Below are 114,839 nucleotides of genomic sequence, written 5' to 3' on the forward strand. Positions count from 1 at the left end.
TTTCAGCTGCCCTGGTGATGTGATGACTCAACCAAAAGGTGTTTACCCAATGGTCTCTGCAGACATAAGCCTCTATGTCTAGGAGGCTAGGCCACAGGAGTTGTTCCCTGACGTCCCTCAAGATTCCCTCTGCTACCTTCCTTTCCCAGATGGGCAGATCCACTGGAGTCAGACGTCATCCAATCCCAGAACCAGTACCAGCCCTTGGTCACAGCCAGTGCCTGTGGATGTGGAGCTGACAGCCTACGTCCTCCTGGCCCTGCTCTCCAAGCCAAATGTCACAGAGTCTGACCTCACCACAGCCTCTGGCATTGTGGCCTGGCTCACCAGGCAGCAGAATGCCTATGGAGGCTTTGCCTCAACACAGGTAACTCATGGCCAGGGAAGGGGATGTTTCTTGAGAAAGAACCTCTGCAAGATATGCACGCAATGTATGGAAGCGTAAATGCCTTGGGCAAAGGAGTCCTTGGACGTGGAGGTCCTCGGGATGCTGGTTTCAAGTGTCTCCGGATGTCAGAGATGCAAATGTAATTGTGTTTTCCTTTTCAGGACACAGTGGTGGCCTTGCAGGCATTGGCCAAGTATGCAGCACTGACACACAGCACACAGGGGGATGCAGAGGTGAGGGTGAGGTCCCATGGAGGCTTTGGGAAGAAGTTCCAGGTCTCCTACCAGAACCGGCTGCTGGTGCAGGAGGCGGCACTGACAGAGGTCCCGGGCAAGTTCTTGGTGCAGGCCCACGGCAGCTGCTGTGTCCTTACTCGGGTAGGTTCCCACAGACCCTGCTCTGACCACCCTCATCTCCTCATCTTGTCCAAACCAAAACTCTGCTGCACCTCTGTGGAAGGAAATGTGCATTGACTGTGCTTTAATCCCAGCCTGGTGCCAATGCAGTAAACCTGTGCATGGGAGGAAACAGACAGAGCCTGCCCAAATATGAGGACCATGATGCTTCCATGGCTCTCAAGAGTACTGGAAGATGAAAATGCTTTATAGTGATCCCACTGCTGTGTGCCTGACTTGCACAGTCTCTGAAAGTTTGAGAAGGAGCCCATGGAAAGTTTCCAGTCTGAGTGACCTTTATTTTGGGTACTGGTAACGAGTGTGCTTGCTGTGTATCATTTATCCATTCACTGTCTGGGGTTCAATCTCAAGGAGTCGAGCAGCCAATGGAAAAAAAAGGTGTCATAGATGATATCAAGGTAATTGTCAATGTCTTAGTCTGTGTTTTTGTCTCTCGCTGCAGATGGTGCTGAGGTACAACACGCCCTCCCCACAAGACTCCACATCCTTTGCCTTGCAAGTGAAAACTGAGCCAGTCAATTGCACCAAGGACAATACACGCTCCGTTACTGTCCATGTCAATGTCAGGTGACTCCAAAGATCTCATCCCACTTGGGAAGGAAAGCTGGGCATGGCTGGAGAGCTGAGGGGTGCTTCTTGGCTGCAGTGGAGGCACCAGGCAGTTTCAGCAGGAGGGTCAGATGGAGAGCCTTGGCTCTTGCTGGAGAGAGGTGTGCAGTAGTCAGCTCAGCCTGGGGACGCTCAGAGCAGTGCAGCCATCCTCTGCACTCTGTGAGAGGGAGCAGAGACTGCCTCGGCCCCAGCCCTGGCTGGGCTGCCTGGCTCAAGGCACTGCACACAGGGACTGGTGCTAAAGGGAAGGGAAAGCTGGGAGAGATTCTCTTTTTAATGTTCTCCCCCCGAGACTCTCTTTTACATCTTCTTTCCCAGGTACAATGGGAAGAAATCCACTTCCAACATGGTGATTCTGGAGGTGTCCCTACCGACTGGATTTGCCCTGACTCCAGGATCTGGGATGTCTGTAAGATGTGTGGAATCAGGGTGGGGAAGTGGTGTCAGTGGGAACATCCATGCCCAAGGAGAGGACAAGGCTCTATGGGAAGCTTGTATAGGAAGGTGTGTCCTTGAGCAATCTCACCATCCCTTCCTCTCTGCCACATGACAAACTTGAACACATACTGTTGGCTGTTTTTTGAGTCTTGAGGATGGTGATACTTCTGACCCAATCAGCTTTGCATCCCCCTGTCAGCTAAGTACCCTAGGCTCTTGTCCTTGGGGTTTGTAGGAGCTGAGTGGCCCTGCAGGGAGATCAGCCTGAAGACATGAGTCAAAAATACATTTGGAAGTGAGCGAATGAGAATCTGCCCACTCAAACTTAGGTAAACCTTCTTGGGATGTCTCACACTTTCAAAAGATGAAACTAAATTGCTTTCTCCTCTCTCCTGTCCTAGCTGCAGCATAGACACTCTGTGAGAAGAACTGAGAAAACACAAGGAGGTGTTGCCATCTACTTGGACAAGGTAATGTCTGTGCTGCTGGAGAAGCTGAAGGAGTGGAGGGCACTGCCAGAGTTTTTGGGAGAATCCAGGATGGGGACTAGCAGATCAGGATACTCAAGATTCATCTTGAAGTCCAGTGTTTGAGTCTAGAGAGTTGTTATTGTCAGTTAGTAGGATCAAATCAAGGTGAGGAATAAAAAGAACTGCTCATGAGTGAACTGTCATTTATTTTTTTCCCCAGCTGAGCCATATCTCTGACACATATGTCCTGCATCTGGAGCAGGAAATTGAGGTGACCAACCTGAAGCCAGGCCATGTCAGGGTCTATGATTACTACAGCCCAGGTCAGTGTGGAACCATGGGGTGCCAGGGCTGCCTGGGTGTCTGCACTTGTCTCTGTGCAAGGCTAACTTAGATCTCTCCTGTTCTGTTGCAGAGGAGCAGGCTCTGGCTGACTATAATGTCTTCTGCATCTGAGGTAGGTGCAAATCCCCTCCTCAGCCCCCTGTACAGACCTTCCTCTGCACCCCATCCACTTCTCTGTGTCCTGCTGGAGCCCTGTGTATCTCTGATTCAGCATGTTCCCTTCATCTAGGACTGTACCTAAAACTCCCTAAGCAGAATTCATGGTACTAGTTTCAGCTTATTATATTTGGGAATGAAGAGTTTCTCTTCCTGGGGAGGGGCTGAAGTAACACAAAGATAGTGAATCAAACAAGAAAACCCTTTCCTTTAGAGTCCTTAGTGAGAGCCTGTGCTCCCTAGCTGTTAGCATCCCAAATTAGTAATTTGGGTCACAGTATTTGCTCTCTGGGTTACTCTCTCTTCTGCTCTCATTTCTCCAGGGACTTGGATTGCTTCCTTACTGTCCACTGCTTCAGCTCACAGGGATCCCACTAATGCAAGATGCCTTAGGACAGTGGGGCTGCTGCATTACTGATCCTGGTATAATGAGACACCTGGAAAGTCACATCTCAGGCTTGGGATTCTGCTGCTGGGACACATCTCAGGTTGGATTTCAGAACTAAGTCCAGCCTAAGCTATGCTGCTCATCTTGACAGCCATTACCTGGAATTTTTGGAGGTGTCTGATTAACCTGATTGTTTTAATCCAGGGATTTTCTTGCTTGCAAAAGGAATGAAAATAAAATACAAATCACAAATCTGGCTACTGTGGTGTGTGTTTGGACTCTGTGACAGTGTTTACCTGGGAAGAGTGAGCAGAACAAACTCTGTATCTCAGCTGTGTCACTGGCATTCATTTCCTCCAGCACTGGATTCTCCTCCAGCAGTGTTGTGCAGCCATCAGTGTGGGGTGAGGACTCCTAGTCCTGCATGGAGACTGATCCCCCTGGGCATCATCTCCTGCACACAGATGTAGCTGAGCCATAAAGGTCTTGGCTGCTGGTGCACTTTATGTGGATGTAAATCTGCCCTGCTGTGTACCTCACAGACTGACTCTGTCCTTATGGCATAGAAAGCAAAAAGGGAGGGATTTGAGTTTCTGCACCTCCCGTGGAGCTGGATCTTGCACAGGACAAGTCAAACATGAGTTGTCAGGAAGGGGCGGTGCTCTGCGGCTGACCCCCCTGCTAATGAGCGAGGAAAGGGAGCAGGGTCTTTGCCACATTACAAGGAGCTGGACAGGCAATTCAACAGGCAAAGAGTAAATGAAAATTCAACATCTATCACCGCTTTTTAAAATCAAACCTCACGATTTAAGTGTTGGTGATCATGGATCTTTTAGATTGACAGTGACAAGTCTCTGTATGAACAGGTAGATCTCCACAGACCCTCCCTAGAGCTGGCTGCAAGTGTGATGGCTACGTGCAAAGGTAGGCTTAAGACTGGAAAGCCTGGAAGACAGGTGAGGGTTGAGGGTCAGGATTTGGTTACAGCCTTGAAAGATCTCCCTGTCCTGCACCAAGGCTGGGATTTGTGGTGCTTTGATGGGAGGGATTTGGAGAGCGTGTTTAAATTTTAACTATGATGCTCCAGAGTAATTCTGAAAACTCAGCAAGTCCTGTCTGGGAGACAAAGACATGAGCATTTCAAGTTCGTTTGTTTGAGAGTGAACACACAGAGGAGATGTGCCAGCAAGGCATGCTGCTGACAGCTTGCTCTGTGCTTCATGTGCAGTTTAACAGGGCTAGAATGAAAGCATCAGCAGCTGGATGGTAACAATACCTTGTGCAGCACCAGAAGTGGCTGAGCTGATGGTGCACCTTTGTGCTTTTCCTCCTCTCTTCATTCAATTTCCTCAGTAGTCCATGAGCAAGGCAAATCTCAACTCTGCAGAACAGAATTTTTAATTGCTTTCTTTGAAACTTTTTAAAAACACTTTGCAAATCTCTTCTTTCTCCCTTGCTTTTACCACTGTCAAACTCTGTCTGATACCAAAAAGCAGAACTGGAGCCAGTCAGGCCTACAGCTGTCACCGGTATTTGGAGAGTGCACTGTCTAGAGCTTGGAGTCTTGCAGAGAGGGAGGAACTCCACCTCCCACTGCCAATGCCACCATGTTCTTATAAACTATTTTGCAGAGCTTAGCAAAGCAGTGGTGTGAGCAAAATCCCCAGCGCAGATGTTTATTGGGAAAACAGCTCCTGTGGTGGTTATACACACACAGGAATCCAACCCACCCCTTGCTGGCACCATGAGGGGTAGCTCATGCAGGAGTCCATTACTGCAGGAGGAGGTCACACACACAACCCCTTGCTACTCCTATGCCTCTGTGTACACAGCCTCTGGGTAAAAATGACACATAGTGTCACTTTTGACTCAATATCCATTGTAATTTCCATTCCACCTTCTTAACAACTCTTCTGCGTCCCCTAACATGTTCTTTATGAGATTTAAACAGTAATACCCGTGATGGTATTACAGACACTCATACCTGTCTGGCTACTTAGTGAGCCTTTGGAAGGAGGCGGCTATCTTCCAAGAGAATTTAGGGAAAAAAAACACTTTTCTACAAAACACATCTATTTAATATTTATCTCTCTGGGTCAAACACCCCCTTCTCTGCTTAGAGCAGCAGATGTCAAACATTCCAGTCATTTTTTTAATCCTTCACAAAATCGAGGGTTGTGGTGCTTCAGGCTGGGGCTTGGTGGTGTGCATGCTTCCATTTAGCTTGTGATCAGCTCGCTGCTTGAGCACTGAGAACTGCTGGCTTCCAGGGACACAAATCCACTCTGGATGTGCCTCCTGCTGTCTCTGGGCCAGCTGATGAGTGGATCTGTGGGCTGGGGAAAGATCTTAGCACAGGACAGCACCCAGGTACTGTGTGCCCTGTCACCGAGTCCTAGGGGGTGCAGAGCCCTACCAAGAGGCGCTCCCTTCCCCAGTGCCTCCTGCCCACCAGCAGCTGGTCACTGTGCTGGTAGTAGGGGCTGGAGATAAGACTGAGGCAGATCAATCACACACACCAAGCCTGCCAGTTTGTTTTTGTTGCTCCTACATTTATTTAATTCTGTTTCATTGGGAGTTAGACTGGATTGGGTGCTCAGGTTTCCAATCAGTGCCAAGCCCAGAACTTCAGAGGTGTTTACATGTCTGCTCTCACAAAACAGCTGCTGGAGTCACTAGGAGTCAGGACACCCTTTGCCATTGCGAGCCCCTGTGCTCTTATGAGGGATCTGACCGTCCCCCGGAACTGCTGTGGATCTGCTGTGAACAAACAAATGTCAGCTGGGATTGTTCAACAGGCACTGCCTGTACTTTTTGAGACCCATGGAAAGAAATGAAGGGCAGCTCAGTGACAGAGTGATTCACATTCTTGCTTCAGCTCCTGTTTGCTTGTTTGTCCAGGTGCATTTATGCATTTTTCCAACTGCTGGCACCAGCAGCTCTGACCTGAACAAAGCCCACGGAGGGGGAAGGGAGAGAGAGGAGTTATATCTGCCCATTACGTGTGTGTGCATGAGTGGGTAAAAGAAAGCCCCAGAACCTAGTTTGCTTGTTATAGGCAGTCTGTACTGAAGCAAAGGAAAATATTACTAGGCCTTACATGGTCAAGAGCTCAGTTTGGTAATGAAGAATAAGTTAGTGGTACCTTTTGACATGAAATTACCTTGATACTAAAATTGAAAAACTCCTTATTTTGAGAATGAATAATTTCAAGAACCAAATTCTCTTTTCAATTATGGTAAGATAGGGAAAAGTTCAGTAAAATCAGTGGACTAACATATATAAAATTAACATGTGGAAAGAGGGCCCCAAACCATATAGTGTGTGTTCCCATCACCTAGGGCTGGAGCACAGCCTTTTGGTAGCTAGGCAAGACCCTGTAGGACTTCAGCCATGCAGATTTTGACCTGCCTGACCAATGTTTAGCCCTCATTTCCTCCACTGGTGAGGGTGTGAGTAGGTTGGCCTTGAACTGTAGCACAGAACAATGCAATACAGCTGGGGTGGGTTGCAGCTGTTCAATTTTCTCTTTAAACTGAAATATCTGTAGGGCAGAGGCAAGGTGAGGACTCCAGCTCTGCTTGCTGCCTGTGCTTTCCTCCTCTGTGAAGGAGCAGTGATCTATGCAAATGTGCTGAATTTGTACAAAGCCTGGTCTCCATTTCAGGACTGAGACCTGCCTTGGGTGCTACAGGCTCAGAGAGCCTGAGGACACCATGACCACAAGGGTTGACAGTGAGCTCCAGCTGGGTGCACATGCCAAGGGGTCATGGGACAATCCAGCTGGAGGCAAAACAATGGGACTGGGGCTGCAACTGGCCCAGGGAGCAGGGGCAGTGCAGTGAACAGGAAACAGGCTGCTGGTTAGCAAAATAAAAGGCACATTTGTCTGAATGATGTTAGTCCATCCACAGGGGAGTAGGAGAGCAGTGAGGCTGGAGTCCAGAAGGACTTGGATTGGCTGGGGAACATCCCGGATAGTACAACCCTGTGCCTGCAGCACTATAAATGCAGGAAAGAGGAGGAGGGAAGGAAACCTTGGGGCTTCGTGTCTGCTTCCTGTGAGAATCAGCAACAAGAGCAGGTGTACTGGAGACTTTGGAAGGAGAGGAGCAGCACCCTACTGTCTCTCCTGACCAGCCCTCCCAAGGAAGCCACCCCTCTGGGGTTGTCCCATGAAAATGTGGACTCCCTTCCTCCTGAGCTGCCTGCTCTGCACCCTGGGGATAGTGGCACAACCGTAAGTGCCATTTAAAAATCTAGTGATTGATAGTTGTGAATGCTGAGGGAGGGGCCAAGATAGCCGGGAGAGAGTGTGGGAGCCTGTGAGTCAGCTCCTGGAAGGGCTGGACATGGAGTGGTGTGCAGAGTGAATGCAGGGCCCTCCTGAGGGTGGGAGTCTCTCTCATGGATATCACTGCAGTTCAAGAACTAGGGGAGCACTGGTGGTGGGAACAAGAATGAGGGAGTGCAGTGTGAGGTGGGAGGAAGGGAAAGGTGTAGGATAAAGTGAGGGGCAAATGAAAAGGGTTGCAAGGCAGGGGATGGATAAGCAGGAACCAATCTGCTGTCAGGGTAGTTGAGGAACCATGTCAAAGCAAGAAGAGCAAATTCTGTACTGTCACCTGAAAGTATTCATCTTGTATTTATCTGAAATGAACTCTATCCCTTCCATCCCCCTGTGCAAGGTTCTCGCTCTGGCAATCTGTCCCAATCTCTCCAGCAGAGCGGCCTCAGAGAGATGGCAAACTCTCCTGTTTCCTCAGGCCAGCCTTTTAGTGCCAAGAGTGGGCAAGAGGGCTCCCAGGATGTGATGATATCTTGTTTCCCCACTGCAGGAGGTACCTGATCATCATTCCAGCTGCCCTGCCCTACCCCTCATCCCAGAGGGCATGCTTGGACCTTCGTGGGGTTGAAAAGCCCATTCGTGTGGCCTTAACCCTCGTGCACCCCTCTGGCAACCTCAGCCTCTACCGCAAGGTCGTCCGCAGCGACGGGATCTTTGAGTGCGCCCGATTTCAGGTCAGAGTCATTCCTGGCAGGGACCCCTCGCTGGCAGCTCACATCATGCTCATTTGCCTCTCACCAAAGAAAGAGAGAATGAGGAAGACAGAAGATAAGAGGGTGTGGAAAGGGGTGAATGCAAAATCACGGGGAGGGTTTTTTTAGTGGCAGCCCGGTGGCTTTGCTCCTTGTGTTTGTCTGTCTGCATGGTACTCTTCCTGTGGGATATCCTGGTGGCACACTGAGGAGAGGCTGCCTGGCCAGGCAGCAAAGGTCTGAGGAGGGTGGATAGCTTAGAAGCACCCAAATGGCAGTCGTGCAGCTCGTTCTCTCCCCTGAGAAGGATGCAATGTTGTTTGTGAATCTGTGAGGCAGAAAGAGTCAGACCTCTCGTCTCAGACAGCTTCCCTCATGTCTGCTTCTTTCCAAGCTTTTCTTTCTGGGCTTGAAAGTGTACTGGAGGACTAGGAAAGACATGGGAGGGTGTACACACAAGCTCAGCATCCATCTTTCTTATTTGCCAAACTCATGATCCTTATTTTCTTAGTTTGCACTGATAATAAGACAGGATTTCTGCCCCTCACACTCTAGGAAACTGAATTCTCATCACCACAGACCTTTTCTTCATTTGAGTTAAGTCTTCATCTTGCTCCATGCAGATTCTAACAGTGGTTCCGTGAAGGAGTAAACAAAATTTCTGTGTCAGAACAGACTCTTTTTTCTCTTGCCCAAGATCCATCCCAGCTGTTAAGCCTTGTTCCCTGTGCTTCCACAGACACAGCCTTCAGCCACTGAGGGGACACCTTCTGCTGGCCTCCAGAGTAAGATGGCAAAGAGCCTGGCCTTGGGTGCAGCTGAAGCCAGAAGAGCACTGCTCTGATGCCTGCTAACCTCGTGGCTCTCCTGTTTTGTGTCCCAGGTGCCCCGTCCTGCAGGCAGCCAGGAGGTGGCCACTGTGCACCTGCACATCTCCAATGGCCACTACTTCAGTGCAAGTGAAGAGAAAAGAGTCCTGATCCGCAGGGCTGGAGCAGGCACCTTCATTCAAACAGAGAAGCCCATCTATAACCCAGGACAGACGGGTGAGCAATGCACAGAGCACCCTGACAGTGGCCCTGCCTTGACCCTCCCAGGCTTTGTTCCCAATCTCCTGACTGTGGAGCACTGAGCACTTTGTGCTATGTGGCCTCCATGGGACAGAGGGGAGAGCTGCAGGGAGGGATCCCATGTTTTGGCAGCAGGAGGGGCCTGGGAGGGGAAGCTGACACGCTGTAGGAGCAGAGCTGGCTCGGAAAAGGGAGCAGACCTGAACATGGTCTTCTTGGCCAGGGCCGGGTGGGACTGGTGTGCCTACACAGCAGACAAGGAAATGTAAGGGTAACCCTGGCTACAACCCCTAAATTGTGAAGCAGCTGTGCTGCTGCCACGTGCTTGGGGCTAGCAGAGGTGAGTGGGGCTGAGCAAAGGGTGAGAGGGGCTGCAGGGCAGGCGTGGGGCCGCCACTAGGGCTGGGTGAGGAGCTGTGGTTCTGGGATGAGACAAGTGCGGGGCAAGTCCATTCCCACATGCACTCTATCTGTAATGTGCTGTACTCCATTTTCTCCCTCCAGTGAAATTCAGGATTGTGACCCTGACTGAAGATTTTGTTCCCATTAACAGCAAGGTAAAGTCTGTCTAAGTGGAGGCAAGGAAGTCTCCAGGCTTATCAGACAAAGTTATGAACTGACATTACCAGACTTGAAGATCCATTCCCACAGCTCTGGAAAGCTCAGTGATTTGAGCAGTGTGTGGCACCTGAGGGTGACAGGGGAACCTGAAGCAAGCTGCAACATTTTAAGAGAAAATAATTAATGTGGGGAAGGATTCACAGGAAGTGATCATTTAAAAAAGGAGAGAAAACAGTACAACCAAATTGTACTGACTTGCTGCTGGCAGCAGCTCATTGTCCCCGTGTCAAGGCAGTGAGAAGTTGCCAGAGACTTACATATGTGGTGGCCAGAAAACTGCAAGGCTAGTGCCATCCTTCAGTAAGCAATTATATCTGCAGCCAGCAGCTATTGCTATTTCACTCCTCAGTCCTCAAGCAATTTAGGGAGAGCCAACAGGATTTCATGCCATGACAATTAAAATACTGAAGGGCACATATTAGGGGAGTTGGACCAAATCCTTCCAGACTAAAATACAGGGATAGATACTTCCAGCTTTTTTATTACTGACTTAATTTCCTCTTTCTTGGGCTATTGGTAAGGTCCTAGGATCAAACACTCTTTTCTTCTCCACAAAGGAAAAGCATATATCTTATATTAATAAGATAATGAAGTATAAACAATACATTTGCTTCCATGCCTACAATTGGTTCATGTACATATTTGACTGTAGATACTTGATGTCTATGTGTGAGTACAAACAAATTAACATTGTAACTGTTAATTATGCTGTGATGGAAATTCAAAGAGATTGTGTTTAGCCAAAGCTATTATAAAGGCTTGAGTGCACTGCAGCACTGAAGCTATAATATCTAGTTTGTAAAATAGATGAGTTGAAGTTAATATGGGTGCCTAATCTGCACTTCTTTTTTTATTTCATTGAAAACAGAGCTTCCTCTGATAACTTGCATGAAAGCTTAGAATGATGAATAATGTGAATTACATGTCAATAGCATGTTTACAGTCTGGTTACTCTCCTGAGCCCTGCTCCTGCCTCTTTATGTGTTGTGATCCCAGATTAGAGGCTCTTCACCAATACTTCCTCCTGGATGATAGATGCAGTGATATAAGGACAAACAGAGAATTAATGGGCCTAGAAGGGCTGAAGTGTGTCCTGCTTTGTCCCTCCCTGTTACTGTCAGCTGCAGCCAGCATTAATTCATAACTTCCAGCTTTACCTCCTATGCCAGGGATTTTAAAGGAAGACTTTCTGAGTATTCTTCCTATAGCTGATGCAGTTTTGCTAATTATTGAGATATATGTTACAAAACTGGGGCCATTTAACATTTGTGGATTTGGGATGATGGTATTTGAGAGTCTTCTTACTCTTACCCATTTTATTAGCTCAAATTCTAGCCTTTAGGGTTGTCAGGGGTCAAAAAGCAAATCTGAAGAATAGCATAGATTTTTACTATTTCTTACTATTTCAAAGCAGCTGTCCTGCTTTCAGTAGGACTAAGCTTCTTGTATCATAATATTTGTCATAGTACAGGGACTGGGTGGGTAAGAGAAATTTATATGCAGGTTGCTGTGTCATGCCAGTTTTTGACTGTCTGTTTGCTGTCTGTTTGCTTTGCAGTACTCCATGGTGGAAATCCAGGTGGGTGTTCCAGACTCCTCAGGTGTTATTAGGAAAGGTATTTCAGTATGGATAGTACCTAGGATGCTGTCTTACTGCTTCAAGTTGTTTTTCTTAGGCTCTGTGCATGCACGTTCTCTGTCCAAATGCTTCTTGTTAACAAGACTTGATGATACAAATGGTTTGACTTCATCCATTTCTACATTCAGGAATGTAGGCCAGGCTTTAGCTAATTTTTATAGTCCATCTTTACTGGACACTGGAGAGTCTAAATGTCAGAACCTTCCATACCTTCTTTTTCCATGGCTGTGCAGAGCAGAGTAAACCTGGGCGGGTCGGGTTCACCTCTGTTGGTACTCCAGCATCACCATCTGGGCTAAAACAAGCAGGAACCTGCGAAAGCCTCTGAAATGTCTGACATGCCTTTGAATCCAGTGTGCTCTGGATAGAAGATAGCCAGCATTGCTGATGACTGCCTCTTCTTTCCTTCCCTTGCACCGCAGGACCCGAACCAAAACCGCATTGGCCAGTGGCTGGATGTGAGACCAAAACAGGGCATTGCAGATCTCTCTTTCCAGTTAGCTGATGAACTCTCCCTGGGGACTTACACCATCAGTGCCCAATCCTTTAAGTCCAGCTCAGTGCAGTCCAGCACCTTTGAGGTGGAGGAACGTGGTAAGGAGAATGAGGAAAGGGATGGGAGAAGTTGCTAGTTTGTTGCTTGCCTGTCTGTATAACAATGTAAAGCCAGATGTTGTAAAATAGGATTTACTGCCTGAGAGCTATGCCTGAACACAAATTTATGCGCAGTATAGAAATGAACACAAGAGAGATTGTGCTGAAGATTCCTGGAGAAGGTACCTTCTAGCAGATTGAGAATTCTTGAGAATACGCGACAGACCTCTGCAAGACTGGGGGGGAAGGGATTCTTTCTTTGGTTTTCCTGTTTTTAATTAATGCTTGCTTTTACTTCATTAACACATTCCTTCATGGGAACATACTCTTCCCTTTTGTACTCCTGTGCCCAGGTAGTCTTCTGCCCTTGAGTAACTCTGAGGTTTTTATTCCAGTGTTGCAAAAGTTTGATGTTTTCTTTGAGGGACCAGCTCAGATTTATGCTTCAGATAAAACCTTCCCACTGCAAGTGTGTGGCAGGTAAGGAGAATGTTCAGGGGAAGGGAAAGATTCCATCAAAACTGTGTCTCTCCTTCCATATGTCTCCTATCTTTTCAATCCATCAAAGAGAGGAGGCTCAAGAAGGGTCAAACAGAGCCATTCCTTTAGAAGAATGCCAAATAGTTCAAGAGTTAAGCTAATGGGTTCTTCATTGGGGAAGAGGTACCTGAGCCACACAAGAGAGAGAACATCCAGCTATAGGAAGACTTGCCCTGGGCCACAGATACCCTCTGGAAGATGTGTCTGTCCAGCACTGAAAGATCTCATGTGGGAAAAACACTTACCAGATATGGGACAGATATGTGGAGGTAAAGGAGCAGGAGCTGGCATTTCTTTAGGAGTTAGTTTATGCCTTTCCTTCTCACTTACATGCTACTGAACTTACTACCTTAGAAGCAGTAGATAAATTTCTCTAGTTATGTTGTCATCAGCAAAAAGTGAGCAGATGAGGGTGGGAAGGAGGGCAGAACCTCTGACAGTGTAAACACAAAGTGAGGACAATGAGCTCAAAAGTACTCAAAATCTGGTAGCCTCATTTGTATTTGGGGCTGCATTATCTGGAGACTTTTGGTGTCTCTTTTGGTCTGACATAATTTCTCATTAATTGGGACAGTTACAATCAGGTCATATGAGTCTGTAGTAGTAAATAGTGCACACCACTCTACATCACTGGGATGGGTTACAGATGTCATCTTTTTACTGGTACTGCCAAGAGCATTGCTCCAAAGGACAAGCCAGAGAGGAATCGAAGCAAGAAAAGGCAGCAAAGCAGGCAGAGGCAATACCTAAATGTCTAAATCAGCAGGGCAGGTCTGATGATGGAACAAGAGCCCTGATCATGAGATAAGCCTAGAGTGAGGCAAGTCTCTGGCTCTATTACTGCAATTTGCTGTCTGCAGGGACACCCATTTCTGCTGCTTCACCCCCCCCCCCCCCCCCAAAGTAATATCTTCACTGAGTGGATAAATCAGGTCCACTCTCTGTGTCTGTCTGCAATTCCAGGACAGCAAGTGCCCAGAAGTGGGAGAACTCCAGAGAGTGTGGGTCTCCACCTATCTGTTTCTGCATCTATTCCTTTGTTCCTGCATCTGTTGGATGCCAGACCACTCTATTGCACTCCCAAAGTACTAAAGTGCTTTATTTGCACTCCCAAAGTACTAAAGTGCTTTATTTTAATTTGTCCCTGCCTGCTTGCCAGCTGCAGTAAGACTTCGTCACAAAAGGCACTGGTGTGGAGCGATGTGCTGGACACAGCAGGCAGTGCCTCTGCTCAGCAGCTCCTCTGGTCTTCTCCCTGCAGGTACAGTTTTGGGAAAGCAGTGCGAGGGACCGTGCACGTCACTCTGTGCCAGAAAGCAAGGAGATGGCCCCAGAATGCCAGCAAGGACATCTGCAGGGAATACAGCGGTCCCGTGAGTAAAACCCTGGAAGGTATATGGGCACTAAAGAAGCACCACAGAGGAGGCAGGGCCAAGGGCTGAGTGAACAGAATGAACTGCTCAGAGCAGTCTGACCTTGAATGAACTGAACTGCTCCAGTCTGACCTTGAACATTTCCAGGAATGAAGCATCCACCATCTCCCTGGGGAATATGTTCCAGTGTTTTATGAGTTCTGCATTATTACTTGTTGTAGTCAATAGTTATGACAGAATGACTAATCCCTTGTACTTCTGGCCCCTTCCCTTCTCCCCAGCCCCAAATAATACCTGTCAGTCTCTATTGCAGACGGCAAGCAATGGGTGTTTCACCCCTTCTGTCAGCACATCAATCTTCAATCTGACTCCCGGCGAGGAAGACAATAAACTTTATGCAGAAGCCTCTTTCCTGGAGATGGGCACAGGTACCCAGGGGCTCAGCAGGGAAAGTACAGGGGCAAGAGGAACCACTCTGGGGGTTTGAGGATTAGAGAGGGCACACATCCCCCTCTCCTCCTCCCTGCTGCTGGGATCACCATGGGACATGGAAAGCTACTCTGCCAGCAGCAGGAGGATGAGGAGTGGCTGGGAGCTGGATGGCTGGTGTGGATCCATGAGGCTACAAAGAGGCTTGCAGACAGCTTAAATAAAGAAGGAGCTGCCAACAGGAGCAGCCTCCAAACCTTGAAGAATGCTGGTGTTGGGAAGAAAGTTACAGACACTGCTGAGAGGGCTTGGGAATAACAAAGTGAGATTAAACTACAGTGCAGCAGTCATCTTTGGTACTGATCCTGCTTCCCTTGCACTCTGCATTCCAACAGGGGTGCAGATCAACACCTCCAGCCAAATCCTCATCTCCAGGACAGCGGCAAGGGCAGTATTTGAGACACCCAATGAATATTACATCCCTGGAGTACCGTACAGGGGGAAGGTGATTTTCTTCCCTTGTTTTTTTGTTCCCTGTCATTTGCCAAGGAGTAGGACATCTGGTAAATCTAGCTGACCCAAAGCATTTCCTGCTCCTCAGACAGAGTACTTTACCTTGCACTGTGTCTCATTGCTTGACAGTGTAGCTGCAGTTGCTGCATTTCAGGTTCCCTCTTGTGTTTGTACCTCCAGTGTCTGCTGAGAGAAATGAGTGGTGTCTCAGCAGGGATGCTGGGATGCAAGCATGTCTCAGCTGTAGGATAGGAGAGAAACTCCTCCTGTTCTAGCCACACACACCTTTTGGAGCAGACAGATTTGAACCACGTTCAGCTTCACATTAGAGATGAGGGAGTTGTGCAATTCTCCTGTCTTCTTGGGGCCAGACTGAAGTCTCTAGGTGACCTACACAGGAAGGTCTATGCTTGTCAGAGATGGGAAGGTTTTGGGTGTGACATTGGAAGAAATATCTGACTTTGGTTTTCCTGCCTCACCCTGTTGTCACCAGATTAAGGTTCAGGATCACTATGGAACTGGTATAAAGAACAGGAAAGTTTATCTTGTGATAAGGTTCATGAGGCGTCGGTTTATCAAAACGTACATCACAGATGACAGTGGAATAGCATCGTTCAACCTTGACACTACAGCCTGGAACAGCTCATCAGTCTCTCTGGAGGTAAACACCACCTCTGCATATGGGAAAGGGAGAGTCCCTGAGCTCTACCTGTGCTCCCCCTCTCCTGCCCTGCAGCCCCCTGCCAGCTCAGCCCTGGGCTCACCACACAGCTCTGCAGGGAGCCAGCTGGAAGGCACCAAGCCAACAGCCTTTCCCAAACCAAGCTGCTGACAGCCTAACAAAGCACTGAAGCATGAACTCCTCATTTCTGCGTGTCTCTGTGCCCTTTCAGGGGAGGTTCACACTGGAGGAGTTCATGCGCCCTCCTCGAAGACCAGACTTCACTTACACAAATGCTTACCATCACCTGCAGCCCTTCCATGTCACAACCAAGAGCTTCCTGGACATACACCCACCCATGGAAACACTGCCTTGTGGGCTGAAGCACAATGTCCAGGTGACCTTCACACTCAGCAGGGATGACCTGGGAGAAGACACCAGCCGTATAAGTTTTGCATATTATGTGAGTAAGGGTAGTAGACAACCTGGGGGAAAGGCTGCCCCGACAGGATCAGACCTCAGTGAAAAGCTGAGGATATAATTTAGATCATCCCTGGAGGGATGAAAGCTAAACCTTGTTCTCAGGGGACTGGGCAAATGCTACACCTGGTAGGGCTTGGCCTGGCCACACCATGATCTTGGTGCTGGGGCTCCAGTCACCTCCATGGATAGGAGGGGGATTCTGTCTTTGTAGCCCATCACCCCCTTAGCCTCTGCCAAGGCTGCAGCTGGAAGTTTCTTCTCCTTTTAAAACTGGTTGGGTATCCCTTTTTCACTCTGGTTATCAAACAGCTGCTCAGTGTATTTTGGTCTGTTCTGGAGGCCAGCCTACCAGAGGAGAAATGCTTTAGTTATCACTCACCAATCTGCAGTGAACCCACTACCCACCCATTGTCCTCACTGAACAGACTAGACCAGAGACTCCTGTGTCCCAGCTGCAAATTTCCTCAAGTCTGGGATTGGATTGAGCCCACAGTTGATTTTGGGTGCTTTATTTTCCTTTTGAGAGCAAGGTGCACAGAGGTAAGTGTGGATGCACTCTGGTGGAAAACAGCAGTCTGCTCATCCCATGTCTTTCTTCCTGCAGGTCACTGGCAAGTCTGGAATTGTTGTAAGGGGCCAGAGGAATATCCAGATTGGGAAACTGAACAGTAAGTCATGGCAGAGAAGTGGAAACAGTTGGTTTCTAGGTTGGACATGAGAATTGCCAGAGTTTCTCCCAAATTCCCTCAATCTATAGGTCTGGAGCAGTCAGCAAACAGGACAGAGGGAGGCTGAAGAAGCGGTTGTGTCAAATGTGGGAGAGGGCAAAAAGACAGAATGAAACAATGATGGGAAGAGAGATTGGGAGGATGTAGGGTCAGATGGAATGGAGGGAGAGGGCAGACAGTGCAGCAGCATGAATTGGTTTGGCATTTTGACATTATATAGCACAAAAAGAAGGGCAGAAGGAGGTGTCAGTGGGCCTATGGTAAAAATATTCTGCCTTTCCTTCTTCAGTGTTGAAGGGCTCGTTCTCCATCCCTTTGACCTTCACTGCCAACCTGTCCCCATCACCTTCCCTAGTGGTGTACGCCATCTTCCCCAATGGAGGGGTCACAGCTGACAGCATCCGTTTGGATGTTGCCTTGTGCTTCCAAAACCAGGTGAGACTCACTTCTGTGGCTGGGGGAGAGCTGATGAGCAGGAGTCAAGATGCCTGAGGGAAGGAGACCCTCAGATCCTTCCAAGAGAGAAGTGGGCAGAAGAGATGGAAGGGGTACCTGCAGCAAGCTTCAGCAGTGACTGCCGATAGCAGTGGCTGAGCAGGCGAGATTCCAGCTAGTCTTCCTCTTTCTGTCTGTGCCATCTGTTCGTCATCCTCCTCACACCTCTTTCTTTTTCACATTCCTTTCCTGGTGTGTTTCTCCAGGTCAAGGTAGGATTCCCAGGTGAAGAAGCCCAGGCAGGGTCAGCAGTGCAGCTCCAGCTGCAGGCAGCACCTGGCTCCCTGTGTGCAGTCCAGGCAGTGGATGAAAACATCTTCTCTGCCAGACCAGACCATGAGCTGACCAGCCAAATGGTGAGTGTCTGTGCAACCAGGCAAAACCTTGGGAGTGATGGATGAGCTGGGAGAGTCAGGCAGGGGCTGTGGCAAGGGGAGCTGGAGCCAATGAGTGAAGGTCTGTGTGTGAAGGAGAAAGCAGGGCCTGCCTAGGAAGAAGGACAGGAACTGATGTGCATGCTAGGGGAAGATGGAGTGAAGCATCTGGAGGTATCTGCTCCTTGCCCAATCCTTCCCTACCTGTGAGTTTGCCTAGGTCTATGGTTTGTTCCCTGCTGCCTACCTACGTGGATACCCTGCCCAAGTAGAAGAGCATTCAGATCGCTGTGCACAGCCTCAGTCCTTGTCATCTCTGCTACGAGGAAGGCCACAACATTCCTTTCAGCCTGACATCTTCAACCTCTTCCGGGTAATCACCTCATGATGTTTCCCAGAGCTGTTGCAATTATGAGCATCAGAGGTACTTTCTCCCCTAGCAGTCTGAGAGGGCTTTTCCTCCTCCAGACAGACCTTGCTGTCTCCCCCGACTGAACTGTGTTGTCTCAAAAGATGTAGGAACATCCATATTTCCCTCCACATGTGCTCAAAGCAAGGTGATGAAATCCTGGACCACCAAACTCCATTTTTTTAACTTGAATGGGAATAAGTAATGAGTTCCTGGGCTGTGTACTGTTTGTCTACAGTATTGGAGAAAAGAGAGACAGGGAGCAATCCCAAGCATTAGACCATGGGTTGTTGCCATGGCTTAGTTGTTAGCTGCTCCTTGCTACTATTTTGGGCAGGTCCCAGGCAGACCTCTTGGTGTCTTTGGGCCCATCTTCTTCATGCCTCCCTCAGCACTGTGTCTGCTTGGGCCAGTGCTGCTCTGGGCTGCCTGGGCACTGGGTTGTCTCCGTTGTTCCAGAGCAGCAGTCAGTCTTCCCCACTCACAGATGCTTTTCTGCCTCCCCTGTCCTCCCTCTTTCCCTAATAGAACATGGGACTGAAAGTCTTCTCAAACCTTGTAATCAAGAAGCCCTCTCAGTGCTCCCGTCGCATGGATAGGAAGCCAGTCATAGGTGAGCTGCACTTTGAGCCTACCTGGGACATGAGATCTTTGGGGTTTGTTGGTGGTGGATATTGTCTCTCTTAGGAGTACTGGGTGCTGATTCCACAGTCCTCCAGACTCAGAAGGAGTGACCCAGTTCCCATAAAAAAGGGCTCTGAAGAATGTCACTACCGGGATGTTCCCTGACACTAAAGGATGACACTCCCTTTCCTCACAGACAAACCCAAGCAGGGCCCAGGATCTGTTTCCCAGTGTCTATTCCCATTCCTCAGGCTGTACTGACACACAGCTTCTGTCCCCATTTGTAGCCACAGAGACACCCTCATGTTCTTCCTCTGTGTCTCAGTTTGCACTTGATAACTGTACTAAGCTGGCTCATGTGCCTTCCTGTATTTAAACCATTGCTTGCTGAGGAATGTGAGCTTTGTGCAGCAAGCAAACAGTTCTATTACTCACAGAATTATAGAAGTGTTGATTAAAATGGCTCTCTGGAGGTTCTCAGTCTCTAAAGCAAAATCTCTGGGTCAGGTCAGGAAAGGGCTTCATCTAACCAAATTTTGGAAACCTTACAATCAGCTCACTGCAGGCTGCTTCTCCTGCTATCACTCTCTTTTCCCTTCATTTCTAATCTCTCCCATGAAATCAATCCAGTCCCTTGTACTTTCCTCTGTCAGACTCTCCAATGTCTCTCTCACTGCTTGCTTTGCCTCCAGCCCCACTGTAAAACTGTCTGTGGTTGGTAGGATTCACCTCTCCCACTCTGGTGGGACTCCTTACTCTTTCCTTCAGGAGTGCCTTCTACAGAAGACCAAAGAATCAATGAGGAACAACCCCAATTTACATCTCACAGAAGATCTGACCGCTATTTCCCTGAAACTTGGATCTGGAATGTGTACTCTGTCGGGTAAGTGATTCCTGACTTTACAAGTGGACAGAAGGATGACCCTTTGCAGTAGAGACTTGGCTCCCTCGAGTTTGTGTAAAAGAGGTGCAAAGAGACCTTTGCATGCAAATTATGTGGCTCTTTACTGCATTTGTAGAATGTCAAACTAGTAGACTTTGAGGTGCAGAACTGAAGTGTACACAGATTTAAGGAACATGAGTACACTTCCAGACCAAACCACCACGAGTGGTGGTTTACAGACCTGGAATGCTTGGGCAGTGTCTTGCTCAGAAGAAGGACATAAAGCCTTTACTGATGGCATTTCAAGAGGGTTTATGGCTCTAAGGAAAAAATTGCTGAGAAATGCCTTGCTGTGAGCTGCTGGAGCAAAAGTCATTGGCCATACAGAAGAGGTTCATCCAAGCATGAGGACCTGTGTCACCTCCCTCAGCAGGGCCATGGGCACTCCTCATTGCACCTCCTTCCCTCTCCACTAGCAGATGAATCTCTTCATGCAAGTTCTCTCCTCCTCTCAGCTCCAACGGCAGCAGGAATGTCTCAGTCACAGCACCTGCTGCTGCTGCAGAGTGGAAAGTCAAGATGTTCTGCTTGGCTGGGAGGGGCTTTGGCCTTGCCCCAGCCATGAGCCTCAGAACAGTTCAGCCCTTCTTTGTGGATGTGACGCTGCCGCACTCCATCATCCGTGGAGAGACCTTCCTGATGAAAGCCACTGTCTTCAGCTACCTGCAGCAGTGCGTGCAGGTGTGTCACTGTGTGGGACAGGCCTACTCTGCCCTCCAGTTTTAGAGCTTGTGGTGCCAAGCCATCCACCTGAGTTGCCCAGTCACTCACCAGCATCTGTCATTCCCGCAGATCCATGTGGCCCTGGCTAAATCCTCAGACTTCCAGGTGGAGCCATGTCAGACTTGCAGGGACAAGGAGTGTCTGTGTGCAGAGGAGTCCAAGACCTTCATGTGGAATGTGACAGCACTCCAGCTGGGTATGGCAGCAAGAAGGGACTGGTGATGGGGAACCCTAAAACTGAAGTGAAAGAATGTGGGAGGTCCAGAGAAGCTGGCGTAGCCGGGTCTCCTCTGAATTCTGAACTCTGTCCTTAATGGTGCAAACACACAATCCATTATGTTTGCTTTCTTTCTCTATTCTTAGACAGACTCACCAGAGAGAGCAGGAACTCCTGAAGAGAAGGCTGTGGCACCAGCTGGGGAGGAGGAGGCTGTGTGGATGTGGGTGGGGGAATTTTGTATTGCTGGTCCTGTGCTTCATATGCAATGGGAAGGGCATGCTGGGGTCCAAGAGCTGCTGGACTCTCTGTTGTTCGAGTCATATTGCAGTGCAGCGAAGTCACTGCTGGTGAGATGTTACTGAGTTTTCTCATGCTCAGTGTCTGAACAAGCTGTCAGCACTGGCTGGCTCACCTTTAGTGGCCAAACCAAGGCCATGAAGCCCAACAACCCAAAGCGCCTCAGGCCACTGTTGGTTAAAGAAAGTTTACCCCATTTGGCCACAGGTATAAGAAAAGGACTCTGTTGAATTTATTTGCTAGGGACTCTGAACATCTCAGTGAGGACAGAGGTACTGGACCCCACATCACGGTGTGGGGGCAGGAAGCCCTTGCCAGCTGCCGTGAGGGGGAGGCACACACTGACCAAACACTTGCTGGTCCAGGTCAGTGCGAGAACAGCCTCATCTCTGTCTGTGGTATCCCTGGCCTAGGGGGAAGGCAGACTGGGGTGGGCTAAATAGTTTTATCACCTCAGATTTTGGCCAACAACAGTATACCAAAGCTATCGCTTAGTTCACTTTATTTCTCCCAGGACCTAGCCAAGCCTATTCTTGCAGTACTCTTTCTTGAGCTGCATTCCCATGTCTGTGTTCTCCCTGTACCTTTCCCTGCTTTTCATGCTGTACCTGAGCTTTTGTATGTGCTCACTGGCCAGAGAGCCCCGTCCCTTGGGCTGGCTCTTGATCCTTTGAGCAGTGAAGCAGGCAGACCTGCCAAAAAGGAGGAGGGTGGAGTCTCTGACCTCTGAATTCAGGCTTGAACTTTCTCTGAAATGTTGGTGTCATTTGGGAATTTTATGTGTATTTCTGTTTCTCCATGTCCCACGTGCATGTTTGTGCCCTGGCAGCCAGAGGGTGTGTTAGTGGAGAAGTCCTACAGCTCCCTTCTGTGCCCAAGAGGAGGTATGTGCCCGAGACGAGGTATGTGCACGGCCTCAGTGGGTTCTGCAGCCAGAAATAAATACACCTGAAAGTGTAGAACTAAACTGTGGGAGGTCTCATGACAGAAAGTTTTGAAATTATTTTTCACATAGGAAATTTCACTTCCTATCAGCCTAGAATGAATAAGAAATATTACTCCCACATGTGTTGTCCTACATGAATTTGCTGCTGAGTATAAGTGGCAAAATCCTGCTGTGTAGTCTCCTTCCCAGAGTGCAACCCTTGGATGTTCCTGGGGCTTGACAGTCACCAGTGAGAGGTGCTCCAGCCCTCCCACCCTGTCCCTACAGCATTGACATCTCGCCAGGATGTCCTCCCTTGAGTGATGTCCAGCTGTGATTCTTGTGAGCCTTCTGAAGTGCAGTGAATTGAGCTGAAGTGAAGCTTGGTGGGCCCTCAGCCCCACCAGCAGCTCTCATGTATGGCCTAACCTGAAAAGATTCCAGGGAATGCACTTGGTGCAGTGACCAGGAGAGTCGGTGTGAGCGGGATGTAGACAGTGTCCCACTTCGCTGGGCCAGTCTTGTCTCTCCAGTTAGGGGCTTTTGGCTTGGTTTTTCATGCAGCACCTTTTATCCTGCTGTTATCAGGAAACGTGGCTGAAGAACCCGTGTCCCTTCGCCTCCCTGACAATGTAGTCAAGGCATCAGCCAGGGCTTCCATTTCCATTACAGGTAAGTGACCTCTGCTGTGGGCTCACAGACTGCTGGTCTGTGTCAGAGCAAGGCTTAACTTGGTGTCAGAGGATCCACTTGACATGAAACTTCCCAGAAGAGAGGATGCTGTGTTTCTATTCCCTGTAAACACTAGGCTTTCAGATTTTTGGCTTTCAGGAAAGAGTAATCTGCACAGGAGAATAATCCTTCTTTTTCGAACTAGGACATTGGAGCAGAGACTTTGGACCTTGGCTATTTCTGTGCAGATACAAACAGTAATGCTCAAAGCCCTGCTATAGCAGAAGCTCCTGGAGAGAAGAAATCTTTCTCAGCATTATAAAGTTGCAAAGGAACACTTTGAAGAGGGTACTGGGAACGGCCTTACCTACCATCAAACACATCTATTTGTTTTGCAGGCCAGAACTGGTGCCAGGCCAGGCCTGGCATAAGTAGCCATGAATACTGTGCAACAGAACCCCAACAGAGGAAAAACACAAGGCTTTTCTTGTGGCTGGAGGATGTATGGACACCTTCATGCCATCTGACTAGCACCCCTGCTGGCTGCCTCACATTTTGATGCTTGACATATGGCCAGGTAGAACAGGGCTGGCTAAAGACCTGGCATTTCAGCCTTTCCCTGAGTGCTGTTACATTTACTTGTCTATATGACACAGACTGAGCAGGTGCAGCTCTGCTGACAGCCTTTTACAAACAGTATTTGTTATAGCTGGAGCTCTTCATAATGCAAAAGCTGATAAGGGGAACTTATCTCCAGGGACTCCATAGAGTTGTCATGATGCCAAGCTGAAAAGAGGCAAAACAGTCACCACTCTCCATCTTGCACTCAGATGTTTACTCCTCTTTCCTTTCTCCAGTGCTTTTCTCCTGCAGAGATAAAGCACTGTTAACCCCTGCCTCGCTGAAAAGGCACCACAAACAATATTTACACTTTCTTTGTTTTTTACACGCTTGGATAGGTGACCTCATGGGGGTGGCACTGCAGAACCTGGACCACCTGGTGCAGCTGCCCCATGGCTGTGGGGAGCAGAACATGGTGCTGTTTGCCCCTGTTGTCTATGTGCTGCAGTACCTGGAGAAGACGAGGCAGCTGAGCCCTGAGATCAAGGACAGGGCAACGGGATTCCTGCGCAATGGTGAGTGCAGCAGAGCCACCCTGCCCCTCTGCCTCCTCCTGTGTCCATGACACCAGAAACTCTTGCCCTTGCACCCACTCTGTCAGCACTGTCCCCTCTGTGTTACTGTGCCATATTCATCACTGTTCCCATCTCCCCAGCGTATCAGACACAACTTCTGTACAAGCACAGAGATGGCTCCTACAGCTTCTTTGGGCAGAAGGATGGAGAAGGAAACACTTGGTAAGCACTGCAAACATCCCTCACTTCTGTTTTTTCCCGTCTGGGTCAGAGAACCTCATGGATCTGAGAAAGCTGACAAAATGTTCGTTCTTTGGGATGGAGACAGAAGGAACTCTCTGACAGGGAGAGTCTGAGGCACTTGAGCCACCAGAAAAAGCAGTCAGGCAGGGCAGCAGAGTTTCTGGGAAAGTGGAACAGCAAAGATGTGGTCCCAGGGAATGAAAGGTCTTTTTTTTTTGTCTCTGTGCCCCTGCTGTTGGCCCATAGACACATCAGGTCATGCTACTGGTGACCTGGCAGCCAAGAGGGGTACGCAAGTCTGGAAAAAAATCAGGTGAGAGCGATAAAAAATCCTCTCCTCAGTGAGTGGAGAGGAGCTGCCTTGGCACAACTTACGCCCATAGTGCTTGGCTAAGATGAATGGAGAAAGGAAGGGAGGAAGAAGGGGAATTCCAGATTGTCTCTGTAATTTGGAGGAGATGAAGTGGAACAGGTAAAAGTAGAAGGAGTGGGAAGGTTTTCACCTGTGAAATTACTGGCTAAAGCACTAAGTAGTATGTAAGTAATATATCTGTGGAGACAGAGGCAGGGAGAGGAGTCACTGGCGTGGGTCCTGTGGACCATTTCCACTTTTAGATTGACTTTCTTTATGAAAATTCTCCTTTTTGCACCCCCACTATGTCATTAGTTCAGGGACAGGCACCAGGAGACCTCTGACTGTCTCTTTGCCTTTTTTTTTTTTTGTTTGCCTTTTTTTCTTACAACTCATTCTCTTCCTAGGTTGACAGCTTTTGTACTCAAGAATTTTGGCCAAGCCAGAAAATACATCTACATAGATGACAAGAACATCCAGGATGCCCTACGCTGGCTAGAGCAAAACCAGCTCCCCAGTGGCTGCTTTGCCACCAAAGGGAACTTTTTTCACTCCTCCCTAAAGGTAATGGTGGGCCAGGGCAAGTAGCACTGCTGGGGAATGACTGGGGAGATTTTTGACAGCAGAAGATTGTGGGATCCCAAAGGAATTGCAGAAAGTAATTCTGCAACCTGTGCAAGCCCTGAAGAGGGAAAACATGAGAGGAATGCTTTTCCTTCCGAGGAGCAGGCCCTCCTGACATGCTGTAAGAGTGAAAGGTGTGTTCCCCTCACAGGGCAGCATGGATGATGAAGTCTCTCTGGGGGCCTATGTCGCTGCAGCACTGCTGGAGATGGGTCTGCCCCTGCAGGTGAGCACGCTCAGCTCCCTCCTGCTCTCTTCTGCTCCCTCCTGCTCCCTCCTGCTCTCCTGGGCACCACCAGGGGCTATGCCAGCTTGTGATTCTGGTCTTCTCCAGGCCATGAACCGGGAGGGAACTTCTGGGAATGAGTCAATGTTTGGTGAAATGATGAAGTCATTCCTCAGAAGTGCCAGTGTTGTGAAACAGCCCTGATGCAGTAGTTCTTGGTGGCAATGGCTCCCAGTGCACACCAGGGCTGCACTGCCTGTTTTCTGAAGACAGTCTGTAAATTAATGGGTTTCTCTGGAGCTACGCTGGGAAGATGGAGTGTGGCTCCCTGGAATGAGCTCCCCAGCCCCCTGTTTCAGCCCTGTCAGAGTTTGGCACGTGTCTCCTCCCAACACAGGGCAAGCTGATGCAGACGACTCTCCGCTGCCTGCAGAAGGTGGTTCACAACATCACCAACATCTACACAGAAGCCTTGCTGGCCTATGCCTTTGCCCTGGCTGGGGACTATGAGACAACCCAGGAGCTGCTGTACAAACTGGAGGAACAGGCCATCAAATCAGGTGCTGCCTGCTGGGATTCTGGACCAATGTGTGCCCAGCTATACCAGTTGAAAATGATATATGTATTTATAGATACTCCTTGTATTTGTGCAGTAACTGCATTGTGTGACTGAAAATACAGTAAGGTATTTCACTAACTGTGAGAATGACTTAGAAATAGTTTCCTCAGACTGCAGGATTTCAAGATCCCTTTGAGGGAGGAGGTGGGAGTCTGTCAGCTAAAACAAGGTGAAGCCTTGGAGAATAAATTCAAGAAAGCAGTTCTGGCCTGAGTATAGGGAATGTACAAAGGAGCCCTGAAAGCACTGTGGGGTTTGTTTTCTCTGAAACTAAATTATGTCCTCCCTAAAAACCCTTCATAATCCTTTTCCTTCTGCAGGAGGACAAATCCACTGGAGCCCCAAGCCAAGCTCTCCAGCCTCCACAGACTTCTGGCCTGGCACCCAGTCAGTGGACACAGAGCTGACAGCCTACGTGCTGCTGGCCTACCTGTCCAAGCCGCGGGTGCACGCCGGTGACATGACAACTGCGGCTGGCATCGCGGCCTGGCTGACGCGCCAGCAAAATGCCCACGGGGGTTTTGCCTCCACCCAGGTAACCAGCAGCTCCAGTGGATCCTTTTGTAGCCTGGGCTGGCAGCACAATTCCTCTTGAGGAGCTCTGTTCCCAGCCAGTTCCATTATGGCCGATGCTTTAAAGGAGGCTGTCTTTCCCTCTCCAGGACACAGCTGTTGCCTTGCAAGCCTTGGCGAAATACGCGGCGAGGGCGTTCAGCACAGCGGGCCAGGCCGTGGTGAGGGTGCGGTCCCAGAGGGCCCTCGGGAAGGCGTTCCAGGTGAGCCGGCAGAGGCGGCTGCTGGTGCAGCGGGCAGCGCTGGTGGAGATCCCGGGGCAGCTCCTGCTGCAGGCCCACGGCAGCGGCTGCGTCCTCGCTCAGGTGAGCAGGCAGGATGAGCCTGGAGAGAGGAGGATCTGCCTCTTTTCTCCTGCACGAGACCATGCCCGGCCTGTGCTTTCTGCTCCTGGCCCTTATCCCGCAGACAGTGCTGAGGTACCACGAGCTTTCCCCACGGCCTCCCGTGACCTTCACGCTGCGTGTCAGCGCAGAGCTGAACAACTGCAGCCAGGCCAACCCGCGCCTCCTCACCGTCCGCCTCCTCGCCAGGTGACTCCAAGGGCTGCTTCCTCCTCCAGCAGGATGCAGTGAGCTTGGGGACAGCAGCCAGGAAGGTCTCAGGGCTCTGATGGAGAGACCCGGCCCTTGGGGTGGACAGGACAGAGGGAGAATGGGACAAGTGGAAGGCTTGGAGGGGGAAGGTGCTGGTGACTGCTGTGAGAGGGAGCAGTGGCTGCCATGCCCCCAGTCCCAGATGGGACACCTGGCTCGGGACAGGGTGGTGGAGGGAAGAGGGGCTGGGAGGGCACTGTCCTCACAGAGTCAGACCCTCTGTCCTGCTTCTCCTTCTCCTACAGCTACATCGGGAGCAGAGTCACATCCAACATGGTGATCATAGAGGTCTCCCTGCTATCTGGATTCATCATGACTTCCAGATCCAGAATGTTGGTAAGAACTTTGGAATAAGAAAACCTAGCTGTGGTAAATGGATCCTGCCTGCTTACTCCTGTTGAGAATTGTTAATTTCAGGCCAGGTGGTCGCTAAATTTGCAGGGGAATTTGCTGTTGCAATTGCACCAAAACTTCTTGTTTTCCTACAGCCCCCACAAGGGAGATCAGAGGTGGTTCAGCTTCTCCCACTGGCAGTATTTGGACTTGGGCCAGGAACAAAGCGTACTGCTGGGTGTGCTGACACCAAGATTTGTTTGTCAGAGAGTCTAAGACAGGATTTCTCAGAGATACTCTAGCTCTAGCTAGAAAGATTATTTTGTTTTCCAGGTAAATCATAAATTAAATCACAGCCCCCATGCAGGTCTTTAAAAGCAGTTGAACTCTCAGTGTTCACTGGTGCCTGCACCCATTTGCTCATCAACCTATCAGTCATATGTACCACCCACACAGCCTTTGGTCCCCAGAGGGGGAGATTCCTCTGCCCTGGGCAGGGTCAGTGTGGGTCACACATGAGAGGCTCACAAGGGAAGTCCAAGAGAGACTAGCAAAGATATAACCACTGAAAAATGCACAGTTCTACACAGAGTCCAGCTCTATACCTTCCCTCCATAAAACACTGGCTCCCTCAGGTCAGGAATCCCTAAGGAAAATGCTCACAAATTTCATTCTATTATTGTTTCCTATCCTAGCTGGAGAACAGAACCATTGTTAAGAAAATAGAAGTGAAAGCTAATGGGGTCTACATTTATCTGGAGAAGGTAAGTGAGAACAAAAGCATTTGGTGAGAGCAAAAGGTCAGAGGACAAGGAGCTGTATGAGAAGCCTGAGGCTGGTCTAGGTAAGAAAAGAGCACTGGTACAGTTGGGGGCAGAGGAAGTTTGCTTAATTTCATTGTCATAGGATTAGAATATTCCTACACAATATTGTGTAAATTCCTAGCACAATATTGTGTGCTATTCCTCACACAATACTCCATTTTAAAATCCAGTATCTCTAATGGATTGGAGAAATGTACTGCAGGCAAACATTCAAATCAGGGAAGATGAAGATGCTGTCACTTCTTTCTCCCCTTCCTTGCTAATTTCCTTCCATCTCCACTAGCTCAATGATGAATCTCAGACTTTCACTCTGCAACTGGAACAAGTAATTCAGGTGAAGAACCTGAAACCAGCCAGCATCAAAATCTATGATTACTACCAGCCAGGTGGGTTGCAGATTTCCTGCTATTTAGGGGTGGGCAGCTGGGTTCCTGATTCTCAAGCTGGGAAGAGACATGCAGCCTTCTCTGTGTGCATCCGTGTGTAATGACATTCCTCCTTTCCTTCTGCAGAGGAGCGAGCCTTGGCTGAATACAGTGCTGTCTGTAGCTGAGGTAGGCAGCAGGTTCCTGTGTGGCACCAACAGTGGCATCAGGAAATGGTGGGTCTTGGGCAGGAAACATGGAATATAAGCACAGACAGGAAGGGGAATGGTAGGCAGTGGGAAACATGTACCCAGCTGGAAACAGGAAGTATCTGTTTCTAAGTCTATGGATCAGGTTTTTTTAATGCTCTGTCTCCTCCTGTGCATAAGTGCACCTGGAGGGGCAGAGTTTCGTACATGGGCAGAGGTAGAGAATTTATTTTTCTCAGCTGCTCTTAAATGCAATTTTCCTGGTTTGGGAGAGAAACAGTAAACTGAATAATCATTCAATCAGACAGTTCTAGTCTTCTACTTTTACTAAGAGGTCACACACAGTCTGAGCCTTCCAGAAACTAACTGCTCAGCAGGAAATTCCAAGCATTTTCTCTTTTCTTCGTATCTCCATGTGGTGACAGTTGGCAGGGGTGACAAAGGACTGATGGGAGAGACTGCAGAGGAGGGATCTATCCCTGTTCCTGTGAAGACAATAAAGGAAAAAAAAAAGTTCCTGAAGTATTAAAATTAAACACTGGGAATTTAGGGGCCTTTTTTGCACCTTGTGACCAAATGGTACTGTCAGGCCAAGAAGGACAGAGCTCTTATCACCCAGAGGGTGGTTGGGCACTGGAATGGGTTTCCCTGGGAACTGGTCACAGCACCAAAAGTGATGGAGCTCAAGAAGCACCTGGACAAAGTGTGACTCTTGGGGCTGTCCTGTGCAGGGACAGGAGCTGGGTGATCCTTGTGGGTCCCTTCCAACTCAGAATGTTTTATGACCTAAGATTCTCTCTCACTTTATCTATACAAAGCTTTTGGCAGAATCTCTGGTAAGGGTGTGGAGCTTGTGGCAGACATCCCAGGACAGGGCTGTGTGCCTCCCTACAGGTGATTCATGGAGCAGGTGGTTTTCCCTATCTTGTGGGCTGTGGGCAGGAAAGCACACAGGTGCAAGTGAAAGTTTAGAGCAGGAGCAGGCGTTGGTCAAGCTTAAGCTTTTTCTTTGCTCAGCCTGGAAAGAGGACAGGCAGGTGTCCATTCCCTGGTGTGTATCAGAAGCCAGGCTGAGACTGAGAAAGGTTTGGCACTGAAATGGATCCAGGCTCTGCAGGAAAGATGAGCGTGGCATGTTGTGTGCACAGGGCTGGAGGGATGTGAAACTACAGGGAAAGTGCCAGGAAAGGGAACTGTGGTGACTTGAATAAAGTGTATTTGATGCAAAGGGCCAGGAATGGTGATAGTAATTGGTACATGCAGTCCTTGTTTTCTGGAACATATCTCCAGCTTTGTCATGATCTTGTCACATCAAATCTTCTACTTCCTCAGTTTAACCACTGGGATGCAGGAACTCACCCTTACTTGGCATTGCAAAGTGCTTTCTACCCTGGACCTGCAGTCTGGCAAGTTTCTTGACCAAGGGCCTTTGTCTGCATCTCCCTCCCCTTCCATATTCTTCAGGACCATGCCTGTGATAACAAAAGAGGTGTTGGGCCCTCACCTCACTCGCATGGGACACTGTAGCTCATCACTGCAGTTTCTTCTGAAAGACAAGAAAGAAAGTTCTGGTGAGACACATTGTCAAAAACCTACGAAAGCAATCCAGCATTGTGGCACTGTTCCTAGGAGAGGTGTTCCCTCAGTTTACAGACTACATGTGACACATGAAAACACTGGTGTGTGCCCAGGACTCTGCAGCTGGTCAGGATTCACCCAAGGCGTGAGGCTGCAAGTCCCAAAGAGCTCCATCACAGTTATGAATTCCACACTTTCTCAAGGAATAGCAATCCCCGACACATTTCTAGCTTTTCTTTCCACAGGACAGAGGACAAGCTGGTTTTGGTTTTATCCTTCTAAGGGGGCCCTTGCTCTTTTGAGTCATCCCCTCACTATGGTCCCTCTGCCTTTTCTGTCTCCCACAAAGTAAGTGCTCAAAAGCACAGCTCCTTGCTCCACTCTTGTTGGGAGAGCCAGACCCTCAGTGGTTCTACACGCCAGCTTCAGGCCTGCAAGTGCTGGAGCCACAGGGAGGAGGACCTACCATTTTGAACACCAACAGGTTAAGTTCATGCCTAGAGAGCTTCTAACTCAAATAACCATGTCAGAGATGGTATTGTCTTAGGCTCAACAAAATTCAGAAATTTTCTTTCCAGAAGTACATTTGGGTGGTTTCTACAGTACAGCATCTGAGCTCACCTGGCATATAGTAATCATAGATCTTGATATTGGCTGGTTTATGATCCTTCACTTGCATATCCTGCTCCACCAGGAAAGTGTAGGTTTGAGGCTGTCTAGTCAGCTAAAACCAAAAAATGCAAGGATTAAAACCAGAAAAGGACAGAAAAGTCATGTAAGAAAACCCCTTTAACCTGCTTGTACTCAGGTTCTGTAAAGACCTTACCACTGTAATAGATCTGTTCTGCTTTCTAGTCCATCTCAGAAATACATTTTCCTTCCCATTCTGTGACTGTCTCTCCTTTTTGGTCACCAAATTTAACTCAGCTCCTGAGCAACATCAAAAACCTCTGGAGTCAGTGTGCACTACCTATATGGTGTGCTAATGTTCCCCACCAATCCCACCTTCCCATCCAGCTCCACTCTGAGCTCCTTCATGCACCTGGCCTCAGTGGCTACTTTCTTATTCACAGTGACATCAGCTCTTATCCTCCAGTCTCACATAACCCTCATCATTAAGCAGACAAATACGAGCTGTGGACCAACATCTGCTGTGGGGTAGTAGTTACATGACCTGCTGTTGATTGCGGTGCACCTTGTGTTACCTGGCAGCGTGAGCTGAAATGTTTCTCTGTGTTTTCTGCTCTGTGCTGTAGATGTAATGAAAGCAGCAGCTCTGCAAGCCTAATGCATCCATGAGACACTAACCCACCTCCTATGGGGCCAGCTTAGCTCAGCCTACTGACAGAAACTGGGGATGAAGAATCACAGAAATGCTCCTTAGAAATGCTGGAGTTTTAAATACATGCCAGGCCTCATTTCTGGTGCTGTTTAGGTATTCATGGAGCTAGAAAAAGGCTGGAGTGGTTGTTAATCTGTTGATTCATGAGGCTGTGGAGCGAGCACTTCTGTTCACACAGCCATCTGGTTTAGTTTCAAAAGATCTTGGCAAAATCCATGAGCACTCTTGCATGCTCTCTGCTGCATTCAGGTTGCTTAAGAGCTTTCTGAGATTTCAGGCTTGCTTGGATTTGCTAGATGGATCTTATTACTCTCCCCAGTTCTAACCAGGCACCACATTTATGGACTTTCAATAGTCACTTAACAGTGCCAACAGATGTAGGCTTAACATGAGAGTTTGCCATGTTTCACTCAACCTAAGTAGCCCTGTAAGTGGCTCTACAGATGAACAAGTGCCAACTGACACTTCTCCAGATCAGCAAATGTGGCTGGTATGCAGGAACAACAGCTCTGGATAGTTAAAATAGTAGTGAAACCAGCAAACAAGAATAAAAGCTATCAGTCCATAGCCCCTTTAATGATGATGTTAGCCCAAATTACACTCACTTCCTCCAGGTAGAGAACGACTTGGTCAGCTTTGCTTTCAACTTTCTTCACTAAAGGCATTTTCTTTAGCTGAAAATCAGGGGAAAATATCAGAAAGGCTTTAATAAAAAGCAGAAATATTCAGGGGTGTTTGTCCTTTTGACAGTAGAGGCAAATATTTACATGGCCAGGGAAGCTCTTGATGTAGGGAAAGGCAAGGTGCAGCTTGGAAGAGACTTTGGGTATAAGGATTTCTTAGGAAGAAAATAACCCTGTTTCTCTGCCCACAGGAATGATCACATTTCAGCATACACTCCTGCATGATGGACATCCATCACTGTTCCCATCCCAGCTGGACAAAAATTCACAGTCTCACCTCTTCCAGTGAACCTGCCACGGGGCTGTATCCAGACAGCAGCTCCACTTGGATCAGGACCATGTTGGTGGACACACGGTTCCCTGTGTAGCTGCAGCAGCAGGAACCCAGGAGACAGCACTAATGTTACTTTCTGAGCCATGATCTCCAGATATTCCAGCCCAGCTTTGGTACTCAGGTGGAGGAATGTGCCTTTCTTTCCAGTGTTTCTCCTGTAGGCGTACCTGTTCCTGCACTGTAATAAATCTTTGTGCTTCCCTTGATCTCAATTTGAATTGTGCCAAGGAGAATAAGTTCCTTGGAAGCCTTCTGGTGTTACCTTCTTTAGGCAGGGCAGGGAATATCCCATCCTATGCCTGTTCTCTTGGCAGTTCTGTCCCAAGCCAGGTGGGAGTACAGCAGAGGAGAGTGGTGTGACAGTCAGCCGGGAGCAGAGGAGGGAACACTTAGAAGTACGTGGCAGTCCCACAGGACCCTCACATCATTAGTGTTTTGAGACCTAATCCTAGACAGGGGTGAGACCCACAGACCTTGGGAGAATTTGTGGTGAGGGGCAGGGGACAAGACAGGACTACATTCTGAGCCACCCCTCTGGGGCCTTGTGCCTCACCCAGCTGGGGAGAGCACAGTGGGGTCACCTCAGCACGTGGACCCCATGAGTGAAGGGGAGCCCTGCCAGCAAGAGACTGGTGTGGTGCCAGAAGTCTCCCAGCATGGGGGAGGAAAGGGGCAGCCGAGTGTTTCCTACCGAGCACGAATGGTGACAGGGAAGCGGGCGGCGTCGGGCACGGTGCACTCCGTCTGCACGGACACGGCAAAGGTGGCCTCGCTCCTCAGGGGAGGGATGTGGTACCTCAGGATGGCCTGCCAGGACAGAAAGAAGCTGGATGGCAGAGAACAGCAGGGTTTTTGACGGAGAGCATTCTTGTCTAGACTCGGCTACTGTTTGCTGTCTTGTATTGGTGTAAGAGAAAACCCTGTGGCAGAAGCAGAGGTTCTGCTAGTGGTGCACTGCTCCTGGTGAATTCCTTGGAGGAGAAGAGCTGCTCTGGCTGGATGGAGATGATCCAGATTTCATTTGGGGGGTAGATGTTACCTTCCTGCTGGATCACAGTTACCCCAACCAGCCTTGAAGCCCAGATTCTTGCAAGTTACTACAGCAGTTTGTTTTCACAGTTGGCTAAGTAGCAAGAGTAATAGCTGCCTCCTCAAGCCACATTTCATAAGCTCTTGGAGGTCTATTATTCACCCAAGATAGCTCAGCTACCTTTGGAGGCATAAAATTAGCAGGATGGCTTCTGTTGCAGTGCTGGAAACAAAATGGTTTAATAAAAGGCAAAATGACAAACAGAGAAAAACTGAGCCAGGTGCAAGAGGTTCTTGCTCCTGGTAAAACACCTCACAAAAGCCATCAGTTTCTTTGTTCGCTTCTATTTCTAGCAAATTGCCCAGGCAGGACTTTTTGGCTCCTGTCCAATTGGCTATCCTAAAGTTTGAGGCGAAGTCCCCTAGGCCCATGAGGTGGCTTTTTCACCTAATCGAGGAAAGAAATTTCTGGGCTTCTTTCCTTTTTGAGGGGACAAAAGATAGTTTTGTCACTCTGTCAACAGGGGGCACATTCCTATAAGCAAGGTAAGATGTTCTCTGGCTTTCAAGGCTTTTCACCAGACAGAATTTTTCTTCCTGGCTGGGCTTACCTGCAGGAAGAGACACCCATGGCCCTGCACGTGCAGGGTGTAGTCTTGGGGAATGGCTGGCAGCTCCACTGTCTGCAGCAGGAGGCGATTGCTTTTGTCTACTCGGAAGTTTTGGCTGAACCCCTTGGAAGTGAGAGAAACCTGAAGATCAGGGCTATCCTTGCTGAAGATGTTGGTTGCATACAGGGCTAGGGCTTCCAGAGCAGCAACTGTGTCCTGAGGAAAGAGAAAAACATCAGGAAAAGTGGAATTCCTGCTTCCCATGCATGCCTAGTCCTTGGCCTTTTCCTCCCTCATACTGCAGCCATAGCAGAACAAGGGTTGAGCTTTTCCCTTTAGCTTTTAGCATGGGATTATCCATAACTCCCAGGATCTGTAAAACCATACACCCTTTTAAAATTTATTAATTTTTCTTTTTTTAGTATGGGCCCATTGCTCTCAAAAAAACAGCATCAAATCTGATGATGATGATGATGATGGCTCAAGGGCATTTACCTGGGTTGAAGCAAAGCCTCCATATGGGTTTTGCTGCTTGGTCAGCCAAGACACAATCTTGGATGCCTTTTTGATTTCATCTGATGACAAACTTGACTTTGTAAGGTGAGCCATGAGGATACTAGATGTCAATTCCACATCAACAGATGGAGCCCGATACCAAGATAGGGAATCTTCTTCCTGTTTGGACTGTTGACTCCAGAATATTTGGTCATCTAGAGGTGGAGTGGGAACATTAATGGAGGGTGTAGCTGCATCTAGTGACTCTGGAGTTCTACTTAGCCCCTGTATATAGGTACTAAACAAACATGTACCTTGGACATAATACAGGTGGACAAGATATACCTGCATAGCTCCCTGTTTGCTCCACACACCCTGCTTTTCCCAGCAAAACCTTAGGCCTGCAGGCTGGGGAGGAGCTCCACTAGATCCATGAAGCTCCCCTGGTTTGTGTGACTGGGAGGCCAGGACTGTGAGATGATCCATAGAGACAGTCTGTCCCACATTGCGGATACAACCTGGGACAGCTTGGCAAACTGAGGCTTGGATAGACAAGCCTCGGACTCCCCACAAGGCTCTGGAAGCACCCACGCCCCCCTACTCCTGCCCTCCACTCCAGTAGTGGTTTAACCCAGGGACTTCTACACAGTTCTGCCTGTGGCCCTCCCTCCTGCCCCAGTCTGTGGTACCTGATATTGTGGCAGCTTTGTCCAATCTTTTGAGGATTTTCTGCCTGAGGGCCTTGTCCCCTGCCACTGCAAAGGCGTTTGCAGCCAGTGCCAGGCTGTAGAGGTTGGGACTGCCAGTGTCAGCATGGACCAGGTCCCTTATACACTTCAGAGCTTTCCCCACAACTGGGTCCTAGGATACAATTGAAATCACTCTTGTTATGGGCAGGGCGTTGGGAAGGGAATGCAGACTTCACGTGTGCAGAAGAGGGTGGAAACAAAAGGCAGAGCCCGGACACTGCCCACGAGAGGCTGCGCACACAGCCCGCTCCTGCTGCGGATACTCACGGAGGGAGGCATTCCCGAGCGTAGGAGAGCTATCACAATCACGGAGCTCAGCCCCAGGCCTTCCTCCACTGCACCCTGCACACACCACAAAGCACACATGAGGGGTGCTATGAGAAGGGAGAGGGGAAAGTTTTCCAGTGCCTTCTGGTCCCCTAGCAAATGCCAGCACAGGCAACAGTGCTGGTCCTATTCCTTCTCCTAAGGAAGTGACACTACCAGACCTTCTGACCCTCTGCCAGGGTTCCCCAGTCTCTTCTGGGAAGCTGATTCCCTCCCTCTACTGAGCACACTTCCCCTTTCTCCTCCCAAATGTAAGATTTTCAGTAGCAGATTTCAATGCCAGGAGAAAGTGGTGTTCCCACAACCCCACTGCAAGGTGGCGAGTGTCAGCCCTTGAGATGGAGGTGGGGCAGGGCACTATTTCAGTTCCCAAGTGCACATCATCAAAGGCAAACCTTCATCATTCATTACTTGAAAAAGTGCCACTATGACCAGGCAAACCTGAGTGTCACCCAAAGGTGACCCTGGGCACTTTAGAGCCTTCCTCCTGCAACACAGTTCATTTGTTCTTGGCACCCAAACTGGACCAGAAAGTGAAGGAGCTCTGAGGTACCGAATGAACCCCCAGCACATGTCATACCATCAGACCATTGTTGAAGAGCTTCCCCACACTCTTGAAGCAGCCAGAGGGAGTCTGACTTTTAATCAGGGCACTGGCAGCATCCTTTATATTTTGTTCATCTATGTGGATGAAGTCCCGGGCTTGGCTGAAGGTCTTCAGGACAAGAGCAGTAAGCCTAGAGCCAAGGAAGAAAGAAGGTTATAGAACTGAATTGTCACTTGATGAACATCTCCAACAGGAGACAGGAGTCTCTGTGTCTGCAGCTACATTCTCCCTGTAAAATTACTAGCAGGCCACAGCCCCTGTGCAGATGGAGAACTGGAAGCAATGCACATGAGCTCAAGAAGCTTGAGGTCAGAGCCATGTGCAGCAAGAGAGAAAAAATTCAATTCTTCAGACCTTCAGAGCTCTGCTAATGCCAACAGGGTGCTTTGTTGCCCTGAGGGCTGACATCTAGTGAGCTCACTCAGACCCATTCCAAACCCTGTTTGGGCACCAAGCATTCTGTAACGAAGGTGCCTTTGCTGCCAAGTTTTCAGAATCAGTCTTGTTTGGGGTGCTCAAGGACAAACAATTCAATAGGGGTACTTCAGGTTAGTTCATTGTCACATTGACAGAGGTGCTCCATAGACTAAGGGGAAGATTTTGTATCTTTACCAAAACAGATAAATAGGGAAAGTGATGGCATATCGGGGAGTGTGAAACCTCACATGACATAAATGTTATGGAGTAAGAGATGGCTATTGCTCTGGTTTCAGCTAGAGTGGAGTTAATTTCTTCTCAGTAGCTGTTACAGTGCCATGTTTTGGATTTGGCATGAGGATGGTGTTGAGTGAACAGCTGTGTGGTGCTTAATTTCCATCTGGGCTTAAGCCACGACACCTTCCTAAAGGTCTCAGGAGCAATTTCTATTTGAAACTCCACACCTTCAGACTGCCTCAGCTTCCCCAGACCAAAATCTAAGCCAGCTCGAGCCTGACCAGGTCAAACTGTTGTTCCTCAGTTATGTCTGGATATCATTGCTTACCAAGTGTTTCCTGGCTCACTTCCTTCCCCAAAGGCACTGTATGAGCCGTCTGTGTGCTTGTACAGGAGCTGCTGCTGATATCCTGCAGGAAGAGGCTGGGGGTAGTGAAGATGCTGTGTGCCTGTCCTGTTCTCCAGGAGCCAACCTGCCCCACCAATCCTGCTGATCATTACAGAGAGCATTATCTCTGAGGAATTTAGCAGAGGGGTGCCGTGTAGTGCGTGTTCTGCTGACGTGCACTAGCCTGATTTACACTGCTGCAATTAGCATGATGCCAGGCAAGTGATGCTGCACAAATCCTGCTCAGCACCAGGCCTCTGCTGAGGCTCCTTCCACACAAGTACTGTAGTGGACATCACCAGCTTTACAAGCAGGAATTCACTCACCACTTTCCAGGTAGCCAATTGCCTTCTGTTTGATTTCTGGAGTCAGCTGTCCTGTTTCTTCAAGGTATCGTGTGATAAAGACGTTTGGGGCAAAATGAACCATGTTCTGCTCACCACAGCCACTGGACATCTGGAGAAGCTCATCTATGTTGTCCAGTGCTGTTCCCATAATGTCACCTGTAGGACAGAACCACAGCTTTGGGAGCATTCTTGCACGTAAAACAACTCTGGTCTCACAGGTTCTCCAGGTAACCAGCTAGGACTGATCTCAGTTCACCTCTGCCCACGTGATATCTACAGACTGCAGGAACAGTGATTTGGTACTTGGCTGTCTTTCCCCTGGCTTGGTGAAATTACCCACCCATCCAGTGCCACTTGTATTGGAGAGGCAGGATACTGCTCTGGAAGACAGTACCACACCTTGCTGTACATATCCCTTTCATTACATTACACCTTGCTGTACATATCCCATTCCATTTGTTTGCTGAAGAAGACACAGTGGCACCAGAAGAGACGTGTCCTGCAGGGAAAAATATTACTTCCCAAGACTCTTCTAAAAACTCACCTAAGAAAGAGATGTGGGCTCTCTCTGACCCAAGGACAGTGTTCTCTGGCATAGTGAAAGAGATTGTCTCTGAAGCTGAAGTTCCTGCAAACAGCAAAAACATTGGAACAAAAGGTGTGAGGAAGATGGCAGAGTCACAGGTGTCCCCCAGGAGATGGCGTAAACAGCTCTGGGATCACCTCATCAGTTGGTGAAATCAGCATTCAAAAGAGAGGATCAGACAGAGATCCAGCCACCCATAGATGAGGGTCTGTGATGTGGTTAGGCTGTGGCTTGATGTTGCCAGGAGCTTTTAGTACTGGATAGGGCTGAATGGCTTTGCCTACCCACAAAAGCTCCAAGACCCCCGACTTTCTGCCCCCTACACACCTCCAGAGAATCCTAGAGTTGCTCAAACACCACACTGCTTCCATCTGATCTCTCTGTTCTGTGCATAAGCACAACCCCAGTAAAACAGTACTTGGGGGCTCCTGCACCTACCTTCAGGGCACAGGAGTGAGGTGTGGGTCTTTTCCTCCAGCTGCCCCTCTGCCTGGTGGGGAAAAGGCTGGTCAGCTCAGAAGGCAGAGAGGTAAAATCAGAGAGCAGCTGTGCAGCACCCCAGCTTTGTGCAAGCACCTTTTCCATCCTCGCGGGACTCGGCAAAGGGCTTCACACAGACAGCAGAGATATCCATGCCAACAGTGAAGTTGCACTGGGAAGCAGGTTTCTAAGCTGCAGCATGGCCCCACTGCCCTGCCAGCAAACAGGTCTGACATTTCTGTCCCATCCAGTGGAGGAGCTCCAATCCAATCTACCCTAAGAATCGCTCCTTGACCAGTCTCCCTGAGATATGTGCCTACCTCCCCAGCTGACTCTTTCTTCCCAGAGCCACCCACCAGGCTGTCTTTAGCCCAACCCAGCTCCAGCCTTGCCAGAACCCTGCAGGGCAGCCTGACCTTCACCAGCAGGTGTTTAACCACTGTGTCCTTCCCTCCGGACTCCGGCACAACAGCTGTACGCTCTGTGCAAACATCTTCCTGCTCCACCGCCTCAGCAGTGACAGTGAAATTCACCTTCCCTAAAAAGCAAAACATCAAGAGGCTGGTTGGCACATCTATGTCTACGTTTTAGTTTGCTCAGCCTTGGGCTGCTCACTCATGCTTTGCACAGAAGGCAATCTCCCTTCCAGCCCAGCTCGGGCTTCCTGGAGCAGCTCTGCCAGTGCTTCCCACCCCTGCCCCTCCCTTGACCCCGTACCTAATTTTGTAGCCTTCACATCCCAGGAAAATGTTTTTGCTGAATCAGGGCACAGGCAAAGAGTGAACCTGACATTTTCATGAAGAAACTCAAAATCCCTGGAGTCCATTAGGCTAAGCTGGAGCTAGAGGTGAAACAAAAGGGAGTTCAGGTTACAGAGCTGCTGCTGCTCCTGTGTTTTTCCATTCAGGTACTTAATTCAAATAACAATCAATCCCACAAGTCAGGGGTGAGTATTTTGATGGCCTGTTACAGTATCTGTGGGACACCAGCAATCCACATTTGTAAGGTTTGGCTTCTGGGGAGGGATAGACTGGTCAGAGATGGCTCTGTGTGGAACTGAATTGAACAACTTCTTCGATGTCTTTTGCCCAGTGCCTGAGCAGGCAGCCCCTATGTTGTGTCTCTACTAGTAAAGGAGTTTCCACACATTCCTCTGCTCCAAAGCATCCTGGAGGGAGCCACTCACCGCCATGCACTGCTTCAGGTAGCTGAAGACTTTGACTTTCAGGGGAAATGACTCTCCCCGGAAAACAGAATAGGGCAAGGTGGGTTCCACGAAGAAGGGCTTGAAGCTCCGCAGGCTGGTGGTCTCTGAGATTCCCAAGCCATGGCTCTCCGAGGTGCAGAAGGTCATGGCTCTCCAGTCTGTGATACTGTCAGGTACTGTGACAGCTAGTTCAGCAGCCCCTGAATCACTGAGGAGAAAACAGAGTGGAAGACGTTGTTCCCACCCTGGAGAGATTTCTCTTGGGAAGACAAATGCATAAATTCAGACTACGAAATGAAAGCGCATGTGAAGGCGTGGGGACTCCTGACAAGTAGGACAGAGGTATGGGAAGGATAGCAAATAGGTGGGCAAGGAATGACTTGAGAGGAAAATGCAACCCAAAACTTGATTCTGAGCAATGCTGCACCTGAAATTCTTCTTTTGTGTGGGCACAGAGGGCTCACAGGGGTCTGTGTTATACACCCAGCTATGGAGTATAGTGCGACACTTCCTATTGGGAAGGTGTGGAGACAATGGAACATGTCTCTTCTGAGGTGCATATTGACAGGACAAAAGGTAACACACAGCTGGAGTGTGGGAGATTCTGACCTGACATAAGAAAATACCATGAAGATGGTCAAACATTGAAACACAGTTTGAGGAATCTCCATCCTTGGGGATACAGAGTACTTTACTACAACTTGATCTAACTTGATCTAACAGGACCTGCCTTGTGTAGAATGTTGAGCTGTGGATCTGTGGAGGCCTCTTACATCCTGCAAGAGTGTGTGATGTTAAATTCCTAGAAGCATTTGGAAAATCTCAAGCAGAGACAGGGACTGAACTAAAACTCCATTGTCCTTATCCCCTCCTTCTTTTACTTTGTGCACAGAGGGCAACAATGCCCTGTCTGCTCCTGCCCATTCCCTCTGCTGTGTCTGGTAGAAACTCTGTATGCCTGTGGAGCCACAGCCTGTAATCACTCACTTGATTGGAACCAGAGTCCAGATGAAAGTCTCTGGGAACCAGGTACGTGCTGGCGCTGACTCGCTGCCCAGCTCAGTGTGCTCTGCCTCAGCAGCTTCCACAGCAGCATCTGCTTCTGGGTACCAGCTCTCCAGGTCTGCCAGCTCATCAAAAGCTATTGGGAATACAAGCATTCATTCAAAGGCAAAGCAACTGTGAAACCAGGGTAGAGTTCAGCCAGGAAAAGCTCAGTTCTCCTTCCCTCCCACTCCCAGCCCAAACCCCCTTGTCCTCTCCAAAATGCCCTCAACTTCATTATTGTCTTCCATAAGACAACTCAGGAGGCCAGGGGGATTCCAGTGTGTGTGTGAGCTCTCCCATGAGACATTTTACCTGCTCACAGTTTTGCTCTCGTTCCCTGCAGAAAAGCCTAGATACTGCCCAATGCCAATCTCGGTTCATTCTCTGGTTTCCAGAAAGACCTCTCCTAGTCTCACAAACAGATTTTCTTTCCTGAGACAGATGCCCCATTTCCCTCCTTGACCATATTATCTTCCTACTCACCAGCTGAAGCTTCCAAACAGGTTCAAACCCTGCAGCCACCCCTCTGCCCCTCCAGTGCTCTGCCAGGGCCTTTCCCCTCTCCCTGTGGAGCACAGCTCCTGTACAGCCTCCCACTCATGCCTGTAAGCCATCCCCAGCTCCTAAGCACACTGCATGTTCAGGTGCCCATGTGCAGCCTATATGTTACCCGTGCTCTCCAAAGAAACAGGAAAAATCGAGATGTACACATGTAGTCGTAGTCAAAAGTGGTCTGGGTGCGGCACTCAATTGGAGACTTGATTTTAAGGCTGGTTAAAAATGTTAGTCCTGCATTCTGGGGGAAAGAAGGAGGAGAAAAGAAGGTGTATTTCTGTGGAGGGGTTGGTGTGTCCAAGGGTCTGTCTCTTCCCCCTCCTCCCAGCATGCCACAGCTACTCTGTGTTGTTGCACCTCAGCACAACCTGCAAATTTATATTGGGAGAGAAGGCAGAACTGCCCTGCTCCCAGAGCCTGGTCCTCATGCCAAAGGATGGTGGGGGTGACCACTTGCATGTGCATGCCTGTACACAAAGTCATTATTTTGGCACCGCAGTTTGCTGCCCACCCTAACCCAGACTTTTCTTTATCCTTCACTGCCATTCCTTTCTACTGTTCTTTCTCTCCTTTCCCTGTGTTCTCCTTTTCTCTCAGGTGCTTTGCTTCTCTGACCTCCAATTTTCTCTGACACAGGCTGACAATCCACACAGCCTCCAATCCATAGAAAGTCTAAAGGGGACCAATGGAGAGTTGAGTTCTAGGAATCTGCCTGATCGATGGGAATTTATCATACTGGAAGCACAGTGTGTCATTGATCTCTTAGTTCAGAAGCTTGGCAAATTCAGATAGTGAGGTCAGCAACATTTACAGGAAATACAATCTGTGAAGCTACCCAGTGCTGACCTGGGATACAAAAGGGCTCAGCTGTGATATTTCAGGCTTTCTGGAAATTAGATTTACCTTCAGAAGTTCATAAACATCTGGTTGGGACACTGCATAAGAATATCTGTTGTACATGAAGGGTGACATCATTCCTGGTGAAGGGGTGGTCTTAGAGGCATCAGTGATTCCTGGGCTCTTGTGGATGGTGCAGTAGTCACTGTAGATATCTGTGAGGGTGCTGAGCTGCTCCTGAGCATAGCTGAACATATTATACACCTGTAGAGAGAGAATGAGAACAGTACAGGGCAGTGTGAGAGGTGAGAAGATTTTCATTTCTATCCAAAGATTTCCTATGACCTCAGAGGCTGAGCTCAGGTCCTGCCTGTCACAAAAAACCCAGCTCCAAGGGGTTTTGAATTTTATGGAGAGCCCCCACAAATTTTGGCTGTATAGCACCGGAGCCCCTCTGGAGGTATGGCTGCATAGCTCTGGCCACTTCTAGCTGAATAATTGTACCTGTGAACTTAATGTGAGCACTAAGCACACCTTGGCTGCATGGGAGGAACATGGGACAGCTTCTTGTCTGACTGAAGACACATCCTGGATCCACCAAGACAGTGTCAAGAGGCAATTCAGGCGTCCTTAAAGCAAGGTCTAGAGGAGAAAAGGAACCCTTCCACTGCCAATATACCACTTACAGCCCACCCTGTGAATGGAAGGACTGTCTGGTTCATGTGAGCTGGAACAAAGACATGGAGCCTATCCCATGTTTGGTTTTTTTTTTGACATGACATTTTTCAGAGCATTGTCATGAATCAGTTCAGGAGATGGATGTCTCTTGCCTTCTGCTTTTCACTGTGGTAAAGCACTGTAAGTTTAACCAGGATGCGACTTCAGGCTGTAGCTGGGGATGACAATGGGTTATTCTAATGGAATACAGCCTCTGTAGACACTGGAAATTTTGACTGATGTTTGATGTTGGCCCTCATTTTTTTTCATTAAACCATGCCCTGTCCCCATTCAAGCAGCTGTTGGTATGTCCACCATGCCTTATTAGCCAGCAAAGGTCAGCACTGGAGTGACTCACACTATCCCTGGATAGCTCAGCCTCTGGCCTCAGGAGAAGGACACTTTTGTCTACTGCACGGATGCTGCACAGGGAGCCTGGTGCAGCCTGCAAATGGACCTGGACAGTCGATCCTGGGAGAGCCACTGCCTCTGAGAAGCCAAGCTTCACCTGAAACAGCAGGAGAAAGGGGGATTGCAGACACTGAGAGATGAAGGAAAGGGGAAGCTGTGGTTATTGGATTCTGCTGCACATCTACTGCCAGTTTGCAGATAATTCATCACCCTCCAGCCTACCTGCCCCTCTGTGCTTTGTGCACTGCTTACATGGTTCCTGAGGCAGCTGGAGACTTTCAGACGGAAGGTGTCAGCCGCCACTTGTCCCTCAGGGAAGGCAATGTAAACAAAGAGGGTAGCCATGGATGAAATGAGGTCAACAGGCAGGGTGATGTTGAAAGCCCCACTGTACTGATCTGAAGGAAGAAGGAAAAATCAAAAAAGTATGGCAAGGTGCAAGGAAGTCTTCAATCCAAGGACTACAGCAGCAATGTGCTCTTCCTCTGTAATACTTTTGCACAGATTCTTGCATAAAAACTATTCTGCCTTGCTTCTGGGGAGGCCACAGCTAGGCCAGGATGGAGGTTTTTGTAGCAGTGACCTTGTCTCATGACACACCTTGGCAACAGTGAGCACTTGGAAGAGAAATGAGTCTTTCCACTTGAGCCCAGAAAGACTCTATAAGTTACTTTGGCATTTTCCTGCTTGGCAGATAAACTCTGACAGTTTCATCATTTGATCATCAGGAAAAAAAAAAAAAGGAAGTTAAAAGACAGAAAAAAGATAGCATATTTCCTATAGGTTTTTTGTGCCAGCTCTGTGGTTTCCTGTTAGTCTCACATCTGTTTTGTCTCCTTCTCCACCTAGGCTGGAAAGACTTTCTCATTGGATCTCGTGGGATCTGTTCCTGGCAGTTAGATGCTCTTACCTGATGGTGGATCAAGAAGCACTGTTGTTTGGCCATGATGCACAAGGGACCCTCTGGCCATAACCTAAAGGGTAATGAAGAGAACAGAGGGTTGAGAGTGCCTCTGCTCCACGCTCCTGGGCCAGCAAAGGGCCCTGTGCTGACACAGACGGGGCGCAGAGCTGCCCTCGCTGGTGCTGCCCGCACTCACCAGGTGGTAGAAGTGTGCCCTGGCAGCCCGGTGGCCCAGCTCCGCGGCGAGTACGTGGTAGTGCACAGCGACCTGCTGCACATCCCCGCAGGCTGGCACTGCCTGCACGGGCTGGATCCGCACGGAGCTGCGGCTGGAGGAGTAGAAGGCCCTGAGCGGGAGCGATGCGGTGCCGTAAGAAACCTTCACATTCCGACCCTTCGTGTCCTCCGGATGGGACTTTGCCTGCAGCACAGAAAAAAGTGTCTGAGGATTTCCTACAACTCTTCATATGCCAAAACCAAGGCTGACTAAATAGTGGGCTTTGAACTATCCCAGTGCAGGGTGTCTGCTTCCACCTACACCAAGTTCAATCAGTCCTCTTCTGTGGAGCTTGGTGTTTGCCTGCTGTCCCACACTCCGGGATAACTAGTGCCTAAACAGGAGCAGGGAGCTGTGCACTGCCAGGGCTGTAGCTGAAGTCTGAAATTCTGCCATGCTGCTGCTACCCTGGAAGCAAGCCAGATCATTTGACTATGTAAAGTGGTTTATCAGCCCCTGGATCAAACCACTGAACCCTTTGCTTCTGTCTGGTATATGTGGGTAAAGTATTAGCATGGATATGCCCTTATAATGTATTTCAATTCTAGTTACCTGCTTAGCTCCAGACTAATGGCTCCTAACCTGTAGTATAACTTTACTGCTGTTGTCCCATGCTGATGTCTCTAAGACGAAGGAAGCCATCCCAGTGTCATCCGTGAGGTAGGTCTTGGTCTGCTTCCTGCTCCCATAGGACACTGTAAGAATCACCTTCTTGTTCTTCAGGGGGGTCCCATTGGCACTTCTGAGCTCCAGCTGGAACAATGCAGAGAACAGTCAAAGAATTGGAGGCCTCAGGTTTGAAAATCCACCCCCCAGCAGAAGTCCCAGTCCCCCTGTCTGCTAAGGGACTCTCAGTGTGAATTTTGGCCTCTCCAACCCTTCCTCATTTATGCAGCAGCCATCTCATCTGGCAAAGCCACAGATCCTGCAGTCATACCTTTGGATAACCTCTTGGTAGACATGTCAAAGGAGGGACTGGGACAGAGGATTGTGCTGGCAGCTTTGGGCAGCTCAGAACAAGGTGAGCCCTTGGTACTTCTGTGCCTACCATCTGCTTAGGCCCAGCCCCTGGGCTTTCCATGCTTCTTCCCTTTCCACTCACATTTCCATAGTAGGGAGCTCCTTGCTGGTAGTAGTAGCTCGTCCCCCAGAACTGGAGAGTTGTGACATCAAAAGTGACCTTGCAGTTTTCAGTGGTGTTGAACTCCACCCCTGGGAAAGACAGGAGGCACGTGCAGGTGAGTAGCGTGTCTAAGCAGGCATCAAGACTGGATAAACTCAGTTAAGGGGTGGACTATCACTCATAGGGCACTGCAGTTTCCCCATGCAGCTTCAGGAGCCATTTAACACACGTGCACTCAGCTAGAGTGCCTCCTACACTCTGACGTGACAGAACGACAGCAATCTATCTGGAGGTCTCTGTGTCAGACACTTCTCAAACGCTCTTTCCCACTTTAAGATGGTCCTACTCATAATTGTCCTCTTCCATTCTCCTTCCCTGCTCACAGCAGTCACTAGAAGTGAGCATTTTTCCTTGCCTCTCCCATGTCAGTTCTCAGCCTGATGTCTCGTCCTGTGTGCCCATCTGAAATCACTGCAGCTGTTTGTTAAGTGGACGTGTGTCACTGCTTCTGGCAAGGGGCTGCGAAACATTTTCTTCCCAGGAAGAAAAGGAAGGCTTTGCAAAATCTTGTGAGAGTGGGAACCTTATGAGAAACATTATCTCCCTATCTGGGATGTGGAGATAAATCTAATGAGGAGCTAATAACAGTACACAGTCAGGGCCTTGGTTATCTCTAGTTGCTCTGAATAACATCTCATTCCAATGGACTGTATTGAAATACGGTTTAAGAACATGAGAACCTGGCCTGGCCCACTTCTGTACACATTTTTAATGTGATGAGAAGACAAGAGAAAACAGTTCTTGCCTATCTCAAAACATAATGACTGCCAGAGCAGGCATCAAGACTGGATGAACTCAATTGTCTTATAGATAAAAACCCAAAGACAAGTACATTTTACGAGTGTATAATAGAAGATTTTCCACAAAGTGTAGAATCAGTTTTTTCTACCTGTTCCACTTTCTTTCAGAACTGCCTCAGCCTCCAGATTGAAATCATAATTATCACCGTGCTTCCGGTGGAAAATCTTAGTATTCACTTCAGTGGAAAAGCAGCCATCCTCATTCGTCTGGGAATATGAAATTGCATTTGTTAACCAACTATGAAGGCAAAAGAGTGTTCTGTCCCTTTGCCCTCTTCCCTCCCTTTTGCAGGAGGGGTGGGTGTCTCCCGTGCTCACCTCGCCGCTGTAATCCTTACAGATGCTGCGCTTGGCTTTGGAAGCCCTGCGGTTATAGCGGATGTGTTTGCGGCACACCACAGCCTTCACGCTGCCCTGCACTGCCTTCCCATAGCTGTACCTGGCAAAGGGAGCACAGAGGGCTTACACTCACACAGAAACATTGGCTCGGGAGTGAGGGATGTCAGCTCTACCCCGTGGTGTGCACTATAGAGCCCGGCAGCCTGCAGTATATTCATGGGTCACCAGCTCAGCAGAGGAGGCCAAGAAGTACGAGTGGCCTCACCAGAATGAGACAGAAGGCACTGGTGGGCGAGTTCTCTCCAAGTCAACACCATTCCCACCAGGCAGGGCCAGGGGACACTGTGCTGGCCACGAGCTGAGCCATTATTCCTACACCCTGTCACTAACAAATACAGCAGAGGTGCTGCATTGGAGGGCACAGGCTGCATTGAGGGAATGCACTGCCACGCTTTCAGACTCACAGAGAAAGTAGGGAGAGAGAAGCTGGAGAAAGGTGAGAGTCCAGGAGGATTGCTTAGCAAAGGGTGACAGGATACCAACTCTTGGGTTGGGGGTAGGGTTGGCAGAGACCGTTTTGAGCTCAGTTATTGATGGCTGTGCATTTTCCAAACCAGTAAAAATGCACCTTCTGCCACGATAAGTCAGCTCACATGCCACAGACGTGGAGAGGGAAGTTTTCCTCTAGGATGGTGACCACCTGAGGCATCTGGATGGAGACACTGAACTTGGGCAGCACTGTGTGAAAGCAAGAGAAAGATAATTCAGTGAGAATAGAAAGACTTAATTTGCTCCAATCCTTCCAAAGTGGCTGTTTACAGAAAAAAAAAAAAATCTCTCCTTTCATTCCAGCACATGGCCTGGTAGGAATACATCAACAGCCCAGCTAGGAGAATGGGACAGGAGTAGGCAGCTTGAGTCTCCTCCCCAGAGCACAGCTGTGGGACACTGTCTCAGTCCCATCCTCAGGACATGGGGGGGAGAAAGCCAGTGAGCCTGGGTGAAGGTCAGCGATCACACCTATGGGCAGACAGCTGCACTTCCCAGGACACAGCACAACCAGCACAGCTGGTCACAGCTGCATGGCCCACCTAGCTCTGCGTGAGAAGGCGGGGCTGGAGGCTGGCAAAACACCTTTCTCTGCTGCCACCAGCTCCCTGAGACTCTTACCATACTCCTCCACCCTGAAGGTGTGTGTGAGGCCAGGCACTCTGATGGTGTACTCTCCAAGAGGCGCTCCTGCAGCCAGCGGGAAGGACAGATCCACAATGCCTCCCACAGCTGCAACATCCAGCCACTGTGCAATTCGGTTCCCCTTGGGATCCTGCACAGGTGGAGCAGAGAGCAGTTATTTTCCAGTGCAAAAAGACTCTTCTGCCGGATGTCCAAGATACCAGGGTGTGGTCTCCCCACATATTCTCTTGTCCTGTGAGCCCAGGTCTATGGCATGGCTACAGTGCTCAGGTGAGTCCAAGCTCAAAGAGGAAAGGACTTTCTTCCCTATCTCATTGACAAAGTAAATCTACCATATTTACCCAAATCTACCATATTATTGCTCCCTGGTGGCACTGCCATCTCTGGCTGCTGCAAAACTGCTGTTTACTGCCTGCCTGTCTCACTAAGAGAAAGAAATGGTCCTTCAGAGATCTCTGTGGTCACCTGAGCTGGCACAGCCCACAAGGTCACTGTGGAGACATTCTGCCTAAGGCACAAGCTACTGAGGAGTGATGTCTTGAATCCCCAGGAAAGAATAGGAAAATGAGTGCAGGACTCCATGCAGGGGAAGGAACCACTAAGGCCCAGTCATGAAGGACAGTGCTCTCCCAGTGCTGCCTCTGGGAGGGCAGGGTGCAGAACTCTAGGCACAGCCACACTGCCCAGCCAGTAGGAGCTTTGTGATGAGTTGATGGGATTGTTCCCATTCATTCTGACGTAAGTGACTTTCTGCATCGATATTTCCCAGCCACCATCTCCAACCCTGTGTCTTCCCCAAGGTGAGAAGAGTTCATCACTTACAGTAAAGTAGGAGATTTACCTTCAGTTCCACCAGGCGCTGCTGTGGGGAGGAAACAACAGTTACTGGTGGGATGCTTTCAGAAATTTACCATCCACCCCCTGCTATTTTTTATTTCCCCAACCATCCACCAGCCTTCCCCAAGCAATTCCCAGGGACTGCCCACAACCCATGAGCAGCTCTTGTTTTACAGGTGGTGCCCAACACTGTCTGTAAGCACCAATAGCAATTTTGAGACCAGCTGTACACACATCTCCTGGCTGGGCCAAGCACTGATCTAGAAGACATGCAGGCAGCTCATAACATTTCCAGACTTCAGGTATCTTCCCTCTTGACTTACTGTTTCACTGCTGGCAATAAAGTTCTGATCCAAGGTCACAATCCGCAACTTGACTACAAAGCAAAAGGAAAACGGGACTGGCTGAAATGAAACCAAGTCTCTCAGTAGTAAAAAACAAGAACACATGGCTAAGAAAGATGTGTACACGTGCTTCTCTGAGAGGATGAGGGCAGCAGATACAGCCATCCGCTCCTTGGCCTATGCCCAAAGCCCTGCTAGAACAAGAAGTGTTAGGAGAGGCAGTGTGGGGCTTTCTGGGAAAGCTGGCTGTGCTGGTGGGAAAGAGCATTTTTCTGGATGGGGGGTGGACCTGTGGAGGGCCACTCAGTCTTGCCTGCAGTAAAGGCTATCCCAGTGGAAAGTGTGGAGAGGCATATCGCTGAACCCTGAGGTGATCTGAGCTGTGCAAGGGCACTGGTGGGAGCTGTAGGTGTGCAATCCTCACCTGAGGAAGGCTGTGGGGGAGAGAGGGATTGAGAGCCCTGACAGACAGACAGGGCTTTGACTGGAGCAATCATGAGTATGACACTGTAGCTTCTAAATCTTTTCTCACACATCAAGGAAAGCACACAAGCCCTGTTCACAGTGGCATATGGCACGCTGACACAGGAGAGAGATATTCTCAAACCCCTCAAAGCCTAGAAGGAAGCCTGTGGCCCATCTCCCTTCCTGAGTAGGTCCTGCTCAGAGGACTAGAGAGTGCCCCACATTTTGTGGCCTGAGGACCACTCTGTTTCTCACAAGACATGGCATTCTGTCCATACCAATCTGTCCAGGTTTGTACACAGGTCTGTCTGTCTGGATAAAAGTCTTCTTGTCTGCATGCTTGATTAGGACTTTCTGTTTCTTCTGGAACTCTGAGTTGGCTTCCATGACTGTGATAACAACAAAAGCCACTTCCTCAGGGTTTCCAACAGGAGGAGGGACCTGCAGGTATAGTTATAACCATCATTCAGGGTGGATCCCATTCCCTGATCCCCAGATTTTTGGAATGACCATCATGATATAACTTTTGGGTTGCTCTAGTTCTTGCCTGAAAAGAGTTTACAGAACATTTTAAAAAGTTTTCTAGAAGGGTAAAATATTAGTGGGGCTGCATAGCAGAAAGGAGACTGGCAGATCTACGCAGGCTGAAGCAGAATTCACTGGCCAATTAAGATGTCCTCATGGGAAGGCACAACTCTTTGCATTCCTGCCCAGCAAGGGCAGAACTCGTGCAATATCCACCCTAGTGGGAGCCCTTCAAAGCATCTTCCTCACCTGAAAGCTTGTGCAATGGAAGAAGGGGAGCTGAGAGATGGACTGAGTGATCAGAGTCTCATTCCCAGCTCTGCTTTGCAAGGTGACCGACACATGGATTGGGACCACTTGCTCTCTGCTGAGCTGGAGACACACTGTCTCTGAGAAGGGGTAGTAGAGCTGAGATGGTATTGCCACAGCATAGTTTCTGTTGGGAAAAAAAAAAAGAAAAAGAAAAGAAGAGAGAAGAGAGAAGAGAGAAGAGAGGTTAAACTGACTTTCTAAGAGGGCAGGTTTTGACCTGTGCTTAAGTACTTCCTAACAGACTTGTGGCCTCTTCACCCTGCTATCATGACACCAGTGGGACATGACAGTGTTCTCATCCATGGGTACTGCAGACATTGACAGTGAGGCAGTGCTACATGCTGCATGCACAAATAAAATTATAAAGTCACTGCCTTACAAACTGAAAGTGAAAATAAGGTGAAGGGACCTCCCCACATCACCCAAGGGATCAGCACCAGCTTGGCTTTCTTGCAGGTCTCCCAAGTCTTCAATGTTTTCACTGAACCAGACTACATTACCACCATCAGGTCTGCTGGCTGGTCTTCCCACTACTCCTGGGCTCAGAAACAATGCCCTCTGCGAGGGATTCAGTGCTCCAGCTTCATGTTCCAGCCACAGACACTCATGAGCACCTTCAGCTCCTGACACTCTTGTCCTCTGTGCTCTACTTGCTCTCCCATCTCTGCATCTACCCTGAGCCGTGTCCATAACACCAGAAAGCTGTTCACTGTTTGTTTGTTTCCATCTTTTACTGCACTGTAGCATCTAGGACCAAAAAAAGCCAACATTCAAGCAGATTTCAAAATGCTTATCACAGACTCCTCCCACTCACTGCCTCTGGACAGGCTCAGCCAGCAGCATGTTTTGCAGGAAGCAGAGGGCAGGGCCTGGAAAGATCAGAAAAGCAGGAGGAAGGGAGGTGACCTGCTGGCAGTTCTCAGCTGGAGCTCAGCACCCTGGTGAGAAGGAGTCAAAGTCCTGCTGGCCAGGAGCCTTTGACTGCTGTCACACTTGAGTGCTGCCAAGCTGCTTTGAGGAACTCAAAACACATAAAAACAACATTTTGTTTTTCCTACTTGAGCTGACTCATGGCACCTCCCTCTTGCCGATTGTGCCAAAGGATGGGATGAGCACTAAAAATTCACTGCTTGAAACCTCCCATACCCCCCTTGCTTGTAATGATCCTTTACTTTTCTTACACCCCTTGCCCTTGCCTTCTGAGCCATAAAAGTAAGAAAGAACATCTCTGGGGCTGTCATCCAAGGGTCCCAAGATCCAAGCTGGATCACAAATCTACCAAAAAAATTGGGATGCAGGCAGGACAGCAGACAACCTGTTGAAGCAAGTGGTATTTCCATAATGCAAAGCTTCATGCTGAGGGTGACAGTGGCAAGCAGAAAGCAGTAAAGCACATCCTTTGCATGGGAGCTTGTCAGCCTATGGAACATGTCCTAGAGGAAGTACTCCCACTGGAGAAGGTCTTTAAAACTAGCCTTGTGCACACCACACCACATGCAGCAGGAGGAAACCCAGCTACAACCCACTGCCGTATTTTTCACTGTAACATCTACTGCTCAAGCACAGCCATGCTTCTGTTTGCACTTGTGCCATGGCTGCAAAAGAAAACGCCTTCAAAAAAAGCCAGAACAAGTTCACAAGCCAGGACATCACAGCAGTGTCTGCTGGAACAGGAGTTGCATTCCTGACAAAGTATAGAAGAAGAGAAGCTGTGCTGGGAATTGTCCTTGACGGAGGTCTGAGAAAAGGCGTGGTGGGAGCAGATGGCCAGCCAAGCCTGAACGAACACACTGCTGTACCAAGAGCATCCCTACCAGGGCTCATGTTTGCTCACTTTGTAAAGACACCCAGCTTTGCTGGCTAAACTATTAAATGGTGACCTATGACTCTGGGAAGAAAGGCTTAGCCCGAAGGAAACATATTCTGGAACACAGCAGGAGATGTGAGATATTGGAAGGTCAGAATTAAGCACATGCAGAAAGCTGGCAGAGCCGTTCTGCCCAAGTCCTTGCTGAAATACATGGTCTATATCAAAGGCACTTAAGGAGGAGCCAGTTAGCAGGGGAAATGTGGGGAAAGGGCCCATGGAAACCAAGCAAAACCTTGGGAACGTGAGAAATTATGCCTCACCGGTAAAACACTCCTCACCCTAAGACTTCTGTCCCATTTCTGTCATCTACTGCCACCCCCACCAGGATCTCTCAGAGACCAGAGCACATTTGCAAAGCATTGAAGTTCTTACAGCATTGCAGGCATTCCAGCCGTGCTAGGCAAGAGAAGGATGCAGCCCCACAGGAACACGATCCTCCACATAGCTGATTGCAGGTCGAATTCCTCCAAGGAAAGCTTAGCCACTCCTCAGTACCCCCTTCTCCCCTGCTCCTGCTGTCTTCCTTCTCCCCCTCATCCAGAGCCGATGGAGCACGCAGCTCCTGCCCTGACCAGACGCCCGTTCTTCTCTTGGCTTCAAAACCAAGGTGGAGATCAGGCTGCCGGTGGCTGGAATGTGGGCGGGAGAAAGGGGTGGCGGCAATGTTTACTGCCTACAAACCAGAGGCAGTTGCTTCGGGACTCTGTAAGGCTCGTTGGCGTTTCCCTGGGAGAGGGCTTGTCTGCCTCAGGCAGCACAGCTGCTGGCAGCAGCAGTACTTAGTTACTGTATTTGGTACAGGGGCCCAATTTAAAAAAAATTTTTCCCCAGTTTTTTACTGGGATGTGATTAGAAACATTTGGATACAAAATAATTCTTTGTGATGTCGGTGGATTTTTCTCTGTGGTTCTTCTTCTGTAGAACTTCTTAGGTATTATTTGCTCCTTACTGAAATTTCACTCCTGACCTACCGCCTCCAGATGGACCAGCCCAGGGCTTCACATGCAGCTCTGCCAGTGTCCCCATTCCCTCATGGAGGAAGAGAAGAACTTTAACATTTTATTATCTTTTGGTTGTCTTTCTGTTTCTTGTCTCACTAGTTTGGACTTGAACTCAAACCCCATTTTAATTTTGGAGACTGAAATGTGCTCCCAGATCAGCGACGTACAGTGCCAGGTTAGAGGCTGGTGTGCCCCTGTTACATCAGACTGTGCTCTAGGAGAGTGGGTGCTAGGCACACAGATGGGGGCTGTGCCAAAGTAAACCCAGGGATTGCTTCAGCGGGGAGCAGGGCATGGGTGGATGGCAAATTCTCTCTGTGCTTGTGTACCTTTGGTTGTCTCTGCTAAAACACAACAGGGGCCAGGGCAGAACCAGGACGTCCACCTTCAGGTGAGGTTGTAACTAGAGGGCAAATTCATCAAGGCCTGTGCGCTTCACTGCCACTCAGGAGATGGAAACACGAGTGTTGTATTGCACTGGATAGTTATTTAGTTGTTTGCAACACACAAGGGCGCAGTACTTAGGAAGAGTCTGGAGGAGGGGGTGGTGGTGTCGCTGTAGAATCACCTTATGGCTGGGGGAATCTGTCGGAAGACTGGGCATCCAGCTTGGGCACATGTAGAGATTTGATAAAATATGTGTCGAGTTAAAGTGTCCACACATATTTTATTTATTTGGAAAGTGGAACTATGAGAAGAGTTGGCATAGGTAGCAGGAACTGCCCTGGAAAAGATTCTGTACTTAGGAGGATCAGACATGGGTGGGATGGATGGGTGGACAGATGCATGGGATGGAGGTGATTTGAAAGGTTTTTACTCCCAGCTTGGAGTAATGACCAGATGAGGGGAAGATCACTAATGTTGCTTTTTACATGGTGAGGATGCTTTTTACAAGCTGAGGTCAGTAGCTGATGTGCAGATTTGGCTCTCATCAGATACCACAGCCAGGATCCAGACCAGTCACAGATGAGATGAGACTCTCCCAAGTGCCCTTCAACTTGAGTTAGAGACATGTATTTTCACATGTTCCTTCCCAATGTGTCCTGGCACCCATGGCCTGGAATACCCCCTGAATGTAAATGTGGGTGGAGAATTGTGCTGTGTGACCTTTACTCTGCTGTTGGTGGGAGCAAGTAAATATTAGCTCATGTCATTAGCCTAGAAAAGATATTATCTCCATGTATTAAGTCCCCTACTCTTTGAACCTAGGAGTATCTGAGGGGGTATTTAGGATTGCTCCAACACATCAGTACATGCATTTCTCTCCTCCAGTGTGGATCTTGTCAGCTTTCTGTCCCAGCCCAAGCAATGGGAGCACCACTGCTCCTCTTAGCCCTGACCCTATTCCCAGTTGCAGCTGCAGCAAGCCTGGAACCGTGAGACTCTCTCCTTTTGATTTTGGGGGGCTTGGGGGAAGGGCCTGTTGTTGAAGGGTGGTGCTGAGGGGCTGCACTCTTTGGCCCCCCAGGGGGGGATGGTGGGGATCCCAGGGGGGCTGAGCAGAAGCAGCTCCTGCAGAGTCCCGGGCATCGAGCACTGCGGCGCTGGCTTGTGCAGGAGCTGCACTGCGCACACCACAAAGCCACAGAGGCCACAGGAGTTGTGCCTCTGTTCCTGCTGTGCTGCTGGGGTGAAGTCTGCTGTCAGGATGGAAGCCCAATGCCTCAGCCACTGAATGTTTGGCTTCTTTGGCTTCCTCACACAGCCTTGCTCTGTGTACTTGCAACTGGAGTGTCGTGGACTGGGCAGCTGTGTCCTGGCTGGTGGCAGGGTGGTGACACTAAGAAACTGGGAGTTCTTTATACTGGGCATATTCCTCCTTTCTCGTTTGAAAAGGAGTTTAAAAGCACTACACTTCCTTCAACGCAGTCCTCCAGACATTTCTCACCCTTGCTCTACCTCTTCATGATAGCAGCAGAGATGGATTCTGGCCTGGCCACCTCAGCCTCTGACTTGTTTTTGAACCTGTACTGCTCTCTTCTAGTCACTACATGGTGGTGTTCCCTGCTGTCATTCAGCAGTCCCAGGAGGAGAAGCTCTACATTCACTTCAGCTCCCTAACTGAGGCTGTCCACCTGGCTGTCACCTTGCAGACAAAAACCCAGAATCACACACTGGTGGAGCAGGATGTGGAGAAGCCAGGCACTTTTCAGAGCATCACCTTCCAGGTGAGTGCAGATGTGGCTACTGATTTGACAGGGGATGCTTTCACGTTCACACAAGAGCACGGCACTTCTCTGGGTGCAGTGTCCTTTTCTTGCCATAGCTTCCAAGCAGGCTAAGTATATTTCCCTACCAGTGCTAGGCAAAATACAACAGTGTCCTGGAGTCTAAGATAGTAGGGCATCTTTTCCATGTATAAAAAGATTTTTATAGAAAAGAACAGATTTCTTTTGATCTGTATCAGCACATTTCATCCTACTTAAAGCATGGTGCTAAACATTTATTTTCAGTTTAATCAGTGTTTTGTCCCTAAAAGTGCTTGTATATCACAGCAAAAGTCAATGAATTGCAAATTCATTCTTTTCATCCTTGTCTCCTCAGGAGCCTGCCCCTTCAGCTCCAAGAGGACCATTGTGCTCTAAAGCTGCACCTACATTGCCAGATGTAGCTGCAGCCTGCACAGACATTGAGCTTTAATTTAGCTGTGATGGCACTGAACCCACAATGAACTGAATTTCACCAAGGATATTTCTGGAATGGCTTGAGTTCCTGTTATTGCTAACTGCTGTAGTTAGCTTATCTTGACACACTGACTACAAAACCTTCAGCTACGTTTCTGGAGAGCCATGGAAATGTGTGTGGTGCTGAGGCTCTACAAACTGCCCCTGTCTTCCTCAGCACTGCACAAAGTCACTGTGCCTGTGCCCTGATTGCCCTGCAGACTCTGCAGAATTCAAGGAGGGGCTGTAGTCACTTTTGGGTTTTACATCAACATGACAATGATTAACTAAGGGTTTGGTGCCAGCCCTTAGGAGAGAGCGAGTCCTGGTTCTGGAAAGCCTTGGAAGTCTGCTGTTGGCAAAAAAAAAAAAAAACCCACCAAAACAAATCTTCCTCCTGCTGAGCTCAGTCTTTCTGATGCTGAGATATCCTGTGTTTGCCTCATCAGTATCCCATCTCTCATTACTTTGGATCTGACTTTCCTATGGTTTACTTAGTTCCATAAAACTCTCACATTTATGTTAAGTGGGAGAAGGACATGTTGGTCAGTTCACTACTAAGTTCATGAACAAGGCAGCGACTGCTTCTCCCTCACAAGTGGGTTGCAGAGTCATACAGAAGAATTTGGACTCTGAAGTTTGGGGATTTTTTAACAGTTGGATGATGTCTTATATCTGTGATAAGATGCAAAGTTTCTGATTAAATTTTTCCATTTCCTTCTGTCAATCAACCTAGGTGCCAGATTTCATGTTAATTCCTGAGGAAACAGATGATTCTGTGACACAGGTAGGACATGTCTCTTGACTGCCTCTCCTCTTGCAAATTAGAGAGCTTCAGCCTCTCCTGTGCCTGAGCCATGTTAATGTTGGAGATGCAGGGTGGGAGAGATCGTAAAGAGGAAAAATAAATGTCCAGAGGGAAAACATGACAAGCAGAAAGGCAAAGAAAAGGGAATGAAGAAGCTGGACAACAAAAAGAAGACTGACTGGGGAAAGGAGAGACTTAAATCACAATAGATGAAAGGAGGAGAGGGATATTGGAGATTTTGGAAGGACAAGTGCCTCTGGTTCTCTTTCAAGCTCTTTGTAGTCTGACATAATTTGTTTTTTTCTAACCTGACAGTCAGAGGAGGTGGCTTTTCTGCATGTCCTGATCCACAGTGGAGACAATGTGCTTCTTGAGGGTGACAAAAAAGTTCTGGTCAAGCCCCAGAAAAATATAATTCTGATAGACACAGACAAGGGCTTATACAAACCTGGAGAAACAGGTAAGGCAAGAAGGCAGCATATGGAAATGGGGAGGGAAGGGTCAAGATAGCAGCCACAGCTGGAAGGAAGATTTCACCAAGTGCAGCGAGCTAAGGCTGTTGGAGATGGAAGGAAGCAGATCTCTACCATCCAGTGTTTTTAGGAGCAGTTTGAGCCAGGATGTTCCCCTCCAAGGTGTGCTACACCACATTTCCAGCCTGCTGCTCCTGGGTGTTGTTTTGGTGCCATATCACTAATGAGACCTAAAGGGAAAGCCAGGGCTCTCCAGGGCACTGGACAGCCTTGAAGACTGTTGTTCATATTTGAGTAAAACCTAGAGTGTCAGTTCCAAGCTGTAGAATTACAGAGTCTCCACAGTTTCCACAGTATGAATGGACTGCAGCCAGACCCCTCTATAGACAAGCCCACTGTTTACCCCAGCTTTGTAATCTCTCTAGGTAAAGGCAGTGGGGTTCTGCAGCACACAGCTGTGTGTAAGTCTCCCAGACAAAGCCCTCTGGGTGGGAGGTGCTGGGGAGGGCTGTTTGGGAAAAGACCTGAGCATCTCTGAGGTAAAGAGAGAGACATGAATACTGGAGCATGGAAAAGGAGAAGCAGGTTTGTGGAAGGACACGTTGCAGCCAGAATGCTTCACTATGTTTTTCTTTGTTTCTACAGTGAAATTTAGAATTGTGAACCTTGATGAGAACCTTAAGGTCATTAAAAAGGAGGTGAGTGTGCCTTTCTAGAAGGAGGAGTTTCAGCATGAGACACCTTGAGAGGGTCATGAAAGAGATACCTCCCTTCATGCCTGTTAAACCATAAGAATAAATTAGCTTAGGGGGAAGCCACTCATTCACTGGTCCCTTGGAGAAAGATGGGTGTAAGCTGGCACAGAGGGAGGAGGAGATGTACTGTGGGGTCTGGATGGAGCAGGAATTTCTGCTCAGGGACCCATGTCAGGAAGAGTTCTTTATACTGGTTCACATGGATGCTGTTTTACAAAACTGAGATTGTGTTTCTCTTGTTTTTACAGTATTCCCAGATATGGCTGCAGGTGAGTGACAAAGTGACCAAAGGGATATATCTGTCTCTGTGATCTTTCACTCCCAGAGTTGTGCCACAAATGTAACTTCATGAAGTTATGGTTATAGTTCAGGTGAAGGCTTTTTTATGTGGTCAGCTTCTATGTGGTCAGCACAGCTGCTTCTCCTTCCCATGGTGTTATGATGCCACTTCCCAGTAGCTTTACTGTTCTTGGCAGCCTCTGTAATTCCTAAGTTTAGTAAAATAATACTGGAGGGAAGCAAAGGTATCTCTCCTGGAGATCTGGAGTCCTCTCTGCTGGGTCAAGTTTAAGCCCTTGTAGTGCCTTTTTGTGCATGAGTGTGGCTGGACCTGCCAGGTACGTGTGCTCCCAGTGTGACTTGTGGCTCTGTGTGTCCTTTCCCTAACAGGATCCTGAATACAACCGTATTGCTGAGTGGCTGAATGTAAAGTCAAATCATGGCATTGTGGATCTGTCCTTTCCCCTGGCGTCTGAAGCATCCCTTGGGAAGTATACCATCTCAGTCCAGCAGCACATGGCTCAAAAAACCTTCAGTGTTGAGGAATATGGTGAGACTCCAGCATCAGAGGGGGGAGAAAAGCAGTGTGGGTAGCTGGAGGAGAGAGCAGGGTGATGCAGCTGTGTCCATCCCACCTTTTGCCTTGGGAGAACAGCAGAATGGACACAAGGATGGATGTGTCTGTGTGCACACCCCACGTGGGGCTGGGGGTTCTGCAGCTGCACAGGGTACAAAGGAGAGGCCGTGGGCTGACATCTCACTCCACTGGCATCTGGGCCCTGTAATGAGCACCTTTTGCTGCTCATTGTCACTCTTTTCTGGGCTAGGTTTGTCATCCACTCCAGTCAGCTGCTGTAATGGGTAGTGGAATCACACCTTGGTCCCATTAATTGGCGTTGGTAAAGACCAAACCTTGTGCCATTTAAGTGTGTAAGCTTGCCTGAGCTGGAGTAGAAAACAGTCCCGTGTGCAATTGCAGCAGCAAGTACAGCGGGGTGTGGCTGGAGGGAGTTAACTCGACTGCAGCATGGTGATGAAGAACTGGGGATGTCACTGTCTTTCCCTCATCTGAACTGCAGCTATAATTTCTCTCAGTGTCCATTCTCATCCATACCATCCATTGGTTTTTTCCTCCATCCTTATCTTACTCTCTTCCATACAGTGCTGAAAAAGTTTGAGGTGAAAATTGAGCACCCTCCACATATTACTACATCAGATGAGGAATTTCAGGTGGTTGTCTGTGGCAAGTGAGTACATGATACCATTGTGATCTCTGCCTTTTGACTCCACTGTCACCTCCAGATTGCTCATGAAAAAGAAGTGGTCTTCCACTTGCCAGTATGATCTTTTTGCATTACCCTGTGTCTTGGGGAGACAGATCACACTCTGGAACGGGCTCCTTCTCACACCTGCTCACTTCCTGTGAGGCTGAAGGACACTAAAGATGCTGGGTATAGTGGGTGGAGAGGGATGCAAAATGATTTTAAAGGATGAGCTAAAGTTCCTGAGCAAACAAGGCACAAAACAAAGCTCTCTGGGCTCCTCTTCCCCTGATGAGGATAGGAGGTGTCCTGTATCAGTATTTCTGCTGGCAGTCAGCAGATTGTCTTTCAGTAAATGTTTTTCTCTTTTGACATAGGTATACTTATGGGAAGCCTGTTCAAGGCAAAGCAGAAATTATTGTTATGACTCACTCCCAGGACATGGAAGACAGTTCTACAAGTTCTGCGATTCAGAAGCAAAGCAGCTGGGTAGGTGAACAAATAGGAGATCAGAAAGTGTCTGGAAATGTGTTTCTGCCCCCTTAACCTGCCACAATGCACCTCAGATGGGCACCAAGCTGTTCAGTCTGGACATGATCAGACCGCTGATTCCTCTCCCCGTAACCCTGCCGCTTGAATTACTGCTCTAGCTGCGCGTTCCTGACTCCCTGCTCTGGGAGAAGGTGTAAGCCATGGGAAGCAGGGGTGCCTGGGACCTTTTCCAAGGGTCTGTATCACAGTGTGTGCTGTCAGATCACCCCATCTCGCGGGGCTATTCACATCACTGGCCTATTCAGCCCTGTGACCGCGCCCACCAATAAGCAGGCTATCAGAGCATCACATGGACTGTGGATCCATGCCCTGTTTCTTGCTCTACCCCTGCACAATGAGTCATCTAAAGCTTGCTAGTGTCTGGTCTGAAATTATGTCCATTGCTGGTTACATTTTCTCCTCATCTGTGTCCATTATTTTTTGTGGTTATGCTTCGCATTTGTTTTTTTCCCACGGGTTTCAGATGCAGCTCTTTTGGCCTGAGAGCCACAGGAAAATATTTTTAAATGTCAGACCAGCCAGCAATGAGCCAGATTATAAAAATCTAGCTGGATCTCTGCATCTTTTAAAAATGCACTCCAGCTGGAATGCTGTGCAGTCTTAGCTGTGCAAAACATCAGCTGAATGCCAGCTCCACATGGCATGTATGAGGCCCTGAAAGGTTCTGAGGAGCCCTTCACAGGCATGGCAGAAACACTGGCTATACCCAGGCTCTGCCTCAATGATTGGCAAAGCTCTTGCTATCTGTACCTGGCAGGATGCCTGTGTTTAATATGGCCATGTCACAGGAATGGTCGTGTCTGGAAAGCCACACTGTCAGGCTTTATTCATCAGGGCCATAGCATTTCAGGGAGACCTTTAGCTCACATAATGAAATTCATGCTCTCTCAGCTACAGAATTTGGGCTGAATCCAGTCTCCTGAGATTCTCTGTGACATATTTAACCCTTATGTGATTTGCCTTAAGTACTTTTTTTTTTTTGCCACTTTTTTTTTTTTGATTGTTTTATTCAAGCATACTGATTTTCTTTTCTGCCTAAGGTATCCATGATGGGTTTCTGGAGTTAGGATTTGGGAGCTTTCCTCTGTTCAAAAAATATCTGGAAATACTTTTTTAGGGTTGCCTGGCATCTCTGAAACAATTTGTCTTCCTCAACACCACACTCTTTCTCTCTGTTCTCCTCTCTGTGCAGACAAATAAGGATGGCTGCGCTACTTTCACAATAAAGACAGAAGCTCTGGAAATTAAGGAAGCTGACAGCTACGTAATTGCAGAAGGAAAAATGGTGGAAAATGGAACAGGTACTGGATAATATGTGGACATTTTTGGTTTTGGTCTTTATGTGGCAACATTTTTGGTTTTGGTCTTTATGTGGCAGTGGAATTCCTTTTGAAAAAGTAACTTTAAGGTTCCCAAATCTACTATCATAGCAGTAGTCTCTATTCTAGAACCTCTTCCATTTGTTTTCACCAGATTTCCCAATCCTCTCCACCGTTCACCTTCCTTCACATGGGTGAAGGGGTGTAACTTCTTAGTGATTGCCTGGACACCAGGGTGGTCCTCAGTCAGTTGCAAAGTGCTGGACTGTTTATAACTAAACTGTCATTTAGTTTCCCTTTATCTGCAAAAAGCACAAACAAACATGTAAATAAATACTTATAGGCTATGATATATCATATCATGAAGCAGGAAGATAGAAAGCTTCATGGAATCATATCCTAGAAGAATGTATTTTCTCTCCTAAATTTAGAGCTTGTAGATGTTGTAGGTAGTACTGAAGTACCCTTTTTACTTCTGCTTCCCTAAGAGCACTGCTTTGGATTTAACAGATTTTTCATCTCCCCACCCAGGAGCCCATTCTGTGGAAACAGCTGTAATCCCTGTTGCAACAGTAATGAAAGCTGTAGAGTTTATCAACCTCCATCCATTCTACAAACGAGGGATACCATACACAGGGAAGGTAACATTCATGGATCCCTTCTCTGCTCAGCATGCATCACAGATAAAACCTTTTTTAGGAAGAAAGGAACAGTCTCCAGGAAAGTTCAATGCTGCTCTGCTGGCACCCAGAAACTAGGAGTGAAGCCTCCTGTAGAAGAAATTTTTTTTCCCCATCCTAACATAGTATATTTCCTGGACTGGAATTCTGGGGCCAGCTGCAGTTTCTGGAGGCTTCCCCAGGAGCATCTCCTGAAATTAATCTGTGCATATGGGATGGGGGGGGGGTGTCAGCAGGCACATAGCATTCCCTTTGGATGAAAGCTCACGGTAACTTGGCAGAAATCTCTAAAGCCTTGAATATCAGTTCATTTCTGACTGGCATTTCTGCCAGTCAGAAGCCATTCATTCATCAGTCATTTCTGACTCAGGTTCCCTGGGTGATGACTGCTCTCCTGGGGCTAGAAACACTTTCACCTGGGCCAGTACTGACCCCAGCATGGAGGGCAAGGAACAGCAAAAGTTAAATTGTTGGGGACAAAATCTCTTTCTGATCATCAAAGATCCTGCAGCATTGTCCAAGAAACATCTCAGGGTCTGAGGAATTCACCTTTTTCCTCAGTAGAGGTGCCTCATTTACCTGTATTACTATTTTGTTCCAGTCCTGAACAGCTTCAAATTGCTGGTTTCTCGTATTTATTGGACTTTTATTTGGATCCTTCCAACTGAAAGCTAGAAGGGCTGAGGGAACTCAGTGATAGAAGCAATTAATATTAAGCACTGGCAGTGCACAACAGGGTATTAACTTCCCCCCCTTCCCCACAGATGTTCTGCCACAGTGCGGGGTCTCCCCTCAGAAATGAAACAGTCCATCTAATAGTTGATGTCGATAATGAGGAGACACAGCTGTCACTCCTCACAGATGAGAAGGGGGAAGCTCACTTTACACTGGATACCACCAGTTGGAATAGCACAATGGTTTCTCTGAGGGTGAGTATCAGCCACTGAAAATCTTTTGTCTGGTGTGAGGTGTGTCCCATAAAGAGATAAAAGAGGAAAAATGAGATTGTGGTCAAATCTACTAGGCTTAGATTTTTGCTAAAACTTTGTAAGAGGAAATATGGTAAGAGACTTTAAAATGATGTTTCAACAAATTATTTTAGGCATACAGATGTGCAGTCTGCCATCAGCTCAGGTGATAACAGAGTTTCAGCAGGTGTACAAGTTCCCTTGCATCACTTGATACTAATTGTATAGCCACCCTGTGTTTTTGTGCTCGGAAGGGTACCCACCGCTCTCCAAGTGATGACAGCTCATTTTCTGGTGAAACTGAAGGAGAGGACCTCTACTGGCTGAAACCTTTCTACTCTGAGAGTGGCAGCTTCCTGGAGATCAAGGCCAAGGAGGATGTGATGTCCTGTGATCAAGAGCAGGAAGTGCAGGTGGATTATATCCTTTCCCAGAATAAACTCAGCTCTGAGGAAGACCACATTGATTTCTACTACTTGGTGAGCACAGAAGATAGCTGATTCTCAGGGCAAAGTTATGCTTACTGGCATTTTACCCTTTTCTCACAGCACAGAGACACTCAAAGGAAAGGTAAAGCTACTCCTAGACAGTCAGCTTGTGACTTCTGTTCTGCCCAAACCTCCACCTGCTTTCCAGTTCCTGAGCCTGCTCCTAGCCCCCAGCTGCATTGCTTTGTTATCCATGTCTTGACTTAAGCTTTGGGTGATAGATGCCTGCCATTTGCCCTACTTTCTCTTATGTCCACATGGATGGCAGTGGCTGGCTGGCAGTCTCTGCCCAGAAGGTGAGCTCTGGATGTCTATCTGTGTCTGGGGCAATCTGTCTGAGAACTAAGAGGCAATCTCTGGGGCAGCTGATATTCCTCCACCTGTATCTTTGCAGGGAAAATCTTGAGAGGCCCTTGCACAGGGCCTTGATGCACACCAGAGGTATGCAATAGAGTTTTGATGAAGTCCACTTTCAAGAAAGTGAGTCAAAGCAAGGGTGCGACTAAAGCTCAGCCGAGAAGTTTTGACTGTCTTGGTTACTGAACTGGACTCACTCGTACAGGCAAAAAGTACTGGGTCCTAGTAATGCAAAGATCAGAGTTCTCTGGGTCTTAAGAGCATAGCTTCATGGCCCATAGCGTCAGAAATAGCTCTGGCTTTGCAAGCAGCCCCTCCTTCTCATGGCCGAACCAACAGCCCTCCAGTCCTACCCAGCTATACCATCAGCATCTCTGCTGCAGAACTCTGGAAATCGTATCCTGCCAGAGGAACTTCTGGGGAAATGTTTGTCAGATGCATTCTCTCTTCCTGTGTTCTTTTCACACTCTCCTCATGCTCTTGGAATTCAGACCTTGAATAGTGCTTCTCTTTTTCTTCAGGTGATAGCAAAAGGCAAGATCCTTTTCAGCAGAGAGAAGAAGGTGCCAATTACCCAGCATGAGAGTGAGTAAAAACATGAGAAGTGTCTCATAACACACTCCAGAAAACTGACCACTCTCCAGTGACTCTGTCTGCAGGTGTTATTCTTATCCACAGGTGGGAAATATTGAACTGAGTCATTAGTGGTGATCCTTCTCCTAAGACCAACACAGTCTCCTCTCAATTCAGTGTCTTTCTAGGGAACTGTCCTCCTCCTGTCTTGTCTAATTGATCTAAGATCCAATCTTATGACTTTGCTGCTAACTTGTACCTTTGGAGAAGACATGAATTAAATAAATGGCTGGTATGCTTAGTTTATTGTTAATTTGTGACATTATCTGTGCGGGGTGATCTTATCAGCAAGGTAAAAATTATTAAGTCCCTCTTTTGATTCTTAATTTGTGTCCCACTCCAATGAGTTGATTTGTTTGGATGTTGTCCCTCTCTTCCTCACTGCTGTCTAGTGCAGATCTGCAGGGCTCCTTCTCATTGACTCTGCCTGTTGGCAATGACTTCCTGCCTCACATCAAGCTTCTGGTGTATGCGGTCTTCTCGGATGGAGAGGTGGTGGCTGATGTGGAGCAGTTTGAAGTAGAAAAGTGCTTTAGCCATAAGGTGAGCAGAAATCACACAAGGAGTGTGATAGCATCGCTGATGTGCTCTGATCTGCTGTAATTCCTGGTCCTGTTTTATCCTCATCCAAATGGTGTAAGCTGGATATATGCAAAAGCAGATGCCCAAGTATTTTGGGTGGGAAACAAGACAGGTAATCTCCTTCTCCCTTAATTCCTAGTCCTGCTCTCCACAACACCAACTGGCAAGCTTTGCTCAAGGAGTAAACCAGGTTCCCCTTGAACTCTTTTTTTCCCCCCATTCCCAAGTTAGTGACTTGGGAACACACTGTCCCTCATACGCTCCCTAACACGGAAGAGAAACCTGTCTGTTCAGCCCCATGTGGTAGTTCTGGATCAGAGGTGGTGGATGTGTGGTGGTAGAGGAATTCTGGCTAGGGCTGTGTGCACTGCAGCCCCTTTGACCTTCCCAATGGATTTCCAGGATGGCCTGATTCAGCACGTCATCCCCCTTCCCTACCTTATTCAAATCTTTCCTCTGCAACCCAGACCTTTAAGAGTCAGAGGGTCCCACTCTCCAAGGCTAAACCCCCAGACCTTGTCTTCTTTTGCAGGTGGCGTTGGAATTCTCACATCAGGAGGAGGTCCCAGGCTCACAAGTCAGACTGAACCTCAAGGCTGCCCCAGGGTCCTTGTGCTCTGTGCGAGCTGTCGACAAGAGCCTCCTCCTGAGGAGGAACCAGACGCTAACAGCAGACAGCGTGAGTGCAGCCTGCCCTGTCCCAGCCCCAGCGTCTGCCTGCCTTCTGCCTCCATGCATGGGTGGCAGGAAGCCCATGGGACATGCCAGGACAGCTGCAGTGTTAGGTGGCTGCCCTGCCATGCCCCTTCCTTGGCCTCTCCTGAGCAGCTATGGGGTGATCGTGTTTCTCATCCTCAGCTCTGTGCTGTGAGCCTCTCCCTGAAGGGTGATGGATGCTACCTGACACTGCAGGGGCAGGCAGGGAGATGATGGCGCTTTCTGCTTGGAGGGAGAGTGTTTAGCAGCCTCCCTCACATTCACATTTCAGCCCTACCATCTTCCACCAAACTCTGAGGTTAAGCCTTTAAAATGGAATTTTGTCCTGGCAGGGTCCTCCTATCCCTCTGCCCCAACCACTGCTGAGTCAAAACCATGTGACAGATCAGAGTTTTGGAGCAGCTCTTTAGAAAACAGTAGCTAGACAAGAGCATCCAGAGCACACAGTGGCTGGTGAAAAGTGGTTAGTATTTTGTCAGCACTCAGGTGGATTCTGAGAATCAGAAGGGTTGGAGGCACCTACCTTAAAGCAGCTGTGTGTTTCAGAGGAATTAATTTAAAACTTGGAGTAAAAATACTTCAAAACCTGAAAATCCTAACATAAGTCCACAATGTGTACCAGAGATAAAACAGGCACATGCCTCATGCAAAGTAGTAAGTTAAATTATAGCAGTACAGCATGTTACAAAGAAGCCTCACCAAATCCAGGAGGATGCACTACACCAGTTGATAGGGCCCACAGTGTGATCTGGTTGTCCATTTCATAGGGATGCTGTCCTAGTGCAGAGCACTTGCATCATGTGCTAACAGGTATTTAAAGTAATAATCTTTAAATATGTAGATCAGATGTGCCAATGCCTTGTGTTTAAACTGAAGCATTTTTATCCTAATTTTGCACCCTAGTGTTGAAAGGCTTGAACTGTCTTGCAGCCTAAAAGCTGCTTGTCTACATCCACTGCTTGGAACGATGTCCTTTAGTATATATTATCCTATATATGTCCTTTATATTATGTCCTTTGGTGTAAGCTGGGTCAGTGCCAGCTTCCTCAACTGCAAAGCTCTTCAGTGTGGAATAGAGGGCTACAACCCTAAAGTCTGACCCATACACGTGGTTGTTGGCCAGCTCTGTTTGAAGACCCGTGTTTTTCCATTGCAGTTGTATGAGGCATTCTTCAAGGACAGCTTCATGGTTGGAGGACGAGGCTTGCCTTACCGCCTGGAAGACTTTGAGGCATACCCTTGCCTGCCCCAGCAGCCCAGACCCCACAAAAAGACTAGGATGGGTGCACCGTGGTACCAAAGTCAGGCTGATGTCTATAACCTGTTTAAGGTGAGTGCCTACACCTCCTCTAAACTTTCCCTGAGCTAGTGAGTTCCAATATGCTGTCCTGAATGCCTACAAGAAGTCACCTGTTCCTTGTTGTCCAGTGTAGCCACACTCATTTGGGGACTATGGGGAAAGCTGAGTAAGCACAGTGCAAACCACCTGATAAGAAAAAGATAGGGTAAAAATGAACAAATTTACTTCAGGCTCCCATAACTAGGAAGGGGGAGTGGCAAGAATACAGCAGTTATACCTGAGCACCTCACCATATTCTGACCAATCACCACTTGGTTATTATTGTATTTACAAACTGCTTTACTCTGTGTTTCATTGAGCATCTCCTTGCTTATCCTCAAGCAGTTTAAATAAAAGGAAGCCTTTCACAGTTTGGCTTTATAGCTAACTGTCAAGACAAACAATGAAATAAACTGATATGCTAACAAGCATGATAGCCAGAAAAGTGTTAACATGTCTGCTAACTGAAATGCAAGAAGTGCTGAGTGCTGCTTCTGGCAGAATGCTCTTTAATGAAATATATGCAAAATATATGAGTTGAAACACCTCAAAATAGGAGAAGAGGGTAACAACACACTGAGGACAACCCAAAATGTAGTCTGAATTGCATGTGTTTCTTAATTTGACAGAACTCTACCACACAAATACAGACCCTGATTCCTGTGTTATTGTGCTGTCTCCTGGATGATTATTCTTTAGACTGTGTGTCATTGCTAGGGTTGGGCATATGAAGTGCACATCTAGTTGAAATCTACTTGTATGAGAAGAAATAGTTGGTCCCAGTATTCCCAGTATTCCTGGTTTCCATTCCTCATGCACTGGTCAGAGCCTGAGCCACAGGGTTATGCATATAAAGAAGCAGCATTTAAAAGTGTTTCACCACTGGCCACCAGCCCCCATTGGATACCCATGATCACAAGATAATTTCAACATTCCTTGTTCCCTTTTATTTATCAGTGATTTACTATCTGTACTATTTTCCCAGAAACTGCGCATGAAAATATTTACCAACACTAGAATCAAGAAACCTGTTTCCTGCGCTCTTCCAGAGTTTCATAAAAAGATATATCTAAGAAAACACTTTCTTCTTGGTAAGGAACAGACATGTCCAACTTCTTGAGTGAAAGGTCTTCCCTGTCCCAGTTCTGGCCAGCCTGCAGCTGAGAGAACTGAGCCCCATCCTGCTGTGTTTCTTGTTTGTGTACAAGAGCAACAAAGCTCGTGTCCATTTCAATGAACCTGATTTACAAATCACAGGTAGAAACTCAAATCTCCATGCTTCCTTGGTGTCCCTGTGTTCACTGTTTTTCATACAGAATGTGGTGCGCTCTCTGCCAGCACTTTCACAGATTATTTAAAGGAGTGTGACTCCATTTTGTGGAGCGTGCTGTCTCCTGCTGGATCCAGACCAAATCTGGATCCGTCAGACTGAGCCTTGGGCTAAACTCTATCCAGCTCTGTCTCCCTAAAGCTGTGTTGCCCAAATATACCCACACTGTGTCAGATTCTCATTGAAACACCAGCCCTGTCCACTCACAAAACATTTGTGGTTTGTGTTAGATTGCCTGTGAATGAAGAGCCAGTTTCACCTGTAGCTATATATGCTGTTTTCTGAGGTATCACTTGCTCTCTACCAGGCAGCCAAGCTACCCAAGCTGATTCTAAACCTCACTCTCATGACAAGGAGAAGCCAAAACCACGAACGCTTTTCCCAGAGACCTGGATTTGGGATTTGGTGTCTGTCGGGTAGGTAACAGCCTCTGCCTTCCTTCCCCAGAGACACTCCTGGAGTATTCTGGCTGCTTCTAAGCATGTCCTCCTCGTCTGCTTCCTGCTGCAGGGGTGATGGACAAGCGTCTCTCCAAGTTGCTGTACCTGACACCATCACAGAGTGGAATGCCAACACCTTCTGTGTTGCCGATGCTGGCTTTGGTTTCTCGCCCCTGACATCTCTTAGGGTCTTCCAGCCGTTCTTTGTGGATGTATCACTGCCATACTCCGTGATCCAAGGAGAGACTTTCAAGCTAAAAGCCACTGTCTTCAACTACCTCAAGGACTCTATCCAGGTGAGTTCCTCCAAGTGGGTTTCCCCAGTTACATGGCCTCTGTCAGAACAAGATCTTGAGCCCAAAGACAAGCTCTGAGCTCCTCAGGAGCCCTTGGTGCTGGTATCTGGGCCATAAAGCACAACCTCGCACTTTATGACCCAGGGTATTTACTGCTTGGTGCAGTGCCTGTTGCTAACACTAACCCAATGTGTGCCGGTACGTCCAACCACGCTCAGGTCCACACCATCCTCCTGGAGACCCCAGAACTAGAGGTGGATGCCTGTCCAAGCTGCCAGTTCACCAGCTGCCTCTCTGCCAACGAAGCAAAAACCTTCGTGTGGAACGTGACGGCGACCAGGCTGGGTGAGGCTGGGCAGAGGGATGCGTGGCAGCTCGTGGGAGGAGGGGTGGAATTTGCCCACGTCTGCATGTCTGGATCTAATGCTTGTACACACAGCTATCTACTGGAAGTGCTCAGCAACGTGTCCCTGTGCTCCCTGCAGGCAGAGTGAACGTCACCGTGAGCAGCGAGGCAGTAGTGTCACACAGTCTGTGTGGTAACAGGATTGCTGTGACACGTTTGCAAGGAGGGAGAGACACAGTGATAAAATCTCTGCTTGTGAAGGTTGGTCACATCTCAGGGTGGAGAACCCCTGGTGACAGGGCTTGTCCCCTGGGACAGTCAGCAAATTGCTAAGAGGAGGTTTAGCCCCTTCTTGGACGTCAGACAAACCTGCTAAGGCAGGGTGACTTCCTTTCCTGTCCTCCCTATCTGAGTTACTCTTTCTCCTTCTGCAGCCAGGAGGTGTCCTACAAGAAAAGACCCAAAATGCCTTTCTCTGTCCTGCAGGTAGGGGACAAAAATTCCTGACTGTCTTTGATCATGAGACCAGGATGGAAGGGACATGGTTACTGTAAATACCCAGAGGTGGGGGGGAATTAATCAGAGAGCAAGCACTGGTAGCACCATCCTGCCTGGGAGAGCAACCACTATAATTTGTCCTTATCCATCTTTTACTTGGCAAAATTTCCTATATTGAGGCATTTGTTTGCAAGTCTTGGCTCCTGTGACTAGATGTCACATTATGCTTCACCTGGGTCTCCTTGGATGTTTCACTTGTATGAATGGCTTCTTCCATGGGATAAATGTCTGGGTTCTGCCTTCCTCAGATAACAGCATCTCGGAAGAGTTCTCCCTGACTCTGCCTGCAGAAGTGCTGGAGGGATCTGCCCGAGTCACATTCTCTGTGATTGGTGAGAAAGGCTTTTCCTGCTCTTGGGTCTGTGGTGAAAAAAAACTTGCACAAAGCTTTGGCCTTATTGATGTATTGACCCAGCTCCTAATGAGATCATTTGTAAGGGGTGTGATGGTGGCCTCAGAAATGTTGATCAAGTAATCTTTTCCAATATTTAAGTGAACCAAAACTATCCCTGCCTATTTCCAGCAACTTTGTCTCCGTAATTCCTTGATACTCACTTAGGAATGATAGCTCCCTTTACCTTTCTTCAGACCCCCTCAAGCTTCCTTTCCTCCGCCCTGAACCATGATGGCTTTCCTTTCTGTGCTGGCCTAATGTAGGAAGGGTCACCAGAAATCTCAGTCATGTCTGTTCAGGCAGGGACTGGCTCTTTTCTAGGATCCCAGTAGAGCCCAGGGAAGGCAGCAGTCCTTTTCCTTCACACTGCTCAGTGGCTGTGCTTTTCCTTTCTCATGTCTCTCCTCTCAAATGTAAGGGGACATCATGGGTCCAGCACTCCAAAATTTAGACCAGCTGCTAAGCATGCCCTTTGGCTGTGGTGAACAGAACATGGTCCAGTTTGCACCCAACATCTTCATTCTCCAGTACCTGAACAAGACTAAACAACTGAACCCAGAAATTAAGGATAAAGCACTGAAATTTCTGACAACAGGTAAGCATTGTCCTTCTTCCTTCTGCTGCAAAATGAAGCTGCTAGAAATCAAGAGTGTGGGGCATAGATCTGGTGGGGAGCTGAAGGGCAGGAGTGGGAGCAGCTGCCAGAGCTGTGACAAAGGAAGGTACCACACAGAAAAGGGAAATGTCTCATGGAAAGAAAAGTTTCTGAAGAAAGCACAGCTAGTCTCTGCTGGTAATTGAGTTACTAAGTCCTCTTTTTTGAGAAAGGTGTAGGTAATTAGTGATTTCATCATTACGTGATGCCTGTTGGTTCCCTTATCGGTCCAAGGCTGACAGAAGCACCTTGTGAAAAGAAGCATCAGCTGCTATTACATGGAATAGAGTAGCCTTTGGGAGTAAATAGGAGTTCAGTAGCTTAATGTTGCCCTGTGTTTTAGAAAACATATTTTGGGGTCATGTCAATTTTCTCCAGTATAATGTGAATTTAATATAGTGCCAGTGTTCGTGTCTCATGTTGTAATGTGCCTCATATTTCAGCCTGCCAGTCTCCTTGTCTGGACAGGATTTGACTCCTTTTCTTTCCCCCTAATTCTCTGGTCCTGCAAGCACGTACTGAGAATATGGACATGTATTTGGGAGAGAGGGGTCTACCCAAGAGGATGGTGGTGGCAGAGAGGAAAGACAAAGGGTAAACACTAAGGCTGTGAGGAGGGTGGAGGTAGAGCAAACATATGCAGACAGCATTCTGCCCTCACAGCTCAAAGGCATGGCCTTGTTGCTTCCTGTACATCCCATAAAAAAGTGCTTTGTTGAGTCCAAACAGAGCTAGAAGTGCTGAAAAGCAATTAGTGTTTCATTTGTGTCCCCTCTAGGAAAAGCCTTCCTCCTCACTCCTACCACTCTTTTTGTTCACAGCAAAGCCCCTGAGGGCTCCCTGGCACATGGGGAGCCATGAGGTGGCTGAGCATGTCACCCTTGTGCCAAACAGCAGGGCAGGAACCCACAGCACTGCCTCCAAACAGCTCCAGCGATGCACAGCAGCCTCCTGGCCACTTTGGCAGCGCTGTGCAGCTGCTTCTTGTCACGCTGGTGCCGTGGGGTGCAGGGGGAGTTGGGGCTGGTGTCCTTGTCTCAGCACCTCTGAGTGTAAGACTGGTGAAGCCTCTTGCTGTGGAGCCATCTTCCCGTGGCTAGGATACAGTCTGAGGTGCTGCAGGTGCTCACAACCAGTCCCGTTGTCACAGGCTACCAGCGCCAGCTGCTCTACAAACACGACGATGGCTCCTACAGCGCCTTTGGGAAAGGCGATGAGCAGGGCAACACGTGGTGAGTGACCATTGTCCCCCTGCACCCGTCCTCCCTGCCGGTCCATCTCTGGCTGTGACATGGGATTCCTTGTGCTCCGCTCACAGGCTGACAGCCTTTGTAGCCAGGTCCTTTGGGCAGGCCAGCTCCCACATTTACATCGACCAGGACCACGTGCGCAGCGCTCTGCGCTGGCTGCAGCAGCACCAGCTGCCCAGTGGCTGCTTCCAGAGCGTGGGGAAGCTCTTCAACAATGACCTGAAGGTATGGCTGCCAGACATGGCAGTGGGAGCAGGAGGAACTCATGGTGAGGCACAGGGTTGCTTCCTCAGCCTCTTCCACTGTGAGCAGTAGCACAAAGCAATGTCCCCATGGCCTGGCACAGCTAAGGCATCTTCCCAGGGCTTAATGAAAAACGTGCCCTAAACCAGCAGTCATTTCCTCTGTGTGAGGCTTTAGGCTCTGCTAGGCTCTCCTAATTTTCACTCTAGCCAAAAGAAAACACAGCTAATCGTGCCAAGGCACTTCAAGAGCACGGGGAAATGAGAAATATTTTTATATTTTAGTGCTTGTCTAGAATACCGTGGCTGGATTCTCCCTCTTCTCATACCTTACAGTGCACAACAATCCATGTGTTCTAATACAGGATTGTCTGAAGACACAGTTGTCCCTCCACTGCCCCAAAAATATGATAACAAGCTCCTCCTGGAGCTTGGCATGCCCCAAATGATCCCTGCAGTGTAGCTGGAAATGCACCAAACTCTTGGTGAACATGTCCCAGAGCTTAGGTACTGAGCAGTGTGTGTGCAGGATGGCAATACTTGGGTTCATTGCCTTTGTAAAGGTACAAATAATCCACACAGCTCAGATTACAAAATTGTCCACATTAAATACAAGGGAAATTTCTGAAAGAAAACAGGCTGCTACATTCACAAAGCAAAGGGTTACACATTTCTCCCTAAAATTTGGATGCAGTACAAAATAAAACCAGAAACTCTGTAGACTGTTCATCCTTGTCTGTCATTAATTTCCCACCTTGAGCTTTCTATCTGAACAGAACTTTTTGGAACAGGTTTTGCACCTCCACCTGCCTCACATTTACAAAGTTTCTTCTAGTCAGTGTGAATGACACTTCTCAGCATCTTAGCCCAATTTCCCCCTCTCATTTTAGATGTAGTTTTGTCTCATATCTGAGGATGTAAGCAGAACTTCCCCGAGAATGAATGTCCTCTGAGATGAAAAGCAGCTCCTGAAAGCCTGTTAAACACATATGAACCTGCAGTTTCTCAAAGTCAGATGACTTATATGTAAACTTACATAACTTCTTCTTTATGATGCAAATCCTGCATCATAAAAACTTCATTCAAGTGTAGAGTGGTAACATATTTAATGAAATAAATTGCTTTACTGTTTGGTTCATGCCTTTCTATGAGAAGGGATGTCTAGGCTGTTTGAACAGCGTGGCTGAGACTGCTCTCAACAGCAAACTTTCAGGATATTCAGCCAGTGAGCCTGGAGGGCTTTCCTGTCCAGGAATGCCCAGAAGCACATTGCTGTGCTCTCTCAGATGCAGTTTTTGGGGCTATGCAAGGACAGGCAAGCAGTGGTTGGGTTTGTCCTTTCCTGATGACTGTCTGTGTGCTTGCAGGGTGGTGTGGATGACACAATCTCATTAACAGCCTATATTGCTGCTGCACTGGTGGAGCTCCATCTGGACAGGAATGTAAGTCACGCCTGAACTCCTGCAGGGCTTGGGAGCATGCTCCACCATTCATTGCTCCCCTGGTTGGGGGCTTCAGGGGCTGCCCAGCTTGAGCTGGTGAAAGGTTCTGTCATTCCCACCTTGCTACACAATAACAGGAAAATTTTATCTTGGTGAGGAGTTCTTAATATAGATGGTCTGATTTGCAGCAAAGCAGAGCGCTTGCTTTTCCCAGCTCATCTCAAGGGAAACAATTGTGTCTGAAAATAACAGAGGGTTTGCAGGGAGAGGCAATGGTTTTCATTAAACTGATCAACAGGGCTAAAGGAGAAAAAAAAAGACTACTTTTCAGGTATGCACTGTACCCCCTCCCCCAAATAAAAGCAGTGATCTTCAAGACAAGTGTAGACTGTTCTAGAAAAAAGAACCGATATTCCAGGCTTAATGGTACAGTTCTAAAAACATCATACCTTCAGGATCAGACACCCACAGCATGTGACTCTGACAATTCTGAGCCAGCACGTTACCAGACACTTCCTACAGCTGGATTCTCCAGTGTATTAGCAATCCCCTATCCCTATGATAAGTCCAGTACACCTTTGCATTCAGCCCACAGTCAGTGATGCTTTGACCACTCCACCTCCACTTCACAGTCCTGGGAGAGGTGCTAGCACTAAAGTACATCAAGGATATGTCTGGGATTGATGTTCACAACAACCTGGTGTTTGGTCAGAGGAAATTCACTTGGTTTGGATTCCTTTTTCAGGACACCATGTTGGAAAATGCCTTACATTGCCTCAAGAAAGTAACACCTGATGAGACAAGCCTTTATGTCAAGGCTTTGATGGCTTATGTCTTCACACTGAGTAAGGACATGGAGATGAGAAAGCAGCTCCTGGATATGGTACAGAAGGAAACTGGTAGGTTGTTGCTTTGGGGTCCTAGAGATCATGGCTGTGTTCAAGGTGTGATGTCTGTAGCATTTAAATGCAGTATTCTGGGAGATTTAGCTATTCACATATAGGCTTTTGTGTCAGAAAATCATAATTTATTCAAGCTATGACAATCTCTAGTTTTCTCAGACCCAGGAAACAATTTCTAATCAAAAGCAGCAGAGGTTACCCATGCTTAATTTGTGCAGTTAAAATGCTTATTTGTGTCATGGTGCTCCTGTCATTCTTCAGCAATTCATGCATAGTACAAGAGATCTTGCAGAGCTAACTTGTTTCACCATGTCTGTTCAGCTGCTGCTGGTCAGAACATTTACTTTAAAAATTCAAACCTTTTGACTGCATCCCCATTGCTGCTGTGCTCAGCTCAGGGCCCTTGGGTGGATGGACCTTTACTGCTGTGCTGCTGAGCTTGGTTCTTCCTTTTGTCTCATTAGCTTGGGGGAAAAAATAGACTTCTGTCCTGAGTGAGGAGGCTGGGGTAGGTGTTCAAAGCACCTAAGCCTATGGTTAAATATTTGGTAATATTACCTAAGTTGGTTTAAGTGAGTTCTTCCCCACATTTGCTTGTCTGGCAGTGTGGTGAACTACATTGAAGGCTGAAAAATAACATATTAAAAAAACAAAGGGAGAGAGGATTTTTCAGCCTGACCAGCTACCAGTGCTGAGTGTTGCTCACTGCATAGCTACTCAGACTGCCAGCTGGAACAGGAAGGAGTAGAATCGCACACATTCGGTGTGGCACTTGTTCAGAGCTGCCTCTGTGAAAATACACATGGAAGAAGGCAAATACCTTCCATTGTGATAAACATAATGAAGATTCTCCATAGAGGACCTTAGCTAAATTCTGAAGTCTTGAGTCTGGTATTATGCAAACAAGTGATTTGGTGGTTGTTCTTTTAAAAGTGAAAGCTTGTTCTGAAAACTGACTTTGAATTTAAAAGCATTTCAGGTTTTCACACTTGTACCATTGCAGAAGATTCCTACAAAACTAAGCCTGGCACAATTAAGCTAAATTCTTAGCTGAATGTCTTTAGTCCCCTGCTACCACTGCAGCAAAATATTCAACTGGACTCAGATGTATTCAGTGCTTGTGAGCTTGAACCTGAAGTGGGAGCCCAGCTCTTGCTTAAATTGCCCTTCACTATGCACTGCACAGTGAGGTTGCCAGCAAAGTAATTTGGGTAGTCTTTCTCCTCCAGTAGCCTGACAGCAATTTGCCCTCAAAGACTGACCAGCTCTTGTACAATAGGCACAAGTGATTGGAAAATGAGTCCTAGAACTTTTCAGCACAGGGGGTCCCGTTATTCTATGCTAGGCAAATGCAGAAACAGCAAAAATGCTGAAGCTTGGAGACCTAACTTTGAATATACAGGGATCTACAGTTCTTCTCTTCCACATATTTCTTCCCTCATCAGCGCAGCTACTGACATCACAATCTGCTGATGAAAAGTCTTCTTCCATGATTGAGACAGTAGCCTACATTATCCTGGCTCATGTCTCCAAACCAGACTTGTCATTCAATGAAGCCTCAGTGAGCAAGCTTGTGCGCTGGCTCAGTGCACAAAGAAATGCCTTTGGAGGATTTGCTTCCACACAGGTAACAAACCAGGGAAAATCATGGGGGAAAGGGTTGTTGTGCCTGGAGTGATGGGCACATCTCTCATGTGCATGTCACTCCAGACCCATCCTTTGCAGACAAATATATATGAGCCCTGTTTGGGAAAGGGAGTGCCATGGGGAAGCTCTTCTCTGTGTAGTGTAATTGGGATTACCCAGGGTCTCTGGCACTGCTAAGCCCAGAGCTCACAAGCTGCCTGTTCCAGGTAACAGAAAGTATCCTGCTGCGTGTGGCACAGACCCTACCTATGCACTTAGTGGGATAGAGCCTGCCTGTGTCAGAGTGTGAATCAGGGCCATGAGGACTGTAGTTCTCTCTGCAGTCCCTGAACTGCTGTGCTGGGTCTTGTTCTGCATGGCCCCACAGCAAAGTGACTCTGACTCTCCCTCCAGGACACGGTGGTCAGCCTGCAGGCCCTGGCTCAATATGCAGCCCTGATTCCTCAGGAAATCAGAGATGTCAAGGTGGCAGTGAAAGGAAAGGGGGCTTCTCCACTGGAGTTCCATGTGCACAGGAACAACAAGTTGGTCCTGCATCAGGCATCTCTCCCTGCAGACACAGGGAGCTACACAGTGCAAGCAACGGGCAGTGGCTGTGTTTATGTCCAGGTGCGTACACACGAGGAACAGAGCTCTCAGGCTTTGCCTCTGACTACTGAAGGGAGTATGGCTTTAAGCAGCTACTATAGCCACAAGTTCTGAGTAGGATTTTGCCTTCTAGGCAGAATCATGCCAAACTTGAAGGTACTCAGGTGTACTTTGTTCACAGGGTTTCATGTAACCATCTCTGGAATCTCCTCAGAAATGTCTCAGCTTTGCTGTCCCATTCTACAAAGGCATGTCATTATTAAGATACCAGTAGATCTGAAGTCAGGAGTAATGAGACACAGAAGAGTACATGCTTAGATTTTGAATGTGTGTTGTTGATGTCACTGCTTCAGGAGCTGGACACTTCTGACAAAAATTATTTGGGTATTTATCACACGCAGAGATGAGGAGTGATGTGGTACCACAGTCTTCTTATTCCAGTACACCAGCACAACCGGTCCATCAGGAGGATACATCTTATTTTTCTGGCAGTTTTGACAGTTGTTCACTTGTGAGCCATTCATCCAGCAAAGAACTCAAGTCACTCCCTGTGAAAACCTTTTCTGCTGGGTCACTTCTGTTCAGATGATGCCCACAGAGAATCTTATGATGCTCACAGGGAATCTGCAAGCAGTGTCTAGTCAAGGGGACACACCAATTATTAATTGGTAATGCATGTAGGAGGTAACTAGAACCCTACTGCCTGGCTACACTTGCATGCAGTCAATGAGCATAGGACATCAGATGAGCATGTGCTGGGGAGGCAGTCAGTCACCAGGCAGGTGGAGGAAGATTGGCCTATGCTGCTCTTTGGATGACTGTGATCATCCTGCCTGCTTAGTTGTCTTCTTCCAATTTTTAGTTCTTCTTTCTTAAGGGATTGTAATTGTTCTACTAGTATTTCCCCCTTGACACCTAGAGCTACTGACTATTCGCATGTCAAGAGTTAACAGTTACACTTCTTTCTCTTTGTGGGGCAGTTTTAGCTAATGTGCTTCCTTGAACCTTAAGAGATATTTATTTTTTATGAGATTGAATGAGGTCTTGAATCACAAGTAGCTGAGTCTCCAAGTTTTGGGTTGCATTTGACAGGTGTATCTGATGCAATGTGCTAAACAGCACATCTATGAACAGAAAGTGCATCTGAGTCCAGCTGTGTTAGCCACTGGCTACCAATCCATTAAAGCTGGATGCAACAGGTAGTGCTTTACTCAGGGAAACTCTGGAGCACTTCACAGAGATGATTTCTCCCCCACCAGACTACTTTGTACTATAACATCCCACCACCAAAAACAGAAGAGGTCTTTCTCCTGGATGTGGAAACAGTACCAAGGGAATGTGATGGTGTGAGGAAAGAGTTTGACATCCATGTGTCTGTCAGGTATGAGATCCTCTTTCTTCAGTGGAAGGAAGTATCAACTCAATTGTATGACTAGAACCCCATGAAAACCTCCTGTCTGTGGAATCACAGACACAGGATGACTCTCCTCTTCTCCATAGATCCCAAGGAGATTGTTAACTAAGAAATAAGGCCTGGAGAAGCATGGCAGTGCACTGGTAGTGTCTTGCACAATCACAGCAACCATCTCAAGCAGCTCAGCAGTCCCCAGAGCCCTAGCAGCTGAGCTCCCACGTTGGCATGCTGGGCTGAACCAGCCCTGAGATGCATCACCCTGTAGTGTGAACCACTGCTGGAACTAGACAGCAGAAACTCCAGTCCCTATGCATATTTCACTTGCCTGCATCTGTCTAGAGTGAGAGTCTTGATCCATATTCTTCATGCCTTACGGTCCTTACTGAAAGAAAACAACAGCGACATTTCCACACTCAGCCTGTAACAGCAAAGGTCATATCTACCTTGGAGAGGGCAGCAGAAAGCCATATTTCCACATTAACCATAACACATTTGTTGCACAATCTTTGTCCATATTGAGTGAGTAGATGGGGACTATTTTTTGCCCCTTTGTCCCACCAGTCAGACATACTGCTGAGCTTTCATATCACTGTAGGGCAGGGCAAAAAGTGTCCGTTTGTATCTCCTAGAAATGCTGTGCTGCTTTCCATATCTAACCTTCTTCTCTCCTGACCCCCTTCAGATATGTAGGGGACCGTGGGACAAGTAACATGGCCCTGGTGGAGGTGGAGATGCTGTCAGGGTTCATTCCTGTTCAGAGCTCTGTGAAGGAGGTAAGTCTTTTCCTTCGACTTTCCTTGAGGATATTGAAATCTATTTTCCAGATGTAGCTCAGTCAGAAGCGTCCAAACATCTAAGAAGTGTTGGAGAATGGTAATTACAAGTGCAAATATAACAGGCTATTTCACAAAGCAATTTTCCACTTGCACAAGTGGTTGTGTAGTTTTCATGTTCATAGTGAGGATTCCCTACTCAGGAGGAGGTCAGAGAGAAGATGAAAAAGCACCTAGAATCACCTGTTAGAAAGAATCACCTGGCGTGCATTTGGTCCCTTTGCATTTACCAGTGCCATTTTTAGGGGTATTCCATAAAGTGGTGTTGAATCCCATAGTGTTGTTCAATTACATGCTTCAGTATTCCACACAACAGCTAGGAAGATCTGGCATAGCCTCGTACTAACTATTTTCCCTTTGCTACAAGTGAGGACAGTAGGAACATGGTCCAAGGACACTTGTACCAAAACTGAAAAATATTTTCTAAGGCTTGATGTGCTCCCAGCAATCTCAATGCCAAGGAAGGTAAACCTGAGTAGTCCCGAGTCCAGGCTAAGTGCTTTTGTCAACAGCGGTTCATTGACAAATTCCAAACCTGCTGTGAAACAGGGAAGGCCAATAAGCTGATGTTAACCAAGCTTATCTCTTGCCTTCCGATACAGCTGGAGAAGGTACCCCTTGTGAAAAAGATGGAGATAAAACCAGACAAAATCACAATCTACTTGGAGGAGGTAAGAGGCAGACCACAGGGAACTGCCCATTCAAGTAGCAGCAACTGAAGCACTTTGCATGGGGACTTTTGCAGATTAGAAATACAAATCTCTAGTCTGGTTAAGCAGGCTACACTTTTCACAGTAGAGGAAGAGGGTTGAAGAGCCTGGAAAGATAGCAAAAAGCCCCTCTGATGCAGAAGAAGTAAAGTTAGTATGTAGGTGATTTTGAGATGATCAGTGCTTTTCTGCTCACTTCTATTCTTCTCTCCAGCTGGGTGAGAGTTCTCTGAAGCTTAACATCTCAGTGGAACAAGATGTTGAAGTACAGAATCTGAAAGCTGCAACAGTGCACGTCTATGACTACTATAAACCAGGTGAGATTTCACTGACATCGGCGTAACTATTGTACCCCCCACTCAGACATAATTATGGCTGTGACCCTAATTCTCTTTAATTCCCTTATTCCAGTGCACCTCCTCCTACAACGTCAAACTTGGGTTTCCTCTGTACAAAACTTCAATATTCAAGTAGCTAGTTGCTTAGAAAATTCTTGAGACAAGGCTGCCTGGCACTAGGATTATGTTGTGGAGTGTTATGTGTTCCACTACTGTGATTGTTTTCTTCTAGCTTCAATGCAGAAGACTTCTCTGACATTTGCCATGAGTTGTCCAGCTTTTAAGCTCTCTTGAGAATACTTTGGCATTTATTGAAAATCAGCATTATGTAGTGCTACCCTGATCCACTAGAAGGCAGAATTTAGTTGTATGCATTTAATGTACAGTGTAATAATCCTACCGTCCATTGTGTCCTGGCAGAGGATAGAAGGAAGATAATTTGTTACCCTTTAAAGTTCTAAATTAATTATTAGCACAGAGAAGAGATACATTGATGATATTTTGAGTCTTTCCAATTATTCTGTGCTCAGTATGAGACAAAACAGCAGATGGAACATTAGGAATTATTTTTTTTTTAAAAATTGAGAACAAAATGGAAAAACTGCCACTGGAGATTTCAAAAGCAGCACCACGTGTCATATACTAAATTCCATATTTGTTCCCCCTTCCACCATGGCAAGAAAAGCACACTTTTTAATCCAGCTATTACAGAGCTAAATATTGACACCTAATATCCTCTCCCTCTGCTATTTCATCCTGTACAAGAATTTTTGTGCTTAGTGCATAAAATTTAAAGAGTGTTATCTGACATAAAAATACTAATTATCACTAAATAAGTCAGGCTATCAGGATGTGCTGTGGAAAGGTTTTTTATTTACAAAAAATGTCCTTGCGTTAGAAGGCATCACGGTGCACAAGGAGTTCTTTTACAGCTGTAAGGGATATATGTTGTGGGGACAGATTGCTGGCCTGACCCACTAGAGACATTTCTTTGTTCTTGCATTCACAGTCTGAGGAGTGAAAAATTAAGGCAGTGTGTTGGTTGTGCTACTGAGAAAGAAGTTTGGCACTACCCTGCCATGCAGTCCTGCAGCTCACCACCCTGTCCCTCTTGTTTCTACAGATGACCGCTCGGCAAGAGAATATGCCTTCCCCTGCAGTTCAGGTCAGTGCTAACAGGCTTCCAGCTGGGACAGGGCAGAGGGCTGTTGGTAAGCAGGCAAAGCATCCCACCTCTGCTCTGCATTTAATCCTGTCATATGATGTAGAGCCTTCTTGGACTGCAGGTTGAATTGGGATCTACTTACTGGTTGTGGGGGCAGTTTCTAGCCCAGGTATTAATCTCATTGTAGACTAAGGCTTGAGCATACACTGGAAAGTTAAAATGATCTCTTTTTATTTCATTTCCATGCAGTCCTCACAGCATCCCACATCTAAATACAACTGGAAATGCCTATCACATAAGATCTCTTAGTCCGCAGACACCTTCCTAAAAATTCATCAGGCACTTTGCGCTTTCTTTCCTCTTTCTACAGATGCCTCAAAGCAGGTTTCCTCCTAATATGTTCTGACTCTGCAACCCTGAATTTTCTGCCTGCATACGGAAAACTTCATTGCTCCAGCTCTCCTCTTCCCTGCTGTGTTGGAAACACCCTATTTCCTTTGCCCAATGTTTCTATGTGAAAACTGGCTTAATACACATTAGTTTGGAAGCAGGTGAAATAAAGTATGTGGAATCTGGAAGGAAGGCAGTGATTTGACAATTGATGAAGATTTCAGTGCATGAAAAAGAGGGAAACACTGTGCATGTTGTGGTTACATACTTTGCATTTAGTCGCCATAGTGATTTAAATCTCTCTTGTCCCCAAGTCCCATCTCTGAGCTCCCTTTTCAATTCAATTAACTCAATGGTTAATCTGCAACCAAACTCCACACAAAAAAAACTCCTTATTTTTAACCCTGATCTGGTTTACTACCTGACTCTGAGTCATTTTTCTGTCACAACTGAAGAGTAGAAACGGGCAAGGGAATGCTAAGGAAGAAATACTTTACCAGTTCATTCAGACAGAAAAGAACTGTACAGCAAAGTCTTATGAAGGGAAGGCAGAAACCAAAATAACACTCACTACAAATTCATTGCATGTTTAGACTCTGACAACACCTAGTCCCATCCTGTCAAGACATTAACCCCAATGACTAATCCTTACCTGTGGCACTACTTTAAAAAGACAACAATCTGAGGAATTTCAGGATGCTGCACATGCAACAAGACAACAGAGTGTATGCAGATGGCCCAGCAGGGTTTGCAGTGCCATTAGGGAGACAGCACTCATAAACAGGGGGACACTGGATAAGAAAAAATGGGTACTAGTTTTACAGATTGTCAAAAGAGAAATTACCAGGACACATACCAAAAAAACTGAAGTAAGGTATGAAGTCAACAAGCCCAGGGGCAATGGAAATGAACAAGATAAGCTTCTAAACAGGAAGTACTTTGGGAGAAAAAAAGGGGAAAAAGGAACATGAAGTGAAGCAGGTCATGTGACAAGGATTGCTTGGGTTATCCCTGTGTAGTAAGGCCTTTGCCTGATAAACACAGCTTGCAAAAGGACAGCATTTTTTTTTTCTGACCATGCAGAGCAATTGGTCCATAAATTGAGCAGAACCAGCCCTTCCACATGGGGACAAAAGGAAAATAAAAGTCTCACAGCAGTGCTTAACAAGAATTTAGGGGAGGTAGAAAACCTGAGGAACCAAGTGATACATTCTGTGGACAGCTGATGCAAAAAGTGAATAGGGTTGAGTTCAAGGAAGCAAAAATATGAAGGGACAAACCTCCAAGGATTGTTCCCCTAGCACTGTCCCTTCCCAAGACATTGTAGGAGTCACCAGAGACTGTTCAATGGTACTCTGCAAAGGGAGCAAAGCGAGACCTGTTGCCTGTCCTGGTTGCCTTCTTGGCAAGTCTCTTCCTCTGGATATTTGGGCTGGACTGGAAGAGCTTTGGGTTCAAAGCTCTCTGATCTGTTAAACTTCAGATAGGGAGGTTGTAATTAAACCTGAAGCCTGTGATCCAGTGTGCTTGTTGTGCCTGCAAGCCAGGCTCTCCCATCTCTCAATGGACATGTGCCAAGGATCTGCTTTACAGTTCATGGGATCAGACTGCCATGAAATTAGATCTCGATAGAAGCAGCCCACCAAGATTCCTCTGCTTCTGAAGATAGGATGTCTTGGCACCTCGTACCTGCGTGGGACAGATAAGGGAGAAAAACAAGTGTGTGAAATATGAACAAAACCAGATATTTCCAGGCTGTGGTTTCAAATCAGATAGATGTTATTCAGCTGCAGATGAGGGGTTGAGGAAGCTCGCAAAGCAGAGAGCTGAAAAAAAGCTGCCATGTGGCAAGCTCCCATAAGATAGGAAATGTACAGTAGAAGTCAGTGAGGTCTTTGCCTCTTGAATTAAATATTAGGGAATGCAGTAAGTGGCTTGTCTGTGCTGGATGGGCAATCTGATGCTTGCTCAGTTCTGTGGCTATTGAAAAGTGCTCTCTTTCCTTGGTGACATCCATAGGAAATACCTTCCAGAGCAAGAAAGGAACCTTTGTAATGTGTAAGCAAAGGTAGGGCTGGTGGCAAGGAGACTTCCTTCCACCACCTCACTACAAGCAGCTGTGTGGGTCTTGGTTGCCCAAATAGTCTGGAGGCAACTGGGAAATTTCCTGCAAAGTTTTGCTGCTTTAAGCTGTAAAAACAGAAGGTCCAGAAGAGCATAATGCAGGCAGCAGCTACCAGGCAATCTGGTGACCAGCATCTCAGACAGCAAGGGATTTTTCTGCAAAGAGAAGCTTTTAAAAGGAGTGGGAAAGGAGGATGACTGTAAGCAGACAAGATGGCCCCAAATTGATTCTGACCTTGTTAGGGCAGTATTATAAAAATTAATGGCATATTGAAAATCTGTCCATGAAAAAGGTAGTCCGTACAATGAGCAGTCCACCACAAGAGACAGGGTTTTCCTTCTGAGATACCTGAAGGTGATGGTCTCACTTCCAGGCTGAAGTGAGTAAATGGGCGTGGGAAAGGGAAAGAAGACAAATGCAGTTACATTGACTAATGTCTGTTTGTATGCCTATACTAGAAGAATCCGTACGGCACGGTCTGCAGGCTCATGCTTATGCTACATGCTGTTTATTCACCTGTGTATAAGGTTCATTTACTGCCACTGTCTTCCTGATAAATTGGGAAAAAACTCCCGTGAGCTCGGAAGGTGCACTTTTCCTGCAGGGCCACTGAGTGTCACCATCGCTCCGTGGCTTGCTCTGCAAGATGCCGTTTCTCCAGGGAATAAATCTCCGTTTCTAAAACGGGCTGGAATGGGGAAAAAAAAAAAAAATTGGAATGAAAATGGGCTGCTTATTCCTTTTTCCCGGAGCTGGGAAGACCTTCACCTGAAACGTGAGCTATCTACGCAATGAATTCTGCCTTACGTGTAGGCAAAGCATTTGACAGGTTTCCAGCCAGACCCTCTAAACCATCTTACATTTTGCAGCATGATCCTCAGTGACAACAATTATGGGACTGAACAAGTGCTTTATCGGGAGACACGAAAAAGGCTGGGGTCTCACCATTTGGGGAGCAGAATGAGCAGAACAGATATATTGGCCAGGTGCACTTGCTTTCACTGAAACTATTAAGGGCAGCTGAACCTGGTGGACCGAAAGGTCCAGTGGCTTTCTTTTTTCCGGGGTCAGTGGAGGTGAGTGAGAGCTTTCTTGTTTCACACCCCAGCAGCAGCAGAGTGTTGTGCAAGTCCACAAAAGACATGTACACATAGGTTACGCTGACAGGGAACAATACTTCAGAGACACCCACATCAGCACAGTGTCACTGATCCTAAGGATCAGCACTCAGAGAAATGCATTTTCATAGGTGGCAGGTTTTTGGCCCTATAAACCTTTCATCCTACTTGCTGACTAGACAGACCACATGCACAAAACAAAGAGCACGATAACACGGAAACAATTAAAATAATTTATTAAAAATACAATGCAGGCTCCGGTGATCAGATACACATCTTGTGCAGACAAATATACTGATTGCATTTGACTGGCTCTGTTTATACCTACCTTCTCTCCATTTGATCCACCTTGATCCCTCCATTTCCCTGCCTGTGTTTTTTATCCCAAGCACACCAGTGCTGTTTTGAAAACCCTAAAATTCTCTTTATCAGTTCCAACATCCCCCCACAGCTGCTAACTACTCCCCCTCGTAAGCCCTAAAGCCTCTTTATTGCAGTATTTTCCCCTAGTCCTATTGCGGTAACTGCCCTTCGTTTGCATACATTCCAGAGAGTTTCCTCCTTTGAATCCACTTTAGTGGGTTTTGCAAGTGGGACAAATGGCTTAGTCGTTCATCCAGTTGTTGGGGCTTTTAGGCGTGGTTGATTCACGGGGATTACTGTTTGCTGGGTTTCCTGCCTTGTCATTGTTTCTTTGTTCACTGTCTGACCTTTTGTTTTGAATAACCTTAAATATCTCCTCGAAAATCAGCCAGTTTTCCATCTGAATTGAAAAAGAACCCCCAGCATTTAGAGCAAGTATGTTTGGTAACAGCAGAAATGCCTTCCTGAACGGTGTGTTTTGCTGATTTTTAGGCAGCAGCAAATATTATTCTTTGATTCTAAATCAATGGGAATTGACTGCAATTCATAATGGGAATATTTTTCCTTTGAACTGACAGCCCAGCAATGTCATTACAGAGCCAGACGCAACTTTCTTGCAACATGAAGCTCAAAGATGCCATTTGCAGGAGTATTTATGGTGCGGATAGCCTCAGTAGTGCTTGAGTTTCGCGTACATGTAGATGGAGTGTGACTCATTCCTGTTTGTCTTTTGCTGCATCCCACTTGTCCTTGGTGCACGTGATGGCATTCTGAAGGGAAACTCACCAGCCTTCGTCAAGAAGACCCACATACCCGATGGGCATTTATTTTCTTAGAAACTAATATGTTGATCATAAAATCATAGAATGCTTTGGGTTGGAAGGAGCATTAAAGATCATCTAGTTCCAAACCGACAGGACATGGACAGGGACACCACCCACTAGACCGGGTTGATCAAAGTTGTTTCTCACACATCCAACGTGGACTCAAACACTTCCAGGGATGGAGTATACACAGCTTCTCTGGGCAACCTGTGCCAGTGCCTCACCACCCTCACAGGAAAGAATTTCTTCCTAATAATTAATCTAAACCTGCTCTCTGTTTTGGAGCCATTGCCCCTTGTCCTGTCACTGCATGCATACATACTTCCTGTCCACTTGCCATCCAAAGATGACAACATTACAGTTAAAAATTCCAAAGTTTGTCACAATCAACCACTCATACCCTGAGCCAGGCAACAAACTGATGCTCTTTGAGAGCGATCAAGAGAAGCAAGGTCCAAGTGCCTGCACAGCGCAGCTTCTCTTCTAAAAGCTGCCAGTGAGCTCTGGCACAGTGGTTTTTTTTTATGTTTGTGCAGGTTTCTACTGTGCACCTCTACGTGTGTACACATGTAGAAGGCAGAAAACCTCCTGCTGTCTCCTGTTTGTTCATCAAAGCTTGTTGCAGGTACCAGCACAAACAGTTTACAACCTACATTCTTCTCCCAGGCAACTAGCAACAGGATGAGAAGACATAGTCTTTAGCTGCTGAGCCCGGGGAGGTGTAGGCTGGACAACAGGAGGAATTTCTTCATAGAAAGGGTGATTCGACATTGAATGGGCTGCCCAGGGAGGTGGTGGAGTCACCGTTCCTGGAGGTGTTTAAGGAAAGACTGGATGTGGCACTCAGTGCCACGGTCTATTGACATAGTGGTGTTCGGTCACAGGCTGGACTCGATGATCTTTTCCAACCGAATTGATTCCGTGATACATAAAACGACTAGCATTTAACAAGGCTGATCAGTCTCCAGAAGGACGGACGGTGAAGCGAGACCCGGCAGAGGGGACACCCGCTCAGGCTGCCGAAGAGCTCTGCGCGCCCGCCGAGCACCCGCGCTGTGACTCCCATCAGCACCGCGATGTCTCGGTGCCAGCCGTGCCTCGGGCGAGGAGCGGGGCCATGCCGGGCGCTGCTCCCGCCGTTCCCGCCGCCGCCGGGCCGCGTCCCGCCGGGCAGGCTCCGTCACCCGGGCAACGGGCAAGCGGCGCCCGGGGAAGGCACCACGTGCCCGGAAGCGCCTCGAGGGAGGAAGTGACGGAGCGCCGGGGGAGCCCCAGAGGCCGAGATTTAAAAAAAAAAAAAAAAAAGGAAAAAAACCCGCCGCTAAAACCAACAAAAAAATCAAAACAAGAAAAGGAAAAAAGGCATTAAAAAACAGGGACACGGAGAGAGGGGCGGGCGGAGCGGGCGCGGGTCCCGCCCCTTCGGGGCCGCCCCGCCAGACCGCGGCCCCGCCGGAGCCGCCGCCAGGTCCCGCCCCCGGCCCCGCCCGCCCCGACACCGGAGCTGCCGCCCCGCCCCGCCCGCTCGGCCGGGCCCGGCTGCCCGCGCGCGGGGGGCGTGTCGGGCGCGGCGGCGGCGGCGGCGCGGGGGCTCCGGTGCGGGGGCTCCGGTGCGGCGGCGGTAGCGCGGGTCCCGCGGGCGGGCGGGGGGCGGCGGAGCGGAGCGGGGCAGAGCCGCGGCGGCTGCAGGTGAGGCGGGGCCCGGGGCGCGGGCGGCCGCGGCGGGGAGAGTTCCCCGGGGCCGGCGCGGGATGGAAGTTGACAGCGGTGGCGGAGCAGCCATTGTCTGCCCGGCCCGGCCCCGGGCAGCTCCCCCGCGCAGCCCCGCTCCCTCCCCCGGGCAGCCGCCGCCCGGCTTCGGGCATCCTGCGGCGCATCCCGCCTCCCGCCGCGGCGGGGCTGCGGGCACGGCACGGGCGGGCAGGGCGCCCGCACGCCGTGTCGGATGAACTTTGCTGCCGGAGTTACCGGCGGCCTGGGTGGCTGCCGCCGCGCTGTCCCCTTCCATCCTCCCCTCCTTCCATCCTTCCCTCTCTCGCTCTCTCCCGCCGCCGGCCGGGCGAGGCGCTTGGCGGGGAAAGGCGGGCGGGCACCGAGGGGTGGGGACCAGGCGGTGCGAGGGTCCTGCAGTGCTGGAGCATCGCACCCGCTGCTGCTTCCAGAGCATCCCAGAGCAGTCAGCTTGTCCCGGCAGTTCCACACCTCTGCTTGTGTGGTAGAAACATATAGTAACAGCAGCGAATATGCTGTAGTACGGGGGTGCTAGCTTTGCTTCTCCAAACCTGTGGTGTAAACCCGTGTAAATCTTGCTTGTTTCCTAACTTAGTTTCTCAAGGATGAAGTGACAAAACCACTTAGGAAAGTTAGAAAATGTTATGCAGGCAGCAGTCATGTCCCAGGGGGATGGATGGGGTGAGCAAGTAAAACTTTTCAGCCTCCTACCTAGTGCTTAGTGATTAAGAGTATTGTTTGGCTTGACTTTTGTCTGCCCTTGTGCTTGAGAAGGGTCAGGAACTTGCAGATGGGCCACCTGTGGTGTTCTCGGTGTGTCCTGCGATCAGCAAGTGTGGGTTAGGCTCTGGAGTAGTCCATGTTCTCATGCTTGTGCTGCTGTCTGAGCCAGTTTTCTCTCTTCTCCTTCCCGTCCGTTTTGCTGTGTGGTCATTCCTGCCATGGTGCTAAAAAGCTTTTGTATCCTTCTGTGTCTGCCTTTTACGGATGCAGTTCTAGCTATTGTTCAAAGGTTAATTTCCAGTAGTGGCCACGTTGTTAACTGTGTGTTGGTTTTCCTTTTTTGGTTTGTTTGTTTGGAAAATCCATGGTTTAATAATTTTTTAGTAGGTTATCCATCTCACAGAGCAGCTAGCTGAGTCAAGTGATGCGATAGCCCAGTGATCACTAGCTTTTTGTAAGAGGAAAGTGCTTGGGGATGCAGTTGGAGGAGGGGAGAGTGTGTAATTCTCCTGTTTTGTGTGGAAATGGCCTGTGTTTGGATCGGATTACACTAACATGGAACTGCAGCCTTAGATGAACTTGCTTGGGGAAATGCTGTGCCTTTTCACTTTTGTGTTTGGAAAGAGTTTTACTGGATAACTCTCCTTGCTGTAAGTGATTTAAAATTCTTACTGCCCTTCTGCAAAGTGAGCTTCTCTGTCCATGTGTCCAAAAGGCCTTCTGCCTACAGAGAGACCAAAATTTTTCTATGCCTCATGCCAGAGGTGTTTCAGTAAGACTCTCTTTATGCTAGGTGTTTCGGTAAGACTCTGTTTATGATTTTAATAAGATCTAGATCAATATGGAACTCTCAAAAATGCTGGAAATCTTAGGAATCGGTGGTGCTGCTTCCTGAGGAAACACAGATTGATTACTGGAGCAGAGCACCAAGGCAGAAGCCTGGCTTCTCCTGGTGAAGCTGTTGAGGGCAAGGGTATTTGCTGTGGCTAAGGTGAACATCAGTTACATCCTTTCCTCTCTCATGGGCACTTGTGGCATCACAAGTAAGGTAATTCCACTCAGTGATCTGGCAGAAAATAGGGTTTTAGGGTACCTTTCCTGCAGCTGCCAAGTTGATCTAATGAGCACCAGAAGTGAAGTGAAGGAGGAGGATCTGCATTGGGAAGTTGAGGTGGGCAAGGGAACATAAATTGTTTCCTAATGGCATCTGAGCTACTGGAGAACTTGGTGCAATGTGTGTAGCATCATGTGCATTTTAACCCCACTCAAAGTACTTTATTTATCCAGCACAGTTTCATTCTTTCAAAAAGTCTCTATTCTCTCCCTTCTCAGTGTTTATTTTCAGGCTTCATTTAATTTTTCCCCTCTGGGGAAGATCTTTAAGGCAGTTGCTTCTCCAAGAGCTTTTATATTCTAGGTAAGTTTATTGACAAGGTGTTTGTAGCTGAAATAGGGTTGTGGCTGAGGATAGTAGTGGCCAGTTAGGAGGAGGTGTGTCTCAGTTGAGGAGAAGGTGGTCACTGCTGAAGCAGTGCAGGAAGCCAGTTCTGCATCAGCAGGGGGATGCCTTGACAGGGCTTGAGGGCAGAGGTGAAGATGTATTTGGAAGACCAGACTGGAGCAGTAGCACTCTGCTTGCCAGTTAAAGAATTTTTCAGATTTTGAGGAGCAGGTTTGAAGCAGCAGTTCCCTGATTTTGCCACCCATCCTCTGCAGAGTTAATGTTGTCCTACTTTAAAGTCATCTGCTGCCCTTAGCACCATTTCAGAATTTAAAAAGTTGTCTGGCTGAGAGCATTGTTGCACCTCCTTTTCTGCTGCACAGGTCTGTTTGCTTATACACCAGGAAAGTGTTTGGTGAAGGTTGTAAAGCTCAGAATCTCTGACTGAAAAAGGGCTAGATAAAGGGGCTGTGCTGGTGGTCTGGCTCCTGGAAGCTCATTTACGGGGGGCTCATTTAGAGGTCTCAGATACGCTACAGAGGAACAAGCTGGTACTTTGGAAACAAATAGGCTGTCTCCGTGATAAGACTTACCAGTAGTATTTTTTTTTTAATCTTACATGGAGTTCCAAAAAATCAGGTTGGTTTTCTTATTTTCCAGTGGAATTCTTTTGTATAATCACTTTTCTTTCCCTTTTCTGACTCTAGCCCCTCCTGCTGCTACTCCCTGTGTAGCTCATGTTTCTTGCTTCTGGAAACTCCCTGATCATCTCAGTGTGCTACTCTTCTGCTAAGCACTCTCTTCAGTGTCACTTCTCTTCCTCTTATCTGATGAAAGCCTTCTCCAGTGCTTTCTCAGCCCTGCAATTCACTGCAACTCATCTTTCTGCTTCTGGAAGGTCTCCCTAGTTCTGCATGACCTCTTCAGCAGCTTTTGCCTCACAGGTGTTGCCAGTGAACACTTCATCCACTCTGCTTCTGACTCTGTTCCTCCTGAAAGGAACTTGCCACCACAGATACCAGCTTCTAATCTAATATTCAAGTTAAGATCTTTTGGGAGCAACAAGTAGCTGGAAAGTTTGTGTGATCCTAAGAAGAAAGAGTTGAGGGCTGCGGGCTAAACTGGGAGAAAGAGGGACTGAGTTGGTATCAGTAGGGCATTGGAGCTGAGGGACTGGAGGAAGAGAGGATGAGAAATGGCCAAAGTGCATTGGAGGACTGGAAGCAGAGTGCAATTTGCATCAGTTTGCTAGTCTCTATTGAAAGGAGAGGTGGTCAGGTCTGTAACCAGAACTGTTTCAATGAGCTGCAGCTGCTTCTTCATTCCAGTACCTTTTTAAGACTTCAGGATACTGTAGCTTGCAACTATAGCATGGCAATAAAAGTATGAGAATATGCACATTACGTTTCTGATGGTGATTATAAAAGTGAGTAGGATTTCTGGGTGATTTTAGAATCCCAGCTTCCTTGGTCCCTGCGATGTAGCAAAGATGTTCAGGGAGACTGGTATTGAGATATTCTAGTACAAAAGCTTTGTAATGTAGTGAAATACAGTTTGGTTCTTTCTGCAGCCTGACTTAGTTTGTTTCAGTGTAGATCTGGAGTCCATCTCAGCCTGAGCTCCTGGGATCCTGTCGCCATGGAGACCGAAAGTGAGCAGAACTCCAACTCCACCAGCGGGAGCTCCAGTTCTGGAGGAAGCACCCGGCCTCAGATCTCGCAGATGTCTCTCTATGAGCGACAGGCAGTACAGGTGAGACATCCCAGGGTGTGCTCTGGGATGGCAGTGCATCACTGGCAGGTGGTGGTGAGCCCTTTTGTGTTCCTCTGCACTGTTGTGTGTCAAGGTGGCACCATGCTTAAGAGTACTGCCATCTTTTCAGATTGAGAAATTCTCATGCTAGGCCTGATGTTTAGTTCTTGTAACCTGAGGCTTCATGTTTTATAGGTTACTCCTTTGGTGTCCAGCCTCCTAGATTTAATCTGTACTGTGATCCAATAGATTGGTTTTAGCCTGCTGTTCTAGAGCAAATCAGTTTGGCATCCCAATTCCTCTATGCCCTCCATACACAAACTACACAGGAACAATTGTCTGCCTGTGTGAGCATGCACATCCCCATATTCCTGAAGTTTATTAAAGTCTTGCAAGTGTGATTCCCACTGTCCTGAAATACACCTGTGATTCAGTGTGTCACCAAATTTGTAAGTGTACTATGGATTTGGATGTGCTAATCTGGTGCCTGCTTTTTCATGTGCTCTAGGGATGCTTACTTCCATGTGCTCTCATGGCTTACTTACTTCATCATTGCTCTCTTCAGTCGCATTTCAACAGCATGCGGTTTTTGACAATTGGGTTTTCCTCTTTATCTAGGCTCTGCAGGCACTCCAGAGACAGCCCAATGCAGCCCAGTACTTCCATCAGTTTATGCTCCAGCAGCAGTTTAACAGTGCCCAACTTCACAGCCTGGCTGCTGTCCAGCAGGTGAGTTGCCAAGAGGCAGAAGGAGAGGAGTTGGATCATTCTCTGGGGAAGATCCAGAGGTTCCGTGTTTATTCAGTGCCTTGTGCACCGAGTCATCCTGATCCCTGAAGAGACAATGAGTCCCTAAACACATTGTTTAGAGTTAATACAAACAGCCAGTCAACTGGAAGCCTGAAGCAAAGATTAATTTATTTTTTTGGCTAGAGAGCAGGGGAAGATAAAATTTGACATCACCATCCAGGAAGATGCGCTTCAGAGGCCTATTACTAGCCCCTGCACCTTTGTTAACTAAGAGATGGGTGGTTAAATCAGCAGTGGATGCAGTAGTGCTTAAAAACTGCATTAAAGGGATCAGTGGGTAGTTGCTTCTCTGAGAATAAACATTTGTGTTTGCATAAAGTTCCAGGCAGCATTCTCTGAAATTTCTGTCTTGGAACTTAGTAGCCTTGTTTTCTTTACCAGCAGGAGGGTAAACCTGTCCAGCCAGGAGGCTGTCTAATTGAGACATATACAGATCAATATAAATCAATATATTTTATGATGCATAAATGTTGAGTGGTTTTTTTTTCTTTATCAACTTTGCTCAGCTACTAGACTTAATCATCAGCTCAAAATGGATTATGTGTGACATTAATACATTCTTTTTGTGTAACAATACCTTAGTAGCTGTACTCCTTGGCAGTTAGTCCAGGATGTCGTTGTTCTCAAAATCCCTGACTGCAGTCTTATAGTATAGAAGAAATACAATCCTCTCATCAGTTTTGCAAAAATCTTAGTTATAAAACTAACTGAACTCATGCAGGGGAATTCCCCTGGCATCAGAGAGGGGGAAATAAATCTATCAATATTTATGTTCTTCCACAAACCATATGCTCTCTAATCTGAATTTTGTTACTTGGAGTGCTATCATTGCATTGCTACTAAACTGCCTAATTAGCCCAACAAATTGCTAATATTGCGGGAAACATCTGGGTGCTAACAGTGGATTCCAGCATCAGGGTGAGGGTTGCAGTGTGTAGTATGACAGGCTGGGCAAGAGTAGTGCATGTACCCGTGGGCGGAAGGACTGGAGGTCATACACTCTGAGGGTAAGGGACTAGGTGTTCTGACAGAGGCAAAGAATTGGGCTGGATTGAAAAGTTTGTTCATGCACTCATTTCTCTGCCAATCTCTCCTGCAGGCTACAATTGCAGCCAGTAGACAGGCCAGCTCCCCCAGCACTAGCACCTCACAACAGACCACCACCACCCAGGCTTCTGTAAGTAAAACTGCTCCCTCACACAGATATCAAAGCTTCCTACCCCCTCCCCACCTTGTTCTGTCTCCTCCTTGTCTTTTAGGATGCACCCAGCTTCTAAGAATCCTGGGAATCAACAAGATGCAGACAGCTTTGAGGATTTGGGGTGCTGTTGTTATTGGTGGGGCTTGAGGAAACCAGAGAAGGTTTTTGGGTGGGAGAGGCCTCTTAGCTGAAAACGTAGACATGGATCTCTGTTTGCTGAGGCTTTGGGGATACATTGTCATGGATTAGAAAAGGATCAGGACTTGTAAGAAGGAGGAGTCATGAGCGGCTTTTGTATTAGGCAGAGCAGTAGTTTGTTGAATGAGAGGATGTCTGGTTTTGTAGTGAGTGTTGAGGAGCTTGGATTTTCTCAGAGAGCAGATGAGTTGGTAGAGAAGGTTTTGTGGGTTTTTTACCTTTACTTGGGAGGCTGGAGAGAATGATGTATGTTTTTGGATCTCTTATTGCAGTTGCATGCTAACAGTGATTCTCAAGCTCAGCGTACAAATGAGGTCAGTATCCAGGGGTCTGGCTAATATAGATTGTGTAGCCTGTAGGACAAGCCCTCTAAGAGAAGAACTTTCTACTTCTTGGTCCCCTGTGGGATACAGGAAAATACTGTAAAATGTCTGTTCTGACTGTACCCCACTAAGCATATTTGTACTTATTTCTTGGCCTTCATCTCTTCATATGTGATTTGAAGCTTTTTTCTCTTCTAAGATCAACCTTGCCACCACATCAGCTGCTCAGCTGATCAGTCGGTCCCAGAGCGTGAGCTCCCCGAGCGCCACCACGCTGACGCAGTCTGTGCTCCTGGGGAACACCACCTCGCCGCCTCTCAACCAGTCCCAGGCACAGATGTACCTTCGGGTAAGAGATGGGCATCAAACGTGTCCTGACCATCAGCCACACTTAGCAGCTGCTGCAGGGTTTCACTGCTTGGTTTTACCAACACCTACAGATTAATTTAGCTTTAAGTATGTTGCAGTATATTTTAAAATTGCATGGGGAAGGTCTCATCCCCAAAACCACAAGTTTGATTCTGGGCTCAGTGTTCAAGATAGATGAGCTTTGTATTGTGTGGCTCAGGTGAGAATATTAATAACTCTGTGTGTCTGTACTCTGCAGATGTTAAAGGTTTTGTAGCACTTCTCACTAGAGTGTAAGTGTGAAATACATGTCTTAGACTTGAATGTAGCTCACAGAAAAAAAGCTACCCTTCTGGTTCAATGCTGGAACTGATACATGGTAAATTACTCTTCTACTGCTTGCTGAGCTCAGGGATGTAAGTCAGAATTCAAGTAAGCCTAGACAAATAAATCAATGTGAACAAATGTCATCCTTTTAATTGCTTTGAAGTGCAGCTAGGTAGAAAGCATTAGGCTTGACTGTGGAGTCAAGTCTGGGGTTTGGGTACCTACTTGCAAAATATTTTCTGTTTTCCAGTTGACTTCAGATACAGATTGTAATCCCCTACTTTTCAGGCAGCACTAATCTTGGATGTATGTTTTTTATCAGTGTTGTTCAACCAGTTCTAGATACACAGCCTTGGGCAGTCTGTGGGAGTTAGCCCAGGCCTGTGTTAGACAGAAGAGTGCTTGTTTCCATAAGAAAACTGTTCCCAGTTTCCTGCTTCGGAGGGTTATGTTCAGTGTTACAGTGCAGGGGAGGGCTTGTGGTTTTACAATGTGTGATATTGCAGCCTAGTGTTCCTTTATGATCTGTTTGCTTGTGTTTTTTTTGTCTTCCTTTCTCTCTTCTACCTCCATTCCTTGCACTGCACACCACCTGATCCCAACAGCCGCAGCTGGGGAACCTGTTGCAGGTGAACAGAACCTTGGGCCGCAATGTGCCTCTGGCCTCCCAGCTCATCCTGATGCCCAATGGGGCTGTGGCTGCTGTCCAGCAGGAGGTACCACCCACTCAGTCTCCTGGGGTCCACGCAGACACAGACCAGGTCAGTGACCATCCTCCCTTTCCCCTGCTTCTGCCACCCCACACTCTGCTCTTTGTCTCAAGCTGTCCCTGTATAGCATATTAGAGCTATTTTATCCCCAGCCTTTGTCCCTGTGCGGGCAGGAGATTTTGCTACCATGTTTTCATGTTTGCTGTCTGCCTCCAGAGATGAAATTAATTTCTGCTTAAAATTTCTGAGGTGAGCACAGGCTGAATCAATCTCATCTTCACAGCTTCTTGGTTGTGATTGTGTGAAAAGAACTCTTGAGTTCTATGTACAGTTTTCAGTCACACTGCAAAAATACTACCTTTGCCAGAGGTAGTATTTCTTCATCCAGTTGGTTCACTGTTGTAAAGATGCCAAAGACTTGTCTGAAGCAATTTTTTTGAAGAAGTCAGCTGTGATCAAATTTTGGACAAAATGTGGCATTTGGAGGATGCAGAGGATGGCAGCACCAAAATGCAGAGTGAAATTGGAAAGCGTGTGGGCCATGAGTAGATCTGTGGGCCTGGGGCAGGCAGGTGGCACAAAAATTGAAAATGAATAACTGGTCTTTAAAGGGGTAACTCAGCACTTCTAGAGCTGTGCTGAACTGGGTCCTACCAATGCCAGGGGCATTGGCAGGCAGATCTGAAGTCTGTCCCATGCCCCGGGGGAAAGACTGTGTCCCCAGATCCTGTTCACAAAGGGCCACGAGATCTTTTATTTCCATCAGAGATTGGGCAGGAGAGAGTTCAGCACAATGTGCTTCCTGGGGAGGGCTGTGCTGAGCTCTGCCCTGCAGTGCTAGCAGCTCCTCGCACAAGACCTGAGGCATCGACTCAGCCCGCATCCCAGCAGAGTGTTGCTTACGTGTGCTCTGTCGCGCTCCCGGCAAGTACCGTGTATAAAGCGCATGGATTCTGTTTGGTGTGTGTGTCTCTAGGTGCAGAACTTGGCTGTGAGGAGCCAGCAGACCTCTGCCACTAACGCCCAGCTCCAAGGCTCTGCCCAGAAGACAGCCCTGCCAGGCAGCTCCCAGGCTTCGGGCTTGCCGCCGGCCGCCAGCACGGGCCAGACCATGGCCGTGGCCCAGGCCTCCTCCAGCGGGGCAGCCCAGTCCCTCAACCTGAGCCAGGGAGCAGCGGGCAGCAATGGTGTCTCCGGGGGCATGGTGGCCACTGGTGGGAGCCAGCCCTCGATGGGACTGAGCCAGAGCTCCTCAGCAGGTGCTGCTGGCAGTTGCCAGAGGAAGGGCACCGGCGTGGTTCAGCCGCTGCCCGTGGCGGCTGCCCAGGCCGTGACTGTCAGCCAGGGCAGCCAGACAGAGACGGAGAATGCAGCTGCAAAGAAGGCGGACGCAGACAGCAGTGGACAGCAAACAGTGGGCATGAACCTCACCAGGACCGCTACACCAGCACCCAGCCAGACGCTGATCAGCTCAGGTAAAAAACTCATCTGTTTTTTCTCTTCAAATCATTGGGCCTTAACAAGAATGACATTTGGAAGCCCGGTGATAAAAGGTTCTCCAACACATCTCCCAGTTTCGGTCCTCCCAGAGACTTGTCTCAAGGGGTTATCCCTTCTGTTAGCACAAGAAGTTGATTTAATCCCTCATGTCCTCTGCAAGTAAGCTGTCAGTTATTTTGGAATTTAATGTCTCAAACCAGTGCAGTGGCTGCTTATTTTTGTTGTTGTTGTTCCCAGCTGCACTGTTGCTAACTTCTGTGCTCTGTTTTTTCTTTCTCTGTTTTTGTATAGCAACATATACACAGATCCAGCCACACTCCCTGATCCAACAGCAGCAGCAGATCCATCTGCAGAAGCAGGTGGTGATCCAGCAGCAGATAGCTATTCATCACCAGCAGCAGTTCCAGCACCGCCAGTCCCAGCTCCTCCACACAGCCACCCATCTCCAACTGGCTCAACAGCAGCAACAGCAGCAAGCAGCATCTCTGACCCAGCAGCAGCAGCAAGCTCAGCCTCCACAGCAGCAGGCTCCCCCTCAAAACCAGCAGCAGGCACAGACCCTTGTGGTGCAACCTATGCTGCAGTCCCAGCCACCGCATCTACAGCTCCAGCAGGACAGTCCGTGCCAGCCAGCCACCAAGTCACCCGCTCCTATCCAGTCAAAATCTCTGGTCACCCCCATCAAACCCCCTCAGCTTGGGCCTGCCAAAATGTCAGCAACACAGCAGCCTCCTCCACACATCCCAGTGCAGGTAGTGGGCACTCGGCAGCAGGGCTCAGGCCAAGCCCAAGCGCTGGGCTTGGCTCAGATTGCTGCGGCCGTGCCGAGTTCCCGGGGAATGCCGGCTGTAGTCCAGCCTGTGTCGCAAACCCATGCTGCTTCCCCATCGTCATCTTCAGCTCCGGCATCCTCACAGGAAGCTCCCCCTCTCACCACAGGGGTGAATTTGGCACAAGTTCAAGGCACAGCCCACATGGTGAAGAGCCCAGCTTCCTCTCCAGTTGTGGCTCAGATGCCAGCAGCATTCTACATGCAGTCTGTCCAGTTGCCAGTAAGTGATACCATTGAGAAGGAGAATAGCATATGGATTCTCTTTGTTCATTCCTAGGACACCAATCGCAGTCCAGGCCCAGGTCAGTGGGATGGGATGGGTAAGGGGTTTGGGGAAAGGGATGTGGAGACTTTTTTACCCTCAAAAACACTAATTCCAATCCAACTCCTGGGGCTACTGACTGGAAGTGTTTCTCTTCCACATTATCATTCAAAGGCTTGCATGAAGTTAATAGGTGAGACTCAGAGCCTGCCCCAGATGGGGTGGGTGTCCACATCACATACTGAGTGTCCCATTTTACAATGGGGTTTGGTTCACCTTGGCTGGCTGCTGGGTGACCACCAAGTTGCTGCTCCATCACTCTCCCTTCACAACGCAACAGGAGGAAAAAAATACAGTGAAAAGCTTGTGGGTTGAGATAAGGATGTGGAGATCACTTTCCAATGACCATCACGGGCAAAATAAACTCAGTTTGCGGAAATTATTTATTTTACTGCCAATTTAGTGTAGGATAATTGAAAATAAGCACAAATGCAAAAAGCACCTCCCCCCTTCTTCACAGGCTCAGCTTCACTCTTGACTCTTCTACCTCCTCCCCCTGAATGGTTCAGGAGGACAAGAAATGGGCTCTGTGGTCAGTCAGCTCATAAGGTTTTGTCTCTCCTTCATGCTTTTCCCTTGCTTTAGCATGGGGGAATCCCTCCCATGGGTTCCAGTCTTTCACAAAGGATATAGTCCTTCATGAAGTCCTTCTCCAATGTGGGTCTTTCCCACAGGCTGCAGTTTTTCATTAACCGCTCCAGTGTGGATATTTCTGGGTTACAGATCCCTTGGTCTGTGGTACTAGCCGCTGACTCTAGGCCCCAGAGGATTCCCTAGCAACAGGCTATGCAGAGGAAAAGTCAAAACTCCATAGGCCTTATCCATGCTGTTGTGAATTTCCAGCTAGGGCCTACCTAAATCCCTGAGACAACAGCACTTTGCCAGCTCAGATCATGGAATCATAAATAATTGGAGTTAAAAAGAGCCCTAAAGATCATATAATTCCAACACCCCTGCCTTGGCAGGGACACCTTTCAGTGGACTAGGTTGCTCCACGCCTTGAACACCTTTTTAGCCAGTTGCATTGCTGAGACTCTTTCTGAACTCTGCTTCTTCAGAAAGGTGTCGCAGGACTTGCCTCAATTTTTAGAGCAGGGGGTCAGTTCTGCTCCTGGTGAATGTGTGTCCCCTACTCTTTCAACTCTTTATTGAAACTGATCTGATTTATCCAAAAAACCTGTTTGGAAACTGCTGGGTGAATGCCATTCCATTTCTTCCTGCTATAATGCTTTGAGGTTCACACAGTGTCTTGGTCTTTGCCAGTGTACCAACATGACTTGGGACGTCAGATCCTAGTCTGTGGCATGGTAGTGAGTCTCCTCAAGCTTTGTTCCTTGTTAGGCAAATGCCCCCACATAGAGGTATGTACTGTGGGAGCTAGAGGCATCTCCAGAAGAAACCAGGCTGGAAATCAAGTATGATGGAGCAGGATGCTTTTCTTATGTGTTTTTTTGTTTGTTTGTTTGTTTTGGTTTTGGTTTGTTTTTTTTTTTTTTTTTTTAATCTGGCTTGTTCTTTGCTATGGAGCTTTTCTATCTGCTTACGTGTTCCTCTTTATTCATGCAGGGCAAATCTCAGACCTTGGCAGTAAAGCGCAAGGCAGAGTCAGAGGAAGAGAAGGAGGAGCCGGCCAGTGTCACCACACTCCTGCCAGCCAGGTCCTCTCCCGCAACAGACAGCCCCAAAAACATGGAGGAGAAGAGTGGCCTTGGAGGTGAGATACAAAGGAGGGCTCTGCCTGTGTGTGCTAATGATCTGAAGTAGGTAGAGCACAGTTAGCTCATGCCTGTGCTGTTAACTTTCCAGATAATTCTGATACTGCTGCCATTGCAACCCCAAATGCTGCATCAAGTGAAGGAGTCTCAGCCACCCCCACCTCTGCTTCCACCCCAAACCTGGCATTGGTGTCACGTCAGATGGGAGACTCCAAACCTCCTCAAGCCATCGTCAAGCCCCAGATCCTCACACACATCATTGAAGGCTTTGTCATCCAGGAGGGAGCAGAGCCCTTTCCAGTAGGGATTTTTTTGTTGTGGGGGAAGGAGGTGTAGCACTTTCTTGGGAGGGTGGTGGGCTTCCATCTTTGCATAGGAGTATCTTTCCCACTATTCCAATTCAGCATTTTTAGCCTGAGACACAGACAGTAGAGAGGAAGGGAAGGGAGGGCGGTGTCATGAATGAAGCAAGGCATTAAGAGGTGGCATTAAAGAGAAGGGGTTTGAAGGAGTAAAACAAGTGTTGCAGCAACTGCTTACTCCAGCTGTCACCAAAGCAATAATTAATGCAGGAATTGTAAGGAGGCTCTCCTCTCTGTGAGGGAAAGATGCATTTTGAACAGGCAGCAAAGTGAAGTTGAAGTAAAGAAGGGGAAATGGAGTTACATGGAATTGGACATTATTCAAGGCAGATAGTGCTTGGGGATCTTTAAATGAAAAACCAAGCCTGTGAGTCAGGAAGCAGTAATGACTTTTTTCAGCATCTCTCCTTCCCTATTAGGCAGAGAGATTCTTCTGAGTTGGATTTTGAGCTGCACATACCTTGGCAGAGGGTGGTAGAGACAGGGAATCCTTTATTGGTGGGTCCAACTCATCCTCTCCCTCTCCAGGTGGGTTGTTCTCAGCTGCTGAAAGAATCTGAGAAACCACTGCAGGGAGAGGCTCCTGGTCAGAATGAAAACCTGTCCAGCAATTCTCTGGGAGAAGATAGTGCTTCCATGGGTGAGTTTCAAGACCAGGAGGACTAGCTAGTGTTACAGAAAGTTTCTGCTCTGTATTACTAACTTAATGCATTACGGACTGGTATCTGTGTCCCACCTCCTTAAAGACTTGACCTATGGAGCTAGGATCTTGCTTTTTTTGAGTGCCAGAAGACTGGCAATGCTTTTGTTGTTGTTGTAAATATGATCTAACACTTCCTGTGTCAGTAGTAAGCAGGAGATTCTGAACTGTACCTGTCTTTAATGACCGTAGGCTGTGAAGGATATGTGGGCAGAGCAGAGTGATGGAGATTTCCTTCACAGCCTTGTAGGATGTAAGGAATATGCTATTTTTTGTTTGTTCCATTAAGTGGTACTGACCAGGAGAAAAACTGTTCTGTTCGATATCCTGGGGTCCTAATTAGTGGAGCTTGTGCTTCTCTTTTCCCAGTTGCTTCTCAAGCTAACTACTCACTAGATTCAGTACAAAATAATGCTTGGCATCTGTCCGCTCAGAAGAAGAGCAGTGGAATGGGGAATCTTTGGGTGTGTGATATGCTTCAGTTCAGATCACCAACTGGTGTGTTACTCTGTATCTCACTAGAGCTTGACAAGAAGGCAAACTTGTTGAAGTGTGAATATTGTGGGAAGTATGCCCCAGCAAGCCAGTTCCGTGGCTCCAAGAGGTTTTGTTCAATGACTTGTGCTAAAAGGTAATAACAGCAAGATGTAATATTCCTTATCTGTGACTACACTTTTGCTGGAACTGGGCATGTGCTCCTTCTCCAAGTAGTGTACCACCTTTCACTACATCTGATCTTCCCTCTGTGGCATGTACTGGCCACAGAGATCCTTTACCACTCTAAATGATTTGTAAATGCGTCTATAGGTTTGGAGAGGTGGATATGATGCTGAGTATAAACAGAATTTCTGGCTTGCTCAGAAAATGAACTGGGAAGGGGGAAATTCTGGGGCTGTAAAGAACCTCTCTTCAGAGAAATATATATTTGACTGACTAAATAAATGCATACTGGTAGCTGTCTCATGCATTGCTACTAGACAAAGACACAAGGGAGCACTGGGGGAAAACACAGGGAAAAGTTAGACTAGTCATTGCTGCCTGCTGTTGATAGCAGAGTTATGGGTTGTTATGGGTCTTTTTTCCCTTAGGGGAATTACTTAATTGACCCTTCAGATGTTAGATCAAGACTGTGGTGTCCAAATATTGCTTGTGTCAGAAGTCTGGACTGGTTCCTTCCAAGTCTTAAAAGGAGGAGGAACAGACCTTGATGGTAAAGAGGAGTCTTATCCCCATCTAGGAGAAGTAGTTGGTTTAGATAGTTGCTGCTTTCTAACTGCTGCTGTGCTTCTGCTTACTTGAGGTACAATGTCAGCTGCAGCCATCAGTTCCGGCTGCAGAGAAAGAAGATGAAGGAATTCCAGGAAGCCAACTATGCCCGTGTGCGCCGACGGGGACCACGGCGCAGCAGCTCCGAAATCGCTCGAACGAAGATCCAGGGCAAGCGCCACAGGGTAAGGACACACACCTGTCAAGGCAGGTCTGTGTAGGGTTTGTCCCTTCTGGCTGTACCACTTTGTCACAGTGGATGCAGTTGTGCAAGATGTGCCGTGGGCATGCTGACACACTTGTTACACAAGGCACAGGGAGCTGTTCCAATCCCTCATGGACTGCAGGAAGTGTATTCACGTTTGTACTTGTTCTGTGCACTCTGTGTTCGCTCCTGTGTGCATCTTGAAGGTCTCAGTGAGTGAGACCTGCTGACAGCCTTGGCAGAAAACAATCCACTTTTCCCATTTGAATAGCAGTCTTTCACATGAATGACTTAAATTGGGCTATAGATGAATGGAATGAGCCTCAGTTCTGATGTGAGGAAGAGAGGGAGCTCTTGTGTCAGCTGCCTCTGTACCAACAGCCTGGGACAGTTGTTCCAGAGTGTTGGGACAGCTTCTCCTGCTCCCAATGTCTTGTTCTGCAGCTTGTAATTGTGAATTTCTTACAAAACCCTTTTTATTTTCTTTCTTTCCTATGGGTTTGTAGGGCCAGGAAGACTCGAGTCGAGGCTCTGATAACTCCAGCTATGATGAAGCTTTGTCCCCTACATCTCCAGGACCACTGTCAGTAAGGGCCAGTCATGGAGAGAGGGACCTGGCAAACTCCAATATGGCCCCCCCTACCCCAGATCTACATGGCATCAATCCAGTCTTCCTGTCCAGCAATCCTAGTCGTTGGAGTGTGGAGGAAGTGTACGAGTTCATTGCGTCATTGCAAGGTGAGGTTAAGATCCTCTCCTGCACTCCTGTGATCCAGTAGCATGGGGAGATTGGGCTCAGTGATGCCTACTGCTTTTGGACATGTTTCTGAATTGGAGTAGATCATAGAGATGGATTCTCAAGAGTTATTTCTCAAGTAGCCCGTGTGCTCAAGGAGACTTTGGACTAGTGTGGAAAGGAGTTGGTTAGATTCCTAGCTTGCTTTTCTGTACCTGCCAGAGATGCAGGAGGAATTAGGGGAGTGCCCAATGCACATGTGTTTCTCACTGCTTTTTTATTTGTTTGCTTCACAGGGTGCCAGGAAATTGCTGAGGAATTTCGGTCACAGGAAATTGATGGTCAGGCCCTGTTGCTTCTGAAGGAGGAACATCTCATGAGTGCCATGAACATCAAGCTGGGACCAGCTCTCAAGATCTGTGCCAAGATCAATGTCCTCAAGGAGACCTAAGAACTCTGAAGCCAGAGGTCTCACTTTTGCTCTGACCCCAGGGCAGCTGCCAGTTTTGGAGCATCCTGCTGGGGCGGGGAAGAATGGGACAGTCCCCTGTGGTCTTGCTTTCAAGGAGAATGAGAAGGAATTTAACTGATTGAAACTGCCATGCACAAGCCCATCTCTTGGTCTCTTAATGGTGCTACAAGGTTAAGGAAAACTGCCACCTGGGGCCTTTAAACAACTCTCCTTCTTCCTGATTTTGAATATGCCTCCCCTATATACATCATATAAAGATGTTAAGGGGATCTCTTTCTGTCTTAAAAGACTTCTGAAAGGGAACTGCCCTACACCCTTTCTGCCACAGCAGGTCTGCTAGATCTTAGCTTTGAATATCATTGCCAGAACTCAAGGCATAGGAAGAGCTGGCCCCACACGGACAGTGGGAGCACCTGTGCTTGGGGCTTTTGTGATGGGGAACTAACAAATTGCAAGTGACAGAGGTGACAAGAATTTCAGCAAAAGGGGCTGCTGCTTTTCCACTTTTTAAAATACCTAGGCTGCTCATGAACTGGGTTTAATAGCCATTCCAGCATGCATACCAAACTTGAAGGCCTGTGGCAATAGGAGCTGTCTTGTCTTCACTCTGCATGTCTACAGGAGACAGTAAAGCTAAAGTGTTGTGGCAGCTATTCACTCCAGGTGCTCCTCTCAGAACCAGTCAGAGGATTTTTCCTGAGTACTTATGACAAATTGATGGGAAACTGAAAGGGGAGGGGATTGTTTTACATTAGGGAACCTTGCAGCACGAGGTTTGTCTTCCCACTGTGGTAGAGCATAATTTACAGATCCAAAGCAGTCTCCAGAAGCACCAAGGCTCTTCATGAAATGAGCTGGGGTTTTGTTTTGTGTGTTTTCTTACCAGTTTGTATTCTTTTCATGTCTGTCTTTGTTATCCTCAGGAGAGCTTACAGGACAAAATTTAGGCTGACAGGATTGTACTGCTTGCCTCAGGCTTTTTTTTTTGTTTGTTTGGGTTTTTTTTTTTTTTGTTGGTTTTTTGGGTTTTTTTTGTTTTTTTTTTTTTGTGTTGTAAAACAAGTATTTCTCAGTTACAAGACACCAAACACACACCCTAAAAGAACTGAATACTGATCTCTTAATATGACTTCTCATTTCTCACGGGTAGAATTTATGTTACAGACTGATTTTATCCTACTCAGCCCCTCCAGGTTTGCTTAGGGGTTCTTTAGTTGTTGTATTTTTTTAAGGACCAAATGTGGTATTCTGCAGTTTTGTAGCCAAATTGCCAAAGGTGAAAACCTGGGCAGAGTTATTCTCTTCCACAAGCACCTCTACTTCAAACAGGCAAAACACCTGAAGGAGTTACACAAACTGTGAAGAGGTAAGTGCTCTCTAGAGCCAAATACCTGAAAGCAAGATGGTGTTATAAACCATGTATCTCAGCTTTTCTGTGTTCAGAACTTTCACATGAATATTTGAGTGAAACATAAGACCGTTCTCTGTGTTAAATACTGTTGCAGGAAAGCTGTAGTGCCATGAGAGAAAGCCTTATAGCATAGGTAGGAAAACATTAGAGACCTTTAAAATGGGCTCTTTATTGACCTGTTAGAAAAAGAGGAAGGAAAGTGCTTACTAGATGGCAGCAGCTTCCTAGTCTTAACTGTGCTGCTGAATCTCACTTTTGTGACATCCTTTTTCATGTGAAAAGACTTCTGAGGCTTTGTGAATGCAAATAGGCCCAAAGGAAGCTGCCTGTGCTTGCTTGCACCCTGGTACCACAGTTTGGTCTGATGTAATCTGGGGACAGGGGAGGGGGAGGTTAGAATCAGCAGTGAGCAGAGGAAGGCTGCCATTAAACCATTTTATCCTCAGCAGGCTGGGTGTGGTACAACTCCTGCTTAGTTTGACCTTGGCAGGGTAGGCAGACAGGTAGCCTGCCACTGTTACCAGCTGCTCCTGAGGACTGGATTTTATTTCAGTCAAATGGGAAGGCTTCACTTCTTCATTTCATGTTCAGTGTTCTTAATAAAAAAATGCTTGATCAGGCTTTGCAGGTCTGGCTGCTTTTTAACTCCCGAGTGTTTGGAAAGTACAAACCTCATCACTAAGTTATTTTTGACTGTTGTTTCTGCAGAAAAATTCAGAGCATAATCCATCCATTCTGAGCCCCTAAAGTTTCAGTTTTGAAAGATGTGGTTAGCCTTCCCTCATAGGCCTGAGAGGACCTGGAGTGAAACAAGGTGGCAGCAAAAACAATGAACTGACAAGAATGTCTTCATTGCTGGCAAGAGTTCAGGCACAAGGCACCACACACAAAGGACCCTTGACTTCTGGGTGAGAAAAAAGGTGCTCTGGCACCAAAGCAAGCTCTTGCTACATCAGCACAACACTTCACCAGGTTTTTTTGGTCACTTTATTTTTGAAAGTTGTGTTTTGTACAAAAAAAAAATTACCTTAGACACCACCATGAAAACAGTAACGGACTTACTGACTTCCTATTTTTCCCATGTTATGAGAAAGATTGAGACTGTAACAAACGTCAAAGAAAGCAGGAATTGCTTGCCCACTCCAAACCCAGAAAGAAAGCAGGGCCACTCCTTTTCTCTCAGTGTCTTAAAAATACATAAACCTTGTCTGTACTCTGCTGTTAACACAGTGGTGGCTTGCTTATTCAGTCTCTACCCCCCAGACTGAGGGCAGTTGGCAGCCAGTCCACACCGTGGGGTAGAATGGGATTGCTCAGTCTAGCCTCTCAAATAAAAAGCAATTTAGAATCAAGGTGCGAAGTTCCTGAAGGTTCCCATTAAGTCTACAACTCAAGTGTACCTGGTTTTCACCAGGGCCCAAAGAGAAGGTCTTTCTCACTCCCAGCCAGTGGCAGTATGTTAAGTACCATCTGCGCAGGGCAAGTGTCTTAAGACTGGCCTGCACCATGCTTAAGGAGACAGTGATTTATAAAAGCTGACCATGTAAGTGTCCCTTATGCAGTTCTCAGTGTGTTAGCATTCTTAGCCAGGACTTCCATGGTTCCTTTGATATAAAAATAGATTCTGATGGCTTCATAGGAAAACCCTCTGCAAAACAAGGAACTTCTGGGGAACGTGAAATCGCAATGCTGACAGTGACTGAGGTGTGTGGGCAGTCACCTCAGGAAGCCTGTGTAAGAACTCAAGTGGCAGCTACCTGTCTCATTTTGTCTTGATGTCACTTTCAGTTTCATCAAATGTTCATTTTCCTTAGCAGCACATATTTTCCTTTTGCTTCTCACTGATTGAGAAGACTGAGTCAATACTTTGACTGAAGTCAATATTTTGACTCCATTTAACTCCTATGGTTTTTCAGCATTGCCTCTCTCCAGTGTAAGAGGATGGCATGCATCCCTGTACAGCTGTTGAAGGAAACTGTTGATAAGTTCACACCACTGCCATTAAGGAAACAAAAGATTGCAGAGGTGCTAATGCCTCTTCACCCCCAGAGTCTGGCATAGAGCACTCTGTGCCAGTTGTACTGGCAGAAATTGTATAACAGCGCAGAAGCTAGAAAAGCTGAAAATGCATTCAGAGAAAAATAATTCCAGTGTCTTACAGATCCTGTAAACCCTAGGGAAAAAAATAAAAATACACAGAATATCCCTTTTACAGTGTCAGCTGTTTTAACCCATAGCCTTTTTCCCTTTCTGCACCCATCCATGCCCCTTTTTTCCTCTTAGTGATTCAGCTCCCATTCCTGCTCAGTGCTGAACACTCATATTGCTGTTTTCTGCTCAACTGTCAACACTTCTCCCCTGAGCTCTGCTGCACTTTTAAAACCCAACCCAGCATTATATTTATAAGACATGCCATTAGGAACCAGTGCTGTTCACATCCAGAGGCATCCATGGGACTTGACACACCGGAGACAGCGGAAGCAAACAGTGTAAAGAAAACCAGAAGTGAGAGAAGGAGAACTGGCTGGGAGGCACCTGGCTAAACAAGCACTGGGGAGATGGGGAGAAAAAGATCTTGGTGTGGAAAGCCTATCACATGGGCAGCAAGTGGTCATCCCGTTCTTCTGACTCCTCTCCCAGCTGGTCATCCCCCACGCCGCGGTATGCGGCTGGCGCGTTCCGAGGCTTGGATCGGCACACAAAGTCACAGCCATCCTATGAGCACAGGACACAGCACCAGCATCAGACTGTGTGCAACTGACTCAGCATCCAAAGCAAACCAAAGCAGCTCCTGCCATTTCTCTTTTGCTAAGGGATTATGCCTATCCTTGTGCTGCTGGAAACATCTCCCCAAAACCTGAGGATAAAAAACATCCTACACTAAAAGCTCTGGACAGTTATGCAGCAACATCAGGCCAAGGCAAGTATGAAGGATAAATAGCACTGCCTACAATGACCAAGGAAGGATTTCAGTCAGAAGTAAGCATTTCACAGTCCCCAGGTGAACATTTCTACCTGGAAAATGTTAACCCCTGAGGAGCACATGTCCTAGTTTTGTTATGGAGCAGTTGCAGGAAAGAGGCAGGGAATTGGCCTCAGCAAGGATTAAAAAATGGCATACTGAAGAAAAAGGAAACAGATACCCTCTTCTGCTTCAAAGTACTCCACCCTGGTGGTAGGTCTACCCAAACCACTGAGTCAATGCCTTTTTCTCCTAACATGGGCCAGGCTGAGAATAGATAAGAATTTTTACTCACTGCCACCAAATTGCCCAGATCTTGCCAGAAGGCAAAGTGAGGAATCTGCTCCATGCCCTTTGCTCCCACAATGAGGCGCTGGTAGAGGAACCCACCAATGATGTAGACTGCAATCAGTGACACAAACCTAAAAGGCAGAATTAAAAAAAAAAAAAAATCAAAGCCAAGGAAATCCGGTAGAAAATCTTTTTTGAGCCAGCCACCTGCCTTACATTCGCATTGGAACAATGCTAGCACCACTCAAGGACAGAGCTGTAAACAGAAATCAGACCATGAAAGGTTCCCAAGTTATCAATCTGCTTGTATAAATCTTTTAGCAGCATTATGTGAAGTAGTGCCTCTAAGCACAAACACAGAAAATGAGTCAAGACTCCTGGTCTGAGTTCCCAGCTCTGGCAAAGAGCCATCATATAATTTTAGGAAGTCAAATCTCTCATGCTTCAGTACACTTGTCTGTAAGCTATGAAGGAAAACATTTACTGGGAACAGGCCAGCCCAGCATCGTGCCCTGAGCAAGAGCTTTTGTCCAAAAAGCTCAGAGGCATAGTAACATCTAATGGTGGCTGTGGGAAAATACACTGCAGTAATTTAGTCTTACTATAGCATTTGCTACGTTTCTAAATAGCACTGGAGATTATGACTCAGGCACAAACAGCTCTTCAAATGACTCACGTGATTAGTAGAATGGAGCCAACACTGAGGTGGGAATTCTCAGCTGGACAAGCCACACTGCTGTCCATTTCAAAGAGGTAGAAACACTCCTGCTCCTTTTCCCGCTCTTCAGAAATAATGCTGAATGAACTCTGCAATGTGAGAAAAGTGAGGTCATGTGAAAACATGCCCATGCACACTGAACTTCACCAGGAGACAGTTTTATCACTGTTGGTGCAGCTGGGCACCAGACACTGGAGGCCAGCTCACTGTCCCTTCAAAAGCCCTCTGCTCATAACCAGCCATTGGTCTGGTGCCCCTGATGCTCTCTCACCCCAGGTGTCACTCACCGCTGTCACTCCCCGCTTGCAAGAAATCATTATCACAGCTCGCCTCTTCTCACCACTGCAGTGCCTGCCGTATGAATCACCTCCTTTATAAATCAGCATGATCCAGTCACCTGCCAGGAGAGAAAAAATACAGGCTACAGATCCAGATCAGGAGGTGAAAGGCAGCTACTGAGTAAGCCAAGCATTGAGTGGAATCGTACTTCCATTGAAGACCTGGGTTTCATTGATTCTTCCTATCACCGTGGTCTTTCCATTCTGTCTGTCTGTTTGCACCAGGCCACCGAAGTCGTGCGAGGTGCTGTTGACCTCCCTGCACACCCTGAAATGGTAGATGTAGTTTTCTGTTTTGCCCTTCTCCACAGTCACATTAAACCTGCAGCAGGGAGAAGACAGAAGAGACAGCCCATTGGATTACAAAGAACACTCAGAGCAGTGGGCACTCCAGACCCAGAAGCCCATCAGAGACCACACTAACAGGGGGAGTCCATTCTGCAGCCTGACCCAAATCCTCCCTTCCCCATGGTCCACTGTGCAGCTTCAAGGCCTGCAGGGTGCTGTACCTCATGTGGCTCAGGGGCTCCAGCTTCTTCAGCAGGGCTCTCTCCATCTGCGACTCACTGCTCTCATCACCAACCACATCACAGCTCCTCTCTTCTGACTGCTCGGCCCCTGCTACAGCCAAGGCCACAAAGACCAGCAGCAAGGCAGAGGTATGGCAAGGTGGAGACATCCTGGACACATGCCACAGAGAACACAGGATTAACTTCACAAAGGATTAGTTTTAGCCCCCTGCAAACTAACTTCAGGGTCATGGAGTCAATGATTAGCCACTTCCTCAGTCCTGACTGCAAAAAGGAGAAGTTGAAATCTAGAAACAACTCACAGTTCACAGGAGACACTAAATCTGAATCTCCAGTGCAGCCAAGGACAATTCACTGGCCTGATTTGGGGCTCTCTTCTCAATTTGCCTTGAGACCACAAAAAGTTGTGCTGCACATTAATTAGCTGCCAGAGCAAAGTCCAGCAGACTGAACACTGGAGTAAATTTCAGGCATAATTCACTGTTTGTTATGGCATTGCACTGAGAAGCCAGTCAGCAGAAAATTATTTATGAGGCCTCTAATCAATCATCTTCACAGCTCTCGTGTAAAGAGCTCACAGGGAAGAGCCACTGTGATTAGTCAGGCTCTGTTCGTTCAAGTGCCTTAATCTTTATAATGATCTTTCCAGTACCCCAGCTGAAAATCTGAAAGACATTAATAATGCTAAACTTCAACTTCACAGAACAGTTTCTTTCTTCCTTTCCTTCCCAGTTTCCACCAGGGAAGGAAGAAAGCGAGGCATCCTACACAAGATTCAATCAACAAGGCAGTAATGAAGATAATAACAGTAATAATTAATAATAATAGCAATAATAACAGTAATAACAACAATAATAATAATCTTTAAGATTTGGCTTTCAGGTTCATGCTAAAATCACAAACATTCAATGATGGCACCAGCCAAACAAAGCAGTACAACAGATCTCCCTCTGCTTCTTGTGCTGCAGATTTGGGTAAAGCTGCAGTGGCTGGTGGAAAGCAGGCCCTCCATTAATTAGGCAGCTGGCTGCAGGCGGGCACAGAGCCCTCTGAGTGAACCCATGATTTCCCCAGAGCCCTGCGGCGTCCACCGCCACAGCTCACAGCCGCTGGGCGGGGGCTCTGTTCGCCATGGGACACCGAAAGAAGGTTAGAAACGCAGAAATCACGGAATGGGTAAGGCCAGAAGGGACCAAAGTGGGTCATTCGGTCCAACTTCCCTGCTCAAGCAGGGTCGCCCTGGAGCACATGGCACAGGACTGTGTCCAGACGGTTCTGGAATATATCAGTGAGGGAGACTCCGCAGCCTCCACGGGCAATCTGTTGCAGTGCGCGGTCACCGAAATGAGGAAGCCCGTGACACGAGGGCTCGTGACTGCTCGCTCCTGAGGCCAAGAGCAGGACCTGCCCTCAGCCCCGGGCACCGCTTCTCCCGGGAACTCGCTGCTTCGCTGGGAGCGGCCCGGCCGGGCTCCTCCAGCCGGGGGCTGCTGCCCCAGACCCGCCCGGGACGGAGAAGGGCTTCGCCCCGCGGCCTCGCTGCGCCCGCTCCGCACCTCCCCAGCGCCGCGCACCCACCTGCGGCCGCCCCGGGACCAGGCGCCGCCGCCCACAGGGAAGAGAGACCCGCGGCTCACGCACATCCCATGCTGGGCGGCGCGGGGACCACAGGCACGGGCGGCACCGGCCTCCTCCGCGTCCCGACCGGCTCCCTCGCCCGCCCCGCGAGCCGGAAGCCGGGAAGAGCGTGGCGGAACTGGGGCCCGGCGCCAATGGGAGCGCGGGAGCGGCCGGGATCGCCCGCCCAGGAGCGCTTCGGAGCGAATGATGCGCGGCGGGGGAAAGGCGGGCAGGGCCGGGGGCGCACCGCGGCACGCCCACTTCCTCTCCGTCAGCCAATGGGCGATGAGCCTCAGCGCGGAGGCACCGCCCCCACTCGCCTTTCTGCCAATGAATGACGAGGGCGGGCACAGAGGAGGAGCCCTCACAGCGCGACCGGGCTGCGCTTGCGATGCCGAGGCGGCGGGGGACGGCGGGGAACAGCCCCGCGGGACCGGGACCGGGACCGCCGGGCTCCCGGCTGCACATCAACTCACCCAAGTGCTCTGTGACTGTCCCTCGCTGACGTCGCGCTCTCCCCTCTCCGGTGTCCCGCGCAGGTTGGGAGCAGCCGCAGGCAGGCGGCCGCATCAGCCGGGATGAAGGAATGGCTTCTCGGCATCACCCTTCCCTCGCTCCCGCTGCCGGAGCAGTCCCTCTGTCGTTGGGCTTTGCCATCCCCACCGGGTGCCTCCAGAGTGACTTGTGTTGCAGGAGCAAGGCGTCTCGGCCACTTCACAAAACTGCTTTGTGGCCTTGATCCTTCTGATTTTGTCCCCACTTTGTGTCTCTGGTGGATTCTCTCCATGTTTTGTTGTTATACTTTGGAATAAAGGTGCCTCCCCCAACTCCTGCAGATTTTGCCACTGTAGAGAAATTCCAGGTCCAGCACACAGGGTTAGTGTGCTTTATTAATGACATCTTGGATGTCATTAATGAAGCTATAAATGTGAGATGTGCGACTGGCTTGTTCAAAGGACATCTCTCTCTTTATGATGTGTTCCCAGAGCACATCCACTTTCCAGGATCTGTTACTGGAAGGGACTGATGCTCTTTGCCAGAGTTCTCAGGCTTTTGCATCCTCTAGTTAAGAAAGAAACGCTGCAGTTAGTGAATGTACGAACATGCTGGAAAAGGTACCTGTGTGAGAGAAATTCGGGAGGTTTCCCCTCTGGTATGCTGCTTCAGTAGTGAAGAACTAGGGAAGAAGTGCTGCTGGCTCCTGGAAAACTGATCGGTTTAGTCCTGCTGTGTCTCCATGGTGACAGTATGGCACAGCTGCAGAAGTCAGATTTATTTATTCGCACTTACATAATAACTGAGAGTTGCCTTCACACCTTCTACAGTGTGATCTCTCACACTCTACTTCCTGTCCTGCTGATATTAGAAGAAAAAAAAAAAGGTAAATCACATTAAAACAAAGCTCTTAATTATTTCCCACCAGCTTTCACTTTTCCAGTTCTTCACAAATAGTGCTGTCTTTGTAGTCACTCCGGGCCACCAGGCAGCCTGGGCACTTAGAAAGTGAAAAAACTGGCAGGAGCTGGGAGAGACACTTGTATTCCAAAGTATGAGAGAACATGGACATACTGGAAAGAATCTACCAAAGGAACACATACTCAGATCTGGACACTTAAGCTGTGTCTGAATCCTGTTAGTTACTTTTCAGCTATATAGACTGTATTCCCAGCTAAACTCCCTTGGGAGTATAGCAAAGTCTCTCTCTCTGAGCTTGAGAGTTCTCCTTAGACTTCTCTGTTATTCATTTCAAGCTCTTAGGAGGGACTTTCTGCCTCTTGTCTTGCTCTGCTGTCTTCCCCATCCTTTCAAGCACACATTCCCTATCCTGCTGTCCACAGGCCTGACCTAGGATTGGAAGGAATCTTGTGGGTGCCATATGCCACCCTTACAGGCAAGTGAAGAAATTTGCAGAAATATCCAATCCCTTCCCCAGCATGTGCATTGTAACAAATTGGCCACTCTGTGTCAGGTAAGCATCCTCCCGTGCAATCATTTCTTGAATTTAGAACATGTCACCAGAAGGGGGAACAATCATCCCTGTTGGACGTAGCAGTCATCCCAACTCCTTTGTTGAGCATGCCCGAACAATTACTGGAAATTAACTGTAGGGTAGTGTGCTGAAGAAGTGCAGCCTGAGCCTGACCAGTATCCCCATTCTGAGCACAAAAGGGAGGGGATCAGAATGTGGATTAAAATAACAACAACTATGCAGCTGAGAGATTTCTCGGGGTGCTTGAAACATCTGTACTCCCCACCACAGAGTCACAGAATCTTTTAGGTTGGAAAAGACCCTGGAGATCATTGAGTTCAACCATTAAGCTGACCCTGG

At 47.9% G+C, this 114,839-nt stretch overlaps 6 protein-coding genes across 21 annotated transcripts in view; 4 read left to right on the forward strand and 2 right to left on the reverse strand.

Annotated features, from left to right (window-relative positions):
* LOC311150980 (alpha-2-macroglobulin-like protein 1) overlaps window positions 1-2,780 on the forward strand; it is a gene marked incomplete at both ends in the record, with an annotated part of 21,786 nt that extends 19,006 nt beyond the window's left edge. Inside the window, 7 exons of the mRNA XM_084201042.1 lie at window positions 150-367; window positions 550-765; window positions 1,247-1,371; window positions 1,735-1,825; window positions 2,256-2,324; window positions 2,545-2,647; window positions 2,740-2,780. Coding sequence (XP_084057168.1) covers window positions 150-367; window positions 550-765; window positions 1,247-1,371; window positions 1,735-1,825; window positions 2,256-2,324; window positions 2,545-2,647; window positions 2,740-2,780 — 863 coding nt within the window. The remainder of the gene's footprint in view (window positions 1-149; window positions 368-549; window positions 766-1,246; window positions 1,372-1,734; window positions 1,826-2,255; window positions 2,325-2,544; window positions 2,648-2,739) is intronic.
* A 4,614-nt stretch (window positions 2,781-7,394) lies between these two features.
* On the forward strand, window positions 7,395-28,665 carry LOC311166242 (alpha-2-macroglobulin-like protein 1; the record flags this gene model as incomplete). The annotated part of the gene is made up of 35 exons (XM_084226108.1): window positions 7,395-7,453; window positions 8,052-8,235; window positions 9,137-9,299; window positions 9,828-9,880; window positions 11,503-11,523; window positions 12,006-12,177; window positions 12,573-12,657; window positions 13,979-14,090; window positions 14,404-14,518; window positions 14,915-15,024; window positions 15,526-15,693; window positions 15,926-16,156; window positions 16,781-16,844; window positions 17,194-17,339; window positions 17,606-17,755; window positions 17,994-18,146; window positions 18,711-18,795; window positions 19,575-19,689; window positions 20,205-20,430; window positions 20,542-20,668; window positions 21,233-21,354; window positions 21,819-21,873; window positions 22,503-22,586; window positions 23,546-23,722; window positions 23,863-23,944; window positions 24,725-24,881; window positions 25,093-25,167; window positions 25,565-25,727; window positions 26,107-26,321; window positions 26,449-26,664; window positions 26,768-26,892; window positions 27,201-27,291; window positions 27,984-28,052; window positions 28,396-28,498; window positions 28,625-28,665. 35 exons carry the CDS (start codon window positions 7,395-7,397, stop codon window positions 28,663-28,665), a joined length of 4,314 nt encoding a protein of 1,437 aa, XP_084082234.1.
* A 311-nt stretch (window positions 28,666-28,976) lies between these two features.
* LOC311165939 (alpha-2-macroglobulin-like protein 1) lies at window positions 28,977-53,238 on the reverse strand. 3 transcript variants are annotated; one of them, XM_084226015.1, is made up of 36 exons: window positions 53,093-53,238; window positions 50,788-50,974; window positions 50,292-50,454; window positions 49,528-49,580; window positions 49,209-49,226; window positions 48,344-48,497; window positions 47,827-47,911; window positions 47,153-47,273; window positions 46,924-47,041; window positions 45,954-46,063; window positions 45,434-45,604; window positions 44,771-44,995; window positions 44,581-44,644; window positions 43,923-44,068; window positions 43,618-43,767; window positions 42,609-42,806; window positions 41,859-41,946; window positions 41,091-41,244; window positions 40,083-40,311; window positions 39,614-39,737; window positions 39,313-39,434; window positions 38,855-38,906; window positions 38,375-38,458; window positions 37,810-37,986; window positions 37,424-37,505; window positions 36,415-36,571; window positions 35,775-35,849; window positions 35,448-35,619; window positions 34,759-34,973; window positions 34,264-34,479; window positions 33,315-33,430; window positions 32,567-32,657; window positions 32,212-32,280; window positions 30,886-30,988; window positions 30,191-30,232; window positions 28,977-29,171 (listed from the first exon to the last, which is right to left on the reverse strand). In XM_084226015.1, the coding sequence occupies exons 1-35, from the start codon at window positions 53,161-53,163 to the stop codon at window positions 30,192-30,194; spliced, it is 4,401 nt and encodes a 1,466-aa protein (XP_084082141.1). In that variant the 5' UTR covers window positions 53,164-53,238; the 3' UTR covers window positions 28,977-29,171; window position 30,191. The 3 variants fall into 3 exon arrangements, 2 of the variants coding, with proteins under 2 accessions (XP_084082141.1, XP_084082140.1); XM_084226014.1 differs by having other exon boundaries at window positions 49,209-49,229; XR_014616965.1 differs by lacking the exons at window positions 28,977-29,171; window positions 30,191-30,232; window positions 30,886-30,988 and having other exon boundaries at window positions 32,226-32,280; window positions 32,567-32,939; window positions 49,209-49,229.
* A 1,791-nt stretch (window positions 53,239-55,029) lies between these two features.
* Window positions 55,030-82,542, forward strand: LOC311166588 (alpha-2-macroglobulin-like protein 1; the record flags this gene model as incomplete). The annotated part of the gene is made up of 37 exons (XM_084226659.1): window positions 55,030-55,097; window positions 55,706-55,889; window positions 57,121-57,171; window positions 57,508-57,652; window positions 58,311-58,363; window positions 58,669-58,689; window positions 59,090-59,249; window positions 59,862-59,946; window positions 60,339-60,450; window positions 61,706-61,814; window positions 62,364-62,473; window positions 63,277-63,441; window positions 63,735-63,959; window positions 64,847-64,910; window positions 65,356-65,501; window positions 66,073-66,219; window positions 67,414-67,587; window positions 68,582-68,687; window positions 69,234-69,342; window positions 69,437-69,662; window positions 69,881-70,007; window positions 70,148-70,269; window positions 70,443-70,494; window positions 70,815-70,898; window positions 71,379-71,555; window positions 72,766-72,847; window positions 72,934-73,090; window positions 74,475-74,549; window positions 75,295-75,448; window positions 76,897-77,078; window positions 77,492-77,707; window positions 78,946-79,067; window positions 79,783-79,873; window positions 80,536-80,604; window positions 80,858-80,960; window positions 82,105-82,146; window positions 82,517-82,542. The coding sequence occupies 37 exons, from the start codon at window positions 55,030-55,032 to the stop codon at window positions 82,540-82,542; spliced, it is 4,341 nt and encodes a 1,446-aa protein (XP_084082785.1).
* A 9,949-nt stretch (window positions 82,543-92,491) lies between these two features.
* On the forward strand, window positions 92,492-105,138 carry PHC1 (polyhomeotic homolog 1; the record flags this gene model as incomplete). 14 transcript variants are annotated; one of them, XM_084226881.1, is made up of 15 exons in its annotated part: window positions 92,492-92,613; window positions 93,232-93,342; window positions 94,523-94,600; window positions 95,345-95,494; window positions 96,426-96,581; window positions 97,507-98,005; window positions 98,322-98,596; window positions 98,948-99,082; window positions 100,751-100,898; window positions 100,991-101,199; window positions 101,790-101,901; window positions 102,484-102,592; window positions 103,262-103,412; window positions 103,939-104,170; window positions 104,465-105,138. In XM_084226881.1, 15 exons carry the CDS (start codon window positions 92,500-92,502, stop codon window positions 104,617-104,619), a joined length of 2,634 nt encoding a protein of 877 aa, XP_084083007.1. In that variant the 3' UTR covers window positions 104,620-105,138. The 14 variants fall into 14 exon arrangements, with proteins under 14 accessions (XP_084083007.1, XP_084083008.1, XP_084082996.1 ...); XM_084226882.1 differs by having other exon boundaries at window positions 98,322-98,593; XM_084226870.1 differs by having other exon boundaries at window positions 98,322-99,082.
* Window positions 105,139-107,030: 1,892 nt separating this feature from the next.
* M6PR (mannose-6-phosphate receptor, cation dependent) lies at window positions 107,031-112,650 on the reverse strand. Its single transcript, XM_084226176.1, has 7 exons — window positions 112,469-112,650; window positions 110,870-111,040; window positions 110,510-110,682; window positions 110,310-110,419; window positions 109,981-110,111; window positions 109,309-109,435; window positions 107,031-108,766 (listed from the first exon to the last, which is right to left on the reverse strand). Exons 1-7 carry the CDS (start codon window positions 112,531-112,533, stop codon window positions 108,644-108,646), a joined length of 900 nt encoding a protein of 299 aa, XP_084082302.1. The 5' UTR covers window positions 112,534-112,650; the 3' UTR covers window positions 107,031-108,643.
* Between the last annotated feature and the right edge of the window lie 2,189 nt (window positions 112,651-114,839).

Source organism: Fringilla coelebs, assembly GCF_963513975.1.
Source record: "Fringilla coelebs genome assembly, chromosome: 2".
Taxonomy (NCBI): Eukaryota; Metazoa; Chordata; class Aves; order Passeriformes; family Fringillidae; genus Fringilla; species Fringilla coelebs.

What these genes read in the sequence shown, in the direction of transcription:
- M6PR (XM_084226176.1), bottom strand. Translation starts at nt 112,533, where the DNA reads ATGTGCGTGAGCCGCGGGTCTCTCTTCCCTGTGGGCGGCGGCGCCTGG. An exon ending in GCAAGCGGGGAGTGACAGCG is followed by an intron (nt 110,112 to 110,309) that starts GTGAGTGACACC and finishes CTCACATTGCAG; the next exon opens with AGTTCATTCAGCATTATTTC. An exon ending in ATCTGGGCAATTTGGTGGCA is followed by an intron (nt 108,767 to 109,308) that starts GTGAGTAAAAAT and finishes CTGTGCTCATAG; the next exon opens with GATGGCTGTGACTTTGTGTG.
- LOC311165939 (XM_084226014.1), bottom strand. Translation starts at nt 53,163, where the DNA reads ATGTGGAGGATCGTGTTCCTGTGGGGCTGCATCCTTCTCTTGCCTAGC. An exon ending in GAGCTCCCTACTATGGAAAT is followed by an intron (nt 45,605 to 45,953) that starts GTGAGTGGAAAG and finishes GCATTGTTCCAG; the next exon opens with CTGGAGCTCAGAAGTGCCAA. An exon ending in AGCCCACATCTCTTTCTTAG is followed by an intron (nt 37,987 to 38,374) that starts GTGAGTTTTTAG and finishes TCTGTCCTACAG; the next exon opens with GTGACATTATGGGAACAGCA.